This window comes from Aulonocara sp. 'chitande type north' Nkhata Bay, linkage group LG23, assembly GCF_057382095.1.
Source record: "Aulonocara sp. 'chitande type north' Nkhata Bay isolate Kocher_YH1m ecotype deep benthic linkage group LG23, A_spYH_male_GT1.1, whole genome shotgun sequence".
NCBI lineage: Eukaryota > Metazoa > Chordata > Actinopteri > Cichliformes > Cichlidae > Aulonocara > Aulonocara sp. 'chitande type north' Nkhata Bay.
The window spans coordinates 22814461-22956486 of NC_141365.1; the positions used below are offsets into that span (position 1 = coordinate 22814461).

The window sequence follows — 142026 nt, forward strand, 5'->3', positions numbered from 1 at the left end:
CTTTTGCACTCTTAGCAGCCATTGGAAAGGGTCAAAAGTGTTCAAAACACTAGAAAAGTAGTTACGAGTGTAAGCGACTTAAAGGTGGCAGTTGAAGGGGTGAAACTGGTCAAAGCGGAGTTAAGTTCACCACAGCAGCTCGTTCCTGCGTCTATTCGGGTCGCATGCTGACCGGAAGTCCTAAATATCCCACTTTAAGCTTTACTTAAAGCTTACCTGTCAGCCACGTTGAAATGGTCACGCCTGAGGCCCGCTCTTTACTCAAACAGCACGGTAAAGAAGTGGTCCTTGACCACTTGGTTTTTAATGGGTTCCCGAAGTCCCGCGGGCGCCACTCGGGCTAACTGGACGCCGCCAGGCCTGACCACGCATCTGTGATCAGGAGTCGATGCCACACGCTGAGCAACCGCGCTCCTAGGGATTACCGTCCCCGTCCTAAATAATTTAAATAAATTTAAAAGCACCACTGTCGATTCCACAGTTAAATTATCTGGTGCCCGAGTCCAACCCTGCTAATCAATGTGGGAATAAAATCCCCTATCCAAATGTCCTAATCTAATCTCGTTTCTTGGCTGACGTAACACATTCACACACATAACACACCAACTTCAAACAGACGTCACATCAACTTTGAAATTCACCCCAGCATTAATCACAATAAGCTTTCATCAAATATTCCCCAGACTCTACTTTTATTTATCACAAATTATTACAATAGGGTTTTACCATGGGTGTTTGTGTAACTATTGTCACTGAATAAAAGCCTGCTTGGGGACGCTGGATTTTTGGAGTTGTCTGGGATCATGTGAGGAGCTTGTAGCTCCAAGATCCTGATCCGACACTTCCCTTGCAAGTTTAAAACCGATCGAGCTCTGATCGTCTTGATTCGTTCATGGTGATAAATCTCTGAACTAGTGGAGCCTGCGAGTGCAGACCTAACAGTAGCGATAGTGTCTGTCTCCTGAATCCAAACTGGAAGCTGATTCCACAGAAGAGGGGCCTGAAAACTGGATTCTACCTGGTGCGCTGTGCTGATCATGCGTGTTCATATACGTGGCAACAGCAGACGTGCGTAGATCAACAATGGGTAATATGGAGTGCAGGAGAGAGTACGACCATGCAGCGTTAAAAGCGTGGAAGTACTTATATTACTTCAAGTGTTATTCTGTAAAAAGTGGCAAAAACATTAGCGTCCGTTGTACACTCTGCGAAAAATTACACTTCAAATCTGAACAAGCACCTAGCACGCTACCATGGGAACGGAAATTCACAGAGAAACCACCAGATCCCCCACTGATATGACCACCGGCCCCACTCCTGCTAAACAGGTGAAAATAGATTTTTTCACATAGTTTTTTTTTAAAAACTGTTGTATAGAATTACATTTTTGCTTGATGCGATTTCCCTAAAATTAAGAGATTAAAAATAATAAAACAATTTTTAAAAAGAGACTTTTCCATTTGACTGAATTTTTATATGATGGATTATGCATAAAAATAGAACTGGGCTGAAAGGTCTATTGCTTTATTAAGTATTCAGGTGTGTACCAAAAAGTAACTAAGTAATAAGTAAATAATTACTTTTGAAATTAAGTAATCAGTAATGTAACGGTATAACATTTTTTGAGAAGTAATCAGTAATAAGTAACTAATTACTTTTTTCCAAGTAACTTGAACAACACTGATCCACACACAAACACTAGAGAACAATCAGCCACCGCTTCTATTCTTACAAACGTCACAATTTGCAATAATAACAGTTTGAATGTTTTTATTCACATGAAAGTGTTTCTACATATGAATCATTAACAACTGTCAGATTTAATGTGATTTCTAAACAGAGAAAATCTCAGCTTTGTGTTTTGTGTTCGCATTAGACCTGATATAACAAAGAAAAGAAAGAAAGAAAGAAAAGATTTTTTTCTCATCAAAGTTTATAAATCAAGTGTATAGTTAGCTTTGATTTAGAAGCAGCGCAGTATGAAAGAGATGTTTCACAGAACATTTACCAGAGACAGACGCTGACTAATATGCTACAGTTCATCTTTATTCTTTTCTAGTTGTGTTAGTGTTGCCATAACTCTGCGTAGGTTCTCTTCATTGTGATTGATTTCTGCAGCTGTTGTCTCAAAGGACTTATTCATGTACTCCTTGCCGGCTCCCACGAAAGTCTGTAGGTCATCCATTAAATCCAGCACTGGTGTAAGCAGTGATGTAAAACGTTTCACTGACTTCAAAAGTTCGTACAAAGGATCCATGAGACGTTTAACATCATCAAGGACAGCAGGAACATAGGCTTTGTCTAAATTATTTTCAGCCTGGAGGACAAAAATAAACCAAATTAATGTAACAAAATATACAAAAGTATGTAGTGTAAAGAGTGCAAACAGACTTTTGTATGATGGGAAATTGTTTTTTTGTTTTAGTTGTCATAGCAAAGCATGTTTTTCTGTTTGGAGTCTGTCAACATCCATGTCATTGACAGACTCACCTTCCTTCTTGCTGTTTCCTTTTGTAATTTTTCAACGTTTCCTTTCAGCTCCTCCTGCAAAACCAGAAAGAACGTCAACAAACATGCGTGCGAAACATGTAACTGGGACAAAATGAGCATTTTAAAAGTAAGGAGAAAAGCTTAACCAGTGATCGGACGGTCATGATTTAATGGTAAAGGTGGTTAATTAAAAGTTACATTCTTTATTAAAACAACAACAACAAAAAGAAAGTTAACAGTCAGTTTACCAGTTCGCCCTTGTTTATCAGTGAACTTGAAAGATGGAGCAGACACAGCAAAATCCTAACTAAGCCTTCGGTAGTTGTGACACCACTCATGGTCAACTGTGCCGCTGCCATCAAAGTTTCTGAAACACATGAGAAAGTATCAATAAGGATTTAAGGAAATAAAGATTTGTAAAGAAATGTACAAAGAGAACTTTCTAAGTTTAAGAGATGTTGCATGAAAATCTGCCTGCAATATGTTTTGAGTCAAAGCACCTCTTTCATTTGAATTCCAAAAAGTCACGTTCTGCTTACATGAAAATATCAGCTTCTTTTACATGAACTACTGTGACCTTGAAAGACCTTCCACAGTGAACAAAACGAAACAGAGACTATATTCAGAATATGCATGTGCGTGCATGGATTTATACTAGCTGTCTGTGTATCCTAAATGCACAGACACTGTGGGTACATCAGGGAGTGCATCTGAGATCAGATATAAGATAAGATAAGATAAGAATAACTCGTTATTGTCATTGCACATTCATATTTGGTACAATAGTACAATGGAATTGGAAACTGTCCCACATCGGCACTAAACACAACTAAACACAACACAACATGTAGTGGATTTTTAAAAAGTGAAAATAAAAAAAGGATGAATTAATAAATGACACAATGAATGTTTATTGCACATAAAACTAAAACTAAAACCTCTGGAAAAGGCTGCTGCTGCTGCCATCGCTTGTAAAAGTGGACCAAGTGCTCAGCTTGAGAAAAAGTTGAGAAAACAGAGAAATTTGGAACAATAGATTTTTAAAAATGCTGCAAATGCTTTATATACAAAGTGACTCAACCCACAGGGAACACAGTCAGATGTGAGTCGCCCTTTCACTTTTGTTTTCAACAAAGTGTTTCTGTCCAGGGTGTACCCCGCCTCTCACCCTATGATAGCTGGGATAGGCTCCAGCGCCCCCGCGACTCTGAACAGGATAAGCTGAAGCGAATGGATGGATGGATGGTGTCATGGCTACTGAACGGACCCACGCGCAGACAGTTCTTTCAACGAAACAAAAAGGGGATTTATTTACAATAGGGATCACCTTAGTGCAAAATATATGTACAGTGAGTTGGGAGGGGGTCCAGGGCTCCAGGGAGAGAAGGGGGGGGGGGGGGGGGGAATCCACACACACGCTTCCTCTTCCACTCAGTCACCGCCACCGTTCCTCCGCACACACGCACTCCTCTTCAGCCGCACTCGCTCCAACACTCCACACACTGCCCCACTTGGACAGGTCCGGTGATTCGGTCCAGAATCTACAGACAGAAGGTCAAGGTTAGTTCCACAACATAAAACACGTGTAAGCGATCCTTCTTTGAATATGCCGCGAGCACGAACTCAGGTGGTTCGACGTTCCAGCGGTGAGCTGCTCTGTGCCACTGCCTTAAATAGCAGCTGGGGAAATCAGCCGGATCAGCCGCAGGTGGACACCATCCACAGGGGTGCGTGGGCCAAGAGTGAGAGCCCGTAATGAGCTCCACCCAGGCAGAGAGAAGGAGGAGAGACAAAAAAAACCCAAAACTAACAACAACAAAACCTGTAGCGAGCGTGGGCCAACCAGAGAGACACGGGGACCGTGACAGATGGTTTCTGTTTGTCTAGTCTGCTTTATAGGAATAGAAGCCCATCAGCTATTGTTATGACATACCATGACAAAACACGCTTTTCTTTCAGTTTGACACTTCATAAAACGTGTCATAAGTGGATTGTGAATTATGTTATATATTTTTATTAGTGTTTAAGAAGTGTCCTGATTTCGTATTTGAGGTAAGAGACAAACGACTGGAGGTCCATTGTGCGTCAAAACAATGATTTTATTAAAGCACACACGTGTGTGGGAAAGATGAGCTCTGCAAAACATCAGCCTCGATCTCCCCAGAACAGTAAACGAGCAGTCATATATATAACATAGTCGATGACAAGCATCATGCGTCAAAGCAGATAAGAAACATGCATCAGTTCCAGTAATTCCGACCTTGGACATATTCTAAAAAAGAACAGTTCCTTCCTCTGTTCCTCCGCCACCGCCAGATGCTTCCTGTTATTTCACTTACTGCACTTCACTTATTTGTGGAACTAAACTGTCACGTATGCAGGTAAAACAACTTTGCAGTTTCGAGCAAAACAAGTCTATATACTGTGTATGTGTGTTCAGGCAGACTATGTGTCTTGACCTCAGTGCATGACCTCACTCGACAAACAAAGACATCTTAGAAGTATACTTCCTGACTCCGTTCGAGTCATCTGTTACTAGGCAAACTCCAATGCAGCAGGCTGCTGAACACACACAGGCCTCTATTCTGTTTACAGGTTATATGTAGTGTATTGTATTGTAAGCATGTATGCAATTCTTTCATGGCTCCAGGTCACCTTAACTTCCTATTGATCGGCCAGACGTCGCGCTGACCGAAGCTTCAGACCATTAATTAACTTGACCGAGCTTCAACTCTTTAATTAGCACAAAATGCAATATGGATAACATGGTTACAGTTGCACCTGCAATGAAAGATTATTATGTAATTATGCTCACACCTGAAATACAAACTTTAATGTAACATCAACAGTTTCAATAAATGCTCTAATGAAATGATAATGATAAATGATACGTAATGCAACAGTAATGATAATGTTATGAATAGTAACAGTAAAATAATATTCTAATCTCTACACTCCTCCTCTTTGGCAGAAGAGGTTTGTTTTCTTTTGGTACAGTATGACTCTCAACTTGCTATACTAGTTACATACTTGTAATTCTTTCAGTTTAAGGGAAGAAAGAAAATAATATATACTAGGCTTTTATAAAGCATGTCTGCTATATTCAAATGATAGAAGATTCTTTTAAAAAGTACACACAGAGCAGTTAGTATGATATGATTTATTTTAACTTTATTTATTTAGGGCCAGCCCTCATTGTTGTTGTTGAGAATTCAAGTTAAATAGAATGTGTCCTTATAGTATGTCCAATAAATCTCTACTGAATTAATCCTAGAATAAAATCTAGAATCAAGCACACAAACAGATGATTCTCTGAGCGTTCAAGACAATCTTTCACACATTCTTCTTCATCTAGTTGCTCTGATGTGTGACTTTGTGAAAAAAGACTTGCTGGACTGTTTGTGTGGCTCGTTGGTCTAGGGGTATGATTCTCACTTTGGGTGTGAGAGGTCCCGGGTTCAAATCCTGGACGAGCCCACGTGTTGTCTATAGAGCCTCTCAGCTGCCACATGCTGTTTAGGCTCCATTTGAAATAATCTCTGCAGCTGCACACATGTTCCCATAGTCCCTCATACAGGGACAGCTAACAGATCTGATATGAAGGATGTTGTTGGCCTTGTTCTTATTGTTTACCATTTAAATTCTCCAAAAAGTTTTTCTAAGGTAATTATTTGTTATTCAAGATAACACAGAGTTTTATTTTAGATTAAATAAGAGAATTCAATTCAAACTTGTACACAGAACTACTACAATACACAGTTATGTATCATATATTATAAATGTGTAACTCTCTCACACGACTTTAACAATATGCATGTGGAAGAACGCACATCAGTTTTACTGATACACAAAGGGGCCAAAAATAAACATCAGTAAACATTAGTACTTCAGTACCACGAAGGAATCTCTTTCAGTGCATTATGCACACATGTAACTTATGTACCAAGTGAAATAAAATATTACAGATGAAAATTATGTGATGATTTTAACTGCAAAATTCAGATTTTAGGGTCAAAATGTGACTTAATTTGTGGTGTAAGGTTTCTGGTTATGAAGCTTGACGCTGTCATGCTCATCTGTATGACTATATGCTCATGCCACTGTGTTGATTGCAGGTGGGTGCATGCTCCATGTTGCAGGGTTTTTCTTCAGGTACTCTTTTTTTTGTCCGCCATGATCTAAACACATGCACCTCATTGGAAGCTCTAAATAACCCACCTAAATTGGTTCTTAATTTAAAATTAAAAGTGATCATCTGAAAATTAGACGAAAGCTTATTTGTGACAATCTAAGAAACATGTAATTGAAGCTGCTCCTCTTTGCTGTGGGCAGGTTTGAGAGCTGCCACCTGGGCTTCGCTGGAGGGCAGCAGGAGCAGCCTCAGCACCTCACTCCTCCTCCGCCTGCAAGCACACCTCTGCTGTGACCTGGAAAATGCCTAAGGAAGCTTTTCCCTTTTCACTTTGGGTGTAAGCGGTCCTGGGTTCAAATCCCTGATGAGCCTGTTTGGTTTTTGGGGCTTTGCTGTTGAACTGTTCATGCAAGTCCTGGGAAACTGTAATTTGCTATTTTCAGATGTCATAAAAACTCCCTCAAAAGCCTTCAGCTGATCCAAAATGCTGGAGCGAGAGTACTGGCAGGGCCTAGAAAGAGAGAGCATAACGTTCAAGACTGAAGATTTTTTATTTGTCACATGCATAGTCATTAAATTACAAAGCAAACAGTGAAAAGTCTCCTGAACTGCTCCTTTGACTGTACAAAAAAAGACATTATATACAATAAGTAAATAGATTTTAAAAGTCTGGAAATTTTAAATCAAAAATCTGAAAATGTACTTTGTGCAAATGGAGTGTTAAAGTGTCTTGTGCCATATTAGCACAGCAACGTATTGACAGAGCTGTGCAAGTAAACAAGTGACCAGAGTAATATAAACAGAGTAATTCAACTGAGTGACCAGAGAAGTGTAAACAGTAATGCGACCAGGGTAGTGTGAACAGATTGATATAAGGTCCTGTTTCAGTCACTTATTGATGCTATGAGGGGAGTGGGGGCGTGTTCTGGTTTAGGACTCGTACGGCCTGAGGAGAGAAGCTCCTCCTCGAGTGTCTGTTTTGGCCCCGATGGTGTGGAACCTTCTGCCTGATTGCAGAAGTCGAAACATTTTGTTACTGGGATGGGACCAGTCCTTTAATATCTGAGATGCTCTGGACCAACATCTCCTGGTGTAAATGTCCTGTAGGGAAGTTATATTTGTGGATCATACTGTATTTGCATTTGTAACGCAGCAGCGTTCTGACGCACGGATCACTCTGCTTCTCAATCCTGGACACAGTTATTCCCACACCAGGAAGTGATGTTCTGTGTGAGGATGCTCTCCACAGCGCCTGAATAGAAAGTTCTGAGGACCACTGGAAAAACCTGCTAACTTCCTGAGTTGTCGGAGACGGTACAGGCGCTTGCCTAGCCTTTTTGGACTGGACGTGAATGTGAGCAGACCATTTCAGGAATGAGGAGATGTGAACACCGAGAAAGACAATGAAGCAGAAACTGCTAAGAGTGGGATTCAAACCCACACCTCCAGGGGAGAGTGAGCACTAAACACAGCACCTTAGACCACTCAGCCATCCTGAAACAGATCGAGCTGAACTGATTTTCTGATAAATCCAGAATCCAGTTTAAAATCCTTCCCTTCACATAAAAAGTCTTGAATGAACCTTTGGTCTAACTGCTCTTCACACCTGACTGGTAACAAGATGGCGCTGCTGTGTGTGGTTGCTCGTCTGTCACTCTGAAGTTTGTTTCTGTTTCTATTATTTCTGACCTGTGTCATTCACCAAACAAAGTCTCTGCTGAGGTATAATCGCCAGACATGATGATCACCTTTTATTGAAAAGGTCGGCACCACCAGGCCTCTTATCACAGCTCCTGACTCTGACCCCTCTGTCTCTGTGTTACTGTCTTGATTAAGGAATACACCTGTTTACTCGGGGATGTGCCAACTTGCACTACGGTGCTAGAGCATGATATTGATGTCCAGGGAGCTAAACCTATTAAGCAGCATCCTTATCGAGCCAGCCCCCATAAGCGCTTGCTCATGAAACAGGAGGCTGACTATCTGCTGCAACATGGCTTAGCGAAGCCCAGTCAAAGCCCCTGGAGCTCGCCTTGTATAGTGGAATCTAAGCCAGATGGCTCACCCCGTTTTATTACAGACTTCCGGAAGGTGAACTCTGTGACTGTGGCTGACTCACATCCTCTCCCAAGAGTTGAGGATTGTGTGGACAGTATTGGACTGCTCAGTATGTCACTAAATTAGATCTTCTTAATGGTTACTGGCAGGTCCCTTTAACTGAACGTGCCTCTAACATCTCTGCCTTTGTTACACCTGATGATTTTCTACAATACGCAGTCATGGCTTTCGGCATGTGTAACGCTCCTGCCACCTTCCAGAGGCTGGTAAATAAAGTCCTCCGTGGCCTGTCCAACTGCAGTGCCTACGTAGATGATCTAGTAATTTATACTGAAACATGGCAAGATCATTTGGAAACGTTACACCAGGTATTTCACCGTTTGGCTCAAGCTACTCTAACTCTCAACTTAGCTAAGTGTGAGTTTGCCAAAGCTATAGTGATGTACTTAGGCAGGGAGGTGGGACGTGGACAGGTCCGGCCCATAGATGCCAAAGTGGCAGTGATTAAAGAGTTTCCCACACCTACCACCAGGCGTGAGTTGCGTAGGTTTCTAGGGATGGTGGGCTACTACAGAAACCTTTGTAAAAATTTCTCCTCAGTAGTCAAGCCATTGACTGACCTACTCAGCCCAAAAGTTGAGTTTATATGGTCAAGTGAGTGTCAAGATGCTTTTGAGAGTGCGAAAGCCCTCCTCTGCCACACTCCTGTGTTAGCTGCACCTGATTTGACACGACCATTCAAACTGGAGGTTGATGCCAGTGCTGTCGGGGCTGGGGCAGTGCTGTTGCAAGAAGACTTGCAGGGTTTGAACCACCCCGTTTGTTACTTTTCCCGCAAGTTCAATAAAAATCAGTTAAACTACTCCACCATTGAAAAGGAGACCCTGACTTTGTTGTTGGCTCTTCAGCACTTTCACGTATACCTGGGGTCCAGCATGTTACCTCTTGTTGTGTACACCGACCACAACCCACTTGTGTTCCTTACTCGCATGTTTAATCATAACCAGCGCCTTATGCGCTGGGCTCTGTTGTTGCAGGAATACAACTTAAGTATTCACCATAAGAAGGGGTCTGAAAATGTTTTAGCTGATGGTCTGTCCCGCTTGTAAACATGTTTTGCTGTGTTTGTTCTTTGTTTTTGTTCACACTCTTTAATGTCTGCTTCTGCCCAACATAGGTGGTACTTTAAGGGGAGGGGTGGCCCCGCCTTCCTCTATGGAAATCAACGTGTTCCAGGACTCACGGGGGATTGGCTGGCCCGGACCTATGCCCGCCCCACCTTCATTCAGGTCAGAGCGTGCCAGACCACTCACACCATTGGCTGCTGAGGGAGCCTTGAGTACGACAGACCAATGACACAGCTGCCTGCAATCACCTGAGAAGATAAAAGGCTGAGGATTCTTCATTCGTGGAGGGACTTGTTGATTTGAACAGACTGTGGAGACGGTCCCTCCTGCCTTTGCACTGCTGCCATGTGAGCCTTTGTTTTGAGTTGCCTCCTGTGAGATGTTTAGATGAGTAGTGTTCTACTGGTGTTATTGGTGTTACTGGAGTTGTTATGTTTGTTTAAAATCACTCTATTGCCTAGTGAGTTGTTTCACTAACGGTTTTCAGTTGTGTTAATAAACCTTATGTTTTTCTTTTTATCTAACCCCCTAGTCTCTGGGCTCGTTTATGTTACGTCCGCTGTCGCCTAGCAGAGCCGGGTCGTAACACAGAGCATAAACTAACACGTCACTTGGAGATAACTGTAGATTTTTCCTTCATGGTTTCAAATGTAAGCTGGCTGATTTGGTTCATTTTTGTTTTTTTGTTTTAAACTGAGCAAACCTGGTCTTCTCCTGAGGACTGCTGCAGGTATCATGCGAGCATGTTAATTTATTAAAAAACCAACAGCAAAAACCCCCAAAATAGAATGAAACTCATTTCAGGAGACAAATAGCACTGATAGAGACATTTTTTTTGTACAGATGATTGGCAAACGGAAAGTTTCTAAAGAGTCGTGCACACACAAGTAGACTACTACAACATGCTACTTAGTTAGGAGAGTTTGGGAATGACAACTAAGCGGAACAAGATTAGACCCAAACATTGTCATCGAAACAAAAACACAAAAAGCTGAGGGGAGGGAATAGAGAGGAGGAAAGCTGAGCTGGCAGCGGGGTTGCTGGAGGAAGGCTGCGCCGCCTCGCCAGCTTAGATCTGCAGGGAGATTTTTACGTTGTGAGGAGAAGGGAATGTTTTTGAAGGGTGCAGAAGCTGCACGTTTGACTGTGGTGTGAGAGGAGCGTGTGTGTCTGTGTGTGTGTACCTTATCGTTCCTGCTCGCAGAGGATTAAAAGCGTACAGCCAGTCGTTCATGTCGTTCTCGTTGTTGGCCAGCAGGAGGATGCCTCCATGTTTTGTGCACACTGCAAATGTGTTGGGCGTCTGAAAAGAAAACATCACATTATATTCATGTTCATTCAAATGATAAATCCCAGTCCATTTGCCATTTCATCAATCAACGTGCACCAAAACAATTTGAATGAATTCTCATTAAAAGACAAACGTGTTACATCCAGCCTTTCTCTATCCTGCCTCAAACCTTAAGCATGGCCTGCTGGTCTTCGCTGTATTCCACCTGTGCTGTGGAGAGGTTGAGGACGCCTCGCTCCACGGGGTCCTGGTCGCTGTTGTAGATGAAGTCGTAGGGCCGGCGAACAACCACAAAATGCTTCCCCCATGAGTTAGAGCGAGGCTCCACGAAGCTTAGAAAACCCTTCTTGGACACAACAGATCTGAAAAGAAGAGATTTTATTCATTTATTTATTTTTTAAGAGAGCGCTTGTTTTTCTGAGGAAGAAGCAGAGTTGGTTTGTTTCCAGCTGAAATCATCCAGGCTCAGGAATTTGAATCGATCCACATCATTTCTGCTTGAACTAGAGAACATGAGTGTCGACTTACATTTGGTCTGTGAGACACATGTCATGGTGACAGTATTTGGGTTAATATGGCATTACTCACCCTGGTCGCATTTCTTCACCTTATATTATTTCTCACCTTGCAGTCACTGATGCTGTTCACCAGCTGCTTGTATTCAGTATTGAAGGTGTGTGTCAGAAGGCCAAATGTGTGAAGGCCAAAGGTGTGTGTCAGAAGGCCAAATTTTCCAAACAATGAAAAAACCGTGCCCTTTTTCTCACCATGTCTAGAGTGTAGAGGTCAGCCAATGTCGCTCGGATCTGCTGCACAGCTTGAGGCTGGTCTGGGAAGAATCTGTCCAGGACTCCAGGTCTGGGGAGCACTTGCTGAACCTTCTTGGTACCAGCCAGGTGAGCGCTGATATCTGGACACAAAACCATAGAAAAAAAAAAGAAAAAAAATGCATCTATTAATCACCTGGATCACCTGTTGAGAAAGAAAAAAGAAAACAAGCAGAAGAGAACAAGAGTAATAGAATAAACAACATCACAATGATATATGGGAATATGACAGTAAATACTAAATATTAAACATTATTGTGCAGCACATAAGATCAACAGAACACAGTGTGCTTTGAGGTAGGAGCCAAAAAGGGTGAAGTTTGTGTGTGTGAGCACCTGTGAGCATGGACGCGCTTGTTTTTTAAAAAGGTTCCTTCATGTAATGATCTGCTAGAGGGTGTGGGGGGGCCACAGCCCCGTCCTCCAGGGCATGAAGCAGGTATGGAGGAGATCAAAACTCCAGACATCCAGAGGCCCCCAGAACACAACAGACCAAGAAAGACCAACAGAGGGGCAGCCGCGCCACTGTCCCAGAAAGAGCTGAGGAGAGTCCCAGATGAGGGCTCACTCAGCAGCCGCGGAGCAGAAGCCAGGGGGAGTTGCAGTGACGCGCCCGTGAGCTCCGCCGGCAGCCAGCCGTGCCTGAGTGACCGAGCCCCAGGCCGAGAGGCCGGGGGCACCCCCACCTCCGAAGTGGCCCGAGCGAGCCCCAGGCTCCAGGCCCCGATAAGCGGCCGCCAAGGAGTGAGCCGGTGTGTACCTGGACGCGCATCCCCAGACACAAAGAACCACCAACGCACCGACACCTGAGGGAGTCCGCCACTGGCAGGGGAAGTGGTGGTAGGGGGAGATAGGCCTCCAAACCTTGGAGAGCCTAAGATGTGCCCAGAGAGGTGGCGTCTGATACCCAACCTGACATATAGACACAGACATACAGGCACACACAGACACAAACATCCATTCCCACCCTCATGCTCTCATATGTACTTACTCCACACTCAACCAACGTGGAGACAGACATAAAGAGACGCTGTACACACGATCACACTCCCCAAGCGTACTCTACGAACCGGGTCTAGGTACCCTTGCCCCTGGAGGGGGAACTGCACCCAGACCCAGGTGGTGTTACCCTTTTCCCTGCGGTGGGGAGAGGCAGACCGCCCCGACTCCGCAGCAGCAGGGAGGCCCCACACTCCAGACCGCAGTCGGACGGCCAACTCCTCCTCCTAGCCCCCCCGCTCCAGCAGGCCGCAGAGAATGGGGGTGAGAGAAGACTCCAAACCTCCCTCAACCCGCTCATTGTAGTGTTGATGCATGTGTGTTCTAAGGTGCATTTAAAACCCAGGAGGGCATGGAGCTACCTGCCAGAGAGCAGCAGGTAAGCGCATGGTCCCTCCTGATAGCCCTCAATGTCTACGTGTATTTAAAATTGAGAGGTGGGCAACGACACCAGGGGTGGGGTGTACATGTATCGTGTATCCATGTATCCATGTATCCATGTATTGTGCCCACCCCCAAGATCCTATATGTATGTGTAATGAGAGTGTGAGTAATGTGAATGTCTAAGTTGTGGGATAAAATTGAGGCAGAGGCAGCCAGAAGGGGACAGAGGGGGGGTAGCCTCCTCTGCACCCTGGTGACACCCCCATACTCCGCGCCCCGCCAGGGAAAGGGGGCCCAGGCCCATCCAGACCGGGGCCCAGTGCAGCAGCGCCTCCCGGCCCCACAGAGCCCGGGACAGTCCACCCAACCCCACCACAGAGAAAACTGCACCCACCCCACCATCCACTCATCTTCCAGACTACATAAGACAATAGACGCCCAGGCTGAGATCTTCCTCCACCTCTCCTGTATCTCCCCCTCCTGCAGAGAGTTCCTGAAGAGCGGAAAGCTCCAGAGAGTTGCAGCATGGCCTGGAGGTGTCACTATCACAATCTGCGGGGAGTATGATCATTTGTTATGAAAAAAGAAGACCCAAATGCAGACTCACAGGCTGGCAAGGATAAACTAAAGGCAGCCTGTTTATTTTGGACGGAGAGAATGATATGAAATATCTGACAGGGAACTGAGAAACTCAGAAACCTATACTGGGGGATAACACTAGGAAACATGACCAGTGAAGCTGGGTGACGAAAGGAGAAGATTAAACAATAAACACACAGGACGGTTATTAGGGAAGAGGAGACGGCAGGGACAAATCAGGAGTAACGAGACAGTTACAGCAAAACTCAACATAACCAACAAAATAAAATAGGAAGCACGTGTTTTGATCGCTGGCTCCAGTCTGCATGCTGAAGCTTCCTTTGGTTACAAGATACAGAACCAACGTTAGTGTGAATGAGACTATGAGAATGTTATATAGCATTTGCTCCACTTTGAATTCAGTTTGAAGAAGTAAAGAGACAAACAAACTTAAAAGAGACCATAGGATAAAAAAAAACACAGACACCGCAAAAGGACGAAACACGGGCAAGAAGCAAAGTAAACAGAAAAGGAAGCAAGGAAATAGAAAGATAAGATCCACATGAATAGAATAGACAAAATATGAGTGCTTCAAGCAAACTGTGCAGGAATAAAATATAAATAGCAAACAGCAGAAATAAATAACAAATGGGGGAAAATATGTAGGATGAACAGGAACAAAGACACTGGAGAACAAAGTGGTGAGGGTTACTCAGACCACCATTAACTGATTAAATACATGGGAACTGGCAAAGTGAGACGCGGTCACAGAGAGTGACAAGGTACAAGGCGCACAAAAAGAGGGACTGGCAAAATTAGACGTCTATCAGAAGTACAGAATACAGAGACAGACAGGCAGACAGTGAAACAAACATGGAGACAAAACCTGCTACACACAGAGACAACACTAACACGGCCTGAACATGAAAGGAAACAAATTTAGATCAGCAACTAAGAGGAAGCACTAATTTGGAAGGGAAATAATACCAGACATATGGTGCACTCTGAATATCACCAGTCTGTTGCAAAGCTAACAGAGAGACAGACAAGCATTCACACCTACAGCTAATTTAAAGATACCACTTCAGCGTCACAGCTGGGTCCTTCTCTGTGTTATAAATGACACAGAGAAGGACCCAGCTGTGACGCCACAGTAGTTCATTTGTTGACTGATACATCGATGTAGTCTCTCAGGAACGAGGGCGAAATGCCAACGACCGCCTGTCTGTTTTCAGGGCTGTATTTGAAGCCATGCTCCAATCAGGCAAAGTTTTAACAAAACAATGAAACTATTCGGTGTTATTTTTGTCTCCATCAGAAACATTGTGAACAAAACAGTAAAGTGAACAGGCATAAACATCATCTTCATAGTTAGATAAGATATAAGATAATTTTTGATTTTTTAACTTGCGAATAATCTTTCTTGCTGTAAAATGATCGACTTCAAAGCCTTCCCACATTCATGGGTATCAACAACTGCTTCTCTCCTCCTCAGTATGTTACCACTTACCTGAATACGCCACACCAGCAAACTGACAGTAGTGGTTACACTTACTGATGATCTAGTGCACTTGATTAGCACTTGGCTAATACTGACCCTCTTAAATAATTATGGAAATAGTCTTGGATGTCTTAGTTTTTGAAACATCTGAATTTCGGCTCAGTGTGTGTTAAATAAATAATGACCTGGTATAATGTGTTCTGTGCTGTTCATCTGAGGTTGCATTTACCTCATATTAAGACCTACTAAGGACCTGATTGTTTTTAATTATGTCCTGATACATAAAACCTGAGAGCTCACATAACTGCATATGCTCAGAATAGACAGCACACATGGATACAAATTACTGCCTTGCAGCAGCAATCTTCAGACCATCACTATGAGCTCCATACAAGGTTACACTGTTCCTGTTATTAACAGCAGGGGGCACTATCAGCCACAGACTGGGAGCCAGATATGCTCTGCTGGTGCCTCATTGATACAGAGGAAAGACTCTATAGTGAGAAACAGCTGAGGGGGAAACACTGATCTGGAAACGTCTGAGTGTTACAGAGGATATACATAGCACTGTGGTTCAGTGTCACACAATCACAAACAAATACAGCAAAGTACTAAAAAGGGTGTTGCCTCCAAAGATTGCTTTTACTGGTTTGGAGCTTAGGAGGCTTAATAACAACAGGCATGAATGAAGACAGATCAGAACAGCTGTTTGATCACAGCATCCAGTACCAACACAATCATCCACACTCAAGAGCCTGTTGGCTTCAGAGTCAGCAGCTGAATGTCTAAAATATCAAATGTCATTTTTGGTCCATCAGCTACAGCATGAACTGCTTAAAGTGAGAAGCAGCCTGAAGCCCGACAGATTCATCTTTCCAGACTGAAAATATCTCAGAGTGAACCGAGTGGTGCGTTTTCAGGGTGATCTCACAAAGTCAAATCCCTTTAATGATGTTCTGTCCTGTCTTCCTCTATCAAAAGCACACAAACACTATAAAACATTGTTTCGGTGCTTTGGGGTTTTGTTTTCTACACAGAGGTATAGCACGACTAGACCCTAAAGGCAGGCTGCTCACCTACAACCAGCTCACGAACATCTTTCCAATGGAGCTCGCTGCCTTTCTCGTGGATGAGGGTCACTGTGATCCTCCGCTGGATCCCCTGCAGCAAACATAACAGGAGCTCAGGATCACAGTGAGCACAGCTAGAGCAACATTACGCTTTAAAAGAAGATATTCAACTGTGTACAAAGGAAGCAGTTACCACTGTGTGAGTAATAAGGAAACAACATGTGCACCAATCCTGTACCTGGTGCAGCAGGTAGGTACCATGACAGGGCAGGCCTCCACTGTGATCCACGATGGCTGGGATGTACCTGTGCATGGAGGGAGGAGGTGACACAACATCCCAACTTATAATATTCTTCCTGGAGATCATTTTTATGGTTCCTTTAAAGCTTGTGCGTGAATATAACACTCCAGATGGATACTCACTCTCCAGTGGGCTCCAGCTCGCTGATCTCAAACCAGACCAGCAGGTCGTACTTGCTGACACACTGACCCAGGTTGGATTTGGTGATGGTGTTCAACTTGGAGGCTGCAACTGGCACACACACACACACACACGCACACACACACACGCACGCACACACACACGCACACACACACACACACTCAACGTTAACAAGTGGGAATTTTTCTGGATTTAAGAGAAGGTGAATAAAAGTGAGCAGTATTTACTACATGCTTTGGGTGACTAAATGGAGGATGGATAGGTGACATGAAAACACTACTGACCCTTTATACTGAGCCAATAGCTCACACACTTCTATTAAATCTGTCTAAAGAGCCAGTAATCACAGAGGATAGATACTGGAAGAAAACTGAAATGTTAGGAGGAACTAAATCACACATTACAACACCAGTGGCAGCACCCTGCTGTCTCACACATCGGGATCACGGTCCTGTTGAAACGGGCTAATTGCTAAAGCTCACAGTTGCATTCCTCTATACTCAATATGATCGAAAAAACTATTTTAACAAACAATTAAAAAAGGAACAAGTAAAAGATCTACTATAGCCAAAAGAAGACCATTTACAGACTATAGCCCTGTCAACAAGTATTTGCCTCCTTTCTCATTTCCTATCTTATTCCATATTTGTCACACTTACACCTTTCACATCAATACATTTATAACATTAGACAACAATGTCTAATATTCAACGGCAGTTTTCAAGGGCAAAACGCTATCCAAACATACTTGGTCCTATATGAAAAAGTAATCACACAGAAAACCTGATACCTTGTGCGTCACCTCTGACACCAACAGCTGCAGCAAGCGTTTGGTGCTAGAGGTCACATTTGGACTCTGGACCTCTGTGGAGTGTGCACATGATCTCATTACTGTCTAAAAATCCAAGGAGTGCTGAATCATTGAAAAATACACAGTAACAGGTGTGTAGCATCGCTAACTAGGTAGCAACAAGCCTCTAATTGGATAATCCAAATTGTCACTAGGTGTGAATGTGCAAATGAATGTGAGTGCGAATGGTTGTCTGTCCCTATGTGTTAGCCCTGCGATAGACTGGCGACCTGTCCAGGGTGTACCCTGCCTCTTGCCCTATGACAGCTGGGATAGGCTCCAGTGACCCCCGCGACCCTGAAAAGGATAAGCGGAAGCGAATGGATGGATGGAATTTTTCTTCCTTTATGCTTACAGCCACGCTCTTGACACAATCAGGACAAAATGCCATGGCGACTGTCCCTTGGTGACCTTCTTGGTTACCTCATTGCAGATGTTTTTCTATATTGCATAACTACTTTGGAATGATGCATCAAAAATAAATAAATAAATGAATACATGCCAAAAAAAGAAACATTTGTTTTAATGTGGGGTTTGAAAAAGCCCACCTTTTGAATTATAAGCCGTGAAAAATGACAGACTTTTTCTCATTATTTGGTAAGGATTAAGACGCACAAAGAACCAGTAATTCTTGCCCTTCAGCAGTCACAGAGGTTTAAACCATGCTGGTGAAATTAGTGCCATTATCTGACAGGGAGAGGAGCTGCAATATTTTCTATATGGCTCCAAGAGTGATAAAATGCCTCACAGCGATGTTCATAAATGTCAGTCATGCCCTGGCAGAGAACTCCACTGCTGAATTAATATTATATGTCAAACAATGCTCCATCCAGTTTTATGGGTTGCATACACAGTCTGAGCCTCCAGTCACGCAAACCTGTCCTGGCTTGTAGAGTGAAGCCAGACTAGATGCTAATGGAGCTCTCTAATACTTGAATTTTAGTCAAGCTTGCAGCTTTCTTCACTATGTTGTATAATGCAATGAATAACATGAACATTTTTAGTAAGGTTTGTTTGCTTGTTAACATTTTTCCCTTTAATGTTTTCATTAATAAAATCCAACCTTGAAGCATAACAAACCAACCTTCTACTTTCTTAAGTTCAAGCAAGTCTACAGTTTAAATAAAGGTCTAAAGTCACAAATATTATTCTGACAATAGAAATCCTAGAATAGTGGTAACACTCTGAATACACATGCCAATATAAATTTATCTCGCTGTCATGTGTTATTTTGCCGGGTTGTTTCCTCCCGTTGCCATTTCAATAACTTGCCTCGGGGTTGAGAAAGGCTTAACCACAAAACTGCCCAGCATGTGTCACTGTAGCAAGCAAGCAATTTATTTATATAGCACTTTCAGAACAACACAGCTGAACACAAAGTGCTGTACACTTGGCATGCCAAAAATGATACATGAATAAAAAGATTTACCCAAAATAAATAAATAAGAGTGACAGCAAATAATAAAATGAGCACAAATAGCCCAAAATAAAAAGTATAAAATGATCATTAGAATTAAAAACAATAAAATGAGTACAATAGATTAAAAACAATAAACTCAGGGTCATACAGTGTCATATGCCAAGGAGTCAAAATGGGTTTTAAGACTCATTTTAAAAGTGGACAGTGAAGGGGCCTAATGTGCTGGGGCAGATTGTTCCAGAGATTAGGAGCAGCAATAGAGAGGGCCCTGACCCCTCTGAGCTTTTTCTTGGACCTGGGTACCTCCAGTGAATACTAGATCTACTTCTACTGAATGGAGAAAAGGTTCCTGAGAAGAGATTTAATTTTCAGTATATAAGAAATTTGAGGCGTTTCTGAAGGTACTGTACCATGTTAGAGCATCTTAACATAGAGTCCTTGAATACTAGGCAGTTGTAGAGGACGAGTTACTCTACTTTAAATGACTCCCACCCCTTATTGGAGGATTTCAGCTTCTTCCTGTGGGACAGAGGTTTGCAGCCCCTAAATGCAGGCGAAGCTTGAAGAAACAGCTTTGTCCAAGCTGCTATTTTGTTGTCGTTGTAACAAATGACACATGTTTTTTTTCTGTATTTTTTAAAAACTGTATTTATTTATTTACTGTACTTATTTCTCTATTTATGACAGTGCTTTTATCTCCTTTTTGCTGTTTTATATGAATTTATCAGTATAGTGTTGTCTAGTTTTAGAAGCTGTGATTAGGACGTCTATTTAAATTTGTTGATTAAAGATCATAATTAGAGATCATAAGCTGCCTTTGATTTAGACATGTCTGATATTTTTGTAAACACAAAATAGTGTATATATATGAATATTTTCAAAAAATGCTCTGTGAGTTCCACATCATAACAGTTATTTACTGAGCAGCTCAGTTAGAACTTGCCACTCACACACTGAGCAGCACTCACTAACTTTCTATTTCTAAACAATTTGTTCACTTTTTATCTCAGGCATGTCTGAAAAGACATCAGATAACTTTTTCCATCGCTTTGAAGATTTGATTCAGAGAAAGCGCACAGGTGGAGATGTAAGTAACTAAACATACTCATTCTTGACTTCTCTGCTGATCAAATGTAAATGTTTCTGAGAGATGTGTTATATTTTGCTGCTTTGCACAGTGTAATTTTTGTGTAAGTCACTGTAGACAGAGCAACTGTCAGCGCTTCACCACAGAGTCCAGGATCCTGGACTTTCACAAAGCTCAGAGCAGTAAGACAAATGTGTTCTTTCAACAGGCAGACACATTGCATATCGCACAGAGACCCAGAGATTATGCTGTGCAACTCCCACCTTTACCTGAGCAATGCGCAGGCTCTCCACAGAGAGTCCAGAGAAGCTGGAACTGTTTGGATGACCCCTTTTGGAATCAGGAGGACCCTGAAAGAAGTCTGAGTAGCCTCAGCTCTGCAGACACACACACACCAAGTGATCTGAGGGCCATTCCTTTCATTGTTAGTCCTGTTGAGATGACACCGCTCACTCCAGTTCCTCCACCTCCTCGAGCAGCTTGTCCATCGCAATTGCGGTTCAAAGGTGATGCTTTTCTTTAGTGGTTACACCTGCTGTTAATCAGTTAGTTTAGATTTTAAAATTTGACACTGTAGATTATCTATTTTAATGCTAAATTACACATTCTTGCTGTCCATTCATTTTATATGCTTTTTTGAAGAAAAAAAAATCAGGAAGAAAAATGTTTATTGTTGTTTTTGTAAGATGTCAATTTGTAGTTATTTAGTTATTTTTTGTCTAAACAGACACGAAGTTCATTCGTGGAATAAGAGTCTTGACAGCAAAAGACAAATTTGGGCCTATTTTGACTCCAAAACCTCCAACAGTTCCCATACCGCAAAAACGAGGACCTCGGCCTGGGATGCTGCTGCCCCGTGCAAAAGTCGTCCCTATAGACAGTAAGTGGTTTTCCTCAGTAACTGTAGAAGATGCTGAATAATCAAACTTTAAATTAAGAGATTTTTTAAAAAGATTTTAATGAACAATTAATCACTGCATCATGCTTCGAATTAGAAGAAATTACAGTTTCTTTTTACTAACCTCGTTGATTATCAGACAAGAAAGCAGACAGTCAGTGCAGTCAGAATAATCCAAGAGAGAGCAGGGTCAAACTCCCGCCTGTAGCTACACCTGTAGAGAGCCTGTCCCACAGCTTTAGTCTGCTGTCTTCATTAGAACTTTAAAATGAATACTAGATCTACTTCTACTGAATGGAGAAAAGGTTCCTGAGAAGAGATTTAATTTTCAGTATCTAAGAAATTTGGGGCGTTTCTGAAGGTACTGTACTGTTAGAGCATCTTAACATAGAGTCCTTGAATACTAGGCAGTTGTAGAGGATGAGTTACTCTACTTTAAATGACTCCCACCCCTTATTGGAGGATTTCAGCTTCTTCCTGTGGGACAGAGGTTTGCAGCCCCTAAATGCAGGCGAAGCTTGAAGAAACAGCTTTGTCCAAGCTGCTAGTTTGTTGTCGTTGTAACAAATGACATGTTTTTTTTCTGTATTTTTTAAAAACTGTATTTATTTATTTACTGTACTTATTTCTCTATTTATGACAGTGCTTTTATCTCCTTTTTGCTGTTTTATATGAATTTATCAGTATAGTGTTGTCTAGTTTTAGAAGCTGTGATTAGGACGTCTATTTAAATTTGTTGATTAAAGATCATAATTAGAGATCATAACCTGCCTTTGATTTAGACATGTCTGATATTTTTGTAAACACAAAATAGTGTATATATATGAATATTTTCAAAAAATGCTCTGTGAGTTCCACATCATAACAGTTATTTACTGAGCAGCTCAGTTAGAACTTGCCACTCACACACTGAGCAGCACTCACTAACTTTCTATTTCTAAACAATTTGTTCACTTTTTATCTCAGGCATGTCTGAAAAGACATCAGATAACTTTTTCCATCGCTTTGAAGATTTGATTCAGAGAAAGCGCACAGGTGGAGATGTAAGTAACTAAACATACTCATTCTTGACTTCTCTGCTGATCAAATGTAAATGTTTCTGAGAGATGTGTTATATTTTGCTGCTTTGCACAGTGTAATTTTTGTGTAAGTCACTGTAGACAGAGCAACTGTCAGCGCTTCACCACAGAGTCCAGGATCCTGGACTTTCACAAAGCTCAGAGCAGTAAGACAAATGTGTTCTTTCAACAGGCAGACACATTGCATATCGCACAGAGACCCAGAGATTATGCTGTGCAACTCCCACCTTTACCTGAGCAATGCGCAGGCTCTCCAGAGATAGTCCAGGGAAGCTGGAACTGTTTGGATGACCCCTTTTGGAATCAGGAGGACCCTGAAAGAAGTCTGAGTAGCCTCAGCTCTGCAGACACACACACACCAAGTGATCTGAGGGCCATTCCTTTCATTGTTAGTCCTGTTGAGATGACACCGCTCACTCCAGTTCCTCCACCTCCTCGAGCAGCTTGTCCATCGCAATTGCCTGTTTTCTCTGCTAAACATTCAGGAGCAGGTCGGTTCAAAGGTGATGCTTTTCTTTAGTGGTTACACCTGCTGTTAATCAGTTAGTTTAGATTTTAAAATTTGACACTGTAGATTATCTATTTTAATGCTAAATTACACATTCTTGCTGTCCATTCATTTTATATGCTTTTTTGAAGAAAAAAAAATCAGGAAGAAAAATGTTTATTGTTGTTTTTGTAAGATGTCAATTTGTAGTTATTTAGTTATTTTTTTGTCTAAACAGACACGAAGGTCATTCGTGGAATAAGAGTCTTGACAGCAAAAGACAAATTTGGGCCTATTTTGGAAAAACTGCAGCATTTCCAGGATGGGATTGTAACCTCACCTGGACACACAGTACCAACCAAAACATTTACTGCAGTAAAGCCTTTGACTCCAAAACCTCCAACAGTTCCCATACCGCAAAAACGAGGACCTCGGCCTGGGACGCTGCTGCGCCGTGCAAAAGTCGTCCCTATAGACGGTAAGTGGTTTTCCTCAGTAACTGTAGAAGATGCTGAATAATCAAACTTTAAATTAAGAGATTTTTTAAAAAGATTTTAATGAACAATTAATCACTGCATCATGCTTCGAATTAGAAGAAATGACAGTTTCTTTTTACTAACCTCGTTGATTATCAGACAAGAAAGCAGACAGTCAGTGCAGTCAGAATAATCCAAGAGAGAGCAGGGTCAAACTCCCGCCTGTAGCTACACCTGTAGAGAGCCTGTCCCACAGCTTTAGTCTGCTGTCTTCAGACGACTGGTAAGAAACGTAGTAAGGAGACATTAAATACTGCACAGAAACAGTGCTGCATAATGTGGCTGTGTTATTTGTGGTGTTCCTGAAGTCGTGTTCAATGTTGTGTTGTGTAAATATAGGATTAAGAAAAGACAGGGCTTGCAAACTATTCAGTCTCTGGCAAAGCACCACTCGGACATCCTGAAGACTAAACTACATGAAGTGTGTCTGGTCCTCATTGAGGAGGTATTGCACACTTTATGTTTCTTATATGCGTTTCATGCAGCTAGTTTCCCTTCAAGTGCATACTACAGCCTCAACTGATGATTTTCACTCACATTTTAGGTGAAAAACCAACGCTCAGCAATAGCCTTTGAGGCCATACATGCCATCAATGAGCTCTACATTCAGCTCCAGAGAACAATGGACCCAGAAGTTGAAACAACAGGCCGAGCTCTATTGCTGAAGCTTGCAATGACCAACAACAACTTTCTACATCAGGAGGTCAATCTGGCGCTTGATGCCATGGTGGAAAATTGCAGCCATGGACGGATTCTGAGCGCTCTGTTTAACACAGGACTGACGTAAGAGGAGAGAAGAAGCTGTAGTGATTTTATTAGAAGACATGAAAGAGAGATCATGTTCACTGAGTTGTGTGTCTAATATTGTCCTTGCTCAGCCATCGCTGTGTTGCAGTGAGGAATAGCACGGCTCAACACCTGCACCAGCTGGCTGACAAACTTGGAGCAGCCGTCACCCTGAAAACAGGAACCTTCACTGAAAGATTTCTAATTGCTGCCTCTAGAATGGCAGGGGATGCTGCACCTGAAGCCAGGTGGGTACTTTTAAATGGGTTTGAAGTGCATCAATGTTTTATTTTCTGTGAGTTTACACAATTAATGAAAATTAATGACAACTGTAATCTTCCACAGGTACCATGGGCGAACAATCATTGAGAAACTGACCCTTCACAAGGACTTTATGAATTTGTGGGTGAAGATTGTCCCTGAAAAAGACAGGCGTCCTGTGGAGAAGAGCCTGAAAAAGACAGGCGTCTTGTGGAGAAGAGCCTGAAAAAGACAGGCGTCCTGTGGAGAAGAGCCTGAAAAAGACAGGCGTCTTGTGGAGAAGAGCCTGAAAAAGACAGGCGTCCTGTGGAGAAGAGCCTGAAAAAGACAGGCGTCTTGTGGAGAAGAGCCTGAAAAAGACAGGCGTCCTGCGAAGAAGAAAGAGCTTAGGGAGTTCCTGTGTGTCCAGTTGACGGACAAGGGGACGCACAGGTGGAGATGTAAGTAACTAAACATACTCATTCTTGACTTCTCTGCTGATCAAATGTAAATGTTTCTGAGAGATGTGTTATATTTTGCTGCTTTGCACAGTGTAATTTTTGTGTAAGTCACTGTAGACAGAGCAACTGTCAGCGCTTCACCACAGAGTCCAGGATCCTGGACTTTCACAAAGCTCAGAGCAGTAAGACAAATGTGTTCTTTCAACAGGCAGACACATTGCATATCGCACAGAGACCCAGAGGTTATGCTGTGCAACTCCCACCTTTACCTGAGCAATGCGCAGGCTCTCCACAGAGAGTCCAGAGAAGCTGGAACTGTTTGGATGACCCCTTTTGGAATCAGGAGGACCCTGAAAGAAGTCTGAGTAGCCTCAGCTCTGCAGACACACACACACCAAGTGATCTGAGGGCCATTCCTTTCATTGTTAGTCCTGTTGAGATGACACCGCTCACTCCAGTTCCTCCACCTCCTCGAGCAGCTTGTCCATCGCAATTGCCTGTTTTCTCTGCTAAACATTCAGGAGCAGGTCGGTTCAAAGGTGATGCTTTTCTTTAGTGGTTACACCTGCTGTTAATCAGTTAGTTTAGATTTTAAAATTTGACACTGTAGATTATCTATTTTAATGCTAAATTACACATTCTTGCTGTCCATTCATTTTATATGCTTTTTTGAAGAAAAAAAAATCAGGAAGAAAAATGTTTATTGTTGTTTTTGTAAGATGTCAATTTGTAGTTATTTAGTTATTTTTTTGTCTAAACAGACACGAAGGTCATTCGTGGAATAAGAGTCTTGACAGCAAAAGACAAATTTGGGCCTATTTTGGAAAACTGCAGCATTTCCAGGATGGGATTGTAACCTCACCTGGACACACAGTACCAACCAAAACATTTACTGCAGTAAAGCCTTTGACTCCAAAACCTCCAGCAGTTCCCTCCCATACCGCAAAAACGAGGACCTCGGCCTGGGACGCTGCTGCGCCGTGCAAAAGTCGTCCCTATAGACGGTAAGTGGTTTTCCTCAGTAACTGTAGAAGATGCTGAATAATCAAACTTTAAATTAAGAGATTTTTTAAAAAGATTTTAATGAACAATTAATCACTGCATCATGCTTCGAATTAGAAGAAATGACAGTTTCTTTTTACTAACCTCGTTGATTATCAGACAAGAAAGCAGACAGTCAGTGCAGTCAGAATAATCCAAGAGAGAGCAGGGTCAAACTCCCGCCTGTAGCTACACCTGTAGAGAGCCTGTCCCACAGCTTTAGTCTGCTGTCTTCAGACGACTGGTAAGAAACGTAGTAAGGAGACATTAAATACTGCACAGAAACAGTGCTGCATAATGTGGCTGTGTTATTTGTGGTGTTCCTGAAGTCGTGTTCAATGTTGTGTTGTGTAAATAAAGAAATAAAGACAGGGGTTGCAAACTATTCAGTCTCTGGCAAAGCACCACTCGGACATCCTGAAGACTAAACTACATGAAGTGTGTCTGGTCCTCATTGAGGAGGTATTGCACACTTTATGTTTCTTATATGTGTTTCATGCAGCTAGTTTCCCTTCAAGTGCATACTACAGCCTCAACTGATGATTTTCACTCACATTTTAGGTGAAAAACCAACGCTCAGCAATAGCCTTTGAGGCCATACATGCCATCAATGAGCTCTACATTCAGCTCCAGAGAACAATGGACCCAGAAGTTGAAACAACAGGCCGAGCTCTATTGCTGAAGCTTGCAATGACCAACAACAACTTTCTACATCAGGAGGTCAATCTGGCGCTTGATGCCATGGTGGAAAATTGCAGCCATGGACGGATTCTGAGCGCTCTGTTTAACACAGGACTGACGTAAGAGGAGAGAAGAAGCTGTAGTGATTTTATTAGAAGACATGAAAGAGAGATCATGTTCACTGAGTTGTGTGTCTAATATTGTCCTTGCTCAGCCATCGCTGTGTTGCAGTGAGGAATAGCACGGCTCAACACCTGCACCAGCTGGCTGACAAACTTGGAGCAGCCGTCACCCTGAAAACAGGAACCTTCACTGAAAGATTTCTAATTGCTGCCTCTAGAATGGCAGGGGATGCTGCACCTGAAGCCAGGTGGGTACTTTTAAATGGGTTTGAAGTGCATCAATGTTTTATTTTCTGTGAGTTTACACAATTAATGAAAATTAATGACAACTGTAATCTTCCACAGGTACCATGGGCGAACAATCATTGAGAAACTGACCCTTCACAAGGACTTTATGAATTTGTGGGTGAAGATTGTCCCTGAAAAAGACAGGCGTCCTGTGGAGAAGAGCCTGAAAAAGACAGGCGTCCTGTGGAGAAGAGCCTGAAAAAGACAGGCGTCCTGTGGAGAAGAGCCTGAAAAAGACAGGCGTCCTGCGAAGAAGAAAGAGCTTAGGGAGTTCCTGTGTGTCCAGTTGACGGACAAGGGGTTGTTTGGTGAGCCGGGTCCTGCGGGGGAGGTTGAGCTGGGGGCTGTTGCTGGTGTTTCTGCCTTACACCTTATTGCGGTTTGCCCTGCTCTGAAGAGAAAAGAAATGACCAGGGAGGGTACATCTCCTTCCCCAATAATCCTTCTACAGACAAACTCTCCTACCTGGGGGGAGGTGATGGCACCCGAAAATGATAAAGTAGATAAGGAGTTTAAGCCGTTTGTGTCAAACGGCTTTGTTTCCTTGATAGGAGAAGATCGGCGGACTCCTGTCAGTATTTTGCGAGACACTGGTGCGAAACAGTCGCTCATTCGTGAGGGGGTCTTACCGTTTTCAGCTCAATCCTGTTGTGGGGCGGATGTGTTAGCCTGGGGAGTTAGGATGTGTGTAATACGGGTTCCTTTACACTTGGTGCAGCTTTCATCTCAGTTTTTGTCTGGTGAGGTTAAGCTTGGGGTGCGACCCCAGTTACCGGTTGCAGGTATTGACATCATCTTGGGAAACGATCTAGCTGGCGGCACAGTTTTTCCGTCGCCAGAAGTAGTTGATATACCACTTACAGATAACAGTGGTTTCGATCGTGCCACATCAAAGGCTGTTCAAACCGTCAGTGTAAAGACATTTAGGCAGAGGAGAGGTGCGAGTGGATCCCAGCAACAGCAGCAGCAGAATAGGAGGCAGCCCAAGGGGACGAGAAGAACAAATATTCAAACCACAAGGGTCACTGAAGCCACCATGCAATCAGACCCAAGTAGAGTCACTTTTCAGGACAGTCAGCAGCAAAATGCTGAAACCAGGCCACCTGCTAGAAAAAGACAAGGACCTCGACGGCACAGGAACCGCAGAAGAGGCCAGCTGATGGTGGCTAATGCTCCATCTCCCACCCCTTAAATTTGACACAGACTTTGATTTTGATTCCTCCAACGCGCAATTCATTAAGGAGGCGCTTGAGAAGAAGTTACAGGAGGGGCTGAATCTAAAAGATGGGAATTCTGAGGGAAGAGAAAAGGTGGGGTTGCAGCTGAGTTCGGGGGAGGATCATTTTGGTCCAAAGTGCTACTATGACAAAGCAAAGTCTTTCTTTGACAACATCTCATCTGATAATGGGCTCAGACTGACGTGGGCAGAGGAGCGAAAGCGCAATCTGGAGACTTTTGGTGTCCCTGGGCGGTTCCTGAGGGGCCAAGGATTCAGAGGTGGACGCCAGTGTTTTGGGGGCGGGTGCAGTGCTCGTGCAGGAGGATGAAAATGGCATTGACCACCCAGTCTGTTTCTTTTCTAGAAAATTTCTAAAACAGCAACCAGCGCCTCATGCGTTGGTCCTTACTCCTACAGGATTTCAACATTGAGATCCGATATATAAGAGCTTAGAGAATGTTATGGCTGATGCCCTCTCTAGGTCGTAAATCAAACATCTTTGTGTGGGGTTGGATGTTTGATTTTTTTTGGGTGGGGGAAACTGTTATGACCCAGTGATGTGTTTGTTGGTGTTGTGCCTCCCACCGGAGGATGGCTGGCGGTATTTTCCCTTTTTTCTCTCCTAGGAGGTGGACACCTGGGCGTGGCTGCTAGGTATCTGGGTGGAGTCTCTACATATCTTCGGACTGGATAATTGATGGACCACCTCCAGTACTTAACGTCCGGATGACAGTCACCTGGGAGTGCTTTTTGGAACCCCGTTGACTCGGTCAGTTGTGTGTTGTGTCATTGTAGTGCAGGCTGTGTGTGTGTCTGTTGCTGGTGTTTTTGCCCCACTGAAAAATCTCCCTTCTCCACCTAGCCCTTCTGCGGAGGAGCTGCGGGTAACGCTGCGCATTAAGGAGGTGGAGCTAAAGAAACAGCAGTTGGAGGTGGAAGCTATGCACTTGAGGATCAGGGCTCACCATCCAGTCACCATCCCCGCAGGCACCCTCCCCGGAGTCATTATCCCCGCAGTCGCCATCTCCGCAGCCACCGGCCTTGATGCCAGGTGGTGGCTTTGATGCGAGTAAACACATCAAAATGGTGCCGGCGTTTCGGGAAACTGAGGTGGATTCGTATTTCACAGTGTTTGAGCGTATCGCAGGTGCGCTGCACTGGCCAAAAGATGTGTGGTCTCTTCTACTCCAATGTAGATTGGTGGGGAAAGCTCAAGAGGTGTGCACCGCTCTTTCTCTGGAGGACAGTTTTGACTATGATATGGTGAAGGCTGCTGTCCTGCGTGCTTACGAGCTTGTGCCAGAGGCTTACAGGCAGAGATTTAGGAATGGGAAAAAATCCGCCAACCAGACCTATGTGGAGTTTGCCAGAGAAAAGAAAACTCTGTTTGATAAGTGGTGTCATGCTACAGCAGTAAAAACCTTGAATGACCTGGGTGAGTTGGTGACGTTGGAAGAGTTTAAAAACCAACTACCAGACACTGTGGTAACCTACTTAAATGAACAGAAGGTTACGACTCTCGCCGCTGCTGCTATACGGGCTGATGAGTTTGTGTTGACACACAAAGTGGTGTTTTCGGTTCCTGCTCACAGTTTTCCGTCTTCCGGTAGCCCGCCCAGATGGTCTCCAAGGGGCACCCGCCGTGCCATCCCCTCATCCATTGAGAACCGCGTGTGTTTTTTTTGCCATGAGCAGGGAGTTGTGTGTTGTGTCATTGTAGTGCAGGCTGGAGTATTCACGTGTACCTCTAGCCTTGCCATGTAAATAATTGTAAATAAGTTAACAAGTGGCGGTCACTTTTTGTTCCTTTGCTGTATAACTTTCATTGTCGCAGCCTAGTAGCCGTGAGAAGCCGTTTTCTTTTGTTGAACAAGTTTTCTCCTGTTTTTCGTTAGTTAGTTAGTTAAGTCTTTTGTTTTGGCTTCTTTTTATTTTGGTGTAGGGAAGAGTAGGGATTGTTTTATAGGGAGTTTTGTTTATTGTTTTGGCATTGCTCACTGCCGATGAAAATAAATGGCTGCTTAAATACTTGAAAAAGGTGTCGTTGTTGGGGTTTGTGCGTGGGTGGGAAGTGAGTGGGGCAAACTATTTGTTACGTTTATTTACTTGCCGGGACCAGAACGTAACAAGAGCCTGAAAAAGGCTAATAATTACAGGCAGCAGGTCAGCATCCAGACTAGGCTCTCCTCTCCAGCAGGGCCTGGGTTCCCCAGATGTGACAATGCAAGTCCTGACGAGTACAGAGGAGAAGAGTGGCTGCTACAGTAGCAGCAGCACTCTGAGGCTAAGCTGGGAAAGTCGTTGGAGGTTCAACCATCATGACCACAGACAGTCCCAGTCGCTCTGCGGGAGTAAACTTCTCCATCTTCAGGACTACAAACTATTTCTCTGAAGGACAATATTATTTAGATTTACATTAATTATTATTACATCATTCTTATTATTACATTATTTGTATTATTTCATTATTATTATCACATTTTTAAGATCCTGAATGGACAATGAATGAATAAATCCCTTTTTTTTCATCTGAATTAAAACGGCACTTTGGTTGCACATATACAGTTTCTGTTTTTCTGGCAACAAATATTAATACATTCTTAGTTCTCTTGTTTTCATTTTTAACCCATGATTTTGAATTTTTATCAGGATTCAAAGTCATTTTTATAACATAAAGAAATATTAAATAAATACTAGAAAGCGAAAATTTCAGAAAAATTTTTAAGTCTGCCTATGCTGCTGCTAATCAGTGTAGTTTGCCATTCATACGGCTACAGAGAGCAAAACTCAGCAGAGCAGCCATTCTCCACCATGAACTATGGTAAAAACAAACACCGCTCGCGCCTCACAGATGACAGCTTACAGTTTTGTGTAAAGATGAGGTGACTTCGTACAGCCCCGATTTGCAGACGCTGTGCACAGAGGTTCATGAGCAGAAGTCCCATTGTACCACGGCAGACCCAACAATGTTTGCATGAACACGCTTTGAAGCATTACGTTATGGACCACTTTTCACACATGGTTGGTGTACCCACACAGCCGGCTGTAGCTTTTCAACTCACAGCCCAACACACACCAAAAAAAAACCAGCCGAGAGAGCACAGACTTTACGCCCGTGGGTCCACCTCCCCTGCAGCGGCACTGCAGACCACGCCCTGCCACACACATCAAACACGTAAAATAAATATTTATGCACTTTTGCATTCACTTTTTGTTTTTTGTTATTTTTACACAGTGTTCTGAATGATTAACAATGGTCTACAGCCAATCTTGTGTATTATTATACAAACTTTGGTTGTAAGATTCAGATAACTATTTAATAAAAGGTAAATATTTTATATGAGAGCAAGAAAGAAAAGTATATCTTTGTGTCCCCCTCTCCCTGTTAATGCCCTACCTGGCCCCCTGGCAAAAGCTTTGCTAGATCCGCCCCTGCACAGTTACCAGCTGTCAGCTACACAAAAAAAGGAGCTTGGTGTTATTTGTCTCTCAGAAACAGTTGATAACTTTCCTTCAACTCATTCATGTCACCTAAAAGGTAAACCTGTTTCTCCATCACCAGTTCAGCTCTGATGATTCAGTAAGGACATCTCCTGGTTTCGACCAGCCCTTTTTTACAGCTGTGGCTCCAGCAAACATCAGCTGATACTAGAAATTAAAATTAAATGAATTCTAACAACAGCTGATCAAGCTTAACCGTGCTGCTGTTGTTTAGCGCAATGAACAAACGAGAGAAAAGCCGATCATTGATCAGTTTCATGATTGAAGTTTCAACAGGCGAGAGAATGACAGGGGAGGCTGTCATAAAGTTCAACATCAGTAACTTAGGTGCACACAGCTGTCGTGCTAGCTAGCACGCAGAACGAGTTATTGTAACTGTCAGCACAACAAAAATAAACTACACCTAAACTCGGTTTATATCTGACCCAAATAGAGTGCAGTTCGTAACTTCTTACCTGAAATTCAGTTCACCTCACGCTCGGACCGGCAGCAGCCTGCTTCTCCTGCCTTCGGTTTCCCTTATCCACGATTGAGCTCCACGTTAGCCACCACCGGTCGATCGGCGGCCGCCTCGCCACCGGTGTATGTGTCTTTCCCTGCATAGGAGGGTTAGTGGTTAATGTGCTGCCCATTGTGTTGGATTGTCAATGCAACCCTCTTCTCCCACTCTTCACACACTGATAGCAACACCGCAGGAGAAATGCCAGCACAGGCATCCAGTATCCATAGTTTCAGGTGCTGCACATCTCGTATCTTCACACCATAGACAATTGCCTTCAGATGACCCCAAAGATAAAAGTCTAAGGGGGTCAGATCGGGAGATCTTGGGGGCCATTCAACTGGCCCATGACATGACCAATCCACTTTCCAGGAAACTGTTCATCTAGGAATGCTCAGACCTGGCACCCATAATGTGGTGGTGCACCATCTTGCTGGAAAAACTCAGGGAACGTGCCAGCTTCAGTGCATAAAGAGGGAAACACATCATCATGTAGCAATTTCAAACATCCAGTGGCCTTGAGGTTTCTGTAGCCAAGTACAGGATAGGGTAGGGGAAATTAAAGTAAGATGGAGAGAATGGGCCAATAGCTAGATTCGTAGGAGGGATAAAGTGAGTTGCGTGGAGAAGAATGACTGGAGCCACAGGTAAAGTTGCTATGAATTGTATTAAACTATTTAGCAACAATTTAACAGCATTTCATGAACAGGAATGAAAACATAAAATAAAATACAGTGACAGCAATAATAATAACAGTCAGAATCCTATCTCAGCTCAGATATGTCAGTCTTGCCGGCTTAATAGTCAGTGTTCAGTCAAGTCAAATCCAATAGGTCAAAAGTTTGTGATTGGTGCGATTTCGTCCTACCGCACTGTTGCAATTGTTCGTGAGAGAAGAGCAACCTGCCCTTCTGGGCCAACTCAGAATGGCTGTGGTTCGGTTCAAAGGGAAAGGTTCGCCATCTTCCTCGTCAGGAAGAGATCCAGGTCTCACGATCCCATAAAAAAACCTAGCCTGTAAACAACAGGACTATTACTAATTCAGTTCACACTCTAATGATATACATGGCCATGTGTAAATAATGTAAGTGCTATAACAAAACAAGCACAAAACATTAATTCTAATTTCTAACTATAGTCTATACAGTGCATCTTAATCATGAATGCAATCTTTAAGTCACAATCAGCTTATTCTATCATCAATGTGCACATTTCTATCAGAAATCAGAAATAAACCATAAACTATGGTAGATTTTTTTTTACAGTATTGCCCTTTAACTGAATTAAAGGAGCATTGCTTTACACTGCATAGCAATGAAGCAATATATTATTTACACTCAATGTACAGAATAAAATTATGAAAAGAATATACAAAAACCCACAGGCTGTAGTTTTACAGTATGTGGTAACGTATCAGCACAGTAAGAATACACACAGACATCTATCCAGTGCCGCTCGAGCATCAAATGTAACAAAATAAAGTAGATTCATGACCTTTAAGATCAACATTAACTTATTCCATCATCTAATTTTAGTGCATTTAATATTCAACAAGTAATACTAGAACATCATCAGCACACAAGCTGAGTGCTCAAAATGGCTGAACTCCGTGAGAAACCCCCGATCCGTACCGGAAACCCAATCGGTACCCCGCATGCGCGAAAGGTTTCTACTTCCGGTCGTAGCGTTTTACGATAGTTAAAGGTCAGAGTATCTGTTAAGATGTTAAGAATAACAAGTATATCTTAAAATGTTTGCAATAATGAAGCATTTCAGTACAATGTAGACAAAAACGAAAAATAAAAAGATAGTTACGGATCAGGACTCCCCGATCCTTACTGCGCATGTGTAAAGTCTGACCGTATAAATCGAGTCTACCCGATCCGTACCGCGCATGTGCAGATGTTTTCTTCTTCTTCTGTTCGTTTAATGGCAGTGTACTCCCCAGTGTACGAGGATACCGCCACCTGCTGACCGAGCGAATAAACCCTATTGTAAACTGAATTAGCGTCATTACAAACGTGTGTTAAATTTGATTTAGCGATAGTCGAGTGTGTTTATGCTTGTCTGTGAGGAGAGGATTGTTGGAATAGTGATGATGATGTGCGCTATCACTGTCAATTGTCAGTAAACACTTCATCTGGCTGATGAATCTACACGTGAGATATTACAAAGTCTGCATTATTAACTCTGTAATTAGGCGCCATTCTCCTTATTTTACGGCGCTGTTGCTCAATCGGGGGACACTCTCTGTTGAGGAGAAAAGCATGAATTTCTTTGTATACCGATTATTCATTGTTTAAATGTCCCGGGCAGTCGAAAAGGAGGCAGAGCTGTTGAGAAATGCTAGGAGCTAACTGGGCGCTAACCGTATCATTCAAATATATTGGATGTCGCAATGTTGGCAGAGAGGAAGTGACGTAAGATTCGCGCATGCGGGGTACCGATCGGGTTTCCGGTACGGATCGGGTAGTGACACGGGGTTTCTCACAGAGTTCAGCCATTTTGAGCACTCAGCTTGTGTGCTGATGATGTTCTAGTATTACTTGTTGAATATTAAATGCACTAAAATTAGATGATGGAATAAGTTAATGTTGATCTTAAAGGTCATGAATCTACTTTATTTTGTTACATTTGATGCTCGAGCGGCACTGGATAGATGTCTGTGTGTATTCTTACTGTGCTGATACGTTACCACATACTGTAAAACTACAGCCTGTGGGTTTTTGTATATTCTTTTCATAATTTTATTCTGTACATTGAGTGTAAATAATATATTGCTTCATTGCTATGCAGTGTAAAGCAATGCTCCTTTAATTCAGTTAAAGGGCAATACTGTAAAAAAAAATCTACCATAGTTTATGGTTTATTTCTGATTTCTGATAGAAATGTGCACATTGATGATAGAATAAGCTGATTGTGACTTAAAGATTGCATTCATGATTAAGATGCACTGTATAGACTATAGTTAGAAATTAGAATTAATGTTTTGTGCTTGTTTTGTTATAGCACTTACATTATTTACACATGGCCATGTATATCATTAGAGTGTGAACTGAATTAGTAATAGTCCTGTTGTTTACAGGCTAGGTTTTTTTATGGGATCGTGAGACCTGGATCTCTTCCTGACGAGGAAGATGGCGAACCTTTCCCTTTGAACCGAACCACAGCCATTCTGAGTTGGCCCAGAAGGGCAGGTTGCTCTTCAGAATCAGAATCAGAAATGTCCATCACGCCACTCTTGTGTTAATCTATGCACGGTCTGAAGCATGTGTGTGGGAATGTATGTGAATGTTTTACTGTTATATCTTATTAGTATTTTAAGTATTCTATCTATTTTATTTATTGAATTTTATTGTTTTATTTATATTTTGATATTGCTAGGGATGATGCAATGATCGGGGACCATTCTTAATTTCGTTGTTCTCATGACAATGACAATAAAGTTTCTGATTCTGATTCTGATTTTGACTTTGGTTTGTAATTTTTCAAACTTTACTCTTTCTTGTAATTCCCACGCGTGGCCACCAGAGGGCAGAAAAGACTCCAAACACCTGAAACACGACGAGCTTTGAGGTGGTCCAAGCAAAGCGCGATCCCGAAGTATCGCGATACTGGCAGGTTGCAGGGAGCCTTCTGCGACGCTTCCGTAGGCTTTTATTTATTTTTCTCTCGCTGAATTTTACTAAAATGACATTTTTATTTGACAACGTATCAGTTAATAATTGAAGAGATTTTATTTTAGACCCGCAGCGGTGAGCACGGAGCAACATGGAGGTCGCTGAAGGTAAACAACAACAACAGCCAGTGAAATGATGCTGAGTTAGCCTGGTTAGCTTCAGGAGCTAACGTAAATAAAGGCTCCGCAGTGCTGTTTGTGCTGCTGGATCATTTCAGGTGCGAAGTCTGACAAACACAGTGGGGACTCTCGGTGGTGATTGCATTCATGTCAGAGGAGATAGTTGTTGTTGTTCTTCAGGTAAAAGTGAGGAGATCTGCCCTCATCCTGTGATATGAGGCAGGTGAAATGCTTCCCCCCCCCTCCTTTTAACTCATCGGGATCTTTGAATTCAGTAAAGGCTGACTGCACCCGGCTCCTCCTCCTCAGTATAAACAGAAATGCATATTATTAAAAACACGTGGATCTTTAATTTAAGCTTTTATTCTTATTTATATGAATGTGTTGAGCAGGTGAAATCTCATTAAACCGATGAGCATGGACATTAACGTTAAATAAACAGTGAGTGTTTACAAATCAAATTAACACTGATGACGTCCTCACTTTCTTCCAGGTGTGAGTGCCGCCACGCCCACGGAGGAGATGAATGGTGCCGGGAACCTGATGGACTTCCTGGATGAGCCTTTCCCCGATGTGAGCACGTACGAGGACTTCCACACCATTGACTGGCTGAGAGAGAAATCCAGGGACACAGACCGCCACCGTAAGGTGTGTGCTTCATCTATTCCTCTCCCTCCTCATTGTGAGGCGTGACACATGACGCGTGAGCTTTTATTTGAAATCCACACAGCAAACCTGTAAGTTGATCCTGTGTTTCTGCAGATCACCAGCAAGAGCAAAGAGTCCCTCTGGGAGCTGATTAAGAGCCTGCTGGACGCCTGGTCGGGATGGGTGGTGATGCTGCTCATCGGCCTCCTCTCAGGTCAGGCTCGCTGTGTCTCTGATCTCCTCCTCCTCTTCGTGCTGCTGGGCTTAAAGTTCCCAGGCTTCATCTATCTAGCTTCCTTTTTACCTTTATTTCTGTTTCTTACTCTGTTGTTGAAGCTGCAGACGTCTCTCTGGATGTCCGAGCGACACCGGAAGAGAAACAGGAGCAATCTGAGAGTGATGAAGGTGTCTCTGAGGTGGAATGACTCCTCCCCTTCTCCTCCACAGGGACGCTGGCCGGCGTGATCGACCTCGCCGTGGACTGGATGACGGACCTGAAGGAGGGTGTGTGCCTCTCGGCGTTCTGGTACAGCCATGAGCAGTGCTGCTGGACCTCCAACGAGACCACGTTTGACGACCGGGACAAGTGCCCACAGTGGCAGAAGTGGGCGGAGCTGATGACAGGCCACGCCGAGGTTGAGTTGCCCGCTTTTAGTGGTTGTGTGTGTTTCTTCAATGAGTGGACAGAGTGATGAGCTAACTCTGTGTTCTCTCAGGGAGCCGGAGCGTACGTGCTGAACTACTTCCTGTACATCCTATGGGCTCTGCTCTTCTCCTTCCTGGCGGTGTCGCTGGTGCGAGTGTTCGCTCCGTATGCCTGCGGGTCGGGAATCCCGGAGGTAACAAACTTTTTCACTGGATAAACAAATTCAATCAGTTGGAGTTGGCTCAGTTCATTTGAGCAGGCTTCTAATGAGGTGTGTTACTTGCAGCAGGTGGCATTAGGCCACGCCCCCATGCAGATACAGGAACTGAAGCCATGACACAGATGGTTTTTAACAGTTTTCCTGTGGGACTTTTTAAATGGAGTCTGATTGCGCTTTCAGCCGTGCGTTCGCTCTCACATGTCTCCGTCTGTTTGCATGTTTTGTGCAGATCAAGACGATCCTCAGCGGCTTCATCATCCGGGGCTACCTGGGGAAGTGGACCCTGCTGATCAAGACAGTCACGCTGGTGCTGGCCGTGTCGTCGGGCCTGAGCCTGGGGAAGGAGGGTCCTCTGGTCCATGTGGCGTGTTGCTGCGGAAACCTCTTCTGCAGCCTTTTCTCCAAGTACAGCAAGAACGAGGGCAAGAGGCGAGAGGTATGCTGCGGAAAAAACACTCCTAACCTTTGACCTTTTAAGGGCAGTAAGATTTCCTCACAGTGTGCACGCTCTCCCCTCGATGAAGGAAAAGTCACGTAGATGTATGTGTGTCTGCCTCCTGCAGGTGCTGTCGGCGGCGGCGGCAGCTGGAGTGTCGGTGGCGTTCGGCGCGCCCATCGGAGGAGTCCTGTTCAGCCTGGAAGAGGTTGGCTATCAGACCGGACACAGAGTATCTGTAGCTCCTCCTCCTCTCTCCTAATGATGTCCTGTGCTTCCTCCTGCAGGTCAGCTACTACTTCCCTCTGAAGACTCTGTGGCGCTCCTTCTTCGCCGCACTGGTCGCAGCCTTCACGCTGCGCTCTATCAACCCATTTGGAAACAGCCGCCTGGTGCTCTTCTATGTGGAGTACCACACGCCGTGGTACATGGCCGAGCTGGTGCCCTTTATCCTGCTTGGCGTCTTCGGCGGCCTCTGGGGGACTCTCTTCATCCGGGCCAACATCGCCTGGTGCCGGCGGAGGAAGACCACACAGCTGGGGAAGTACCCGGTCTTGGAGGTGATCGCCGTGACGGGGATCACTGCCCTTCTGGCTTACCCCAACCCATACACCCGCCGCAGCACCAGCGAGCTTATCTCAGAGCTCTTCAATGACTGTGGCGCGCTCGAGTCGTCGCAGCTCTGCGATTACGTCAACAACCCCAACATGAGCCGGCCGGTGGACGACATCCCGGACCGCCCAGCGGGACCTGGTGTCTACAACGCCCTGTGGCAGCTCACCCTCGCACTCATCTTCAAGATCGTTATCACCATCTTCACCTTCGGCATGAAGGTCAGTGCGAGGAAGACGATGGGCTGGAAGTCGGTGTTTGTTTCCTGTTTCTGTTTCTCTGAGCGGATCTCTTTCCTCCTCAGATCCCCTCGGGTCTCTTCATCCCCAGCATGGCGGTCGGGGCCATCGCCGGGCGGATCGTCGGGATCGCCGTGGAGCAGATGGCCTACCATCACCACGACTGGATCATCTTCAAGAACTGGTGCCGGCCCGGCGCCGACTGCGTCACGCCAGGACTGTACGCCATGGTGGGAGCCGCCGCCTGCCTGGGTGAGTGCACCGTTCACCCATTAGAAGCTTTAAGATGTAGACATGATGAGGCCTTGTGTCAGGCCTGCCTGAAACAAGCTGTTTTAGCTCCTCCCCTTTTAACCCAAGCTTTGTTCTGATTGGCTGCCCCTGGTAAACAGCAGAAACTTCTCACACTGTGAATGGTTGAATTAAGTCTCCTCCTGTGATGAAGCAGCTGTGTTTGTGTTGCTTCAGGCGGTGTAACGAGGATGACCGTCTCGCTGGTGGTCATCATGTTTGAGCTCACCGGCGGCTTGGAGTACATCGTCCCCCTGATGGCCGCTGCTGTCACCAGCAAGTGGGTGGCAGATGCATTCGGTAAGGAGGGCATCTACGAGTCACACATCCTGCTAAACGGCTACCCGTACCTGGACGTGCGGGACGAGTTCACCCACCGCACGCTCGCCACCGACGTGATGCGTCCCCGCAGGAACGACCCACCGCTGGCTGTCCTCACGCAGGACTCCACGACAGTAGAGGATGTGGAGACGCTGATCAAAGACACGGACTACAACGGTTTCCCCGTGGTCGTGTCCAGAGAGTCAGAGAGGCTCATCGGCTTCGTCCAGCGCAGAGACCTCACGCTCGCCATCAGTAAGTCAACCGCAAATGCACGTTAGTCTTTAGTGAATCCGATCGAAAGGTTTCCACTGACTCCTCCCCTCGATCCATCCACAGAGAACGCCCGTCAGAAGCAGGACGGCGTGGTGAGCAGCTCAGTGGTCTACTTCACCGAGGACGCACCGCAGCTGCCGGCGAGCAACCCACAGCCGCTTAAGCTGCGACGCATCCTCAACCTCAGCCCATTCACCGTCACCGACCACACGCCCATGGAGACCGTGGTGGACATCTTCCGCAAGCTTGGTCTGCGCCAGTGTCTGGTCACCAGGAGCGGGTAAGAGCACGCCAAATGCCATCTGCTGTTACAGCCTGAAATATGGAAACGGTTGAAAATTCTCTTTTTTCTTTTTTTTTTCGCCTGTCCCATTTATGTTCTTTTGCCATCAGAATTGTTGTCTAAAGGCAAAGAAAGATGCCCAATGCATTTACTTTACCAAATGGACCATCCTGGCCTTGCCGTATTAGTCTGTTTGATTGACCTTTGTTTTTATTGTTTATTTTATTTTATTTTCACTTGCTACACACGGGACAGACATGACTGGGGGAAAGAAAAACAGCAGGGAAGAGGAACGGTGATGAAAGGCAAAAACCAAAAACAAACAAAACAAACAGACAAAAAATACATATATCAGTCACCTGGATCACCTGTTGAGAAAGAAAAAAGAAAACAAGCAAAAAAAGAGAGCAATATAATAAACAACATCATCGTGATGATCTATGTGAAGATAACAGCAAATACTAAATATTGAATATTATTGTGCAGCACATAGAATCGACAGCACACAGTGTGCTTTGAGGTAGGAGCCAAAAAGGGTGTAGTTTGTGTGTGTGAGCACCCGTGTGTACACCTGTGAGCATGAGTGCGCTTGTATTCAAAAGGTGCCTTCATGTAATGATCTGCTAGAGGGTTGAAACGGGGTCAGATTTCATGCACCTACAAAGTCCTGAAAACATAGTTTCACTTTGTTGGTGACAAACTGGATCATTTGCAGTTGTCCTGCCACCAAAAATACTGTGAATACCTTGACTTTAGCAGTGACGTTCATCAGTAAAAACCCTGAAACCGTTTGTAGCTCAGAAGCTGATCTGTATCATTCCTTTAAAATGTCAGAGAAGGATTCTCTCCAGTCTGCAGGAAACAGAGAAGCAGCAGCTTCATGTTTCCTGCTCACCTCTGATGTCATTGGCTGCTCTGTTGGTAAGAGCAGCCAGTATTTCAGGGCTTTATCTAGAATAATAGAGATCGGGTGTTCGGTGCAGTGTTTTCTGTTCTATGTGCCAGTCTTTTTCTAAATATACAGTTTAAAAAAAAAAGATGAGGAAGGTGAAGCTGGGCTGAAGTTTTTAAGGTCATATTTCTGCAGCAGCCGGCTTAGCTTAGATCAAAGAGATCAGCAGCTTTTTCATTAGGTTATTTTAAGGGCAAACGGCTCCCTCTAGTGACTCAATGAGATCATTTGTCTTAATAGTTATGAAGCAAAGTGACATAAATAATTGTTAAAACTCCTAAAACCAATTAATTTATGACTTCTTTAATCGTTATTACATCTTTATTACCTCTGTTACTTATTTTAAAAAAATAAAAATGAAAATAGGTCTCCTATAACCAAGATTTAAATAAACCCAAATGTATTCAGTGTTTACTAGGGATGGGTATTGATAAGATTTTCACGATTCCGGTTCCATTTTCGATTCTGTTTAACGATTCGATTCTTTATTGATTCTTTTTTAAAAAAGGAGAACACTAAGGTCGATTAGCTTAGAACTTTGTTTTTTATCTTCTCTTTGAACAAGATAGAAATTTAGGAGTAGCATGGCCTTACAAACCCAACACTGAGATCTTAAGAGATCCACAGCCTACGGCTCTTCAATGGGGTGTCACAGGGTCCCCAGGAAAAAAAATTGTAAATGTAAAATAATAAAATAAATATTCTTCTGTAGCAATAACAAAGTATAACATAAATTATTCTGTAGCAATTACACAAGAATATCCAGTAATGTCCCTGCCTACAATTAAACACATTACTGAAAATCGAGGGCATCTGCTGTGGCAAATGGGTGCAAGCCTTTTACCACAAACTTAGTCACTGCTCGGTGACATTCGTCTATCCTGGCCTGAAAGGAGACGCTACCGGTAGACTGCAGCGAGAACTGCCAGCATCTGAGCCAGACTGTCTGTCTCATCATGGTCACCTAAATGCACAGTAATGGCAGGTTTTGTAATAAGGCAGATCGCACTAACATAATATGCACTGTTAGTTGATTATTTACCTGCCGCATTAACAGGAGAGGACGTGCAAACGTTACCGCTGCTGCTGGGTTGAGATTCACGAGTCCGGAGCGGAATTAAAAACACGACATTCATCTAAGGTCATCGGGTGTTTTGTGAGCAAATGCTTTTGCATATTCGTAGTGTTTCCTCCCTTAAATGAAATATCTACTTTTCAAGTATTGCAAGTTGCCCTGTTGTCATCTGTTCTCATAAAGTATAACCAAACTTTTTAGTGTTTGAGCCGCTTAGGCACCGTGTTTCCTGCCAGGTAAATGACGCTCCGCAACGTGGTGACGTCATTCGGGGCGACTGGAATCGACAAGGGAATCGTTTGCAAAAATGGCAAACAATTCCAAGGAATTGAAACAATGGGAACCGGTTCTCAACAAGAGCCGGGTTTTGATACCCATCCCTAGTGTTTACTCACTTATATGAGAGGTCAGCTGGTGTTTAGAGGTCAGGACACTTTGTGATCCAGCCCGCAGTGTCCATGCTTTGCTGTTTCTGCCAGGAACAGCAACAGCAAAGGAAGCTGGGTCTTAGACTCAACTTTCTCCTGTAGTTGATTGATCTGTGTGATCAGAGTGGCTGTCAAGCTGATCTGGTTGCAGTTTCAGTTTGTCTCCTCTAATCTGCACATTCTTCCTTTACTCATCACATGGGCAACGACCTCTGACCTTTGTTTGCATCCCTCCTCTGCAGGCGTCTCCTGGGCATCATCACCAAGAAGGACGTTTTGCGTCACATGGCCCAGATGATGAACCAGGATCCAGAGTCCATCATGTTCAACTAGCGTGAGAGGCGGGTTTACTGCCCTGATGGTGTAAATATGTCAAACTGGAAAGATGACGCCACGCTGCTCTGCTACCTGTGAAAAGCCCCTCCCACCTCCCTCAATATCCTCCCACCCCCGCAGTGGCAGGAAGGCTTTAAAACATAGTGAATCCACCTTAACGTCGTTCATTTGCTGCTGCTCGTTCAGTTTAGAGATTCAGATGAAGGGAAACTGCGACTTCAGGGCGGTGTGTGTGTGTATGGAGTGAATCGCAGGGTTAACGATCATCTCTGATCATATTTAAATGAAATTTGGACCTCTGAGGCTCCGTGATGATTGTTTTTATTGATTCATGGTGTAGGTTTTAGAGATGATCTCATTCAGAAGGGTGTCTTTATTCTGCCTAGCTTTCCTCTCTTTTAGAGCTCAAATGGCTCTGTGTGTTAGATGTGTATATTTAGCCCTAAAACACTCAGACTTTATAAAGATTTATAAAGTTTTAACATATTTGGTGAAGTGCTATTCCCCAAATATCCAGATCCAGACCTGTTGAGTGATCTTCAGGCCCGAAACGTCAACATATTTAGAAAGTTTAGCTCTTCTTTGAATCCAAATTCAACTTTCTCGGTTAAGAAAATGCACTACAAGTATGTATGAAACACACACACTTCTGAATGAGATGATATTCAGTCATAACTGGAAAATGATCATGTGTATCTTTAAATCTGGAGGTGAAATGGGACCAGCTGTGAGGGTCACACACATCTGGAGCTGATTTTATTTGAAGTTGAGGACTTTGTTGCACTTTGTCTTTTTTTGTTGTACGTGTTGCTGCCATATTTATATATTACTCCTGCCTGTGTTCATGCGTCTGGTGGACATGCCAGCTCCCTCAAACACTAAACCTTGTTTGTTTGTTTGTTTGTTTTACTGTAGCATTGGTTGTTCTTCTAATTACCAGCCAATCAGATTCTTTGCACAGAGAGGAAATCACAAAGCTCTCCAACTAAACTCCACCCATGAAAATCAAAAAGCAACCCTGATCTTAGAGGATGGGTGTGCACCTCTGAACCGCTTCCAGTCATCTCAGCTGTTTTCCTCATAGAGACGACCTCCCCTGGACCCTGAATGACCAGCTTTGACCTCGGTACATATCCATAAAGTTGTGGTTTGATGGCCTTTAGAATAGTTTTGGGGTTTTCACGAGTTTATCAGATCAGAGAAGAGCTAAAGGCTTCATCCTGGTTGAATTTCAGTGAGTAACAAGTTAAAATGCTCTGTGGTTGTCATGTTTGACCTGATTGCACAAAGATTTAACATCTAATTTAACACCAAACCAGAAAACTTAAAAAGCAAACAGCATCCATTAGAACAGCTCCCAGAGCAGGCAGCTCAGTGTTTCTTTCCTGCACTGCAGGAGGGGAAAAAAGCTAATTTTCATCATTTTATTTGCTGCTGAGGCATTTAATCCACATTATTTCTTTGGTACTACATTTATATTTGGTATTAATGATCAAAGCTGTAATCTGCAGGAGAGACGGCGGCTGCAGCAAATTTTACCCCTAAAGCAGCTGAAAAGACTCTTTTCTTCTCCTTGTTGAGGAGATGGTTTGAAGACATCTGACATGTTATTTATTTATTCAGTGTTGAAGGTGTTTGTTTTGACTCGTTTAAAGAGAAGATAGTCACTAAAGGACTTTTAGCGAGCTGTGTCCAAATATCAGTGGTGCTGGAAGCGGTCCAGAGCTGCACGAGGAGGCGATGGAAGGAGCTTCGTTTCCTCCTCTAAGTTCCTATTTAACAATATGAAACCTGCTTTAGTTGCTCTAAAGGCTCCCACACATACTCACAGGCCCTAGTTCTAGTTCAAATAAGCTAATCGAGCTCTTTCTTTTAATCACAAACTGGATTTAAAGACAAAGCAAAGGGAAAATGTTGCCAAGTCACTCATAATTAAAGGCCATGTGAGCGACGCTTTGCTTTTCACTCTAGTGAATCATCTAAGAGAAGCTAAGTCAGAGAAACGGTGTGTGTCTGCGTGTGTGAGCCTTTACAGCAGCGGTTTCATACCCACCAGTCTGATGCTGCTTTAACACTTTAAGGTACTGTGAGCTCCCGTTATGTAAACTGACATTAACTAACTGTTACCATGTGAGGATGTGATAATGTGTCCACGAAGGTCATTTTAAAGCTGATCTGAGCGCGCTCAGTGCTCGTTGTGTTTGTGTTGGTGTGGAAAGACACGGGTGCTGCTGACACTCCACACAGACGAGAACCTTTGAGGGAAACTCGTCCGTTTAGTGTTTTCTTTGACAAATGCCAACAGAATGTACCGGAAAGCTCTCTGTGCTGTAAATACTGAACGTTTAGTGTTTGTTAAGTTAGTGCGTTTCAGACAGGATAACATCAACTCCACGTTTTATTTGAATGGTGGGTGGTTATGAGGTAGAAATCACACATCTGCACTTTTGTTTGTGGGCTTTGGAAATAAAGGGACTGAAGAACAAACGAAAACTTTGAACTTAACCTCAGAATAAACTCGACTCCCTTTTTTATTTATTTTTTACTTAGAAGCTTTTAAAAACTCTAATCACACAGAATCAACAGTAATTTAATCAAAACTGGATCCATTTTTTAAAAAATATTAAAAATATTTACTCACTGTTTCACATCAGGGGGATCAGTAAAGCATCCATCTGTTTAAATGAACTGGATTAGTCCACCAGATGGCGCTGGTCGTTCAGACCTCCTGACAAGCCTGTCTGTTTCCTGCCACAGTCCAAACACGTCCACATTAGCTTCACCTAATTTAAGTGTGGTTATTTCTCTGACTTCACCTGTCGCCGTGGGATACGCTCCAGCCCCTCTGTGACCTTACAAAATAGATACAATCGATCAAAACAGACAGTCTGCTCTGAAGTGAGAAGCATTAACTCCTTTCTTAAAGATCATCAAACATTAAAAGCAGCCTGAATCCAAACAACGCCATAAAAACTGTAAGATTAACACCACACATTTGTATTTATTAAGATTTCTGATGCAACACAGCCAGTAATCTTTCAAGAAAGAGTCAACAATTTGTGGACTGGACACTTCCTCCTCTTTGGTGGCTCTCTCCATCTCCAACTCTGTAATAAAAACTCTTCCTCTGCACTGTGTTAGAGTTTTTCTGTTTGCTTGTTTTTTTCATTTGGATCTTGCTTTTATTATCTTTAATTATCTCTTATGCAAACAGAACTGTCTGAGCACATTAATATCTTTACATATTAAACGTTTCATTCGGTGTTTCAATACCAACTTTTTGATCTGCACAAAACTGCTTCTGCATCAAAGCAGTAAGATTAACATGGTGCAGTTTATTAGAGCCAAACTTAAAGCTGCTGCTTTTACCTTGTGTCATTACTATTCACAGTTAAAACGTGTTTTCTCTGTAGCTATGAACAGCTGAACTCGTGCTTTTGATGTACCGCGGACAGAGGTGACAGCACAGCGGTGGTTCTCCAGAGCCAAGATGGTCTGAGCATTGCATTTGAGATAAATCCACATTAACCACAGGGAGACACATCCCGATGTTAAGACCGCCATGTTTATAAACCTGACCGTGTAGACTTCCTTTGAACTTCCTGTATGTGGTCCATGATGTGGACATCAGCTGTGTTTGTCAGTAATAGCCCTACACAAAGCTACACTTTAAAAGATACATAACTGCAATATTATTTCCATTTCAGGCTTTTTTATGTGTTTGATTTTAGAGTCCACAGACGCACCAACAGCAGTTTTTATATAAAAACACCAACTTCTCCTGAATTTAATTGATGTTTATGTTTCTGAGGTAAAGGTGTTTCCCTCCTGGTTTTCCAGCCATCTGGGTGACACAGAGACAGTACTTCTCAAACAGGAAATTCTGCAGCTCCATGTGGAATTCCGTCAGGAAGTCCAGGTCGGTGTACATGACCTGGAGCAGCACCAGCATCTCCGCCTCTCCCCACTGCCTGTCAGCAGCAGCACAGTATATGTGTGTGAGAGTGTGTTTTATGTGGGTTGGCACTGACCGGTTGTCAATGATGGGAGTCTTTTGTTTTTTTAGATGTTCTCACACTTCTTCCATCACCTGCAGGGACATACAGCAACAGAGACTCAGTGCTGCCCCCAAAGGCAAAATAAAGCAACTACATGTTTATAAAAACCTGTTATATCCTCAGTCTGACTGATATTTATGTTGTTATTACATAAACAGCTCTTTAATTTGCAGTTACATGTGTGGTGTTGGAGTCTTTATCTGGCAGCACACTCAGAAACTGGCCACAAATGAACTAATAATACAAGTGAAACTTGTTGTTATGACACTTTAATAACGTTTTTATATTATGACAAAAATATGACAATAATGACACATTAAGTCATAACCTTGAGCATTTGTATTACATCGCTGGATACAAATTAAAAAAAGAGTGAGCAAGTCATAATTATGATATTTAGGCTCATTATTGTCTGATATGAGGCATTAAGTCATTGTTAATTATTAATTAGAAGATGCTAAATCCTAATTTTAAGATATGATGAAGGCATCGCTTCTTATAAGTATATGAGGTCCAAATATCAAAAGAAAGACATTCATGAGTATGACAATAAAGTTCATTATCATACTAAAGTCATCTCTTATGAGACACTAAATGATTGTTATGAGAATTTCCATCAAACCTGTGAGATACTAACTTGTAATTAAGAGATAATAAGTCATAATTATGCTTACTCACATTGTTATTGGTGACAGTCTTCCAAAGGGATTTATTATTAAAGGTTTAGCTACTAAATCTTAAAGGATGGTGAAGTAAAACGTTCCTTCACTGTTTATTGTAATGAGTGAACTATCCAGCTTGTTCCACAGTATTTTAGTTTCACTTTGGTGTTATTTTTCCCTGATGTGAAGACTTCTCCCTGATAGGGCCCTGGCTGTCACATGGCTTATTCATGACTCTCTTGAGATGGACGAGGCTCTTTTAACCACATAGAGGTCAGACCCTCACTCTGAAGCTGCAGGGACGTTCATGAAACACGGAAACTTACTTACTTACATCATTCCTGATTTCTTAGTTTTTGTGTATTTGTCATGCTTACATGTTCCAGATCATCAAACACATTTAACACTAGACAAAGATAACACAAGTAAATACAAAATTATTTCTTCACTGAGTGAAAAATGCTATCCAAACCTACCTGCCCCTGTGTGAAAAAGTGATTGCCCTATAAACCTCATTAATGGTTCTTGTGTGACTTGGTAGCAATCAAGTGTTTGCGATAACTAGCAATGAGTCATCACTGTGGAGGATCTTCAAGATCAGCTTTTGTCTCATCAGTCCACAGAGTATTTTTGCCCAGTCTCTTTCTTATTGTTGAATCATGAACTCTGACCTTAACTGAGACAAGTGAGCCCTGCAGTTCTGTAGATGTTGTTCTGGGTTCTGCTGTGACCTCCTGGATGAGTCATCAGTGCACTCTTGGAGTAATTTTGGTTACCCGGTCACTCCTGGGAAGGTTCACAACTCTTTCAAGTTTACTCTGTTTGTGTAAAATGGCTCTTTATTTGGTTCACTGCACTCCTGAAGCCTTACAAATGGCTTTTTAACACTTTTCCAGACTGATAGATGCCAGTGACTTTGTTTCTCAGCTGTTTCTGTAGCTGTTTCAACTCTTTTAGCCTGCCTCATTTTGTCATACATGTTCTGTTTTAATTCAAATTGAACTCAGTTTTCCAAAAATGTGGTTAATCACAGCTAATTTGCAGTGAATTTCTTTTTCACACACGGCCAGATATGGCTTTCCCCCCCTAATAAATAAAATCATCATTTCAAAACTGCATTTTATATTTAGTTGGCTTATCTTTTAAAAAGAATATATTAAAATTTGCTTGATGATCTGAAACATGCAAGTGTGACAAATATGCCAAACAAATCTAAGAAATCAGCACATATACAGCCCTTACGTTCACAGTGCGCATAGTGACTTCTTCTGAGACTTTTAGACAACCGGATCAAAATGCAGGCCCTGTCTCTAACCTTTGAGATCTGCAACAAGCAGTGGTCTCCAAACTCAGTTCTCTCTAACTTCTCATTCACCATAAAAATAAATAAATAATTTTTGTTGTCATCTCGGAGCCAAGTTGGGCCCGGATGACACCTCTTGACTCTGACAGGCACACCTTGAATTTTTAAAAGGGGTCACCTGAGGCTGACGGGAGAGCCCTCCCAACCATGTACGCCCTCCTCCGGCTGTAGTTGCGCGCTTCTGCCGGGAGGTGTCGCGACTATGCGGCTTCACTCGACTCGCTGCAGGACTCTACGGCGTCTGGCAGGGGTCATGATTTGATTTACTACGGCAAATAATAATCTTCCCCTTTTTCATTAGCAGCGGGCAGCTCGTCAGTTAGAGAGGTGAGAGGTTAGAAGCGCAGAGATGGCGTGAGCTGCCAGAAGATTAAGATTTCACCAGCGAGGAAGTGATCGCCGAGCCCCACGGAGGAAAGTAACGGTAGTTTGTGGCCGGAGGCAGCATCGCCACTTCTGACTTTTTTCCCTGGGAACGAGTCAGTCCATCCGGTGAGTGGATTTACAGCCGGTCGCTGAATTAATAACTAGTTAATTAAGCCGCCAGGAGTCCGAGAGACAGGTTAGAGGCGTTCACGGCTCTCCTGCGGGGAGAACAGGGTTGAATTTCCCCGCATAGCTAGCACCAGCTCGGCTGTATTTTTGGATAGAAAGCAGGCTATCAGCGAGCTAGCAGCTGAAGCTAACAGCTCAGTTAAACTGTCCTGACACCTAACTTAATGGTCACCTGTGTTAGCGCCCCTTAACGGCCCGTTAGCTGAAAGCACAGAGGCACTGCTAAGACCACGCTAGGATCTGGAGGTCAGCAGGCTGGAGTCTTTTAATCTGGAGGTGATAGTTGTGGAAACTTGGCTCTAATTCTCGCCTTTTTTGTTCTCCCCCTCATTAAATCACAGCAAAGCTGTGCAGGAGAATGAAGCCCAATGCCGGGCACAGCCCTCCGCAGCAGGACAGCCTGGAGCTCTCTCCTTCTTCCACATTAGCTGCCTCCTAAGCACAAGCGCCGTGTACGAATCCTGCTGCAGGTCCTGCCAACTGTAACACCTCTGCTGGACCACAGGTGAGGAGGAGCGAGGAGGGAAAACAAGACCACCTGGGGGAGTCTGCTTCCTGCAGCCATGGAGGAGGAGGTGGAGGCGGTGAGCATGGAGTACCTGCTGGAGCAGGTGACGCAGAAGGACCTGGGGAAGAGGCTCCAGGTGGGCCAGGAGGTCATGGAGCTGATCCTGGATGAGGAGAGGTCCCCGGAGCTGGAGCAGGACCAGAGCATGCTGGACAGGATGGTGGACTGCGTGGCCAGCTCCTGGGTCAATTCCAGCAACTTCAAGGTGAGCAGAGCAGCAGCAGCTGGAGGGTGAGATGGGGTAAAAAGAAAAAAAAGATCCCAGTCCTCACATCTGTCAGCGTGCTTGTGAATACAGCACTTCAGCCTCAGCTGTTGCAGTACAGAGGGAGTGGTGCTTTTATTTAGTTGTGAAACTCGGCTGGAGAAGTGCCCTTAATTTACAGTGTTGGCTGGGTGTGTTAACTGTAACACACCATTTCATTAGGTTTCTCATCCCTCACTGAGTGTCTTTAATAAAAGAAGAGTTGAATGGCTGGTCGTTTTGGGAAGGAAACACTCAGTTTAAGTCACGATGAGAGCCACTGTATTCCTTCTGAGAAGGTGGGGAATTCCTGAGCTGTGGAAACCAAAAATATTAAAACCGACCTGTAATAACATGGCTTTAAACAGCTCGATAAAATAGAGAATTGGCCAAACAAAGCCCCACTAAATACAAGTGTGGTGTTTATTGTGTTATCTTTACCCTCCAGATGTGTTGTAATGTTTGGCTTCCTGTTGACAAATGACACATCTTTGTAATGTCAGCTGATGTCCTGAGAAATGACTGAAGTTAAGAGTTGAATTTCTGGTTATTTTAGGACCAGGATAAGTTATTAACAACTTAGTGATATGCAAAAGTCTTCTTGGGGTAAGCTTTGAAAATGATGGTGAAAGCCTGCTGAGCAGTTTTCAGTGCTTCTTGGTTTCAGATTGTGTTAGTGTACGGTGCCATTTGAAGGAGATCTAACCATCCTTTCTGTTAAATAGAAGAAAATAGAGTCCAGAATTCTGATTTCTTTTATTGTCGTTTTTTAAGGTGGTACTTTAAGTCTTCCTGCCTCTTATTTCCCACCTCGTTTGTGTGTTTGAGCCTGAAACCGCTCGATGCTAATTACCGCAGCTCCTCGTGGAGCGCTGCTCTGTCTGAGAGCTGATGAATAACCCACCAGCCTGTTTACCTTCAGCTGCAGTCAGCCCGGTTCCCCGTGCTGCTCGATTAGCATGCTGTACATGGACGTTTGCTGCCGCCGCCGCTGGTGCTGGTTAATCAATAGAGATGGGAGTAGTGCACAGTAATGTAGAGCTGCTTTAGGCTGATGATGTCACTTTTTAATGCAACGGTGCCAGAGAGGACAAATCAGAGTCGTGCTGACTCCACAAATATGCAAAATAAAACAAAAACAACCATCTGCTGTTTAAGTTTGTGTAGTTTAAACAAACGAAACTGTCAATGAACCCTCGTGTTTCACGCCGGTCAGATAGAAAGGTAAATGTGCCAGACTTAGCCAAACAGATGCTGAATAAAAGCACATAATTGATTAATCATAGAGCATCTAAGGACAGTTACAGAGCTCCTGACCCTGATGATGGATTTACTCAACTGTTGCCATTTTTCACCAGCTCTGCTTCTTATACAAACTACATGTAGCTACCCAGTTCTTTTCTAATATTACTTATTAAAAATGCCTTAAAACTCAAAGCCAGACTGTGGGAACAAACCGTCCAACATATCTGAGGCTTCTGTAATGTCTCTCAGGTTTCCTTCACATATGTTCTTCTCATGGTCGTATTTTTGTTGGGTTCAGTTAAGTTCACTTTTATTTATATAGCAGCAATTCACAGCAACATTCAGTTAAAGACCGTATACTAACACAACGAAAACCCCAATAATCAAACGGCCCCCCTATGAACAAACATTTGGCGACAGTGGGAAGGAAAAACTCTCTTTTAACAGTACGACTAGTTGGAGTTGAGGGGAGGAAGTCAGGACAAATTTATGGATTTGTTTCTGATATAGGTAGAGTCTGTGTTACCTGATTTAATAGAAGGTTTTTTCCTGTCTGATAGACAAAAAAAACAAAACAAACGGTGTTAATATTCAGTGAATGAAACCCCCAATGGTAAAAATGCTTTGGTGGAAGACCAGATGGTTTGTTTTTTTTATAAACATCTGGGGCAGGGATAGCTCAGTAGGTAAAGTGGTCGCCCCATGATCGGAAGGTCGGCGGTTCGAATCCACTTAACGGCTACCCTGAGGTACCCCTGAGCAAGGTACCGTCCCTACACACTGCTCCCCGGGCGCCTGCTTAGTGGGCTGCCCACTGCTTCACTGAGTGAATGGGTCAAATGCAGAGAAAAACAAGTAATTTCCCCATGGGGATCAATAAAGTATCCATTATTATTATTATTATTATTATTATTTACAAAATAGATGTTTGCACCATTGTCTACCAAAGGAAACCCTCTGATGTGAATCACAGCTCCTGAACGGCTGCTGAACTTTTAGTCTTATTAACTAAAATGCCGGATTTTTCACTGGAGTCTGGTGTGGCATCATTTCACTCAGTAGTAAGAGCAGCAGACACATACGGACCAATCGTATCGCTGCATCCCGCGCTGCCCTGGAAACACAGCCTCCTGTCCGTCCTGGTGATGTCTGTGGGGCCGTAACGAGGACGGCGAGGCTCCCAGGCGAGCACGGCAGAGGCAAGCTTAATTTACCAGCACCCATTAGCCCAGTTTCCTGCTCTGTGTGAGCGAGCCAGCAGGTCTGACAGAGACTCAGCTTCCAGCCAGTCGCTGCTGTTAACAGGGCACTAAAACCTTCCAGCGCTGAGTGTGAAGGATGGAGGAGGGCTCTTTCACAAGCTGTTAGGATAATGGCTCGTGTTAATCGATCACAGGCCTCTGATGTAAATTAAAAGGCTGTCCAGCCAGCTGTAAATACAGGCTGCTTATGGGCAGCCTCTTATGGCAAAAGTGAAGTGCTTAAACATGAGGGAGGGATTTAAGATGATATGAATAATGGACACATGTTTAGATTCATCTCCACATTGATTTCTTCCTCTCTTTAGTGGATCAAATGTCAGAAACACTCATTTTATTTGTAGTAGTCGAATTATTCAAATGTCACCACAAAATCCAAAGATATTCACTTTATCATCATGTCGAAAAGCAGCAATTCTCCTTCTTCACATACTCATGTCCAGATGTTTTTGGGTGATCTAAAGGTTAAAGGTCATATTTTGGACTACATATCTGCTCTTTGTGATATGATATGGAGCTGAGAGTAGAAAACACTGTGATAAACTGAGTGTTCAGAGCAGTCTGAAACCTGAGCTTTAGCTTCTCTGGGATTGCGTTTACATATTTGAAGTGTTGGCAATGTTTAATATGAATCCCCACTTCTTATTCGGGAGACATGTGACAGTAAGTAAGAAAAATTTAAACAGATCCCTGTAAACCTGAAAGTGTTTTTCTTAATCCAGATTATTCCCACTCAGAATGAACCACAAATCTCCATCAGTCTGCATACGGTTATAAAAGTGAGTCTATAATACCTTAGTTATAAGATGTCAAAGCATTTTCCTCATATTTCACAATTAATTGATTGCACAATTAATAAACAAAGGTGTATTTTATGTAAGTGAGACCTACCCCAAAATAAGTGACCTCAGTGGCTTTCCTTTAGTGGACACCAACAGATTTCATATGCAGGAAAAAAAACTGTTATCAGTTAATCATTTGAGTCACTTCTAACATCATGATGTATTTAATATTTTTTGTCAGAATCAGTGAAAATACCCATCTTTTACTCTTTTATAGATACACAGTCGATTTATTAGTAAGCAAACAATCATTAGTTGAAATAACAAAACCAAACCACAGCTAATATGAAAATTTGGGTTATTATCTAAAAAGTGTGACTTAATAATGCAAAATTTCAAGTTATTTTCTCCAAAGTTTGAGTCAGTAACATGAAATTTTGAGACAATAATTGGTTTAATAATTTTATATAAATTTTTTATATATAAATATATAATTTTGTTTGTTTGTTTTAAATTATATAAAATTTAAAAGACGCTCAGTGAATATCACTCCAAGTATATAAGAGCTTACAGGTAAATATGTAACACATTTGAGTATGAATATATAAAAACGAAGTATCTTCATAAATTTAAATAAAGTCCTTGGAAGAAGAATGGCGTTGTTATACAATGAAAATAGATTGTAATTAACTCGTTCAAATATCTACGTCAGTGTCGTTCCGCTCTCCGTCCAGCAGATGGCACCATAGCGGAGGCGGTCGTTTTATTTCAGTCACCCTTATATTAGTCACGCTCAATCGCTCTCTGTTGTTGAGAGTTTCCAAAAATTGCACCGTGGTCTGAACTCGCGGTTCAGGTGGTGCGTATGTGTTGATATGGTGTCAGCAGGGAAGCTCTCACTACGCGTTCATTGAGTTTCCCAAACCACCCCATGACAAGGAAAGTCATGTTCTCTTCCCCGGAAGCGCTGATAGTAAGATCTACACAGTGGCTACACTCACGGTTCACAATCAGGTCAACGCTTCAGCGCACAGGACCGCAGTTCACACTGTTAGCTCACATCACAGATACACCAGCAGCCTTTATTCGGCCTTTTTCTACCTTTTTAGAGCTGAAACCGCTGCTTTCTGTGTTACCCATAAGCCTTTGCGGCTCATATTCAAATACTGTGCTGCTGCGGCGCTGTGGAGCTGCCGGCGCTGAAGGAGGAGTCACTGTGGATCAGTTTAACCGCCCGTGTGATGGTGTGTGTGTTTCAGGTGGTTTTACTGGGGATGGATATCCTGTCGGCTCTGGTGAGCCGGCTGCAGGAGAGATTCAGGACACAGGTTGGAACTGGTGAGCCTCTCCTCGTTATTTACTGCACACATAATAACAGTACAACAACATGAGCTTCAGCTTACTTTTAAAAATGACTTTAACCTGTTTTTGTTAGTTTTAGATAGATGTATTTATACTAAAATAAGACTTTGTGCATTAAAAAAATCTGTTATTTTCTTAAATATTTAGAAATGTTACAAAATGTATATAAATATGTATTTTTTACATTTTTCCCAAATTAAAAATATTTAATTTACATTTTGATGCACCTTGAGTGTCTTTTATTTTATGTTTTCATTGCAAATCTCTACATGTGCGTATTAAATGTAATTTATATTATTATTTAAGGTTAATGTTACTTTATTGTTTTTCATAGGAGGAAATGGCTGGAATGATAGTTACATATACTAAAATATCAAACACTGCAATTATAAAAAACACACTTAAAAATGAAAGAACTGTGTTTTCTTACATTTACACGATGGTGTGTGATAGAAGCACACCAGCAAGAGGGTTTATAAAGTGATAGTGAGACCTGTTAGAGAGAAAAGAGCCTGCTACTCACATTAAACACGCAACAGTTTGAATCAGTAAAAGAGAAAACACTGCAAACAGTTAAAAACAGTTTACAGGAACCAGCTTCTCAGACTGACTGTTAGAGCCAAATGTGTGACCTTATTTCTAGTAGAGGGGTTTGTGTCCATCATCATGTCTTCTCCTGTGTTTAACTGGTTCTTTTGTAGTTTTAGTATTTAAAGGCTGAGCATCATGAACACGTGTCATGTTTGTCTAATTGTGTCTTTCTGAATACAGACTATTTTTTTAAAGGCTTTGAGTTCAGCAGAATTAGTTTTTAACTAGTTTTCTCACACATCGTGCTCACCTCTACAAAAATTATTTGAAACTTTAAGCCAAATTCTGTGATACAGTGTGGCCAAACACGCGTTTTATGTTATTTTTGAAGTGTTGTGAGGAAGTACTTTTGATTTCAAATGTATTTATTTGTCTGCATTAGGCAGTTCCTCCCATTCCTCACTGTTACTATGATAAAACCACCGATACAGGAAGGATTTCATTCATGTGGCTCACAGATTTTAATCCCATTTTACTCTGTGCTCCTCTTATTTAAACTTTAATAATCCTCCGTAGACTTAATGTTTATATCACAGCCATTATTTTCAGTCTTTCACTTAACTTACTGTCTGTGCTTGTATGGAAGTAATGGAAGTCATCTCTATAATCAGATGACACGAGTGCAGCAATAAGAAAATTGATTCAGTTCTCAGAGTTCACACCCCACAGTTTCAGCTTCAACAGATGATTTTATTTTCCTGACCAAAGCTTAGATTCTCTCTATATTTCTCCTAGTTTGAGAAACACTGCGTTAATATCCAAACATGGAGGTTTTTGCTTTCTTTGTGATATCACTGCAGGCTGTAAACACCAACTCTCGCTTCCTGTTTCAGTCCTGCCCAGTCTTATCGATCGACTGGGAGACGCCAAGGATCAAGTCCGAGAGCAGGACCAGGCACTTCTGCTGAAGATCATGGACCAGGCTGCAAACCCACAGGTACACTCACTCTTCATCTTGTCTCCTTTTTCACACCTTTGGTCACAGGAGATCCACCTTAGCAGAAATATGTTCAATTACCATCAACATTTGTTGAATTTAAGTGCATCTCGGGAGCTGATATTTCATTCAAACAACTGTTTTGCACGATATAATAACCTCATGGTGGTGCTGACCTATAACATCTGGTGTCATAACTCTGCAAACTACAGGGAAAAAAGACGGCACAGGAGAAATTTTGCCATCAGGCATTTAAATTCAAATTTAAACTCACAGAAAAGTAAATTAGTCTAACACTCACATTTCCACCTGCATGTTTGGATTTATCCACCACTGTGTCGTCCTCCAACAGAGCGTCACCATAACGTTACAGGTGACATGTTAATGTCTCTCTGTCTTCTCCCTGTGTTCAGTATGTGTGGGAGCGAATGATGGGAGGATTCAAGCACAAGAACAACAGGACCAGAGAGGGACTCTGCCTGTGTCTCATCTCAACTTTAAACGTGTAAGTTATTAATATTATTGAAAGCAGTAACTGATTTATAATGTAACAGCAGGTTTGGCGCTTATATTTGGGACTCTGTTAACTCTTTGTTTGTTTATTTAGCTCTAAAGTTTCAGGAAATATTCAGAGAGGTTTATCACAGCTTCAGATATAAAACTGTCACATCTGATTTTTATTTCAAAAGTTCAAACCTAAAACTGGTTCATGGGATAAAAGAAAAGCTGCAAACCTTCACGTGCGAGAAGCTAGAGACGCTTTTGTTGTTTTTGCTTTTAAAAAACGCAGAAATGAGTGTGTGGGTGATTTTCAAAATAAAAGAGCACAAACTGGAAGTTTTATTCATAGTAAAGGAAGCGTACTGATGATGTCATGTGTCTTTGAGCTCACCTCCAGTTTTACTTGACTTTAGTCAGTTTTGTGTTTTGATCTTTCAGGTTTGGCTCTCAGAGTCTGACGCTCAGTAAAATCGTTCCTCACATCTGCAGCCTCCTCGGAGACCCCACCAGCCAGGTACAATGCCTGCTCACTCACACGGTCACACACACACACACACACACACACACACACACACACACACACACACACACCAGGTTACACTGTGGTTTGAGCCGCTTTCACACACATGCACTGTGAGCAGCTTCTTGAGGATCGAGTCGGATTGTTTTCCACAGGAAGTTGGAAAATGTCCGCTTCAGACATGTTCTCACATCAAACCAGGTAACGCTAGATGAATTACTTTAAAAAGACAGAAAATATATTAAAATGTGCAATAATTCAGCAGTGAATCAGTGAAAAGAATAATGCTGTCTTAAAAAGACAAGCTGCTACTTAATAAAGTAAGGCTGAGGATGTTTTAGGTTGAAAGATTTCTGCTGCTTCCAGCCGTTGTGTGAAAACTTAAAACCCCCTCACCAGTCATCATTTTACTGCTAAACTCTGGCTCATCTAGCAGAGATTAGCAGGCCTGAGGGGCTGTAGTGGTTCATATGCAGTCAGTATCTGAGACTTACATACTGGAGTGCTTCAGAAACAAGTGAAAGGACTTAACACTCAGGACAGCAGCTGAGCGGCAGTCGTGTGATGGCTTTAAACAGCTGTACTGTGCAGGTCAGCCAACTTCCTCCACATCCAGCTGGAGAACAGTTTCTTTAATCTGCAGTAATCTTGGTGTTTGACTGCCCTCTGCTGGTGGAGTTCAAACATTACACTACACCAGACCTGCTTTAGCTGATGTCAGACCCACACCGCTGTACAGGGATGAAGTCTGTGATCCTCCAGCTCTGCATCAGGATCCTCAGCTATCATCTGTCTGCTCCCCTCTCTGTTTGCTGTTTACTGATTGGTTCGTCATCGCCGGAATCGCACTTCCTCCTCAGGACAGGAAGCCGTGCCCATGAACTTCCCTTTCCAAAGCCAAACACACTCACGCATGCTCAGTGAGGCCTTCAGCTACCCTTATCAGATTTTAAAGTCTATAGTCTTTGTTTGATTTCATCACTAATCAGTTGCAGAGAGAAAAAAGTCACAGCTTTGAACACAGTTCAGATGTTTAGTTTAAAGTCGGTGTGTATTTATTGTTGCTTTTAATCTGCATCTAGACGAAAACAAAGAGAACGATTTAAACCGGTGTAACGTAGAGCTTCTTTCAAAATAAGAGTGAGAACATCAATGTGGACACGTCACTGTAAATGCTGATACACACACAGATGGATTTGCACCAGGACACAAAGTAAAGAAAGAAAGACACCTGGAGCGTTAAACATGTCATCACAGTCATGTGTTTTTCTGCTGTGACAGCAGCCAAAGAGCATCATGGGAGATGATTTTAATTGTTTTTAAAGTGTCGACCACATATTCAGGATGATTTAAAACAAGCAAACTCTTTGTGTTCAAGTAATGTGTTTACCTGTCGGCCCACAGGTGCGTGATGGCGCCATGAACTGCCTGGTGGAGATCTACCGGCACGTCGGAGAGCGAGTGCGGATCGACCTGGGAAAGAAGGGCCTGCCTCAGTCACGGTGCGTTCAAAGCTCCCTGTAAATCTCATCATGTGAAGGGCTCTGTGGTACTGCTGGTGGTGCACACTCACATTACTCAGTTACATGTAGAAAAGTGACAGCCTTTTGAATAACTGTTCTTCACATTAGAAGGAAAGGCATTCACAGCCCTTTAAAAACACTGTTTCTGATTAGTTTTTTTATTGATTGATTGGTTATTTAATCTAGAAAATATTAGAAAATCTATGAAGCCTCATTGATCAGCAGAGTGTCCTGTTACGCCAGAGTTTCACTTACATGTGTTTTATGTCAGTAATGAGATAGAGCTATAGAGGAAGAGTGGCTGTCTGCTGGAAGTTACAGCTGTTAATGAAAAACCTCAACAAGCAAAGTGAATTAGTGAAAACTCAGAGGAGGGAATGCTTCATCTCAGGCTCCTGTGGTTAGATGTTTGGGTTTTTCACTGCTTAGATTGGCAGTGATGGTCTTATTAATTAACTGACTTTTAACTTCAGCTTTAATCTGATGATCAGTGTCTGATTAAATGGCAGATAATTAAGTTATTAATTGAATAATCAGGAAATAGTTTTCATTTTAATCACACAAACAGTAACTGACTGTTACCAATAAAGCTCGTCCTTTGAGTGATGGGTGCTTCCTCCTCCATCAGGTCAGCAGATGTGACAGTGACATTGTGGTTCTTGGTGTTTGTTCTAATAATATCTGCCGTCGTCTGTGTATTTTTGGAGGCTGTAGACTCTGTGCTGTTACTTTGGCCTATTTAAACACTCTCCCAGGAGCCTGAAATGAGCCAGTTTTCTGTTTTTCAGAGGACACTCTGCACGCTTGAAGCCAGCAAGGCCTCTTTTTTTTTTAACTTGGTGCTTTCCTGACATCATAACACCAGCTGCTTCTGACTGTCTGCTCCGTCTCTGTGTGCAGGCTGAACGTCATCTTCAGTAAGTTCGATGAAGTCCAGAGGTCGGGGAACATGGTCCTGTCACCTTTGTCGGGTAAGTCCTGCAGCGTTTGATGAGCTCAGTTTGGTTTATGGTGCCAGGGGCAGTTTTATGATGATGCTTCTGTTGTCATGGCAGCGTTAATTTGTTTATTTAATATTTTCTATTGTCGATTGTTGAAAGCAGCCTCAAGACACGCGACATGTGACCCTCCCAAACTGCACCAAATTTGTCTGTCCATGTCAGGGCTCTGGACTTACTTTTTTTTTTTTTAGGAGCACCAGCACAAAAGTTAGGTGCACCCAAATTTTTCAACCGCATTTGAACCCCACTGCTTTACATGTTCACTTTTTATTTTATTTTTTTAATTGCTGTCCATACAGACAATATTGATCTTGTCTTTATTTGGAGCACATTTCTACAAGAAAGAGAAGTTACTCAAAAAGTGCTTGTGCTTAAAGTACAATATTGTAGACAATGTTAAACTTAATCATCATCTCGGCCTCCTCTGACGACCTGTTTGCTGCTGCCTGCTGCTGAAAGGCAGTGGGGAGAGGGGACACATAGGCAGTGCATTTATCGCTTCATATAATGTGTTTTCTGGATACACTGTGCTTTTTCAGCCTTCAGAGGTTGATGGGTCAGGCCTCAACTTAACAAAAAATTTATCAATAGGTCTTTTCATCTTTTCTCATTACCCACAGCTACATCCACTTATGTCAGGCCTAGGCTTCTCACTAGGGCTGGGTATCATCACTGGTTTCACTATAATCCATTGGATTCCGATTAATAAAGTCCCGATTCAATTCCATTCAATTTTGACTCAGACAGTCAGAAATACTATAATTCTGATCATTTATCAGTACTGACACTTGTGAGACTTTATCAGAGGTGTAAGCATCACACCACATGCCTTTGTGTCAAAGTAACTGAGGATAAAACTCATGAAGAATATTTTCCTGGCCTGGCTTTTTATAGCAGATAAGCTTAAAAATATTCTGCAGTAGAACAAAAACTGAAGAAAACCATGAGTGAACATATAAAGATGCTGCTGAAGTGAAGCAGAGCAAAGTTACAGAGGTTCTATTAGAGACACAGCTAAGCGGTTTGCAATTTGGCTTTATTTAAAAAAGTTTACGTTTCTGTGCTATTAAACAGCAGACATGAGACTTTCTTGTCAGAGGTCTTTTTTTGAAAAAAAAAAAAAAAAAAAGCCGACATCTCACTGATTCTGCTCTCATTTGCTGTTTTAGCTGTTTGGTTGTTTTTCAAATAGTTTTGTGAATTTTAAGATTCTGGCGTTTCTGGCAAAATACGTTTATATTTAAAAGTAGATTCAGGATTTAATGAATCGATATCGCTTTATTAAAGCTACTCACCTCTCTCTATCTGCCTGCACTTTCAAACATACACGTGTGTGGGACCAATCAGGCCAATCAGAGAGGTCCGGCCCCTGACTATCTCTCATTGGTTTAGACAACGATATGGGCATAATGTGTGTCTGTTGTTGACCACGCAGAGACTTTCAGACTTGGAGAGGATTCTTTTTTGTCGCACCATTGCGAAATGAAGTTGCATATGTGATCAAATTAAGTCGCACTCTAGAGCCCTGTATGTGCACACTTACTGAACTCCATGATAGCCTCATAAATAAATCCAGAAGCATCCGAGTTACTCCTGTTGATCACCAGCTGACTTGCACCCAGTTTATGGTTTATATGTACTGAGTGTGTCCATGGAAAGTCCTGAATGCTGTTTTTGGGTACCAGGAAATATTTCCAGTGTTTTCCAGCGCTGCTGGGATGGGGAATTCATTTTTATAAGTCAAAGATAATCTCTGTGTTGTGGTTTCATCTGTGTTTATGCACAAAATCAATCAGTCAGGGAGAAAACTACAAACAGGGCTGTCACTTTGTCCTCTCACACTATACTCAGCTGGTGCTTCTCATTCCTCTCGTGTTTTGGGGACTTCCTTACCTGGATGATTGAGATGTTATCGAGATGTTTTCACAGATTTAGCTTCCTGGGCGATGTTTTTTAAAAAGTATAATACAGAGTTAACAAAGAGTTCATATCAAGTTACAAAGTTGCAAAACTGAGGAAAACTGAAGCCTGATGGTTTCTGCTGTGAGCGAGCAGGATATTATCCACACAGTTTATGTTTTCACATCCAGAGATAAAGAACATCCGAATCTAGGGTTGGACCATTAATCAGAGGTTAATCTTAATCATAATCTTGGCTTTCAGTGATTATGAAAGCATGATAATGGAGATAAAACTGGAGATAAAACAGTTTCTCTTTTGTCTGTTCTTTTTCCCTACAAAGCTCTGAGTTTGTCTTGTGTTTCAGTGCAGAAAACAGGAAACCTTGTTAGACATATCAGTAGAAAACAGCTGCAGTTCTCTGTCTTCAAGTAAAATGATACTGATACACTTTGAGTGTCCTTTGATGAGAAAAAAGAAAAAAAAGACCAACATTTATGAATTTCTTGAAAGGAACAAATCATGAAGACGTGTTTGGACTGGTTTGGTGATGAATAGATGGAAAGATTTTGGTGAACAAGATCTGCTTAGAGGAAGTAAGATGTTTATGTAAGTTAACCTGTGAAGGATTATTAACTGGTAGAGCTGCCTTCGTCTCCGATCTCTCTCCGGGTCCTTTTTGGTGATGCCTGACCAAAGTTTTGATTGGCTGGTCGGCTCTCCACTCATCTGTCCATCTGGACTCTGACGGCCAATAGCGAACAGTGGTCGCCCTTTCAAAGTGGGCTTTTTCTGAAACACTCGCTAGCCTAGACGCCTGACTCAATAACGGATGGTCCTGTGTGCATACCCATTTCTTCTGTTTGTTTATTTATTGGTTTCTCTTTTCACTTTCACATAACAAACACTTGGTGTTTGGTAAGTTAATAAGTAATGATGCTAAATAATCAAGATTACAGTTAATAACTAAGATAACTGTGATTTCTTTGTACTGCAGATGAGACCATCTGTCTCATTTCTATAATGTTGACTGCGTCATAAAGGCCTGAGGAGCTTTAAGAAATCAGAGATGTGGCTCAGATGTCTGAAACACACACAGGCCCAGTAATGTGTCACACCATTAATGCTCTTTTCAATAGTTTCTGCTCAGTTATAAGAAGTTTCTGCTTCATAAGGAGGAACTGAGGGGAAAGACTTTCCCACTGAAGAAGGTGTTCGCTTTTTAAGGTAGCACACAAAGTTCCTTACACATGTTTTACAGCAAACGTGCAATTATATCCGGGGATGTCCTGGCATGGAAGCATGTTTGAATTTTGTAATTTTCACTTTCTGATAATATTTTGCTCATAAAAATAAGTTCATACAAAAATTAAAAACCCACATATCAATTCTGTGGCCCATTAAAAAGATTTAATTTGCTAATTGGATTTATTCCTCTCTTTGTCTCTGTTGGTCCTGTGGGATTCAGATGGAGGCTGTAAATCTAAAAGTGAGAGAAAGTACACGTTGTACTCATCAGTGAGTCTCAGTGTTTCTGCTGGGAAGCCCTCTCCATGGTGTAAAGCTGTGTGTGCTGTCTTTCAGTGAGAAGGAAACCCGAGTGCCTTCTTTGTTCCTGTGGACTGAAATGAGCAGATTTCAGTCACTTTGCTGCAGGAAAAGTGACCCTGCAGAACACAGACGGGACAGTTTACACAGTGAAAAGCAGCTACTTATGTTTAGTGCTATGGCTGTGTGGCAGGACAGGGAAAACTGCTGAGCAGTCATTAAAGAGGATGAATATTGTTTCTGAGCAGGTGTGTTTTGTTTGTCTCTGTGTGATCTGTGCACAGAGGTTATGGTTAGCAGACCGGAGCGAGTCACATTAAACTGGTTTGATGGTCTCATGAACTCGTTACCTCGCTCCATCTCTGGTCACATGGGTCAGCTTTCATCTCAGGAGGTGCTCAGCCTTGAAAAGAAAAGGCACAACCACCTTCCTTTAGGAAAGCCTGATGATCATTCATCCCAGGTTTTGTTGTTAATGAATATATCTGCCATATTTGAGGTCAAACATGTCCCAAGATGTTTCAGCGTTACTGTAACAGAAGGAAACGCGTATTTGTTATTCATGTAGAGGCCCACAAAACCCAGTGTTTACAGATGATTACATACAGAGAAAAAACAGCAGCTGACACACGTCATATTTATAAACCTTAAGTCTGCTCAGATTTAATCTTTAAGAAAAAGAAACTTCATCACACAGCACATTCATTTATCTAAGTGTATAAATATAATAAACTGAAGTGAAATAACCAGGTTTGTTTCAGGTAACAGGAACAGAAACACAAGAGATGAAACTCTGACTTTTCTACATCTTCACTAAATCTGACTCATTAAGAATCACTTTGTCTCTCTGGTTTTAGTAAACAGTTTATCCTGATTAATTTATAAGGTGACGTAAGCATGACTGCTAACTACACAGCACCTGTAATGAGTCCGTGTTACATTACCTGACAGAAATCTGTGTATTTTTCTGTTATTTTCTGACCATCCAATGAACATAAATGGGCATTATGCACGAGTAAATGAAATCTAGTACCACACTGACCCCTGGATCCAGAAGGATCTCTGGATCTGGATTAGATTGTGATATCTTCCTGAGAACTTCAAGACAAAAGCAGACGGTTTTTCTTATTTCAGTGTGATTTGTTTTTGCAAAGCTCTTATGGAAAATTTTCAGTTTGCTGATGTCTCACAGGGCAGTGTTGTAATGGATCCTTCCAAAAACTACTGGACTCTGAGCTGCACTTCAAAGATTGATCACTTTAAACCGCACTGAGCTCTGATCAAATTCCCCCGCAGATCTGTTCTGATTACTGAGTAATCCTGCTGGCAAGCAGACAAGCTGGACTGATGACATTGGCTGCTCTTCAGAAGTGATGATGTCACGTTTAAAAGCTGACTGAACAGCTAATGACTAAACGAGTCCTGACATTGATAAAGACTCACTCCTGTGTGTAGTGCTGGGCCCTGTCTGTCAGCTGAACTGATACGGAGGACTTATTTCACTTTCCTCAGACACGCGGCCTGATTGTTGATGAAGACTGGTGAAGATTACAGAGCGGCCAGCCTATTAATATCTATTTCAGGGAAAGGTGTCACTTAAAAAAAACTAATTAGGAAGGTTTTTGTGTTCATCAGTGTGTTTCAGCCGCACAGCAGAGGAGCAGGAAACTTCATACTGACCTGGAAAACAGGGACGGGAGTCACAGAGAGCAGAGAAGTGGACCAGAGTGACAGGCAGGAAAAGAAAGGAATAATAAAACAAAGTGGGAGTCAGTCACAAAGAAGAAGTGCCTTTACTCTCAGAGCCCAGGGCTCTTATTTTGTAAGAGCAGTGTCAGCTGTCGTCCCTACAGTCACAAGACTGGGTTGGAGGGGAAGGGAGGAGGCAGGCAGCAGTGCGTTAGCTCGGAGTGGCTGACAGGACGCTAGCATTTGTCCTCCTGCAGATCCACAGGGGACGGTGTCGCCTCTGCAAGCAGACTGCCGTTTGCAGGTAAATAACAAGTCGGAGCATTTTTCTGTGAAACCTACAGGCCTGCTGTAACCGTCTGCAGAGTTCAGGGAGGACATCTGATCTGAGCTGCATGTTTGTCTTCATGTGAGAGTTGATTAACGAAACGACTTTTTCTGTAATCCTTCATAATTACATCATAATTAGGATCCGAATGCCACAAGTAGCTGAAGCGCGCTGATGTGTGTAATCCTGCTGCTCTGCTCCTGCTGAAGCATTTCACTCGTTCCCAGTATCCTGGGAGAAATGACTGCTTTAATTTGAGGAAAACTGCTGCTTTCTGCCTCTGTTCTGCTTGTTGTTGAAGTACTCGCGTTTCTCAAAGGAAGATTACCTGTTAAGTCAGGCTTGAACCTGATTTGAAACAAGGTCTGTTTCTTAAAGGAGGCTTAAAGAAGTCATAAAAGCAGATAAATAGGAGGTAAAGTGTTAGTGGTTTAAAAACTGACATCAACCAGATCTCATTGCTTCTCTGATCACTTTGCTCTCCTGTACATTAGAGCTGTTATAAATCAGAGACAGAGCTCGAGGCAAGTCCATTTAAACCCTTATGAATGAATAATTGATTTATGGCTGTATTCTTAAAGCAGCCATAACACAGTGAAGGGATGTTAACATTGATCCTGAGCATGTGATCTCATTACATAGTTTTACCGAAGCCCCGCAGCTCACACAGTGCGCATAAATAACCTTCTGCACGTCAGATCGTCATATCTGCGGTCGGGACGAACGCTTTCATTTTCCTGCTCTGGGATTTTTTTTGGTTTCATGTGTTATCTCTGACCTCGCTGTGTGACGCAGGAGGTCCCGCAGGTGGGAGGTGCTGACAGACGAGGCCAGGTACAGGCTGCCAGCAGGACTTGGGTTGCACAGTTGGAAAGCTCGTGAATAATGAAGGCCGTGCAGAGACAGAAAGGACACGGTGCAGCGCAGAGACTCCCCCGGCTGTTTGGAAAACAGAATAATAAAAGAACAAAGACCGAGGGCTCACAGCCTCTAACTCGCTGCTGGGTGCTGTAGTACTGACCTGATCGGTTAAGATCGGTTGTTATTTTAAAGGTTTGGGCCTTGACCTCTGACACCACAAACATTCAGAGGTGCAGGGATGCAGTTTTTCCAGACTTTAAAATTATCTGACTGGAGCTCTGAGGGTTTGTCCAACGACACAACAGGAACCGTCCTCTCCACAAAGACACAAGGACACCAGACAGGAAATGTTCACTCCCAACAGGAATCAAGACTGGCTGACCCTCAAAACCCGACACACAAACATCTACATAGCTGCGCATGTTCAGACCTTTCATAATAAAGAGGTTTCCAAGTATAACATTTGAATTCAGTTTGTTTAGTTAGAATCTGTTTGTTGCACACCCGCCTGAAAATGTGACTGAGTTCCTGCTAAAACAGGGGTCTAAACAGTGAAGCGTGATATGTAAAAAGGATGGGGACAGTAACTCAAAGCAGTTTAATCCCAAGAAACAGGAGAAAACGGAGGTAAAGAAACAGGCAGTTCTAACTTTCTGCTTCAGTAAACATGAATTAATCTGTTTGCAGATCAAACTGTGAGCTGGAAAAACTGAGCTTTGCTTAAGAAGCGCAGCATGAAGCAGACACTGCTGATGGCTGACAGCATGCAGGGGGCCTTTCAGGACTAGTTTAAAAATTTGATGATGTTTTAGTTTGTATTTATGCAAAAATATTAAAAATTGTTCACAAACTTTTCCCAGCACTTCTTGTCTCAGTTTGAGAGAATTAAAATGAAGATGGCAGAGGCCTCTTTGTGGTTCCTCAGCTTCATCCACAGACCAGCAGCAGTCTGAGCTGCAATATGAAGCAAAAATATTCAACCTTAACCTCTTCGACCTCTCAGATGTACAGATCTGCTGCTTTTCTTTGTGTTTTCAAGGTGAGACATGTTTTCTGACACGCTGTAACTCCACAGTGTGTTCTTGGCTGTAATCTGATGAGAAAACGTGACCGAAGCCTGAGATTTCTGTGGGAATGCTCCTCCCACTGTTGTTGCAGGTGAAAGGCAGGGAGGTGTTGAAGTGTTACCTTAAGCCTGTGGTTGCCTGATCATGTAATTGTTGGGTTTTTTTTTTTATGCTGAAGCCTCCAAAGGCGGGGCGGGGGGTTAAAAAGGCTGATTTGATCCGTGCAGGAAGGGATAACCCGCTGTGAGTCTGTTCTCCCACGCTCCCCAGTCTCAGGTTTCTTCCCAGGTCTGTGATGTAACACCTCCCTTCGTAAACGCTTCACCTCCTCCCCGGTCATTTTGTGCATTTGCATCAGGGCGATCAGCTGTCAGACCCCATCAGTGTCCAAGCTCCCCGAAGACTGTGAGACGCTGCCAGGAGGGAAACTTGTGACCTGGCGTGGCGAGGAGGTGCATAGTTAGTCACAGTCGCTTTGTTAGATTTGTTCGATTATGATTATTAGTCGTAAGTGTGGATCTGTCAGGTGGGAGCAGTTGTTTATATCTCTGTGGTAAAGCTGTAAAAGTAACAGCGAACTTCACATATTTAACATGTCAAACACTATTTACTTTTTTTCATGTAATCTCCCAAAACTCTCTTTATATGAAACTGTTAGTACAAAACCCAAGAAAAAAAATGGAGATTTGAGGGGTTTTGTTTTGTTTTTAGCAAAGTAAAGCCATTAAAATGTGAGATTTGGCTCCCAAATGGTCCAAACGATGGATCATTTAGCCCACTGACACCAGTGAAATTGTAAAATATTTTAAATTTTTTGTATATAAAATGCTCCAGAAAGCAACAACATGCTCCAGAGATCCAGCTCAGGGACTGTCAGCTGACTCTGTCAGTTAAAGATGTCACTCGCCCTAATAATACACACTTTAAGCCTTGATACACCTGAACAGGTGAATTAGAATAAATTCACCTCCTTTGCGATTGTTATGAAGGCTGAAATTTAACAGTTTAACATGGGAGTCTATGGGGGCTGACTCACTGTTGGAAATGAAAAACGTGGCTCTAAGTTGTAGTCTTAGCTTTCACTTCAGAAATGTTGTTGGTTCTAAGAAAGCAGCTCCGCCTCTGTTCTAAGCTTAAAAATACAAATACAGCTACACATATTTCATATGTATATGTAAGACCTGAACTCTTCCATGGCATGCATTTTTAATTTCTCTTTGCTATTTGGGCTGATTGGAACCTGATGAATGTAAAAACAAAGAATTACGTGATTTTTTTTTAATTTTTTTTTACCTGATTTTTGTTTCTGAGAAAAATGAGATTCACATATGAGGACATTCACATTAAATTTCAAACAGTGGCAGTATAATGTCCTCGTAAGTGGATATCACGCCCTTGTAGAGCACAATTTAGTATTTTGGTCTAGACAACCCAAAATGTGATGTCCACATATGTGGACGCCAGGTCCTGGGACGCTAACAGAGATCTCTTTACTGAGAAAACACACCAGTGTTCATCCATCTAAACTGTCCTCCTGCTCTCAGTGGAGCAGTTTGCATTAAACCCTTGGGAGTCATCAGTCCGACTGATACTCTAGACACATCTCAGAGCTGCTCTGTGTGTAAAGAACTATGTGTTGGTGCTTTTTTTCATCCTGTGTCCATCCTCTGAGCGTTTCTGTTTACTCTGTTTAAACTCAAGATGGTGTTTCTTAAGCATACATTCAGGATGTGCATGTAGTGATACTGAGGGCTTATTGTTTTGCATCACTGTGAAAAAGCGTGAAGGGACAGATTTACTGGGCGACCGTGGCTCAGGGGGTTGGGAATCGCATCTGTAACCGGAAGGTCGCCAGTTCAATCCCTGGGCTCGCTGTCCTGGTCGTTGTGTCCTTGGGCAAGACACTTTACCTTACTTGCCTACTGGTGTTGGCCAGAGGGGCCGATGGCGCGATATGGCAGCCTCGCTTCTGTCAGTCTGCCCCAGGGCAGCTGTGGCTACAACTGTAGCTTGCCTCCACCAGTGTATGAATGTGAGAGTGAATGAATAGTGGCATTGTAAAGCGCTTTGGGTGCCTTGAAAAGTGCTATATAAATCCAATCCATTATTATTTATATGAATGAAGACTTGTTGAGGCAGTTCATTTATTTATAGGCCGCTGAGATTGTTAGATATTTCAAAAATGAAGCAAAAACACGACAACAGTGCAAGAAGAAGATAGAGTAAGAAATGTAGGAAATGATTCTTTAAACTGTTTTAAGTATTTGAAGAACTGATATTTTGTTATTTTTATTCTTGACCTTCTGCATGTCCGCGCTGTCTTCCTGTTTCCCTGCCCGTGTACTAGAAGAACGAGGATGTGAAAGGAAATGTGTTATGGCTCTAACTGTCAGCATTAAGTGTGGTAACTGTGCCATCTTGTGGAAGCAGAGCAGCTTTCTGACATATAATGTGCACGAGTATCTCCTTTGATCGGAAAACTGTTTAAACCAGACTGAGCAGTTTCTGCTGTCTGACCTTCAAGGTTATGCTGATGAATATAAATGAAGCTGACGGTGACAGCAGGGGGAGTGTCTGTGTGTTTTCTCCTGAGGGGTTAAAGGTGGAGGTGCTCTGCTTGCATTCAGAGGGTGCATTTAACAGTCAACTGAAGTCACTCTGAGACACTCTCGGTCTCTTTAAAACGACGTGTTAAATTTGATTATCAGTCCTAAACCTCTGAATCTTTGATCAGCATAGCAGTTGAAACAGTTGGTGTTTATTTATTGATTGCTGTTGTCTCTGGGAGGAAAACCCATGAGCCAATCAGAGCTCGGCTTATAGGTTTGTAAAAGAGACATCTTCTTTCATCTACTTTCTAAAAGAAAATGAACCTTGTGCTGAGCCTGGGTAATGTAGGGTTTAAGCGCCATGTTTGTAGTTTATAGCACCGTGTTGTTGTCTGTTTTGTGATTGAGACAGATGGATTGCTGAAATTTAAATGATTCAAAGCCAACAGCGTGTACTCCCGTGTTGATGAATCTATGAGTTGATTGAATGCTGATTGGCTGAAAAGTTGAACTGAAGAAGAAATGGAGCGATGGCCATATATTGGAGACTTTAATTGACATTTTCTGCTCACCTTTGTCGTCTTTGCACATGTGAGCCATGTGGCTGGCTTGGATGGCTGCCTGTGTAAAGTGGTGGACGAAGCAGTGGCAGGTCTGGAGGCACGATGGGGCGGGCAGGTCGGTCAGTATTGGTCTATGTATGATACGTTAGCTCAGAGATGAAGACCACAGCAGGTCAGGCTCTCCTCAGACATGATTATGAATGATTGTGATGCTTTGATGGCGTTACAGTTTGTGCAGTCAGGGCTCAAAGCATCATCCATGCAGACCAGCAGTGTTGGTTGGTTACTTAAAGAAAAACCAACTCTTACATCACTGTGATGGTGCTGGGTTAACTGGGTGCTTCTCGCAGCTTCAGATCGCACTGAGAGAACTTCAGAAGCAAACGTATTTTTCATAGTGTCTTTTATTTTGAAAAAAGACCAGATGCTCTATGCCGTTCCTCTGTCTGACTTCCTGCCCTCCTCAGCAGCTCTCTGTGACAAACGGTCACAACAGAGAGCTGTGGAATCACGAGAGCTGTCATGAGTGGACAGGATCAGCTCTGTCAGTCACATCTGAGCAGGAATGTGAGGAGGATTTTCCCTTCTTGCCAAATGCCTGAACAAAATAGCGCAACACAACCTAAAAGAGGAATATGATATCACACAGATATGTGAAGTGAAACAAAACGGGCCTCTCAACAACAACATGTGAAGAATTTCTCTTTTTATTATTACTTCGTAATAGAAACCTGATGGTTTATCATTATTTCTATGCGCAGTTAATTTTAGGTCCACCTTTAATGCGACTTCATCAAAATTGATTTCACACTGATGGCCGAGTTCTAATCGCACATAAGTTTATTTGCTCCTCCTTCAGGCCTTCAGTCACGCTTTCTCAGATTAATCTGATCCTCATATTTCACTTTATGTCACAAGATTTCGTGTATAGTGGGTATAGTGTGGGATTTAAAAAGTAAAGCTATGCTGTACTACAGTTACGGTACTCAGCTCCTGTCAGAACACAAATATAATAATAAGTCAATTATAATATCAATAAATCTGTATAACCTAAAAACAGCGTTGGGTCTCGTCCAGATCAGATGACATACGCTAGAAACTGTTATTTTACACACAGACTCTGTGACATCACTCAGCCTCCTCCTGCTCCACCTCAGCGCTAACAGTGAAGTTTCTCACACGTGTGGAGCTGCAGTGACCTTGCTGAGATAAAGCTGCTGCTGCTGCTGTGGGCTGACGGAGGAACCTTGGTGGAGGTTCCACGCCTGACGTTAACGCCGACAGGGGACCGGCTTCCTATAGAGACCGACCCTCCCACCCTCCTCCCTCTTTCCTGAGTCATCACGGCTCCGTAGCTGTCCCTCATCTCTAGCGCCGCCCACCAGCACCGCCTCCGCTTCAGAAACCGCAGGGGTTTGTCCCCTAAGCGACCCCTCCCATCTCCTCCTCTCCTCCTCCCATTGGTCTGCTCCTCCCCTCCTCCCCTCCCACCTCTATCACTCCTCTGTATCCCCTCTCTTCCTCTTCCTCCATCCTCTGTCCTCACTGCGAGCGTGTTTGAATTAGAGGACGAAGACGCAGAGGAAGAGCGTTTGGGAGCACATGCTCCCTGACAGGAGAGAGGGGGGAGGCTCGGCTTCTCCCTCCCCTCTTTTCCCTCCACAGCTGGAGGAAAAGATGTGAGGAGCACAGAGGAGCGGAGGACCACCTGACTGTCTGTCTGTCTGCCTGTCTGTCTGCCGGCATGCTGAGGAAACTGGTCTGCAGGCGGATCTGCTCCTGTAAGCTCCTCTTCCTCTGGACTAAATCAAATATTGATATCGATTCGCAGCCGTGATCGGTGATGAAGGTGCGGTGCGGGTACAGCTGTGATTCCAGGGGGAACGCGTGTGCCTGGTCTCGATCGTAAACACAGCAGGATTTTGTCTTTTCCTGGCCTGCTCTCTGCTGGATTGTTGTGTGGACAATGCATAGGAAGTGATGTGTGTTAGGGTTCAGGTCAGGAAGCTGCAGGAGCAAGTGTGATGAGTAAACACTGAAACTTTTAATCTACTTGTGTGTGATCAGAGTGGAAGGACGAGCTGATAAAAACTCAGCCGTGAAGGTTAAATCTGATGTGAAAGGCTTCATTCTGTCGCCCATCCTCCTCTGATTCTGTAAATGATGTCTGTGGTGCACTTTGAGGGCTGTTGTCACCTCGTTTTCTTTGTCTCTGGCATTTGTAAGAATCCTCACACAAGTACAGTAAGTAACTTCTGAAATCCACCGAGGGCCTGTTTACTCTTATGTTTATGGTCACGTCTGTTCCTTTACTTAACAGGCAGAGGTTAGAACTGAAGAATTATGAGGCTTGATTCAAAGCTGTGCTTCTTTAGGTTGTGGCTAAAATGTAACCTCAGTGGTTCACTGTTAGCCAGGTGGATGTTTGGACTGATGCACTGAAATTGTCGTCTTTTCTGTACCGTTTGGTAACAATCTTTTATTTTCATGTAAAATAGCAGGAAATATTCTGCCTCAGACACATTCTCACTGCTGGAAATCGTCTGTGTGTTTCAAGAGCCTGTGCCTGTGTTGAGTTTGAATGGACTGGTACTTTTACGGTCATCTTCTACTCAGATTAAACACTTATAGTACTTGCTTACAATAAGCCTCATTCACCCACACGCTCATACAAGTGCTCTCTTTATTCTGTACCTAAGCCCTTTTAACCTCACACTCGAGTCATTATCTTTGCTGACATATGTCGGCATATGTCTCCTCCAGAGTTTCGATTAACAGATGACCCTCTCTGAGTCAAAGCCGCGATGTTTAAAGTAAAAAGAAAAGACTCCTGTAATTAGGAGCAAGCAGGTTAAAGACCGGCTAATGTCCGACCTGCAACATATGAAAACAGATTGTTGATCAGAAAGTAGCTTTACCGACGCAGGCTTTTCTTTTTTCCTTATGAAACATCACCCGAGGCTTTTACAAGGCTTTTTAACAGTAAGACAGCACACTGGTGATGATGATACCCCTCTCAGAGAAGCCGTGATAAGATTAAATTCATCGATCGACAGAAAGCAAAGCGCCGTCCAAACGTCTTCTTATGTCACGCTGTTAGTAGCTGTAGTTTCAGAGCTGCTGTGGCTGGATTTTCATCTGGTGCTAACATGTTTGTCACCGTCCTGGTCCTCTCTCGGTGTCGCGCTCTGTTTGTGTTAGCGTGCTGAACTTGAGGTGACAGGTGAGGCTGTGTTTTTCCCTCACACACACTCACAGTGTGTTATGCTGTGAGGAAGACCTCCAACCTGATGTCACATGACTGATGTGTTGGCTCAGCTCCCTGCTGCTCTGTGTGTGTTTGTGTGTGCGTGTGTGTGTTGAAACTCTAAATAATGAAAAAGGATTGATTGCTGGCCTGGCAGATTCCTGTGCTGAGGGGGGCTCACGTGGCGCTCTGGCGTCCACCGCAGGAGACATCTGCACAGGGCTGGGCCTCTTTCAGCTGCTTCTTGTTGCTGTATTTTGGTTCAATTACTGATCAGTTCAAATGTAATAGATTATATTTATAATGATTAGAGGTGAAACAGATGGTTTGCTGGATATTCTCCAGATCTGGCCCCTGAATTGTGAGGATTTGTTGCCTGTTTGTTTTACATGACAGGAAGAGAAGACAAAGACATCGCCATGTGCTCTGCTCATTTCCACATCCACAATCTTTACTCTCAGAAAACTGGTTTTAATTAGTAATTAGATTACATGTAAGTTTTATTTAAAAGAACAATGTAAAATATTTAATTTAGTGGAATCTGATCAAATGAAATGTACTATTTAGCATATATTCAGTTTATACCAAACACATTTCCCTTAATGATTAATTTTGATAATATATATTTCAGCTGCATTTTACTCAGAATGATTGTTTCCTGTTTCTAAAGGGCAACAAATTATTTTATTAGTGTATTCATTTACTATGCTACCATAGCTTTGCATGGTTCACAATTCAAAATAATCCATACTTGTCTTATACTGGGCTGTCATGCTTTAGCTCCTCCTCTAACGTTTTTTACTTTCAAAACGGGGCCTTGTAAACAGCAGGTAGGTGTCTGTATAATTAGGGATATATGCTTCTTTTTTTGGGATCAGTCTCATGTTCAGATCCTAGAGTAGAAAAAAACTGAGCACGTAAAGAACTTTGAGGCTCAGTGGGTTTATGTGTACATACACTGACATCATTAATTAAATATATATTTGGCATTATAGCAGTGTGTAACTAGCTGGACTAAAACATTTGTTTGTTAAAGATAAGTAATAAAAATACTCAGTATGACCCGTGTCCATTTATCATATCTATAATGATGTATGACAGCAACAAATATTCACATTGGAGAGTCTGAAACCAGCGGATTGTCTCATAAATGATCATTTGTATGCGATAATGTGTCAGTATCAAGCAGGGGAGATAAGGGAAACCATCAGTGTGACTCTCTGATGAAGCAAAGCTTTTATTTGTTTATAATAATCATAAAATCTGAGAGTGTGGAGGATAAATGTAGTCAGTTTTCAGATGGTTGCCCTGAGGATGTGAGTCGGTCCTCCTGTGGTCGCTCTGGCTGGGAACACAGGGCTAATTGTTGTCTTTATTGTCAGGGCATTGTGTCTCTGACCTGCTGCCCTCCTCGCCATTACCAGCTCGCTAATTCGGTGTTACAGGAATGCGAGTTATGCCCTCTGCGTCAGCTGAAGTCCAATCGCAGAAATGTCAGAGTCCTCCTGCTGCGCCGCATTGTTTGGATGCTCAGCAGTGGCGTTTTTCTTTGTGAGAACTTTGTTGTTCAGTCACATGACTGTCCCTCTCTTTTCTTCCTCCCCAACAGACAAGAACTTCGAGGACGATGACTCGGTGGACGGCGGCCGCTCCTCGTCCTCGTCCAAAGGAACCTCGCTGTCCGGGAGGAAGGCGGTGAGCATGGGTTCATTTCAACGCCCTGCCCCCGGCAGCAAGTCTGCAGGTCAGAACCACCGCATCGCCACCCAAATTTATTCATGAGGATGTAAAAAAAAATAAGATGACAGTTTTTGCGTTTTGTGGATCTGTAATTCTTTCTGCTGTGTTTTCTGCAGGGAGGGACGGGTCCAGTGCTGGAGCCGTGGATGAGGAGGACTTCATCCAGGCGTTTGAAGATGTTCCCACAGTGCAGGTTAGTACATATGTGACATGTACTTCAAACGGCTGACCGTCTCCATCTGCAGGGAGTAAGACTCCTGCTCGTGTGTGGACCTTCTCCTCTCTCTCTCCTCCATCAGATCTACTCTAACAGGGAGGTGGAGGAAGCCATGACGAAGATTCGTGACGTGCTGTCGGACGACAAGCGGGACTGGGAGCTGAGAGTGGCAGCTGTAAGGACATGTCCTGACCTTGGCCCTCGCCTCAGTTTGAAATATCAGTGAAGGTGTGTGTGTACTGAACTTTTTTTGTGCTCCACCAGCTGAAGAAAGTGCGTTCGCTGCTACTGGCCGGTGCACCAGAGTTCGACGGCTTCCTGCAGCAGCTGCGTCTCATGGAGGCGGCGTTCAAGCTGTCTGCCAAGGACCTGCGATCTCAGGTGGTGAGGGAGGCCTGCATCACTCTGGGGTAAGGCACATGGCTCACAAGATAAAAGAAAAGGAAAATAAAACCAGGCTGATCGTCTCCTCCTGCCTGTCATTAGTGCACAGCTGAAATGAATCCATCTGTCTTCCTCTCCATCCATCAGACACCTGTCGTCAGTGCTCGGCAACCGGTTCGATCACGCAGCAGAGGCCATCATGCCAATACTCCTCAACCTGGTCCCCAACAGTGCCAAAGTCATGGCCACGTCCGGCGTGGCCGCCATCCATCTCATCCTCAGAGTACGTGCGATAAAGCAGAGGCTGCGAGCGGTTTCGATGCTGATCACTGACTATGACATTCAAGGAAGAAAAAAGTTTAACTTTAAACCTATTAAATCTTCATCCATGCATGGTCTGACTTAGCTGCTCTATCTGATCTGAACATGTTCTCCAGACATAACAATGTTAGCCTGATGTCATAACAGGATGGATTTCACAGAAAATTTGATCAAATCACATTTCATGTCCAGAAGAAAAGACTTGACTGTTGTCAGATGGAACAAATTTCTTTTTAAATGAATTCAAATGCAGGAGCTTGTCTGTCTGAAGTAAATTAAGAGAGCTCCTTCTGCCTTTTTCTCAACAGCACACACACTACCCACGCCTCATCCCCATCATCACCAGCAACTGTACCTCCAAATCTGTGGCTGTGCGAAGGTGAGACACACTCACATTTTCTCTTTGATCGTTTTTGTCTTTATAATTGTTTCATAATATTTTAGTGTGGTTTTATTTTTTTCCAGTTTCTTTGAGTTCAGTTTGTTTTATTATAGTTTTTATTATTATAATTATATGTTTATATTTATCATTAATTTATTATTGTTGATGGTATTTTTTTTTATCATGTTTATTTTTGATTCATGTTGTCTTTGTTTAATTTATTTTTATCTGTATATGTAGTATTGTGTTTTTAGTTTTTTCCTTTATTTTTGTGTTTTCTATATTTTGTTTTTGTTTTCATACATATGTAATTTCTTTTTTAAGTATTTTTCCTTTTTTATTTTATAAGTAGTAATTTTTACACCGTAAGTCCGTATTATGTAAATTATATTATTTTAATACTTATTTATTTTCTTAATTATAAACATGTTTTATTATTATTATTTCCTCATTTCTTGTTTTAATTTCATCCCAGTATTTTCTTTTAATTAAGCTTTTTATTACATTTATATTCATGTGTTTATGTTATATTTTCATATATTTTATTAATATTTGTTTACATTTTTAAATGTGAATTTATCAACTTTTTTTTCTTTCATTTCACTCTAATATTTTTTCTAATTTAGCTTTATTTTATATATATTTCAATTTTATTTATATTTATTTGTTTTATAATATTTTTTATGTATATCTTTCTTGCTTCATTTTTACATTAATTTAGATTTTAATATTCATGATTATTTCAAAAATAATTTGATTGCTTTCTTCCTGTTTGCAGGCGCTGCTTCGAGTTCTTGGACCTGCTGCTGCAGGAATGGCAGACGAGCTGTCTGGAGAGGTGAGGAAAAATAGAACAGTGGGTCAGCTGATGGCAGGGGTTCACAGGTTTAGTTGGATTAATGGTTAGTAGTATCTGAGGCGTGCCTTCAGCACTAACTGTGTGTAAACTGTGGAATACGCAGAGAGCCATGCAGTAAACACAAAACAATAGCAGTGACAGTGATTTGTGGGACACTCGGAGCGCTACATGCTACCTTGTGAGGAAATGCGACACCGGCCGGGTCAAGGTCTGTCTCAGCGGTTTCCATGGCAATGCCGGGGGATCTCTGTCTGCCACCAAAAAGCTCTTTGTGTTTCCACCCGGCTGCTTCCTGCAGCCGCCGCCGCCAGGGAGAAACCCGAGCTGACCCCTCAGTGTCAGGGGAGCGCTCTGGTTCTCATCGATCACTCAGTCAGAGGCTGTCTGTGTGCGGATCTGAGTCATTGAGCTACAAATCAGTTTTACTAAGAGAAAGGACTAAAAATGTTTTAATTTGAGAAAATTAGGTCTTTGATTTGAACCTCAGTACCTTTCTTTAGGTTTTGTTATTAAAAAAAAAGGTCACAAGCTGTGATCGTTTTACTTTTTCCATCAGATTTAAATCCACACTTTGTGCTTTATTTGGTAAAGTTCTCTATGCAACTGCCTCCTGTTGCACATTCAGCACAATCTGAGCAACATCCCTAAATATTGATTAATAGAGCCGTAAGAGACTAAAGTGCCAGCAGAGCTGATGGAGTGTAGGCTGCACAGCAGATGGCAGTTTAAAGGTCACTGCTGCAGTTAATGCTGGGGCGTGTGCAGGCTGCGACTCTTCCTGTCATTACAGCTGTGAGATAGTGCTGCATGCATGGTGGTTGAGTTTGACAGAGTAGTTTGGCCTGTTTTTATCTTCACTGACTGTACTTAATGTTAACGCCACTGAAACTTTGAGCCACAGTGATCTCAGTGGGACGCAAAAGTGGCAGCAAAGCTAAAGCAGCTGTAACAGTCATTAAGCTGATAAAATAATAAATATTATTAAAATATCCTAGATCAAACTTTAAAGGTTTTAGGGTGGCAAAACCCTAAAGTTTTATAAACGTTTCATTCAGCTAACCATGTGTCCCTAAACCTGCTTATTTTCAGCCTGAAAGGCTTTGGGTATTGTCGACACCATATATGTATGTATGTATAAAACACATCTTAACAACAAGGAGCACTGAGGATGGAGAAAAGAAATCAGCACACAAATAAACACGCGCATGTTCAAGCATTGTTTGCCTCTCAATGAAAGCAGGTACACGAACAGTTTTCCTGTTCTCCTCCACCTGCAGGCACGGCACAGTTTTAATGGAGACTATAAAGAAAGGGATCCATGATGCAGACGCTGAGGCTCGCTCTGTGGCCAGAAAGTAAGTCTGAGCGCACTCGCACCTTAAACCTACAGAAACAAAGGAAAAGGACATAAAAGCAGAATGTTTATCAGCCTGTGCCCTAATGGAGGTTTGTGGCCCTCTGGCTTGATGTTGCAGGTGTTACTGGAGCTTCCACAGTCACTTCAGCCGGGAGGCGGAGCAGCTGTTCCAGGGCCTGGAGTCGTCCTATCAGAAAGCTCTGCAGGCTCACCTGAGGAGCGGAGACAGTCTGATGTCGCTGCCCGCCTCTGACCGCTCCTCCTCCTCTTCTCAGGAGAGCCTCAAGTGAGACTTCCTCTCCTCCTCCCCGATTGATCAGTTTATTGATTAAAGTCATAAAGGGAGAAAAGGTTTTAATCTTTGTGGCCCTTCATCTAGTTTTTTGACTAACTCACATCTCTTTATCTTCTCACAAAGAGGAAAACACAAGGATGGAAGACTAGTTCTCACCCAATAACATATCTTTAATGTAGAATTAATGGAAACATCTAATCTATGTGTAGTTTTCTGCTCCTGGACTGATTATTGATCTTTTTGCTGTCATAGACTGAATAGAAATGACTGCATTAAGCGGTTTAAGCTTAAACTTGTCCTGTAGTCACATACAGTAGTGCTGCTGCCACACCAGCCCGCTCATTCGCTTCGAATGAATTTCTGCCTTTGCAGATCACTTTCTTGCTCCCGTCTCTTTCCTCTCTGTCACTTGACTCCTGTCTCATTAACATATTCAGGGCCTCATTGATCTTTGTGCCGTCCACGTCTAATAAAAAGCTGCTGTGTTGATGTGTGTGTGCGCCGCGGATGAGCTGTTTGTCACAGATGGTCTTTTTTTAAAAGATGTGATTTACAGCAGCAGAGAATGTAACTAATGTAACTAATGTAACTAAGCCGTCCTGCTGATGAGGTGGGACTGTGATATTACAGTGTGGTATTCTGTCACACATTTGAATACGTACAAAATGCAGTTTTTAAATGATGATTTCATTCATTAAAGTAAAATGTATCCAACCTACCTCGCCCTGTGTGAAGAAGTAATCAATTCATACACTGAAGAAGTGGCCGAGTCGAAGTCTGCACTTAAATCCGATTGAAATGTTTTGGCCTTAAACGGGCTGTTCATGCTGGAAAACCCTCCAATGTGTCTGAATTAAAACAATTCTACAGAGAAGAGTGGGCCAGAATTCCTCCACAGTGATGTGAAAGACTCATTGTCAGCTATCACAAACACTTGTTTGCAGTTCTTGCTGCCAACGGTGGAACAACCAGTTATTAGTTTTAAAAAAAGAAATCAGGAAAACAGTGAATACTTTTCCACAGCTGTAAATGCAGGTCAATCAGTGTTTCAGTCTCATGTCAAAGGGCTTTTGTTTTGACACAAAGGAGCAGCACTGGCAGATTTTTGGGGGAAGTCTTGAATGATTTTGTGACAGTTGATATCTCACACTTACCATTTCTTTGCTGTTCTAAACAAGCTTCTCTCTTTCGCTTCTTCCACAGTCGACCTCTGTCTGCAAAAAGCACTGTTGGGAGCAGCTCAGCCCGATGTAAGGACTATTTGTTTGGCTCTTCTGTTCATTTAGAAAAACCTAAATCTGCGTGCAGCAGATGATCTCCTGTCATGTTTTCTTTGAGCTTTAAGAGGAGCACGTATTTGTCTAGTGTGTGTTCCTCAATAAAAGCTCTGTTATCACCTAAATGCAAGAAAATTCGATTTATTAAAGCAAAAAAGGCACCAGAGGTGATCTAATCTGATCTGCCTCTGATCAAGTTGATTTGCCGTTAAACAGTTTGACTTTATCTGTCCTTCTCCAGCCAAACCCGCCCACACCTCCAGGATGCCGGCTGCCGCCTCCTCCCCCGGCTCACTCCAGCGCTCCCGCAGCGACGTGGACGTAAACGCTGCGGCCAGCGCCACCGCCCGCACGAGGATGCCTGCCGTACCCTCCACTGTGCCGTCGTCGGCCTCGCCCTTCAGCTCTGCCTCGGCGCTGCCTCCTGGATCCTACGCTTCACTGGGTGAGACAGCCGCTCACGTTGCAGTTATCCTGCTCCACACTCTGCTGTTGCTTCTAGCTGCAAACTGGACCAGCAGCTCCACTTATAGCAACGTATTTAACCTAAAAGCACGACCACGAGCACAGGCCGATTTATGCAAAAATCACAGAGCACACTTTATAAAAACAAAAAACAAAAAGATGGCTCAAAAGTTCACACAACAAAAACTAAAATAAGTTTGTAGTAAAAAAATCACCATCTGCTGTTTGGTGCTAATGAAACCCAAACAAATACTTTGAATAATTGCATTTATTCAGCTTCAGATTCTGCTGCTTTTTATATAATTTGATGTCTTTCAGGCAGGAGGTCTTATGATCAGGATCAAGATGCTATTTCTATTTTTTCATTATATAATTGTCATGTTGGCTGATAATACGATTACTGAATCAATCTCAAATAAATAAATTGGTGTGGGCCGTTCATGCATTTGTCTCAGGTTGATCTGATCTGATCATAAGCTCACCATCCAAATCAAATTTGCTGTGTATGCCCCCCTCCCACTACCACCCCTCCTCCGCCCCTCTAAAGCCTAACCTGTTGACCCTAAACCCTGTTGTGTTTCTCCCGGCCTCGCTCGCTTGTCAGACGGTTCGTGGTCTGTTAACGCAGACGGTAAGCTGTGTGGGTGTGGTGGGTGTTTTACCTCCATCAGTTCTGTAATGGTGGTCATCTGTAATCAGTGCATGGACTGTCTGTGCATGGTTTACTCCAGTTTCTCACACACGCGCACACACACACACCTGGAAAACTACCAACCTGTGCGGTTACAAAGACAAATATGATGACAGAGTTACAAAGTAGCCGTAGCTTCTGCTTTGAGTCTGAAGTTGTTTTACGATCACATGCAGTTTTTCCTTGCTTGAGAACAGAGTCAGCTGATTGTGTAAATAACTGATTCTGCTCCTCAGCTGTAGTTTTGACATGTAGATAAATGTAAAGCATTAGAATGAAAAAATCAGCGTTTCCTGTCCTGAGAAGTGCAGTGTTAGTCCTCTGTTAGTCGGCCTGCAAACAGCTCAGACTTCACTGACTCTGAAGTCCCGCTCTGGCTGTCAGTACGTGGAGGCTTGAACTGCTCTCCATGTGGTCAGTAAACAAAATACCTTCCTGTGCTGGTGTCGGTAGGGTTTCATCCTGTAATTCACATCCCTGCATGGTGGTGTCAGATCTGTCAGAAATAAGAGGAACAGCCTGTGATGTTGTGGCTGTTGTGGCTCCTTTAACTCAGCCCTCAGCTGCAGAGCAGGCTGAATTCACTTCTTTGTGTCTAGTTTGAAACCAAATAAACCTAAAACTCTTCGCTGTAGCCATCGTTTGAGCTTTACGTGCAGTTGTGGCTCCTTTTACTGTTCACATTAACCTTTCAGCCTGTGAGTAACTGACTTACAGATATTTTCCTGCTGCCTTTTTTTTTTGGAAGACTTCACAAACGTGCGTCTCTGTGGCCTCGGCCATGGTTAAACTTCCACAGTCTGTGTTGACAGAAAGCGAACAGAGAGACCGGCCTAGTTACTGATGAAGAAAGCACTTCATCGCTGGCTGTGACGCAGATGCACACTGTGGCTGAAGGCTTCCCGGGCACACGTTGTGATTGATGTATACTTGAAAAGACAACAGAAAAAAAAAACACAAAAGAGTCTCCTGATCCTCGCTGTGCCTCCAAAGCAGAAGCAGTGCCGACCTCCTGAGGGCACTGGTGGATGCTTTATCACCCCGTCTCTGTCACCCAGGCTCTGACACTCGTCTGGCTGTAACACCTGCCCATCAGCGAACATGGAGACCATGAAAAACTGTCCTGCTTTCTGTTTTCTTCCACTTCTTGGCTTGTGCAGCTGTTACGATATGGCCTTTGTTGTTCTATGTCAGAGCTCAGGATGTTTGTATCCACAGATTAGGGGAAAAAAGCTTTCTCTGCAGTGCATGAAGCAGCTGCTCAGACTTTCCAGTGATTCCTGGAAGCAGAGGACACACTTGCATCTACAGACATGTACAAAAGCAGGACTGCAGTCAGTCATGTGTCTCTGCTCGTATTTGATCAGGCAGACGAATCAAACAGAAGCAGCCCATAGACACACAGAGCTCCTAATGTAGGAGAGGAGGAGGTGATGGGGTGCTGAGTGGACCCAAATGTAGGACATGTGACCCAGATGGAGTTAGGCGGGACTCCCAACCAACGCCAGCTGTATTTACTATGTGTGTGTATACGTGTCTCTCCTTTACTGTGAACTTTATAACGTAATTGTTCCTGAGTCTTTGCACCAGTTCACTCACATTACAGCTCGTTAACCCGGAATGAAAGGTTGTTGGTGACGTGTTGAGACTTCCGTCTGCATGAGGCACAGATTCCTCTCTGAGTCTGTAAATGTTGTGGCGTCTTTATATCTCCTCCATCTGTTTCTGTCTCCACATTTGAATCTGGCAGCTGAGACATTAGAGAAACAATTTGTTCTCAGTGACCAATAAATGCTTGTCATGTGACCCCTGCTACCCACAAAAACACCTTTAATGTTACCGTCTGCTGTCTTTATGGATTTAAAGCTCGTGTTCATGGATGACAGACTCTGTGTTTCTCTGGTCTTCAGGATGATCTGTATGGTTTTCCTCCCTTCAGTCTCAGTCCCTCTGTTGCTGCATGAAGCACACATGTAGGAAGTGTCACAGCAGTCTTAAGACTTCAGTGTGTTTGAGCTTTTGTCTTCCTGCGTCTCTGCCTCTGCAGGTCGAGTGCGAACAAGGAGGACAAGCTCAGGAAACGGTCCGTCAGTGACAGACACACGGGGCCGGAGTCGAGGGAAAGTCGTCTCTCAGTCCCAGCGTGAGTAACTCTGCTGCTTTTTTAGTGATATAGATCAAATTTAGATATCAGTCTGTTCAAATACATAGAGAAAATATAAACGTTTTTCTTAAATAACATTTCTGTGACTAAAAAATGGATTTGTAACTGTTTTTCATACTTTTCTAATCTTACCACTTATTTGGAAACCTAAACAAAGGTGTGACAGACATATGAACTGGTTCACCGAAATATGTCTTCCTGTGTTTCAGCTGGGAGTCGGTCAGGCTCTCCCGGGCGTCTGCTGAGCTCCACCTATGGCCGGATCCCCAGGCCCACCATGGGCACCGGTGCCACTGCCGCCGCCACGGGTAGCACCTCCACCAGCCTGACCGACAAGAGCCGACCTCGAGGTCACCGCAGCCAGGGCTGCAGCCGAGAGACCAGCCCCACCAGATCAGGCACGGGTATGGGAGGGAAGACAGACACATTTAAAAATGAAAGCATTTTTTTAAAAACACAGGTTTGGGAGCATTTGTGAAGAAGTTCAAGTTAAAAAGTGGAAAAAGAATTACTGAAAGTAAAAATCTGAGAACTTGGTATAAATATGATGCTGTCTGAAACAGTAAAGCCGGTCAGAATTGGCAGATCGGACTCCTTGTATGTGAGTCGACCTGCACGCTCGACTGGAGGCGAAAGACCTTCCTGGTTTGTCTTCCTGATGCTAACACCTGCTGCCTCCCCCCCCTCTGTCTCGCTCGCCTGCCTGACTCACTAACCGTCTCTGCTGGGCTTCAGGTGTGTCATGTCTGCCTAACCTCTCTTCCCTGCACCGCTCTCTGTCTGTCTGTGTGTCCGCCTCTGCAGCCCGGAGTCGCATCCCTCGACCGAGCATGAGTCAGGGCTGCAGCCGCGAAACCAGTCGCGAGAGCAGCCGCGACACCAGCCCGGCGCGGGGCTTCTCCCCCCTGGGTGAGTATGGTATCAAAAACTGAAGGCTGAGACAATCTCAGACGTCTGTCTGACTAAATCCTTACTTTTCCTGCTTTTTTATCTGCATGCTCTCTGTCTAATTGTCCAGGTTGTGTCTGCTGGTAATCCTTTAAAGTGCAGCTAATTGTTGTCTTTTAAGTTCCTCTGTAAAATAGCATCCTCACTCCTGGTCTCTCCTTAACTTTGCGTCCTCCTTCAGCGTCCCGCCGTCACTCCCGTTCCACCAGCGCCCTGTCCTCTGCAGAGTGCTACTCAGGTGACCAGTGGAGCAGATTTAAACAGATAACGAAAACAAAAGCGGCTCAAAGCTTCCTGCCTCACCCTGCATGGCCAAAGTCGACTCTGCCTCCTGTGGTCAGAGTGGGAAGTAATCAATAATCAGTCAGATATTGGAAACCTTTACAGAGCAATCAGATGTAGCCTCCAGCCACAGATAAACCTTAAAGATGCTTAAGTGAAGTTTCCCACTCTGGTGCACGTAAAGCAGTACATCTCATTCACCTACAGGGGGCGGTACTAAACCAGTTTGGCCTGGTCCTTACAGTCATAGCTGCCTTTGTCATGTTTATCGCTACCAGGGGTGTAACGGTTCTGAATCAGGGTGCAAACGTCCGCAGTCTCCTGCCTCCACCCAGTAAATCTGTCAGATAAATATAAGCTGGTGCAGCTTTAAGGTGGAATACTCTGTGCCAGAGTACAACATACTCACAAAAACAGTCAAGATTCTCTAACAAAGTTCCTCGTTTTTGTTTATTAAACTCATCATTATGAGTTGGGCTGTCGGTGGGCTGTTAGCATGGTGAAAGCTAAAGATGCTTCAAGTAAAGAGAAAACTGGGAATACTTAATTCATTATCAGCTGATCATGCCCGTGATAAAGCAAATACTTGCCCGTATGTTTTGTAATTAACCTGACTATGGATCAGGCGAATCGTTACACCCCTACCTGTTGCTATGAAACGGCTACAGGAAACAGGAGTTCATGCTTGTAAATATTGAAGATAAAGTTTTGCTTCTCCTTCAGTTTGGTGTTTTGTTTTTGTTTTTTTGCAGAGCATCATGAAGTTTATTTCTCTCATGCAGTTTATGGAGTTTGTTTCTTTGTATTTGAGTTGATTAAACAGGCTGTTCGCTGCTCAGATCTGGACTTGTGTTATATTATATTACATTCAAACAGCCTCTCTGCTCATCACTGTGGGTTTGGTCTGGTTTAAAGCAGTTACTTAAAAATTTGCAACCTGCACAGGTAAATAACACAAATTCTTCTCATGTAATTTGAACTCATTAAATTGTCTGAATTCACAAAAACGGGACCAAGACTCACGTCACTGTTATTGATCATCAGTTCTACATGAAGGAGATGTTTCTGTTTAATATTGAGGCGTGCCTGTGGATTTTAAAGCCTCTAATCAAACTGCTTCTCCTCCTCTGACCTCCTCCCATCAGACCGGCTGTCCCATCAGGCTCGGATCTCTGCCTCAGTCAATGCCATGAGGATCCTCAACACGGGCACCGAAGTCGAGGCTGCGGTCGCCGATGCTCTGGTGAGAACAGAAAACTGTTTTTGCCTTAATGTGAATACAAATGTGAATCAAAGATGTTGTCGCAGCTCTTTCAGCTCTGTTAATGCCCTCTCTGCTCTTTCTCTCTGGACTTTGTACATTTCAGCTCTTAGGAGACTCGAGGAGTAAGGTACAGGTAGATCTCACCTGTCACTGCATGCAGAGCATGAGCTGTGCACACTGACTTTAACGTTTTAAACATGGATGCAGTGATTTGCTTTATTTCAAGTTGTTTTAGTTTGGTAAAGGTTGCTTATCGCTCCATTAAAAGCAGCATGTTGATATGGACTCACAAGAGAGGGGGGAAAAACCCCAAAGTAACCTCATCCATCTCATGCGATGACACCAGAAGCATCCATGAGTCTGCCTGTGTAGCTGCATGCTACTTCTTCTGACAGCTGTACATTTACCCTGTGAAGTCTCGTCTTTACACTTAGCCTCTCTCATCTCCTCTCTGATGTAGCGGAGGCCAGTGAGGCGGCGGTTCGAGTCGCCGGGGATGTACTCAGACGACGACGCCAACAGCGACGCCTCCAGCGCCTGCTCTGAGCGCTCCTACAGCTCACGTAACGGCGGCGTGGCGCCGCACTACCTACGTCAGACGGAGGACGTGGCGGAGGTGCTGAACCACTGTGCCAGCGCCAACTGGTCCGAGAGGAAGGAGGGACTGCTGGGACTGCAGAACCTGCTCAAGAGCCAGAGGATGCTCAGGTGGGTGTGCCAACAGTGGAAAACAGGTCTGAAAAGCTCCGCCTCTGCAGGTTTGAGGACTTTTGGTTGATGTAAAGGGGCGGTGGATAAGGTTTCATCGTAAAGAAACATGCTGGGTTATGAGTTTAATGTCAGGAGTTTTGTTAAAGAAGGGTTTAATAAAAGAAACCTTGTAGTCTTTGTACACTTCTAATCAACCTTGTACCTTGATGCTGGCAGTCAGCAGAAAGGTTAAAGCAGAGAGATTTTAGTGGTCAGTCCAGGCTGAGATCCAGAGGCTGTGTTTTCAACACACTCCTACTTCTGTTCAGATCTGTTTCAGCTACTGGAAATGCACTGTGCGCGGTTCAGGAGATGATCTCCAGCGAACTTGCTCTGTTGTAGCTATACACTGTATATAGTGATGGACGCGTATTCTAGTCTAAAAAGCCACACCCATCACTAGATACAAGTTTCTCATGACCCCTGGTCTTTTTTTATTTATGCAAGGGGGCGACTCCTCTGGTTTAAAACAAACAAACAAACAAAAAAGGATATGAGAAAATGAGTGTGCTTCTCACCTCACTATTTTCTCTTCCTCTCAAAGTCGAGTTTATCTAATGAAGCTACAGTAAAGTAGAGAACTGTAATGTTTCCTGTTTCTTTACTCTGTCTGCACATAAAAGCTTTCTGTTGGCAACAAAATAACCGTACCTGTTGTTTCAGTCGTGTGGAGCTGAAGAGGCTTTGTGAGATCTTCACCAGGATGTTTGCGGACCCTCACAGCAAGGTGAGACGGCAGCATGTTTCACACGTACTCTTATTAAAAGTGAAAGCCGACGTCAGAAAGCAGCAGTTCACACTTTCTGTGGAGAGAGAGGGGACAGTGAGAGCCGGAGGGATAAACCTGGGAGTTTGTTGTGACTCTGAAGCTGGGACGTGAGCGTCGTGGCTGATTTCACTGCTCTCGTGTCGTCACTAACAGCAGGACAAACTAACAGTGTGTGTTTTCTTGTTGCATGCCTCCTCGCTGATGCGGACTCTAACAAACACCAGAGAGTAAGTGTTTGCTCTCACTCACATGAGAACTGTCTGCTGTCATATTTCACTGCGTGTGTACTCGTCTCAGACCAACATGTGCAGACAAACACTCAAACATCTCCTCCTCATCATCACCCCTGACTCTGTGACAGGTCTTCAGCATGTTCCTGGAGACTCTGGTGGACTTCATCGTGCTGCACAGGGACGACCTGTTGGACTGGCTCTTCGTCCTGCTCACACAGCTGCTGAAGAAGATGGGCGCCGACCTGCTGGGCTCTGTCCAGGCCAAAGTCCAGAAGGCTCTGGATGTCACGAGGTTAAGACTGAAACCTTTTCATCATTAAAGAAAAGTCCTGTATGCTTCTATCCTGCAGCAAATTAAACTCCAATCAACCAAACTCTGTGCAGGAAATAACACAAAAGAGCAACGAGTCACAGTTTTAGTAAAGGGGAAAGTGATCCTGTTATTTAATTTGGTCCTGCAGGTGGAGCACAGGAGATATTTTGCACTAAATGTTTTTTTTTTAAAGTTTATAAATTACTTTAGAATATGTTGTGTGAACTCACTGAAGCAAGAGCAGCTGTTGTCAATAAAAAAGAGGGTGTAACTTCATCTCGTGTTCTGACCATGTTTTTCTCTCCTCCTTCCCGCCTCCATGCAGGGAGTCCTTCCCATACGAGCAGCAGTTCAACATCCTGATGCGCTTCATCGTGGATCAGACGCAGACCCCCAACCTGAAGGTGAAGGTGGCCATCCTGCGCTACATCGAGGCTCTGGCCAGGCAGATGGACCCAGCCGACTTTGTCAACTCCAGCGAGACACGCCTCGCCGTTTCCCGCATCATCACCTGGACCACCGAGCCCAAGAGCTCCGATGTCCGCAAGGTAGGAGGGCATGTCAGCCTCCATCTTCCTTAAAACACTCCCCCCTTTTCATCCCTTTAAATTCCTCTAAATGTTTCATTTTTTTTATATTTTCAGTTTTTTTGTTCTGTTTTTTTGTTTTTTTTCATGTCTTAAATTTTTCCCCCTTAATGGTCCTTCCTCCACCCACCTCACCCTTAGACCCTTCATAACTGGGCAGGGGAGGATTTCTCAGGCCGAACCAGCACCGTGGCCTCTCTGCCCGGGGAGGGCAACCTGGAGGAGAGGTGCAAGCAGGTAGATCCTCTACCAGTGAGCATGCGCAGCGTGAATAACCTCGTCTAACCCGGTCACAAAGAAGCGGGAAGCTGCTGTGAGCGTGTTTGTTCAGGCCCGCGTACAGAGGACATTAACCTGAGAGTGTGAGCGGGTTCTGTGAATGCTTTTCAGCACTAACTGCTGGCAAATGGTGAAAACGGTGGAGAGGTGTCTGTGTACCTGAGGTGTGTGCATGAGATGCTGCAGCTGAGTGCAGCTTTAAGACTAACTCTGCCGACCATTATGATATTTCTCTTATTATCAGGCATGAGTCTGACCTTTAACCTTTACAGTAAAACATGAAACATTCGAATCATTTGAAAGGAAACTGAGTGATAAATGCTTCCTTTAGCTTTTGCTTAACAAGTTCAATTGACATGCTGCATGTTAACAGAACTATTACTTTTATTTTTCCTGTTATATTTTTTCCTCTTCCAATTAAAATGGTCAAAGTTTCAGAGAATCGCAGTCTTTGTACAAATCTCCAAAAGTTGATTCTGTTCCTCTGGACGCAGCGTTTTCAGTGAGAGAAACGTTTCGTCACTCATCGAAGTGACTTCTTCAGTCTCAGCTGACTGCAGGTTTCTCTAATCTTATAAACAGTACATTTGCATAATGACGGAAACCAGCCCACTGAAGGAACAATGGGCTGGGAGGTCAGTTCCTTAATCGTAATTATGCAAATTCTCATGACCATTGATCAACAACCACTGACCAATGGCCATGAGTACCATTCACAGAGAGTTGGGGAATGGCTGCAATCACAGCATTGTAAGATGGTGACAGATGTACCCTTAGGCCCCCTCCTCGATTCAGAGATGGTCTTTCCCTTTTCACGTTAATGGCCTCCTTGACTCTTCGCTCAAACCAGCGTTCCTCCCTGTCCAGGATGTGTACATCCTCATCCTTGAAAGAGTGTCCACTGGCCTGTAGGTGTGAACAGACTGCAGAGTCCTGGCCTGATGAGGTAGCTCTTCTGTGTTGTGCCATCAGCTTCGCCAGAGGTTGTTTGGTTTCCCCGATGTATAAATCCTGGCACTTAACAAGAGGTCAAATTGCTCCAAACTCTCAGTTTTTGGGGGTTTTTTTGTCACAGAAGTTCCATCCACCTGCTGTTCAAACCTTGAGTTTGCAAAGGGCAGCCAATCAGAAAAAAGCTGGCTTAATTGTGGACAAACTAAAATAAAATAAACAAAGAATATTTTGAACTGTAAATCATGCAAAGCCCAGAATTAAAATATGGTGCACAATAGGTCCACTTTAAAGTGGAAGCCAGGGTTATAATAAGTGAACACTGCTGAAGCCATGTTTACTCAGAGTTGATTTCTCTGTGCGAGGATTTAATCTTTGAAAGCACTCTGTCTTAATTTGTGGAGAAATTGTGGTACGGTTTTTGTTACTGCTGGACTTTGTCTGTTACTAACTGTTGAAAGGTTGGAGGTAAACAGGTTTACTTAAAAACAAAAAAAGGTCTGGGCATTAAAGCATGCTGATAAACTTGTGCATGAAATTGAAGGCTTTTATTCTGAAGGTCTGAAGGTCTAAAGGTCTAAAATTAACTGGGGACTTTTACTTTAAAAGTCCCACAACACTGAAGTATCTAAGGCTACGTTCACACTGCAGGTCTTAATGCTCAATTCCGATTTTTTGATCAAATCTGATTTTTTTGTCTGCTTGTTCACACTGCAAATAAAATGTGACAGCAAACACGCTCTAGTGTGAACCCTCAAAGCGGCCCGCATGCACAAAAGACGACGTCACACACAACGTGCTCTGTTTAGACTCAGAGCAAACAGTATTGTTTGACTGTTGGCCGTTAATATAAAGACTTGTTTCGGACGTTTGTTTCGTTTCCCAATTTTGCTTTAAGTTATAAAGTTATTTTGTTATTTACATATGGCCTAATAATGATCCTTATTGCTGTTTTAGAGGAGCGGTGCTTCAAAGGATAGTTGCTGATTTCTGTCAGAATCTGCAGATTATACAGCACAAATAAAATATTCACATTTCTCCAACGTTGTCTTCCCAACAGTTTCACTGACATCTACACGGGATGGCCAGGAAGCGTTCACGATGTCTTCTCCGGCGCTGATAATTGGCGTCTGTCTTGTGTCACTGACATAAAAGACGGATTTAATGCGACATGACCATTCAAACAGCAGTCGCTTTCTAAAACATCAGATATGTATCGGATTCAGTACCACATACGAAAGTGACCCAGGATGGATTTGACAATATCGGATTTGTGCTGTTCACACTGTCATGCCATGAACGCATATGGGTCGCATAGAGTCAAAAAAGTTTCGCTTTCGCCTGCAGTGTGAACGTAGCCTAAGCGTCATGCAATAAATAGCTAGATGCTTTTATTTTGGAAAAAGTGAAACTAAAGCATCATGTAAAATTCCTGTGACTAACAGGAAGCTTTTATTTTGAACTACAGCATTATCTGGTATCATTCACGTCTGCATGGTGCTTCAGTGCGGCTGACTGTTGCAATAAAATGCTGCAAAACAATATTTTGTTTTATTTCAAACAGGTTAATTTACTTCTGGCTGTCCTTTATAACAGAGCGAAAGCTTTTCTTCATGTTCAGTGCCAAAATCAGTGCAGTGACAGTCATTAAACGTCAGTAAAGTGATGTGTAACATGTTTTCTTTGTGTGTGCAGGCAGCCCAGGTGGTGTTGATCGCCCTCTTTGAGCTGAACACTCCAGAGTTCACCATGCTGCTGGGTGCTCTGCCCAAAACCTTCCAGGACGGGACAACAAAGCTGCTGCACAACCACCTGAGGAACGCCAGTGCCAACAGCGGCATCAGCATGGTAACACACACACACACACACACACACACACACACACACACACACACACACACACAGGCTCAAATATGGAGATGTTTGCATTCAGATTCATTTAAACAACATTCTTTCAGGATGTTTTTTTAAAGATTTTATTTCCAGGAGGTCTTATTCCTTTATTTATTGATCTATACCAGAATATATTGATAAATCATCGTAGCCTGACCTTGATAACTAATATCGTAACACACTTTAGGACTTTAACTCAAACAATAAATATGTCACATGGCTGTAGATGTTTGTAATTGACTTTAAGATTATTGATTAGACTAAATAATCATTTTAAAGAAGAGTTTTAGGCTTTTTTGTTGTTTGTGTTGTATAGATGCACAAACACACTTGTTTTGATAAATATAGTAGTTTCTGTATGTGTGCTGTTCCTCTTATCCTTACATCATCACAGCTGTGGCTTTCTGAATGTTCTCACATTAAATCCAGACACTTGTGTTTCATGGATCCGCAGGCGTCTCCCAGTAACTCGGCAGGTCGGACGCCCCTGCGACAGCCCAGCAGCCGCAGCAGCCCGCTGACCTCCCCCACAAACTGCTCCCACGGCGGCCTTTCCCCCAGGTACAGAAACGGCCCCGCCATCGCCACACCTAAAATTCAAACCACGTTTCCTGTGTATAATTTTATCCACACCGATAAAATTGTGGCTTCAGCAGTTCATCCTTCATTTCTGCCATCGTCCAGACTTTTATTTTGAAGCTCAGGTTATAACGCAGCGGGCGTATTTCCCCGTGTCTTCTCTTTGTTCGCTCGTTAACAGAGGAGTGTAAAGCTGCACTGAGGGGTCGCCACAGAGTTTAGATGTTGACCACTCCACTGTGGAGCCATTGAAGAGCTCAAAATCAGAGCCAAAGCTCAAAGTCTAAACTTGCGGTTTGATGCTTTGTTTTAAATGAACGTCAGAATTTTAGGCTCATGTTCGGCTCCGTGCGTCTCTTCCTGAAGCTTCGTGTGATTTTAGACGTTTTCTCCTCTCAGCCAATCAGCAGGTTTCCTCACAGCTGTCATACTAATGATCCCTCCGCCTGTACTAACTCTGACTGAGAGCACTGCTTCTCCTTATCTTCCACTCTTTTCACATCTCTTCTTCTCTCCGGGCTCCTCCTCCACCTCTTCCTCCCCGGCTGGTCACAGTCGGCTGTGGGGTTGGAGCGCAGACGGCCTCTCCAAGTTCCCTCATCCACCCTTCCCCTCCCCTCTTCCTCCACCCACTGCCCACTCCTCCCTCAAGGCCCTGCGGCGAGCTTACTCACCCAGGTAACCCTTCTTCCTCCCCCTCCTCCTCCTCCCTCCTCTGTACGGGGTTTCACAGTTTAACAGTTGGATCTGTCTCTGTAGTGATGAATGGATTTCTAAGCTTATTTTTAAAGATATTTTGGAGTTCTCTGTGAAACCTCGAGCTTCCATCAGTCTGTCGTCACCTTTGCTGCCTCGGTGCCTCCATCAGCTTCGTGTGTCTGTTTTTCTTTTTGTCGTCATGGTGACTGAAAGGTGGCTTTCCTTCTGTCTCTCATCTGTCCGCGTGCGCTCGTCAACATGCACGGCTCTGCACTTCCTGTTTCCTGGTCATGGACAAACCATCCCTTGGTACAAGATTTGACTAATTTGTTTGGCACGCAGATGCTTTTGTGTTTGATCCATGTCAAGGAAAATGCCCTCAGTCGTCATTCACAATCTTCAAGATGAAAATGGAGCTGCTTCATGTCGCTGACATTAAAGGGATCATAGGTGCTGTTAAGAAGAAGAGCCTCTGTACTTCCACCCGTCTCTTAGAGGGACAGTCCACCTCAAAGACAGAGGCACACGTTCTTCCTCTGACCTGTGGTGCTCTTTATTCATCTCCACTGTTTTGATGCTTTGGATATATTGATGATTAAATGTCCTTCTAGAAGCAGTTATGTGGGCAGTGATCCTCTGATTTAATCGACTGTTCCCACGCGTCTCCTGCGCTGATCGAGGTTCTCATTCCTTGTAAACAGACACAAGCCCTCAGTAACTTTCCAGTCATCTTTTTCGGCCTCTCTGGCATTCACACCTGCCAGACAGCGTTAACATTAACGCTCCACTTCAAAGTTCAAAGTTTTACTAGCAGCAGCTAACTGCGGCAGGAGACAGAGACAAGTTTCACATGTCCTTTATATCGACTCGTATCGGACTACTTTCACACAAGTTTTATACCCTCCTCCAGAGTTAATAGATGTGGACACATATCGACAGCTGAGGCTGACTGACAGCCTACACTCACTACAGATGATCAGCAGACAGAGCCGTTTGTCCTACAGTGGCCACTGTAGCTAGAATTACGCACTGAACATGTCAGGGGTAAGAAAACAGAACTCAGTTTCTGCAGCCTACTGACATCTAGTGGTGAGTTTTTACAAACTGTAACTTTAAAGTTTTTCTTAAGAAATTTATTACAAGACAAACAAAAAGTAACACAGCACAGTCTGATCTAAACACCAGTTTTCTTCAAACCTCGAGTGGATTAACTGACCACCAAAGTAAAATGGGGACAACTATTAGTTTGTAGGGAAAGAAAAATATTTATAGCATTAAATTCCAATTGCATACAAGAAAATCCTGCTTTGAAGATCCTGGATAAACATGATGTAATGGATGAAAGTACCTCTGTGTTTGGGGATATAAAAAACCAAAAAGCCCAAACAGGTCTGGAGTCATTACTGCTGAGTTTTCCAAATGTGTTTTTGGTGCTTGGAGCAGCTCAGGGCGATTTAGTGCTGGGGCCGACGCCTCTACAGCTCCAGGTAAATATGGATAACACGCTCTACAGGCCAGAGGAAAAACATGTGAATCTGATTTAGCAATGAACTCTCCCTTTAAGTGACGATCCCCTGACGATGTTGCCTACATCCTGTCTAAAATGCCCATTGGACTTGTCTCGTGCTGCAGCATGCTGGAGTACGACAGCGAGAACCTGAACTCCGAGGAGATCTACAGCTCGCTGCGCGGTGTCACCGAGGCCATCCAGAACTTCAGCTTCCGCAGCCAGGAGGACCTGGTGGAACCGCTGAGGCGGGACGGCAAGAAGGATGGCGTTATGGTGAGGAGTTACAGGGAGGAACCAGAGGGCAGATAACTGAAATAACTGTTAAACATATTCAAATACAGATTATTTTTTTTGGGTTGTTTTTTTTTTTTGGTCAAAAAGAAAAAAAAAAAAGATTATTTTATTTTGGAGTAAAGACTCAGAATAACTCATCTGCTCCGCTGTCACTGAATCTTAGACTGGAGGCGGGGCTTCCTCGGACTCCGAACCTCGTCCCAGCGGTGATGCAGTGGAGGGCGGGCGCACTGCCCTGGACAACAAGACCTCTCTGCTGAACACGCCGTCTCCTCGATCCTTCGCCGGCCCGCGCTTCAGAGAGTACAACCCATACAACTACACGGACGGCATCAGTACGATGGATAAAGCTGCGCTGAAGGAGGCGCTGTACGAGGACGCTGTGGAGCAGCTGCGAGAAGGTGGGACCTTAGGACAAAAGCTGTGCAGGAGTGTGTGTCCTGCTGCGTCGGTAAAGATTCAGTTTTTCTGTCTTTCCCGTCCCACTCTGCAGGCCGCCGGCAGGAAAGTGTGGAAAACAAGATCCTGAACCCCAAAGGTTTCCCAGGTAAACTCACCAGAAAACCTCAGAGGTGAACAAATTATTTATTTGATCTTTGTTCTCACTTTTTTTTAAAAACTACCTCTTTCCCCTCCACCTACAGCCGGGGCTGCTGAGCAGCTGGAGCTGGTCGGAGAGCTGCTGAAGGAGCTCTCCCAGGGCCAGGCAGGGGAGCGGGGCCCTGAGGAGCGCCGGGGGACCCTGCTGGAGATGCTGAAGGTGGCCCGGGAGGACAGCTTGGTGGTGTGGGAAGAGCACTTTAAGACCATGCTGCTGCTCCTGCTCGAAACGCTGGGAGACAAAGACGTGAGGACGCGAGGCTTCCGTTGTTTTTGATTTTTTCCCCCACTGCTGTAAATGTCCTGTGAGTGACTTGTTTCCTCTCGCTGTCCCAGCACACAATCCGGGCACTCGCCCTGCGAGTCCTAAAGGAGATTCTGAGGAACCAGCCCGCCCGCTTCAAGAACTACGCTGAGCTCACCATCATGAAGATGCTGGAGGCCCACAAAGACTCGCACAAGGAGGTGAGGATGAAAAAGAAACCAGAGGCCACTCCTCCGGTCTTCCTGTGATTCTGACCCTCATGGCGCTCCTTTCTTCTTTTGAAGGTGGTGCGGGCGGCCGAGGAGGCGGCCTCCACGCTGGCGGGCTCCATCCACCCCGAGCAGTGCATCAAGGTGCTCTGCCCCATCGTGCAGACGGCCGACTACCCCATCAACCTGGCCGCCATCAAGATGCAGACGAGGGCCATCGAACGCATCACCAGAGAGCCGCTGCACCAGCTGCTGCCCGACATCATCCCCGGACTCCTGCAGGTTTTTCATTCTTTAAATTTGTAGATGCTTTAACTGCTCATGAACACGCAAGATTAGCTCATGTTACGGACTTGTATCCACCATTTGGGCTCCAGTATGCAGGATGTGTGAACTGAAATGTATTTAATGTTTGAGTAAATGAAAACACTTAAAAATGGTTAAACTGTGTTATTACAAACACAAGAATACAATATGGTTAAAATCCAGAGACTTGTACAGGTAAGATAACCATGCAGCACACGAATAGACCGAGACTGCCTTTAGACAGTTTTTTATACTGAAATAAAACTAGTGTCAGTAGCACTCGTGTGTTTCATGTTGTACCTGAAAAGACTGAATTTAGACACATATTGAAATATCTTTTTAATTTCCTCTGCCGTATGATCAGCTTTATCCCAGAAATTATTCACACAGTCATCGGTGAGATAAACTCTTCTTTGTTTCAATTGTGTTGATATCAGTCTCTCCTTCTGCTGTTTCAGGGCTACGACAACACTGAGAGCAGCGTGAGGAAGGCCAGCGTCTTCTGCCTGGTGGCCATCTACTCTGTGATCGGAGAGGAGCTGAAGCCTTACCTGGCTCAGCTGACCGGCAGCAAGGTATTTCAGACTACACAGCTGAAACGGCATCCTACACGTAGAGACGATTCACCGCAGAAATATTAAGTCTTTAAAAGTACAGTGAAAGGGCTTTTGCAATCGTGCAGTTTGCCTGTTTTTCCCCTCTTTTAAATTCACTATTTTTGTGAGTAAATCTTTTTCTTGTAAGTTTGACAAAAGCTTTTAATTTTTAAATTTTTTCTTAATAATATTCAATTTTTGACAGATATTTGCTCTTTTTTCATAATTTTGACAATTTTTTCTAGTAAATCTTTCTCATAAATTTATCTGTTTAACAGTATTTTTCTTGCATTTTTATATTTTTTTTTCATAAATTTCCCAGTGTTTTTTTTCTTAATTGTGAACTAACCTAAACTGTGTTTACCTGTTTGAATGTTGTCATATAAATCAAGTTTTGTTACAATAACTTAACTTTAGTATAGTGTTTAAAGAGCAGTGAGCTTTAGATTATCTGCAGAGCTCTTGGAGTCCTCTGACCGCGCCGCTGTTTCCCTCCTGCAGATGAAGCTGCTGAACCTGTACATCAAGCGGGCGCAGACCTCCACCAGCAACAGCAGCAGCTCCTCCGACATCTCCTCCTACTAACTCCTGCAGCTTCCATCCTCGCAGACACGCTTATAAACGGTTTCATTCCATCAGCCGGTGATCGACCTGAGGGGCGACGTCACCACCAGTGGGATCATCATCAGTTTCTTTGTAGGACCAGGTGCCTGGCACCTCATCTTCTTGACCAGCTTCTGTTTCCCAAACCATCTTCCATCTCATTCCTTCAGCTGCTGATGGAGCTGAAGTCCCTGAGGAGCTCATGCTGTCACGGCTCCAGTTTCATGTCCATCATCCATAAAGTTCAGCTCGTTTTTTGGAGGTAGGGTGACCCTGGCTTTTGAGACGTTTCATGAAGATCCACCACTAGATGCATTAGCCTTAAGACTTCATCTTCCATCTTCCAGTATGGAAATGATCAATTTTTAGAGGCCGTGTGCCTGAAACCAAGATCTCCTCTTCCTCATCTCATCATCGTTGTCTTTAATCTCCTGGATGTGAGGTGCAGTTTGAAGCCGAGGAGATCGTGGAACCATGAAGGACCTGAAGAGGAGAGTTTTTGCAGTGTAGCTTCCTCCTTCTGTCAGTATTTTTATTCCTTTTTAGTACCTTTAATCCACTTCCTGGACACTGTTTTGCTTTGACACATCAAACCTTTTATTGAATGTAAAGAGCTTTGAGTGAGCGCGAGTCTCCTTCATGAACTACTGCCTCATCGATGGGACGTTTTCCAGTTTTTAACATTTGAATGAGTTGTTACAGAAAGTGGCACTACGGTCTTTAAAAGGCTGAATCCCAGAGATAATCGAAAGATCAACACAAGCTTTATTTTGAAAATGGGCTCATGCCTCTGTGAGTGCGATGGGAGAATCGACGGGGTTGCACTCAGTCCTGGAATAATCTATTTCAAAAGATGTGAAGCTCGTCTCAGTTTACAGTGATTGATCATTTGGCTGGCCAATGATTTTAAGCACTACAAATCAGCAAAGTTTTATTGTTCTGGGCCCGAGAACCAGCAGAAAACAGCAGTGTTTATATTTTAAAGTCATTTTTTTAAGGTGTGAAAAAGAAGGAACAAATTATTTCTGTTTTTGTGGCACTCATCAGTTAGATTTCCATTTAATAGTCAAGGCTAAATATTTCACCTCACAGATCACAGTTTTCTACCTGAATTGGAAAAAAAATGTCAAATGGAAACGGCCGTGTTTTTAGATGAAGAACTAGACTTGTGAGTGAGAGTTATTTTGAAATCACAGGTTTGCTTTAGTTAGCTGTCTAAATGAGCTGTTGGAGATGAGGTGGAGGTTTGAAAGAGACAGACCACACACACAGATTTAATATTCAGTGTTGGAAATTAGATTTGTCCTACATGCGCGTGAACAGCACTTTCTTGTATACGTGACTTTCACAATAAAAGCTTTAGCAGCAGCAGGGTAAATTTCAGCTGATTAAACAGCTTACAGAAGCATGTTGAAGAGCTGATTGTAGGATTTAAGTAATCTTAACTTTAGTTTAGGAAGTTTTGAAATTTAATGCTGCCTTTTATTTATATAAATGTTGTTTTTAAGAAGGTTTTAATATATTGCAGTGTTTGAGAAACAAGCTGTTAAAATACTGCGTTGGACTTCATTTCTAATTGTTAGAAAAAGTTTGAAAAATAGTGTAATTAGTCTTTAAATCATCATTAAATTATCAATATTTATGTTTAAATATGTGTTCCAGTTATCAACATAAAATGTGACTTCATTTAAGCTTTCATTACAGATCTCTACATATGACGCAAAGATAACTCGGCAGCAGAAAATACTGACCTAAACACGTGTCGATTTCTCTGTAGCATTTCTGCTGATGTGAACATAGCAGGCAGATTTATTGAAAGACAAAGATTTCTTTTAAGTTGTGATAGGAAGGAAATTTTGCACACAACTGTAGAACATGGATGGATGGATGGATGGTCTGCCCAGTACTTTTTTGGGTTGATCCTAAATTTAAGGAGAGGTTTTCTTCTTTTCCCCTATTTCCGGTCAGAACTTTAAATGCATACTTTCATAAAAGTAGATATAAGAACCAGGACACTTAAAGCAATACTTTCCAATTACACACAAACATTTAAATATTATCACTAATTTCAAGTATAGCACTAATCCATCTTCTTATTTAAAAAAAAGAAGTATTTATTTATTAAAAAATGTAAAAAATGACTGTCAGCTTGACAGACTGAGGACCACAATAAGAAAAATTCCAAAGAAAACATATTTTTGGTGATTGCTTTGGTCGTTCACTCATTTGGACTGTAAATATCCTCACCATCATCTAATTTATGTTAGACAACGTAAAGACTGAACTCACTTTGTAAATGTTAATTAAAAAAATGCACATTTTGTGACCAAAAGGAGACAATAATTAAATACAGATTTATGATTTTTTTTTTTTCAGGCCAAAGGTAGAAAGCTTCTCATCGTCCTACGTAAATATGAGACTGATATAACGAACAAAAAAGATTAAATTGTCTTTTATTGAGTTTTAAATGGAAAATCAAGCTGATGAGTGTCACATAAGTTTAATTTTTTTTTCAGCTATGGTGGGTTTTTAGTGGCTGTCAAAAACTAAAAGGTCAATCAGCTCCTAATTAAAACCACTGTAATGACAGCAGTGTTGCTCTCTCCTGTGAATTGAACGGCCCAGCTTGGGTTAAACTGGGAGTTGATTAGTTTTGATGACTGCTGTCAAGTTTAGACTACTGTGATTAGGGGACTTTCATTCCAAAATACTGTAATATATATATTAAAGCTCAAGCTGAAGGTCAAAATAAAGGCCTAAATATCTCAGAAATAGTATTAGCGGCCGTGCTCTCTGCATCAGCGGCTCCCAAATCGAATGTAAGTCACTTTTTTGACCTTTAAAATGTGAATGACAAACCTGTGGGAAAGATTGACGATCTGAATCATTAGATGCTACTACATGAGCGCGACAATGCTGAACTGCTGAATGGTGAAGTGCCAGTGGTAAAAAAAGAAACAGAGTGGACATTAGCAATAAACTTCAAGAAATCCAGCTGGGATTTCCTTGTGGAAACACTGTAGATTCCCATTTAGGTCCTCCTTTGAGACGCTCCGCCGGTCAGTGTAAAAAAGTGTCATTTTCAAATAAGCGCACCTATAATTAAACCTTCTGCTGCTTATTATAATACTAACAAACGCGCCTAACCACTCTGGTGTATGTACTTTATCTCAGCAGGAAGTGTAGGTGAAGCGATGACGATGGAAAAACGACTGAAATTTTTAATAGTGATTGATCGACTGACTGATTGCACTTTCCTGGTGCTGAACTCCGCCCATCACGCACACTAAGTGAGTCCAAACAAACGCTCCAGAGGGGGCAGAAGATGAGAAATAATCCAACATTTCCAGCAAAGTGATTTGTTTTCTTGCTGAGAGTCAGATGAGATTACAGAGATTCCATTCTGTAAATTTGGACCCTTTTCCCTTGTGTAGAAATGGCTTGCGTGGGGATCCGAACATTACAGATCATCCATCATTACAAGCTAAATTTTAGATATTTACAAGAATGTCAGAACTTTATCTGATTTTTCTAAGCATTTAGCTTAATTTAACTACATTTTCACTAACTAACATACAATAGTAGACAGTGCTAAGGAACATCCAAGTAAAATCCTAGAATTTGACTCCGTAAAACGAAAACTTCTTGAACAGCTAATCACAGCAACACAATGCATATCATGTGTCAGATAACTGCATTAAAATGCTCCAAAAGGGACTGAGCACAAACTGCCACTACATGCTGATGATGTGATTCTATTTATTATCCAAATATATTAATCACCTCAAGCCAGAGGTCCAGTTTAGGAACTCCAATAGGCTGAGGTGAAGTCTACCAGACAGCTAAAACCTATAGCTGCCTGTGACACACCATCTGGCCATCAAGCAGATAGGCCACGCCTTAATACATGTGAAACAGGTGATCCCAGTGTAGCATGGTCTCTACTTTAAACTAGTGGAATTTCTCAGTGAAATCAAGCTTTGTCTGTCAGTCTGGTTTTTATGAAATTACAATACCTACAAAACTTTGCAGCTCTTGCTCTGACCAAAACTGTTTTTGTAGCAGCTGTGAAGATGTTTACTTCAGCTATAAATTTGGACATTTTACCACAGTAGTCTATGGGGACACTGCCTCTAGCACACATTAGAGGATTTTCAGTTTCAGCATTAGTTTTACTTCCAACCTCTGGGGCTGAAAAGTGAAGCCAATATGGAATCTGTGTTTACATCTTCAGAGGTAGTGTGTTGTCGGATGCATGTAGAAATAAAAATGCTTTCTGTTCTTCCAAAATGCTATACCCACCCTCTCGAGGGTCCCAGTGTTTATTTCTGCACATTCCTGCATATACGTCTGACTCTCAGTAAAAAGCAAACATTTCCCAGAATGTCTTTAAAAGTGAAGGATGTTTCCAGGCCTTACTGAATCTCTTCCGACACATTACTTGGACTGTTAAATGTACTGTACCAGTGGCCGTTGTCACTCTTCTCAGCTTTGAGAATCTGATCAGCGTTTCCCTCTGAACTGAATGTCGAAGTCCTCCATAGCGTGTCCAGTCCAGTGGTGCTGATCCGGTGTTAAACTTGCTTGTTTAGGCTACAGTTTTGGCAACTAAAACTCAGTTCCCTTTATTTCAATCTACAGTGTAACTTGAAACTGCGTCTGCATGAGTGTGTCACAGGAATCGTTAAATGTAGTCAACTTGAAATTAAGATTTGAGAACATTATTTTGATTTCCTGATTGAGTGCCTTTGAGGAAAGATTTCTTGCAATACACCTGGTTGTTCTGTCCAATACTAACCTGTACTAACACTATGATTCACTGCTTCTGAAGGCGAGAAGAAAACCTTTTAATGATGCTGTAAATACGCTTCAAGCTTTTTTTTTCCCCATTCAAACAACTTACAGTGCATGGCTCCAGTTTGGTTTTTTTAGTTGGTTAGTTTCCTTTCATGCTACACAGTATTTATATTCTGTTTATTTCCCTGTGTATGACTGTATATATTTACATGTTTGGTTCTCTTTCACCTGTGATAGATTTCGCAGAACTTGAAATAAACTATCAGACTTCTTTTCTCTATTGTCTTTATTACAACATTTGTGTTTTTTATCCAGGTCCAGTTTTCTACGAATTCATTTGACGTCTAAACTCAATTTAATCTTGGTCACAGGTATCTAATGAAGAGCAAATTTCAACTAAATATTAATAGATTTAAAGGACAAGTGGAGGAAAATTCTTCCCATTTTATAAGCTTTTAAATTGTTTTTATTACCCGTCATTGTAAAAGGCTGATGAAATATTGTTGTCACCCTGCTCTGCAGGCAGACAGCATAAACACCAAAGTTTTTGAATGTTCACTCAAGAACAAGGTGATGTAGGATTATGAAATTGATGCCGTAGGTGCAGCTGCTAAAAATTTAACCAGATATTAATGGGCATGTATGTTCATATTTGAGGCTGTATGTAAACTTCTGACCATATGTGAATTAGAGAAAATCGAAAATAAATTGAAACTTCTTGGTTTTTGAAATTATTAAAGGTGTATGCTGTACAATCATTAAAAAAACAAAAACATACAGTTCAAGGAAATCATTAAAAGCATAAGATTACCATTGGATTCATGGCCATGATGAGTTGAAACTCCTTTCCACAGCTGAAGGTCCATAAATACCTGCAGGCACCATAGGCAGAGGTCGAAATTCAGTTGAAATCAGACTACATTTGAATCTTTACTGGTAAACACTGGGTCTCACCTGACTAGAAATTCAGAAGTGAACCTGAAAGCGAGAGATGCAGCATAAGAAATTCAGTTTCTGTTTAGAGGAATGAGAAACTGAGCTCATTGAACATTTTGCTACAAAGCACAGCAGGGCTTCTGTCCAACACAGGTGATCATGATGATGCTGGTTGAAAAGACCAAATGTAAATTCTCCTCTTTCACAAATTAGGAATCAAACAAAGAATACAAAGACAAGCAAAGTCCACTTCTTTGACAAACATGAATTCTCTCATTTGAATAATTTACAGTTAATCTTGAGCTGTGATTGGCTTAAAAGTGATTAACTTTTTGTCTTTAGTTGTTCAACAATTTAGGAACTGATGCAGTGCATTGTAAATGTTGGATTGAGATTCTAATTCCCATTAAAATAAACTGACTTGAGCACTGCAAATGTTTCTGAGGAGGAATCCAACCAGCCAGCAAAGGTGCGGCATGAGTCAACACAAAACTCTAGATGGATGGCATTCCAACATTTACCAGATGAAATTGTGTCACAACAGAGTTTCACTTGAAAAGAATCAGTTTCTTTCCAAAGGAACATTAAACTGGGCTCACTGATCCTTTCATAACAGCACAACGGAGCTTCTCTCCAACACTGGTGAGTACAGATAATTATGACTGAACAGTTTGAAAGTCCAAATGTGGATCATCATCTAGAGACAAAGAAGCATGCAGCTAAATGTCTACTCTCAGGGTCAACTGGATCAACGGGTTTTCCTCAATAACGCAGCCGTCTTTACAAACACTGGTAAGTGCAACTCATCATAATTTACTGGTACAGCACAAATCTTCAGTTCACTTTGTTCATTCACATTGATTGTTTGTTAACGTTGTCATTTAGTCACAGATCCATATCTTGGCTATATTGTTATTTCGGGGCCACCAAACAGGTTGGAGTCAAATGCAGGACTCTAGAAAAAAGTTTAACAAAGTTCTGTTTAAAATTTAAGGTTCACAAAAGCTCAGGTAAAAGTTTTGCATAGTCAAGTCCAGGTTCCAAACACACAGACAATTCAACAGTTCCTTTTTGCACAGAATCTCTCAGAAACCAGAGTCTCCTTATCAATGATCTCCAGGTTATCTGCACAGAATGAACAGGTAGAAGAAGGTAGGAGAGGAAAAGAAGAGAAAGAGCAACAACACAGCAAGAGGACAGATGGACCATTTTTTCTTCTTCAACTTCCATCATTCAGTACTTTGCTCTACCTTCACATTCTTCCTCTTCTTGGTGTCCAAAGTCACCACTGCTGCCAATCAACATTCTCCCCTAATGTCTCCCCTTTCATATTGAACCTTTTGCCTATGATGTAGTCTAACTGTGGACATATTCCTCTACTCCTTTGTTCCTCCTTCATCTCATATGTGTTCACAAATATTTCCATCCTTTTCACAAACTCCGCCACCATTTGTCCTTCCTTTTCTCTCTCATTAACATCATAAATATCCAGCATCTCCTCAACACCTCTATAATTCTATGCCGTTCACCTACATGTCCATTAAAGTTTGCTCCAATCAGCACTCTCTCCCCCACTGGAGACACCCTGTACCACTTAATCCACCTACTCCAGAATTCTTCTTTCTCTTCTGACTGTTGAGTATTTACACTGACAACATTCAACATCACCCTTTTGGACTCATGATACTGTCTAACACCCACAACTGGTGTTGTCATCAAACAGATCTAACAGTTTAAAAAAACTGTGTAAAACTGAGTTTTTAGAGCAGTCTGAAGTGTAAACTTTGGGCTCACACGGATTACTCGATTACATTATTTAAAACTTTGGTCATGTTTAGCATGAACATCCACCACTGGAACAGGAGACATGTGACAGGAAAGTAGGAAAAGCAGAAGAAGTCCTCTTTAAATAGAATTAAAACTGAATTTTAAATAAAAACATTTTCTTTTCTTTCTCACTCAGAGTGCAGACATGTCTGCTGCCAGCTGTCTTCTATCTGAAGACATTTTCTGTGCTTCATCTGTCTGGATGTCTTCACTGATCCAGTCTCCACACCATGTGGACACAACTTCTGCAAAAACTGCATCAGTTAACACTGGGATATCAGTGAGAGGTGTCAGTGTCCTTTGTGTAAAAAGGTGTTTAGGATCAGACCTGAGGGTGAGTTTCGTCTCTGAGATGGTTTCGGAGTTTAGATCTGAAGCGGGTGGGGCCAGGTTTCACAATGAGCTCACCCGAAACCCTGGCTGATATAAGTAATTTATATAAATTTAGATATAAATTTCATTTATCCCCCCTCCTCATCCTCCTCTCCCCCCTCCTCGTCCTCCTCTTGGTCCTCCTTGTCCTTGTCGTCCTCTTCATCCTATACTTCTTCACCTCCACGTCCTCTTCCTCAGCCTCCTCTACTTCTCACTCTTTCTGCTCCCTCCATTGTACTCCACACACAGAGCTTACCTGTATTATAGTGCTTAGGCTGATTGCAAAGTGAACTAATTATCTAAAACAGTTTTCACATTTGACAGTGTGCCAGACAGTTGGCAAAATAGTATAAATAATGGCCGTAAATGTGTATAGTTTTGCTAGGAGTGCATTGATCATTTGGAAATTGAGTGTAAAGCAGTGAGTTGTGTTTACAGTTCTGCAAAAAGAGTGCTGTGCAGTCGATTGTAGCTACAGGTTTGCAAAGTGTGTGTTACAAAATGGCAAACTGAGTGCAAAGCAGTGTTTGTGCTTTTAGTTTTACAAACTCAGTGAGTGGTTTTGCTATAAGTATCAATAGTTTTTGAAAGTGTGCTATAAGAATCACAGTTAGGGTTTTAAGCATTCAGAAAAAACTGTAATTTCTCCTTAAAAACAAAATAACTGTTTCTTTACTTTTGGGTTTGTCTGTAAAATTTATCTACAGAAGTGCCTCCATAATCACCAAATTTATGATAGTTGGCCAACATGCTGGTACCCTGAGTGATTTTCAGATGAAATGTTCAATAAAACCTTCTGGTGAAATACTGGCCCATACTATGACTTTTAAAGACACTCAACATAATGACAGCTAAGATAAAACTCTATATTTCTAACACTAATCACTCAGCTGGACAGAGCAAACTAAAAACTCCTTTGCCTCCACCATCTAACTACAGGAAGCTGCCAGCGGCGGGTTTCAGCTTAGGAAGGAGCTACTGTTTCTCAAAGTACATCTCATCAGTATCACCTTATCATGCAGGAAACATACATAGATATCTCCTGTTCATGTTCAAGTGATGACAGTATGTTTGATTCTCCATGTAAGACAAACAGGCTGAATGAAGAATGATAACAGACAGCTCTGGGCAGTGATTCGTAACTTTAAGGAGGGGGACCGAAGGTTATGTTTCAATTACAGACTCCTAGGAAAGAGGAGAGAAGAGTTTTTTTGTACTTAGGACTCATTAAGAAAATCAAAATACAGTCTTCATCTTGATTGGCTGCAGACTCCCATCTCTGCAGGACCTGTATACCTCCAGGACACTGGGGCGTGCAGTTCGGATCTCAGCTGACCCTTCTCAACCTGGACACAATCTGTTTGACCTGCTCCCCTCAGGCAGGAGGCTCCGGTCCATTCGCACCAGAACCTCTCGCCATAAGAACAGTTTCTTCCCCTCTGCTGTTGGAAACATGAACAATAACCATATGACTGTTCCCACCACTAACACATGACCCTACGCTGTGTTCACTGCATCATTCCATGTTTGCACTGATCACCATCTGCACTCATGTATATATCTATCTACTTAGCACTTTTAATTTTTATTTTTATGTCTATTTAAGCGTTATCTGACAGTATGTTTGCACTAAGCACCGCAGCAATTTCCTAATGCTGTAAACCTGCTCAACATTTGGCAATAAAACCCTTTCTGATTCTGATTCTGATTATACAGAAATGAACTGACTGTGTCTTTGATTAGAAAAACTGATGTACTCGTTTCAAATCCTTTCCCTCCTGGTCACTCCAAATGAAAATTTGATCATCTTCAGTTTTGCCTCTTGTCTTTTTGTCAGGGCCACTGTCTCCAAACTGTACATCATGGCAGGACTCACTACATCTTCTCCTTGTTACACCTGTCTCTCTCTCATTCACACATACGAATTCTGTCTTACTTCTGCTGACTTTCATTTCTCTGCTCTCCTACCTCCACCTCGCCAGGCCCTCTTCTTTCGCTATAGCTCACAGTGTCTCTACAAACATCAGTCCACAGAAACTCCTGCCTGAACTCAGCTGTCAACCTGTTTATTACCACTGTAAACAAGAAGTGAACCCATCTGTTATTTTGATTTTTTTTTTTCTAATTTCACAATGTAAGAGGAAATATCATTGTAGCTTGACCCTGTTAACCATGGATTCAATCCGCACAGCAGAAGTTTAGGAGTCTTTATTTAAATAAATAAATGAATAATAATAATAATGGATTGCATTTATATATCTATCCAGCCTGGTAAGGCTGTTTCTGCTGCACGATCCATGTCAGCATCAAGGTCCCAGGATCCTACTACATAAACAGGAGAAGCTGATTAGCAGAACTAGAACTAGAACAACCCCTGCTGGCATTGGTCCATGAACTTCTCTGCGCCAGTGACTGGAGATTATTAGGGTAGAAAATAGTAAAAGACAGATGATGGCAGTAAACAGCCAGACTCTCGACATTTATGTGAAGTCCTATATCCAAAACCTTAAGTTTCCAGTTTTGAATTAACTCCAGTCCGACATGATGGAGCTCTTAGCAGGAGGCAGAGAAGATGACAAAGTCAGAAGGAGGACATCCAGGAAAATTCAGCCTTCCGACAAAGTCACTAGTGCTAAAGGTGATGCTCTTACTTCTAAGCAGGAAGAGATCCCAAATAAACAGGAGGAGTCTCAGGATGATCACCATCTGTCAGAAGATCTGTCACAGATGTGGCTGGCTGCCAGTATCTTAGGACCTAAAATGGGTTATTTGCTAAGCTGTCTGTCTTTTTTTTATAGCTTGTTTTGTTTGTTTGTTAAGGCAAATGGTCAGGTATGATGACTGCACGGACAATAAGTGAAAAAGCAGGAAATCAACAATGAAAATCTTTGTATTCTTATTTTTTATTTTTACATGTGTCTTTAAAACACTTTGCAAATTCTATTTTTTGAGTTGTCAGTAGCAGGTTAAAAAGGCATTAAAACATGGCATTACATTGTACAATATATGTTGTGTGCACAAAACCTAACAAAACACATTAGAGGTACAATTTGTTAGGCTTTTTTCAGCAGATTTTTTTTGTTGTTTTCATCCAAATCTATCCCAGGCCTGCATTAAAGCAAGACTGCTGCAGCATGATATGTGAAAATCTCACTCCATTACAGCTACAGCTTTTCTCCTAGCATCATATAACCACTATAATACTCTTAATACAGCTAATTCACGAATCTCATATTATACTGATGCCACAGTTTTACCAGGGCCTGTAATTATAAAGCTAAATAATCTAATCTAATGCTTAATATTCCAATGTCATTTCAGCTCCCTATGTCTGCCAGTCCTGCAGTTTTGTCTCTTTTTAACTGCAGATGAATCACTTGCAGTGCAAATTATGTGACAAACTATTGCTGGTAGCTAGGAAATGTATTTTAATTAATTGGGTTAAGGATAAACCCCCTCTGTGACTTTGTGGTACAGATTAAAAGTTATTCCTCACAAAAGAACTTCTGCTATTTTAGGAGGAAATGAGGGTCTCAATGTTTGGTCCCCTTTGCTTTCTTATTTGCCAAATGATTTGTCCCAACTGTTGAGGGGGGATGGTTGAGATTAAGATGTTCTCAGTTAAATAGGAAGTAAGCGTAAAGGACAATAATTCACTCTTGGAGTTTAGCCTTTTCTCTTTCTAAATCTGTGGGTAATTGAGCGAAAATATGTTTTTTTTGTTGTTGTTTTTTCTCTCTCTCCTCTTTACACCATATGTATATTTGTACAGGTATATAATGACTTTGAAATATTCCCTTTGGGGTTTTTTTCTCTTTTCTTTTCTTTCTTTCTTTCTTTCTTTCTTTCTTTCTTTCTTTCTTTCTTTCTTTCTTTCTTGTCTGCATGTTTTATGCTTTTCTTGATAATGAATAAAAACAGTTTATAAAAAAAACTGCAGATTTTTAACCAGTAATTGATAACTGCATGTCCTCAAGCAGCAGCTGTGAGGTCAGCGTCTGTTCAGCCACACTATCCACTCCATCGGCAGGTCACCGGCAGGCTACCCGCCGGTCGTGCTCCCAGTGTGGGTTTACTTTTGAGGAAATTCCCCACAGATGGTGTTAAAGAGGCTTACTTCAGGTAAGATGGTTTACTGCTGTTTAATCTGCAGGTCAAATGCCAATGTTGTAAGGTTAACAAGAAGATCAGAGTTTGCAAACTTCAATTAAACCAAAGACAAAATGCCTTAAAGTCTTATCGTTATAATCTAATGAAGGATGAATTAACCATTAAGTGGATCTTGTGTTCTATTTACTACAACATCTTCTTCTTTTGTGTTCTTTTGAGCTTAAATCTGGACTTTTTGAAGCAGGTTTAGAGTTTGCTAACTGTTTATAAATTTGAAGCTTTTTGGTGTGTAGGGGGAGCGGGAGAGCACAGTTTATGCTTAGACATCATCACTGTTTCCAGCTGTCTCTCGCTATTGTTTTATTTGATTTACATGACATCTCCTGGTTATAGTTAATATTTAATATTATTAATATTTCTCACACACACAGTTGTTCTTCCAAAATTTCATGTAAACAGGTTGCTGTAATATTAGAATAACTTAATGGCAGCTCGGTGTCAGTAAGTTACTGTAAAAGAAAATACAGTAATCATCTGTGAAAGTAATTTGTAGCAAGGAAAATCTTGTTTTAAATTAAGTTTACAACTAATTTTCAGTAAAAGAAATTTACAGTACTTTTACTGTAAGCAACATTTGCTACATGATTTTTTCCTGCTTTAAAGATTTTTACATTAACCATACTGTAAAATAGTCTTGTTTGTTTCTCTTTCATTTACTATATTACTATATTTGTACCTAAATTATTCTGAAATTTACAGTATAATTTTAATTACTTCGTGCCACTTATATACTCTAATATTGGCAGTGCTAGACACACACAGGGAAGGGTTGGGGTCCGGAGCTCCAGCTGGTGTTTATGACGCGGGATCAGGTGGAGGAAAAGCGTCTTATGGGGGGGAGGGGGGCAGATATACTGTGACAGAGTGGTGAAAGGCGCACTTGCTCCATGGATGGCACTTCAGCACCAAGCAGCAGCATCAGCAGCTGTTAGAACAGGTCCCGACTCTTTGTACGGACTTCATCCATCGACGGGCCTCCAGCCGGTTCCTGCTCCCGGTGTGGGTTCATGTTTGAGGAATCGCGCCACATGAGGCGTTAAAGAGGCTTACTCCTGGTAAGATGGATTCCTGCTTTATAATCTGCTAGTCAAACGTGCTAGTTTGTAAGGTTAACAAGAAGATCCCAGTTTACAAACTTAATTTAAACCAGATCCAAAATGCCTTAAAGTCTTAACATTACGAACTAATGAAGGATTAATTAAGTGTTTAGAGCAGCAAGCCACTGTTTACTACAACATCTTATTATTTGGTGTAGCGTCACAGGAGCAATTCGTTTAGACCATGGACCTTTTTTAAGGACAAGAAATCAAATTACTTATAAAACCGATGTTATTTGGTGTGCTGCAATTTAACAGCACATGCTGATCTATTAACAGTTCATATAAATAATAATACTTTCTATTACAGCTGAGTAATAAAGGGGTAATAGTAGGGTAACAAGGGGAAATAAGAATGTAATAATGTACTAATGTACTAATTTCTAATTTGTTACCATGCATTTACCAAAGTAATAACCACTTAATATCCAAGTAATATCATGGTAGTACCAGTGATTACAGTATTATGCTGAAATGTGTGTGATTGGAGAATAAGGGCCCTAAAACTGGGGGCAAGGATATGGAACTACAGCTTGCTAATAAAGTGGTAATAGTAGGGTAACAAGGAAGAAACAAGAATTTAATAATGTGGTAATTTCTGAGTAATTACTACTCATTTACCTGGGGTAATTTCTGTCTAATATGCAGGAAACAGTGCTGCAAAATTCTAAACTGTTTGTTTCTATTTAATAACATATCAATAACCTATTAAGGCAAAGCCGAAAGTGCAACCCAAGTTTTAATTAGTTAATTAATCAATTTAAACAGGACAGTGAAACTGCCGTCTGACTAACACATGTACACCCGCTCAGCCTGTTCGTGAATCTGTTACTTGTGTCTCAGACTGTCTGTTTGATCAAACTGTAGACGCTGATCCAGTTTTGATGTTGAGTAGGACTCTGGATCCTCTCCCAGCTGAGTGTACACTTTGTTTTACATGTTTAATTTAATTAAATAGTGGAGTTAAACTAGTTATCTACCCATAAGTTCTTATAATTATTTGGTTCCATGGTTGACCTTTTTAATATCGCACAGAGTCCAATTTTCATTTCTGTTTGATGAAAAAAACATAAAAATTTCAGAGACATCAATGAAACCAGCGGGGATTATAATTTACTGAGTGCACTCAGAAGGTATAAACTGAATGTATGCCAATCAATAAATTACATTTCATTTGACCCGAATCCAATAAATGTAACATTTTACAAAAAACAATGGAAAATTTACATATAATTAATTTGTTGGTTTTTTTTCTTTGATTTAAAAAAGTGTCAAAATTGTGTTGATATATTAAAGTGACAATATCTGGAAAGTTCAGATTATTTCTACATCAGAGCCAGCTGTTTCAGTCATAACGATGCTTGTTTCACCTTAAAGTGTGAGTACCAGTGTTTTTTAAAGAGGAGGACTGTCTTGCCCTTCATCTCTTCTAATTGGCATTACGTAACTTCATCTTGTTAGGCGTGTTTGTGCCATTAGTTCATTTTGGAGTCAAGTCAAGTCATCTTTATTTATATAGCACATTTAAAAGACATCAAGTGTCGGCCAAAGTGCTGAACAGAGGGATAATATAATAAAAGAATTAAAATAGAAAGAAAACATTTAAAAAAAGAATTGTAAGACATGTAAGAGTATATAGCATATAATGTACATGCAAATATGCACATACATATACAAAACTGTACACATTCACACACAAGCACACATATGTGAACATAACGTATATACACATACAACACCATCCAATAAGATAAGAGACCAAATAGACAGAATAAAAAAGATATCAAAGAGATCCGAAAGCCTTGGAAAATAAGTAGGTCTTGAGATTCGATTTCAAGACTTCCAAGGATGAAGAGGATTTTATGAAGGGGGAAAGACTATTCCAGAGTCTCGGGGCGGCAATGGAGAAAGCCCTGTCACCTCTAGATTTGAGCTGGGAGTGTGGAACTGATAAAACCATCTGACTGGAGGAGCGCAGAGATCGAGTGGGTAAGTGCAGGCTAAGAAGATCTGAAATGTAACCTGGAGCCAAACCATGGAGAGCTTTAAAAACAAATAGTAAAACCTTAAAATCGATTCTATGTTTAACTGGTAGCCAATGTAGAGATGCGAGTACTGGAGTAATATTCTCTCTCTTTCTAGTACCCGTCAGGAGCCTTGCGGCTGCATTTTGAACAAGTTCCAGGTGGGTCATGCTTGAGTGACAAAGCTTTCAAATGCAATTATCTGTCAATTAAGACTTCCCCCCTCTAATTAGGCTATGAGCTCACTGGGTTATTAGCAAAATTTCCTCCTGTTGCTTTTGGATTTTAAAGATCCAAATAACTGGATTTAGTCTGGGGTTTTTACTTTCTGTCAGCATCTCAAAGCAAAGCACATCGGTGTGTCAAACTCATATCACTCATTTTCTTTGATGAGTAGAGCAGAGAGATAGCCCTCTTCTCTGTAGCAAATTACATGTTGCTGTTACATAAATATTAAAATCTCATAAAGAAATACAAAAAACCTATTAAATCCTACAAGACAGAGCATGGGGTTTGATTTTGGGGAACATAAAATCTGAAGCTTTTAAAACAAGTGTTTGGCTTTTTGTAGGTCAGATGTTTGGTGAGGGACGCCAAGGGATTAGAAACCTGCAGAAGAAGTTTGCGTGCTTGCTGACGTGGGTCAGTCTGAAGGACGAGACACTCTTTTTTGTGCTTTTTGAGGCAGTCATGTTGCACCTTGTGGCGTGTCAGTGTGAGCCGAGGCTGCCAGATAAAACCCAAAAAGGCTTCGCAGTAATCCTGTGAGATCAAGGTGGGGATTATTCGAGGTAATTGTTGTCTTAGTACTCCAGGATAGAGCTGAGCTGCTGGACAAGAATGAGCTGGAAAGGCAGAGTCAACAGAGGTGAATGAAGTGGGACAGATCAGAGGAAACTGAAAAACGAGAATAAAAATGAGTAGTAAAAAAAGGGATTTAGAGGAAAAAGGGAGGCAATGGGATGAATAGCGAAAGTACATAAAGAAGAAGAAAAGACGGGTAAAAGTACGTAAAGAAACAAAATAAGCAGGAGTGATTATATGGAAGCAGGGCAGGAGTAAGGACAGAAAAGAAGGTCAGGAGGGAAAAGGACTGCTGAAAAGCAAGTATGAAGGGTTAAAGTGAGGACTTAATAGGGAAGGGAAGAAATAAGGAGGGACAGTGAAATGATGGATGAAAAGGTTGAACATTTTAATGTGCAAGGATGAAAAGGAAGAGGCAAGCACAGAGAGGAAAAAAATGAGTTAAAAATGAAGGAAGGAAAACAGGAAGGAAAAGATTAATAAGGAATAGTTGGAAAAAGAAGAGGAGGAGTGTAAGGAAGAGGAATGTGATGAAAAGGAAAGTGAGTAAGGATGGAAAAAGACAAACAAGGAAAAAAAATAAAACAGAGGAGAAGAAAGCAAAGGAAAATGTCCGAGACTCCTGGTTTAAAGTCTCATCTACTTCTAATGCCGCCGCATCCACCTGCTGAGGGAAATACAGTGGTTTTTCTACAAGTCCACTCTCCTGGTCCTTCAACAGTGTGTGTAAATGTGCATCTATGACTTCTTGCACATGCCCAGCCTGAGGAAGCAGTTCAGTGGACTAAGCTGTTTAAAATAATAAGCTTTCAACAGAACCTCTAATATCTGATGTTTTTGATAGAAATGATTGAACACAGAAATCTAAAGGCAATGATATTTTCTCAGAAATATTTTTTAGTTCATGAAACATTGCAGGGTTATTAACTTTTAGAAAGATCTGAATGTAAGCTGGAGCTAATGAGCAGCAGCTGTTGTCAGGGTTACAGAGGAGAACAAAAGACAACAGCTTGGAAATCATCCAGAATTTGAAAGGGAATATACACCAAGTTTCTTTTTTTTAAATGCACAGAAGATATGTTTTTAATGCAACTTAAAGTATTTGGAGTGATAATTAAGTCTGAGTTAAGAAGTTAGGTGATTTTAAGTAATGTAATATTGGCTGTGGTAAAATGAACCCATCAGATTGGATTTGAAATGGTCAGTATCTTACTTGACACATAGGCAAAAAGCCCTCAAATTTCAAAACATGGTGCCAATATTATGTGTCCAGTGTCTAGTAGTGAGGTTGTTTCTTGACTTTTGGTTGGTAGTACAGCTTTCAAACACTAACTTGAAACAACCTAAGAAAATCTTAGATGTACTTGGCCTCTTGGCCTGACACAGACACAAGTGGACACTGAGACTCAATCACAGTAAAAAATCACAGTAAGAGTGTTAAGAGCATTAGGGGTTCAGCGCCGTTTTCTCCAGTTTTCATCTTTGAATGTTTATTTGTTTGTGTTGACAGGTTACCAGATAGATCTGAGATGTTGTGGTTGCTGTTCTTTCTGCTTCCTCCAGTGAGCAATGGCAGCATCGTCGCCAAGAACATCGCTCACACAGAAAGACACGACCATGGTGAGTCTGAGAGCAACCGCTTAAGACTGGCGGTTTTTCAAACTGGTGATTTCTTTTTATTTTCTGCATGTTAGGTCCACTACTCAAAAGTCAAGTGTAAGATGACTGCTTATGAGATCAACATAAAAACTGTGTGTGCGGTCCATGGTGCTGAAATTATAACAGTTTAATTTGAGAGGAATAAAACGTTTTTAAGGAAAAATGTGTTTCTTAAAATTTATTACTGTAAATCCTCTGACAGGATTCACATCAATCCAGGGCATGATTATTTTAAGTCATCCCTCCATTCTTTCTGTTCTTTAGAAATTTCTCTTTGAACCTCACAGGGTGTGAAACTCCTGCACAAATAAAGGCAGTTTCACCAATTTGTAAAAAACTAGTATCAACAGGCATCGTGGAACAACAACTGGTGGCTCTTCATTTTAAAAGTGCAAAGACTATCTAATCATAGTATATAATAATTATGTACTAACTATTCTATACAAAACTATATTTACAAACTATTCCAGCATTTTGGCGAAATCTCAAAGGGAAAATCAAAGGGAAAAGCCATAAATCTGCATACTGGATGCAAACATACGGCCTTCCCTTTTTTCCCTGCTGCTGCAGACTGAAGCGCCACAGATTTTCCAATGGATTACTGCTCACTTCCCACGGCATCATCTTGATGGGCACGCAGGGTTTCACTACATTAATCACCACACTGAGGCCCTGCTAAGAATTAAACTGCCTAGAGGTAGTTATGCTGTAAAGCAGTAAAGTTATTCTGTTTATGTAAAATGACCATTTCATATAGATCATTAATGTATATGAAATGGTCATTTTACATAAACAGAATGCTCTCTATAGCTAAGACTGATACATAGACACTTATATTAATCTCACAAGACGAATTACTTTGATTCTAAGAGCTTGTTTACTTTTAAGCTATTTAACTAGGATTGTAACTTTTACTCGAGTAAAAAGCCTAAATATTTTTTGTTTTTGTTTTTTTAACTCAGTGAAACAGTTACCCAGCACAAAATTATATTTAAAGTCTCCATGTTTTATGTAATAAATCTTTAACAGGACACAGAAGTTACTCCTTGGCAGGTATCTCAGTCTGGGTGTTGCATTCATACATTTTATAGATTAGCTGATAACTGAGTACTCCACTCTTTCATACACATATCGTTACTTCTTGATCCATAAAACCAACACAACAGCAACCAAAAGGATTCAAACTACAGCATCCAGAAACCAAAAGCTACGCCCATCTTTACATAAACTCTGTAGGAGTTCCACAGCTGAGGGAAGAGGAGCAGCAAAAGCCTGACCAGCAACCACTAGATAAGAGCTCCAGAGGGTAAAGATGTGCTGCAGTATCAGAGAAGTTACTTTTCTTCTGGTTACAAACTTCATTCTGCTGTTTGTGTGCATCCGTTACTATCAGAGCTTTGATTATTATTTAACAGCACTGTGACTGCAGAAACCTTTCATACACAACCTCTAATCCTATATTTAAGAATCTGTGTAGCATACTTTAAATTTTTACAATTATAACACTGTGATTTACTTGTTTTTTTGGAGGCAGGGGATTTCTGCCTCATTGCTTCATTAAACAAAAAGTGGACGCCTGAAATAAAAAAGGCTGGATAATCAAAAGGGATTAGATTAAAAGGAGGATAAATTGACACAAAATGAGATAACAGTAAGAGAAATTAACATTTTTCCACTTTTTGATAATACAAAGTTACTCCATCAGAATCAAAAAACAACTAAAAAGTATTGCAACTGCAAGTAACAAGATAAATCTAAAATAAAACCTCCCAGGATCTTTCTTGGAAGCAAAATATGAATAATTGGCAGAGAGTGTTACTGCATCACGCTGCTTGTAACTCCACCTGTGTCTGACTCCACAGAGGCGACCGGTGGCCCCACAGTGATGCCTCACATCTACTTCTGCCGCTCGCCCAACATGGAGGACTTCACCTGCTGGTGGCATCCACTCAGCAACCTGACAGATGGCGAGCAAGTCACCCACATCCTCACCTACTCTACAGAGTATGAACACTGCACATTAAAAATATTTTATAAGTAAAACTAGCCCACATTGTAAAAAATACATAGAAATATACAAAAATACATCCTACAGGGATGGCAGGATATTATACCAACTGACAAATGTGGCTCTCCAAAATTCTGAACTGAACTCAATGGAAATGCTCCACAAAAGCAAAGATGCAAGAGGCATAAACCCGCTATGTCAAAGTCAAAACTTATTCTGGGGTATAAATTTTAAATGTGTTTTAATCAAACTTCCCTAGAGATTTTTATACATGTCATGCTGGCAGGTTAGGACTCAGAATTCAAACTCTTTAAATAAAAGGTTTATTGAAAAGACAACTAATGACGTACTGAAAACTGGTGCAGAGTTTGAGCAAAGACAAACAGCTCGGAGATCTGTGATGGGGAGGAGAGGAGAAGGTTAGGTGGAGGCAAGCTCGTGTAGATGTGATTGTGGAGTAAGTGATGGAAATAGCCTTACCTGTGAATAGAGAGGTTTCAGTTTAGGGAGGAGGTTTTCCGAGCAGAGCAGGAATCTGGATGTATCCAGGTAAGTCCTTTGAGTACAGGTTAGAGGTGTGGCTAAGCAGAAGCAAGAGCTGGAGGCAGCACTGGACTCCATGGAACAGCAAATGAGGAACAGAGGAGTAAGGATCCAGACAAGGAGAGTGGAGGCTAGACAGCAATATTAGTTCACTGAAGACTGGGCACAGATTTCTGAGAGGAGAGCCCAGTGAGAAGCACTGGCATCTGCCAGAGTCCATAACAAACAATAAGAGCCTTGTTTTAGCCTTGTGAAACTATAAAAGAAGCCCCAGATCAGCAGCACACTGAAGTTTCTGGGTCAGGTGAGTTTGTGCAGTTTGATTTCTCGTGCTTCGTGTCACTGGGAAGCGTTCACATTTTAGCTACTCTGAAGTCCTGAACGCAGACGTGGCCTCAAACAGATGCCAGCTGGCCCAGATGGCAGCCACAGCAAAGAAAACACTTCCACTAATCAGGAGAAATTGGATTGTGCTTTTGACTTCCACGTGGCTTCAGCGCACCCACCAGTGCTTGTTTGGGAAAACAAATGTAGATCAGTGATTATCTGACAAATAAAAGACAAAATTTCACCAAACAGCAAAGCAACTAGGAATAAAGTCACAGCTCAGAGAGGGAGATTACACTCTGCAGGCACACCTCACCACTGATGTTTGTGCTGCATGTCAATGAGGCTAAACACAATTTTGGGATTATGCTCCATATACAAAAGTTTGGAAACTTAAAGACAGGTTCCTTGACATTCTTGCATTTGGAATATGATTTGACATTGTCTTTGGACTAGTTCTGAAACTGGTTTTAAGTTGGTTTTAGAGGTTGGGAAAACCAGGTGGCGACTTGGTTTAGTCTTCGTATTGAGGTATGATGGAAAACGTCTCTGAGCATCACTTCAGTCTCAGACAAATTAACCTCAGGTCCTCAGGAGTGAGACCATCTGTTGTGGGATTCCTTGTTTTTCTTTTGGTTGTAAACAGTTCTTCAGGACTCTGGGTGGATCTCTGAACTGCAGAGTGAAGCTACAACAATGGCTTCATGATGGCTATATATCAAATTGTCTAACACCACTAAACTCTGCAGACCTGCTTAGAAGTTAAACAAAAAGTGTGAAAAAAAACAAAACAAAAGAAAGGTATTGTATAAAAAAATGTCCAGTGTTAATTTACTGATTTCCTTTTTGTGTGTTAGTGCTTATCTAAATGTGTTTTTTCTTTGATTTTTTTGAAGGCAGGAACCCAACCTTGAATGTCCAGACTATGTGACTGGCGGCCCCAACAGCTGCCACTTCGACAGCAGCCATACGTCTATATGGACGGTGTACTGTTTGACCGTGATTGCCATAACCACCCACAGAAACTACACCTCCCAGCAGCACTGCCTGGATGTGGCAGAAATAGGTAAAGATGGAGATGATATTGGCTTATCAATACTGATTCAAACTACCTCCATTACTCCATAACACAAAATTCAGTTTCTTTTTTGTAGTTAGTTTTTGGTTTGTTATTTAGCAAAAAAACAACAAAAAAAAAAACCCAAAAAACAAACCAAAGCGGTTCTGTTCTGAGTTTGATTCTGAATTGAATCAGATATTAGTGCAAATTTCTCCTTGTTATTGCTTATTTACTGAAGAACAAAATGATACAAAGAAAACAGATGAAAAAAGAGTAAGTTCGAGGCTATAAATTAATTAAACCAGAAACGAGTCCTCATGCTCCGCCAACCAGCTAAAAAATCTGTGCTCCTGTGTGTGTCTTTAACTTTTCTTTACTGTCACCGTGATCCATGTATAATTGTCTGCATATCCATGACTGTCCCCCCCAAAAAAAACACATCTGATATGTTTTTAGTGCAAGCAGACCTTTAGTGACCTTTAGGTATTAGTGAGTGGTAGGATTTTTCCTTGCTCTAAATTAGCCTTGGGAGTAAACTATGCACATGTGTTTTAGCCGGTCACCTCTTTTATCATTATATCTGACTATTTAACTATTTGACTATTTTTAAACTCCAAATCGCAAACTTTATAGCAACACTGGAAGCCGGGGGATGATTTTTTTCAATACTACCTCAGATGAACTATATCATATTAGACATTGACACTATTAATTTGACAAAAAATAATCCAAAATGCAGAAGCAGTGTGTGGAAAAACTATGCACACTCTTACTGCTTCCATAGGAATTTAGAGGACAAGTAGAAGCCAGGTGAAAAATCACTTGACTAACTGATGATCACAAAATGTGAGCACCTCTGTAAAAGTAGTGGTTTTGCAGTTTTTTGATCTGGATGATTCAGGTGTGTGTTCACATAAAGCCAAAGAGGACAGACATCAACAATGATCTTAGAAACTGCTGCCAATCATGCCAAGAGTGGACAGCTCAGAAAAGCTGCAGAAAAACAAAGAGCTACCTCTAAGAATCTACAGGCCTCATGTAGCATGTTACATGTTAAAGTTCATGACTCTGCAGTTAGAAAAAGTCTCAACAAGGATGGATGTCTGGAAGCATCGGCAGGAGAAAGCTGGAGTTTCAACATTAGCATCAAAATTTGTCGTCTCATTATAGATGTTCTTTTTTTGTTTTCCTGAGCACCAAAGACAGGAAATAGAAACTAGAACTATTTACTGACACACAGCTAATGTTTCAAAACACATTTTGTGTGTGTTTAACAGTTCAGACTGAAATTCCAGTCAACGTGACTTACAACTTGACAAATGCAGGCAGCGATGAAATGGGCCAAAACGCGTTGATTTCCTGGACCTACCCGGTGCCCGGCCACGTGCAGTATGGTTGGATCACACTGGTCTATGAGCTGCAGTACAGACATGTTACAGAGTCTGACAACTGGAAGGTATGGGGAGAAAACATGGAGAGGAACAAATATGACTTCTCTTTACTGTGGCAGTCTTATGTCATAAAAATAATACAATGGACTTGGGTAAAGGCGCTTGCATTTCCTGTTCTGGTAACGTTCTTTAGGGGAGAAAAGAAATGTTCACGTCCCACAGGGGACATGAACATTCACAGGGGACATGAACATTTGAGTCAAATTTTGAGTCAAATTTGGCCGTTTAATTGGTCATTTATGAAGATTTGTTGCACAAATACTTATAATTATTGTGATATTGAGTGTAAAATATACACACAAATACACTAAATATAGTGTATTACAAAAACATTGTCTTTGTGGTTAGAGGGTACATTATTCAGGTTCATAGGTGGTGTCTATAGGTAAAAGCAGGTATTTCTAATGGGTATAAATTTAAATTTATACTGTGAGACCAGAGATTGGACCATCCATCTTCATCCGGTTTGTACGGGGCCGGGTCGCGGGGGCAGCAGCCTAAGCAAAGAGGCCCAGACCTCCCTCTCCCCAGCCACCTCCTCCAGCTTATCCGGGGGAATACCAAGGCGTTCCCAGGCCAGCCGAGAGATATAATCTCTCCAGCGTGTCCTGGGTCTGCCCCGGGGCCTCCTCCCGGTGGGACATGCCTGGAACACCTCACCCAGGAGGCGCCCAGGGGGCATCCTTGTCAGATGCCCGAACCACCTCAGCTGGCTCCTTTCGATGTGGAGCAGCAGCTGCTCTACTCTGAGCCCCTCCCGGATGGCCGAACTTCTCACCCCATCTCTAAGGGAGAGGCCAGCCACCCTTCGGAGGAAGCTCATTTCTGCCGCTTGTATCCGCGATCTCGTTCTTTCGGTCACTACCCACAGCTCGTGGCCATAGGTGAGGGTAGGGACGTAGATCGACCGATAAATTGAGAGCTTCGCTTTTACACTCAGCTCCCTCTTCACCACGACGGACCGGTGCAGCGTCCGCATTACTGCAGCTGCAGCCCCAATCCGTCTGTCGATCTCCGGCTCCCTTCTCCCATCACTCGCGAACAAGACCCCGAGATACTTGAACTCCTCCACTTGGGGCAGGAACTCATCCCCGACCCGGAGTGGGCACTCCACCCTTTTCCGGCTGAGAACCATGGCCTCAGATTTGGAGGTGCTGATCCTCATGCCCGCTGCTTCACACTCGGCTGCGAACCGTTCCAGTGCGAGCTGGAGGCCCTCACCCGATGAAGCCAACAGAACCACATCATCTGCAAAAATCAGAGATGAGATTCTGAGGCCACCAAAGCGAAAGCCCTCCGCCACTTGGCTGCACCTAGAAATCCTGTCCATAAAAATTATGAACAGAACCGGAGACAAAGGGCAGCCCTGGCGGAGCCCATCACCCACCGGGAACGAGTCCGACTTATTGCCGGCAATGCGAACCAAGCTCTTGCAACGGTTGTATAGGGATCGAATGGCCCGTAGCAAATTGGCCAGACACCCCATATTCCCGCAACACCTCCCACAGGACACCCTGAGGGACACGGTCGAATGCCTTCTCCAAGTCCACAAAACACATGTAGACTGGTTGGGCAAACTCCCATGCACCCTCAAGTATCCTGGAGAGGATAAAGAGCTGGTCCAGTGTTCCGCGACCAGGATGAAAACCGCATTGTTCCTCCTGTATCCGAGGTTCGACTAACGGACGAACTCTCCTTTCCAGCACCCTGGCATAGACTTTCCCAGGGAGGCTGAGGAGTGTGATCCCCCTGTAGTTGGAACACACCCTCCGGTCCCCTTTCTTAAAGATGGGGACCACCACCCCGGTCTGCCAGTCCACAGGTACTGCCCCTGATCTCCACGCAACATTGCAGAGGCGTGTCAACCAGGACAGCCCTACAACGTCCAGAGCCTTCAGGAACTCGGGGTGGACCTCATCAACACCAGGGGCTCTGCCACCAAGGAGTTGTTTAACTGCCTCAGTGACCTCGCCCCCGGAAATTGGCGGGGCATTCCCCTCATCCCCAGACTCTGCTTCCTCCTCGGAAGACGTGTCAGTGGGATTAAGGAGGTCCTCGAAGTATTCCTTCCACCGCCTGACAATTTTCTCAGTCGACGTCAGCAGCGCTCCGCCAGCACTATACACAGTGCAGGTAGAGCACCACTTTCCCCTCCTGAGACGTCTGACGGTTTGCCAGAATCTCTTCGAGGCAGTCCAAAAGCCTTTTACATGGCCTCTCCGAACTCCTCCCACACCCGAGTTTTTGCTTCAGCCACTGCCCGAGCCGCATTCCGCTTGGCATGTCGATACCTGTCGGCTGCCTCCGGAGTCCCACAGGCTAACCAAGCCCGATAGGACTCCTTCTTCAGCCTGGTGGCTCCCTTCACCTTTGGTGTCCACCATTTGGTTCGGGGATTAGCACCACGGCAGGCACCAACCACCTTGCGGCCGCAGCTCAATGCAGCAGCTTCGGCAATGGAGACGCTGAACATGGTCCATTCGGACTCAATGTCCCCAGTCTCCCTCGGAATGCTGTTGAAGCTCTGCCGGAGGTGTGCGTTGAAGATCTCGCGGACTGGGGCCTCTGCTAGACGTTCCCAGTACACCCTCACTACGCGTTTAGGTGCACCAGGTCTGTCCAGCGTCTTCCCCCGCCACCTGATCCAACTCACCACCAGGTGGTGATCAGTTGACAGCTCAGCCCCTCTCTTTACCCGAGTGTCCAGAACATATGGTCGCAGGTCTGCTGATACGATTACAAAATCGATCATCGACCTACGGCCTAGAGCGTCCTGGTGCCACGTGCACTTATGGACACTCTTATGTTCGAACAGGGTGTTCGTTATGGCCAAACTGTGATTAGCACAGAAGTCCAATAACAGAGCACCGCTCGGGTTCAGATCAGGGAGGCCGTTCCTCCCAATCACGCCCCTCCAGGTCTCGCTGTCGTTACCCACGTGAGCATTGAAGTCTCCCAGCAGGACAACAGAGTCTCCAGGTGGAGCACCCTCCAGCACCCCCCCCCCCCAGGGACTCTAAGAAGGCTGGGTACTCTGAACTGCCACTCGGCGCATACGCGCAGATGACAGTCAGGACCCATTCCCCGACCCTAAGGCGCAGGGAACAAACCCTCTCGTCCACCAGGAAAAACCCCAACGTACCAGCAGCAAGCCGAGGGGATACTAGGATACCCACCCCAGCCCGCCGCCTCTCACCAGGGGCAACTCCAGACTGAGACAGAGTCCAGCCCCTCTCCAGGAGACTGGTTCCAGAGCCCCAGCCATGTGTAGAGGTGAGCCCGACTATATCTAGCCGGTACCTCTCAACCTCACGCACTAACTCAGGCTCCTTCCCCACCAGAGATGTGACATTCCATGTCCCTATTGCCAGTCTTGGCAGCCGGGGGTCAGTCCGCCAGGGCCTCCGCTCCTGGCCGCCACCCGGCACACAATGCACCCGACCCCTATGGCGCCTCCTGCGGGTGGTGGGCCTGCGGGAGGATGGGCCCATGTCTCCTCTTCGGGCTGTGCCCGGCCGGGCCCCATGGACTAAGGCCCGGCCACCAGACGCTCGCCCTCGGGCACCCTCCCCGGGCCTGGCTCCAGGGCGGGGCCCCGGTAACCCTATCCCGGGCAGGGTAAACTGTTCCCTCGGTGTCCTTTTCATAAGGGTCTTATGAATCGCTCTTTGTCTGGTCCCTCACCCAGGGCCAATTTGCCATGGGAGACCCTACCAGGGGGCAAAAGCCCCCAGACAACATAGCCCCTGGGATCCCTGTGACACACAAACCCCTCCACCACGATAAGGTAGCGATTCCAGGAGGGGCAGAGATTGGACTTTAAATTTAATCTGATTATTCAATCAAGGAACGTCAGAGCTGATGTTGCTATTTCTTAAGTAAGATTTATATTTAAGATCTGGGTTAAGAGGCTTAAGGTGTTTTCAGCAGATATTTAAGGTTTTAAATATGCTAAAAGAAACATTAAAATATAAAACATAACATTTGAGCCCTTTCTGTATTTGTATCTGGTTAAATTAGTCTTCAACGTATTCATTTCTGCATTTGTGCAGAAAACCCATTCAGATGTGAGATGACAGTAATTTCATTGACTCTAACTCTGGTGTCGGATGAATAAGAGTTTACTGTAGCTCACTGAAGTCAGGATGCGGCTGTGAGGAAGATGTTGGGTATTCTACAGTAACATCTGCACAGAAGATGATAAGCACAACTATGTATAAAGATCAAAGTTCTAAAAACTGTGATCAGTGCTGTGTGAAAAAAGTGAGCATGTTTAACTCGATGAACAAAGTCTCAAGGAGAAAAAGGAGGAATAATAAAAGAAACAACAAAGGTTAGACAGAGGAAGATCTGTGAGTCTTGAAGAGTAAAAATAAACCAAAACAGAATACATAACATATCACAAAACTGACAATCACAGTCACAATACCACAAAAATCAACAAACACAAGTATAAAGAAACATCACAAAAACAATAAAATACAAACAAACAAACAAACAAAAAACTCTCAATAACATACAGACAAAAACCCCAAACTCAGCATCATAAAATAAAACAAAAAATAAGCAAAATACAAAAGAAACCCCGAACTGTGAGAGACTAAGACTTTGAAAAAGAGAGAATGAAAAACTTAGATTTTTAAAAAAATGTATTCATTAGACTGAATTCTTTACTTTTCTGCTGACATATTTTCAAGAATAAAGTAGTTCATTATAGTCTGCATGTCATAGAACATGCTATCTGTTTGCAGGTGAAGTATCCTCTGCGTGAGCCTCAGGTGGAGCTGCTTGGACTCTCTGTTGACGACTACGTGGTCCGAGTTCGTTGCCGTGCGCAGCACTCCAAGCTGTGGAGTGACTGGAGCACCACGCTGGTGATGAGCATCCCCCCAAAACCGTCTGCAGGTATGTCAGCAGGCAGATGGCAATATGGTGCTGATTTACATACTTTTTGATAATTAGTAAGTTGTTTTTATTTGTTACCATTATTTTAGTTTTAATTGTAGTGAATACAGTTGTCTTTCTACTTTTAATGTTTGGTTTTTATAAATTTCTGATATTTTTTCTCATTATGTCCATGTAAAACCAATTTGGCTATGCATAAAAAAGATGTAGGCACTTTTTTATGATAGTGCTTAACTAAAATTTATTAAGCAGGCGTAAAATCCCTTTGCATTTTGTGCACAGAATTTTTAGACATTAATCACCTAAAACAAAATCCTTTGAACACAAAGTCCATGACAGCTGTGCTGTGGCAGGAAAGAACAGATGTGTCAAACATCTAGAGCTCGACAGAAGACATTAATCCTGCAGACTAATAAAAGATAAGTTATGTAACTGCATTAAGCACATTTCTGTTACATGCATTATAGATGCTAAAATAATAATAAAAAATGACAGCTTCTTACACACAGAATCTCTATAAGAACTGTAACTTTTCCAGTTAAATGTGTCACTGTGTCATAAAGCTGATGGAGAGCAGGAAACAGAAGCTGAGTAAATGTGTTTTACCTGTGCAGGTAAACTGTTGGTGCTGATTCTGGAGACTGGAGTTGGTGTTCTGGCTCTGCTTGTTATCGCCTTTAGTCTTGTTCTACAGACCAAGAGGTGAGAAAAAACACATCTTTCCTTCAAAATAAAATTACTTGCTGACTTTGTATCAAATGCTAGTCATTAACTTGGTTTTGGTCTTACCTTGATCTCTATAATGGCTATAACATTACAATGACCTTATTTAGAACCCTTAGAACCTCAGTTAGCAGAAGTTACTGCTGTCACACAGTCACAGTGTTGGAGGATGAATGTGTTGTGTGTTTTTGTTTTCATTTTTGCTATTTTCAACCCTCCTCCCTGTCTGCGTTCACCTTCAGAATAAAAGAGTTCTTCCTGCCGGCCATTCCAAAATCACAGATTATTGGCATTGACCCCGTGCTTTTGAAGGTAACTTGCCTGCGTGCAGCGCTGCTTTCAGGGTTTAAGCCATTTGTTCTGACCTTGTACTTCTGCTCCTTTCTTTTCTTCCCTCCATTTGTCTCTTTTTTAAATCTCTTCTCCCCCCTTTTTCTAATTGTATTATCAAGTCCAATTTTTCCCTGTGTTTTGTTGCCCTTTTCTTTCTTTTCCATAATTTTCCCATGTCCTCTTGCTTAATTTTATATTTACATTTTAAGGCTAATTTGTTTCCCCATATCCTCCCTCATCTCTCTCTCCTTTCTTATCCCAAAAAGTTGATTCTGTTCATCTGGACGTAGCATTTTGTGGGAGAAACGTTTCGTCACTCATCCAAGTGACTTCTTCAGTCTCAGCTGACTGCAGGTTTCCCCAAATCTTATAAACAGTACATTTGCATAATGACTGAAACCAGCCCACTGAAGGAACAATGGGCTGGGAGGTCAGTTCCTTAATCATAATTATGCAAATTCTCATGACCATTGATGAACAACCACTGACCAAAGCCCACTGATCAATGGCCATGAGTACCATTCACAGAGAGTTGGGGAATGGCTGCAATCACAGCATTGTAAGATGGTGAAAGATGGACACTTAGGCCCCCTCCTTGATTCAGAGATGGTCTTTCCCTTTTCACGTAAATGGCCTCCCTGACTGTTCCTCCCTGTCCAGGATGTGTACATCCTCATCCTTGAAAGAGTGTCCACTGGCCTGTAGGTGTAAATAGACTGCAGAGTCCTGGCCTGACGAGGTAGCTCTTCTGTGCTGTTTGTGTCGGGGGACCCGATCCTTGGGGTGGGCCAATTTTTGGCGCAGCGTATTTTGGGATTTAAAAGCCACAGAAACACGGTGTTTAGAAAAAATGCATCTCAACTGTTCCGATACTCGGGATCCCTACAGGTTTTCGCTTAGTCAGCAGTTGTCCTTCTGTCCTGGATCAGCTGGAGCTTTCTTTTGGCGCCTTCCCAGCTTTCATAAATATCCAGCTTGGATAGCAACTTTTACTCAGGGCCTTCTTGATGTTCTTCTGCTTTCCTGGCCGCTGTGTCTGTGGGGATGTTGTTCGCTCTGTGTTGTAGCGTCCTGATGACATCCAGTTTATGCTCCAGTGGATGATGAGAGTCAAACCTTAACTCATTCACTGCCAGCCATTGGCAGTGAATGAGTTAAACCCATTGACTCATTCACTGCAATTGACGGCTATAGACGTCAATGGCAGTGAATGAGTTAAATACTGATCCATTGCTCCTTCAGTGGGTTGGTTTCAGTCATTATGCAAATATACTTTTTATACGATTGGGGAAACCTGCAGTCAGCTCAGACTGAAGAAGTGACTTGGATGAGTGACGAAATGTTTCTCCCACTGAAAACGCTACGTCCAGATGAACAGAATCAACTTTTTGGGATTTACTTACCTGGATGATTGAGCATGCATCAGGACGCTTCTTTTTTAATTCTCATGCCTCACTCCATATATGTTTTTCCCTGCTCCATTCTCCTCTTATTTTATCACTTTGTCTTCCTGTAATTTCCTTTAAGATTATTGTTCTTCCTCTTTTCCCACTTTCTTCCGTATCTTAATTTTCATTACTTTTTCAATTTTGTCTTTCATTCCTCCTCCCACCCCCACCTCCATCCATAGAAGGGGAACTTGGATGAAATCAATTGTCAGTTCAGTAACTTCCACAGCTACAGGCCTCCAAGCTCCTCCGAGGACGTCTGGGACCATGTGAGTGCCAATGACCTCTATCTAAACACACCAAAGGACAACAGCGACCCACGCAACCCTACAGAATCAGAGAGGGACACCTTACTAGTTCCCTGCAACCCGGCACCCAAGTGTCCGCCCACCATCAGCTCACGGCTCCAAACCCTACATTGATTGTGCAGAGTGTGCCGCCTTACAGCTCTTCTCCCACTGAAGCCTTCACCAAACCTCGGAGTATTCCTTCTCCATGGCCGATGCTGAAGATCGTATCACTGCCCGGGACTGACTACAGCATGATGCAATATTCCTGCGGTCCCAATACTGTCCTGGTCCCAGAACTCACTTTCAGCACCAGCCACTCACCACAAAACTTCTACACTTGTGTCCAGCTCTTAAAGGAAAGTGGCGAGGTGCATCTAGTGCCGTGCTTGGCATCTTTTCTGAGGGTTGGTTTAGAAGCTAAGGGGAAGGAAGAGAAGAAGAATGATGGGGATGACTCTGAGAGGAATGAGGCAGCTGTCCCTGTGCTGCCTGTTACTGTTGACAACAGTGGCTGACTGACAAGCAGTAGATCCATATACTTCAAAAAAACAGGAATGCATCCAACATGCAGACTTTTAACATATGCAAAGTGAAATCTGCTGTATCCTGCTGGTTTGACTGGAATCAGATCCTGTTCCTTATTTCTTTGCTTATTTGTTTAATTTAAAAAAAGAAAAACCCCCACAAATTCCGGCCACTCAGAGAAAACATTTAAGGATGAACAAAGAACAAGAGAAGCGAAAACTGACACAGAGTATTAGATGAAATGCATCTGTGATTGCATATGATGTACGGTGAGTGTGAGTTGGAGTGTGAGGCGACTGCAGAAAAACAACCATGGGAAAATACATAAGGGATATCTGCACATCCACCCGCAGTCAGCAGCACTGGTGTGACAGAGAATTCAGTTAGAAACGATACCCAGAGGGTAGCTCTGGAGGACAAGGTCAGTCAGGTCATCAGTGAAGATATTTTGTGGTTAATAAGCAGGAATTATTTTACCTTTGCTTTGGTAAACATCATTTGGATGTTCAGTCTGTTTTTGTGAAGATAAATGTGATAGAGGAGAGTCAACTTGGAGCATGAGCTCCGTCAACACAGCCCTCCAGATGCAGAGGAAAGTAGAGAGCGTGTATAAAAGCTGGTCTGTGGTTATTTTGCGCTAACGTTGTGTATATAATTTGTGTGTACTTTTTATATCATCAAATAACAAACTGATCAAAAACAATGTGAGAAAACCTTTGTGTAATAAAAAAAGACTGAACTCTTCTTCGATTAATAAATAATGCATACGAAATACAATTCATCCATTATTTAATGATTGCTGTGAGGTTTTGTCTCATCTCAGTGAAAAACTCGGTATGGGAATGTGTGTTGTGTGTGCTGAGGAATGCCTCCCCTCCACCCTGGTGACACACCTGCACCCCAAGGCTCTGCATGTGTGGGTGGGTGTGGTGGAGCGGAAAGTAGGAGGCACATGGGGATGGGGAGGAATGTGTGTGTGTGTTTTATTGAGTGCTGGAATGACTTTTTCTAAACACGGTGTTTTTTAATATCGGTATCTATGAAAGATAGTGATCTATATGTAGCTGGATGACTCTGGTCTATATTTGATTTGCTTTTGTGATCATTCTTGTCTTTTTTGGGGAAATTCAAAACAGGTGTTAATAATTCTATGATTTTAATGGTTTTAATATTTGTACAGAGTATCTACAAGGAAACCTCTCTAACATGTGCCACATTATTCTGCCAATTCTTTCCTCCGGCCACTGTTTAGGAGCTGAAATAACTGACAAAAGTGCATTAGTTATGATTCTGCCATGAAATAAGGTTTGTTTCACTTCAGAATAATTTTCCAGAATGTTTGACCTTTTATTTCTGGCATGAAATATGCTGTGTTTGTTACATGTGATTGGTGTGATGCAAATAAATCATTGTAAACAAATATTCTATAAAATCTATAAAGCATAGAACAAAACTTTTTTAAAAATGTATAATAAAAAGATCAGTCACACTTAAATCAGGCTGAAGTAATAGAGTAAAAAAAACATAACTGTACATTGAGCTGAATTTGATTAATTACTCTGGACACTGGTGAGGCTTAAAGGTAAGTCTGTCCTGTTGGTGCTCTTCAGTATGTGAGGCCAAACAGTTAAAAATAATAATGCTCTGATCTTACTTCTTAAAGTAAACCTGGTCTTAATTCTTAATCAACTTTTGTCAGGTCCTGAAGCGGACTGTGATCATGCAACATGAACATGATTTACCCAACACGTTACAGCTATAAATCACTGAGACAGAATCCTCAGTTACAGACATTTGGCCTTTTATTATTTACTCCTCAAGTCCATTGGCAGCTAAACATTAATATAGTAGAACAGTTGTGTATGTGCAACCAACAGCGCACAGTGTGCTTTGAGGTAGCAGCCAAGAAAGATATAGTGTGTGTCTATGAGCACCTGCATTTTCAGGTATTGTATTGTATTGCATTCAAAAGGTTTTCTTCATGTAATCTGCTAGAGGGTGTGGGGAACCATAGCCCCGTCCCCAAGGGCATGAAGCAGGCATGAAGGAGATCCAGGCCCCAGACTTTCAGAGGCCCCCAGAGCGTGAGAGCCCAAGAAGTACCATCAGAGGTGCAACCGTGCCACTCTCCTGGAAAGAGCTAAGGAGAGCCCAAGACAAGGGGTCACCCAGAAGCCACGGAGCAGAAGCCAGAGGGAGCTGTGGTGATGTGCCTGTGAGCTCTGCTGGCATCCAGCCACGCCACAGTGCACCAAGCCCCAGGCGCAGAGGCCCAAGGTCCAAGGGCCCCCCATCCCCATACAAATACTCATCACTCGCCCAAAGTAGAAACAAACATAAATGGACACTGTACACACCCTCTCCAAACATGCTCTATATCCCAGGTCCAGGCACCACCACCCCTGAGGGGTGATGGTACCCAGACCCAGGAGATTTTAGCCTTTTTCCTGGGGTGGAGACAAGCAGACCACCCCCGGTCCTGGAGCAGCAGGGAGACCCCCCCACCAGACCCCCATCAGACGGCCAACTCTTCCTCCCAGCCCCTCCGTCCCGATGATAAACAGAGAACGGGAGTGTGAAGACCCCATGTCTCCCTCTTCCCGCTCATATGTGGTGCTGCTGCATGCTGTTCTAAAGTGTATTTAAAACATAGAAGAGGCATGGTTCTTCCTGCCAGAGAGCAGCCGGTGTCAGCATGGTCCCTCCCGAGAACCCTCAATATCTTCATGCATTTAAAATTGAGAGACGGGCACCGACACCAGAGTTGAGGTTAAATACCCAGACTGTCCTCTGGATACCATATAACATGCCCACCCCCCAAGGCCCTATATGTATGTGCTATGATAGTGTGAGTAATGTGGATGTATAGGATGTGGAATAAAACTGAAGTACAGGTGACCCGAAGGGGACAGAGGAGGAATGCCTCTCCTGCACCTTAGTGACACACCTGCACCCCAGAATGTGACCCCATAAACAACTTCCCTAAACCTGCTGGTCTGGAAGTCCAGCAGTTCATCTAAACAAAAGGCACTTAGACTAAAACAGATATAGATATTTTATCCTACCATAAAACAATAAGAGAAGGTACAACCTCTCCCATGCTCCCAGGATGTGGGTGTGAATGCCAGAACACCAGAAAACAAAGTCGTTGCAGACCACTAAGGATCACATATCCTATCACTACACAACTGATTATACACCTCTAAGCATATATGGTTAGATATTTCCCAATACAAATAACAATAATAAAATCCAACAGGCTTAACCCGGGGGTTGTAGTCATGACCTGGTGATGCCCCACTTTTTAGTTATTTATTTGTAAAAAATGTTTGGAATCATGTATGATTTTCGTTCCACTTCTCACGTGTACACCACTTTGTGTTGGTCTTTCACGTGAAATTCCAATAAAATTGATTCATGTTTGTGGCTGTAATGTGACAAAATGTGGAAAAGTTCAAGACCTGTGTTTGTACATGTTCAGTGTCACAGGATATTGGCTGGCTGTGAAAGCTGAATGTGTTTCAGTCATTTAAACACTTCCTTTCACTATGAGTTGCAGCGACATCATGCAGTTTGTGTTTTGATCTCTAGGGGGCGACAAATCAGCATCAACTTTGCTGCCATCAGTAATAATTCTTCAAATATAATAATCAGTGTTTGAGCAGTTATGATATCAGGGGCAATCTAGACATGTGTGACAATACTGAACATGTCACATGATGCACTTAAAAAGCATGTGATCCACTCTCAGTCTGCACTTTCATTTAAGACTTCAACATGTCGAAACGAGCTTTGAAGAAAAATCAGTTTGGTGCTGAAATATTCAAACGCCGCACCAAGAAGAACAACAAAGTAATGAGATGTGTTTGTGTTTCAAACAGGAAAACCAGCAGAAATAAATCACAACCTGCCAGATATCAGGGAGTTTCCGAGGTGCACAGGTCGTGTGGTTATCCAGAGGCGTGCAGAGGGAAGCAGGTTCCCCACCCCCACCCCCCTTTTGAGGAGAAGGGGGGTGGGGGTCGGAGGCGAAGATTTTCTTGTAAAAATAAGGGGGGGTGTAGCAAAACAAGTTTGGCAACCACTGTTTGTCCGTGATTTGGACAGCCCAGCGTATGCTCCCAACGCAGGGGAAACAAATTCTGTCGGAGATACCTATCTTGGCACAACCGTTGTGCAGGTGAAGCCAAAGGCAAGATATTCTTCTTCATATTTTCTAGTATTTGGCTTAAAAGCAAGTTGGTTTGACAATGCTTCATCTTCTGCTTTGCGTTTGTGTGACAGTCCCGTCAAAAACCTGTCCATCATGCTAGCACTGTCTAAGCATTTTCGTTTTATTATTATTTATTGATTTTTAGTCCACAAACACTTCTTATAATAACTAGGAAGAGAATAATGAAGAGTGGCATTGTAAAGCGCTTTGGGTGCCTTGAAAAGCGCTATATAAATCCAATCCATTATTATTATTATTATTATTATTATTATTATTATAGGGCTGTTAGATATAACGATATATATCGGATGACGATATAAAAACATCTATCGTTTCCTTTTACGCTATCGTTTGTTTCGTGGTGTCGCAAAATAAACTGTTTACGGCAATATTTTTCCATCATTTTGATGGTCACTGTAGTGGCTATATTAATTTCTTAAAGTTCTCTCTTTCTCTTATATTTTATATAACCACACTACAGACGGACAAGCGCCTGTTTTAATGTGTTATGGTTAGCAACAACGATGGTAACAGCATCGCATGTCCGCTTGTTTATGTTCCACATAAACCTTTCACAATAAAGCTCAAGCTCCTGTTGAAACTTTTCAAAATAAACTGAATCACGTGAAAGAGCAGATTATTTACGGATGAGAATTAAAAAAGAGCCGCCAGGTGCTAAAAAATAAACCTTAGACTCAAACGTTAGAACAGGCTTTTCCCCGCAGCACGCCGTGTAATAAATACTCACAAAGAAAACGGCGGCCTTTACAACTTATGTCTAAAACTGTATAGTTTCATGCATTTGTGACACACTGTAATGTGTGGTCACATTATGTGATTTAAGCTTTTAGGTGTAGTTTTGTTAAGGAAGGGCCTTAATCTTGTGATTTTTGTTGGAGATCCAACATGTGGTGTGATCCCTAGTTACGCCACAAGGGGGCACTTCCGCCCCAGTGAGATGGTTTAGTGTGACGCTACTGCTCGTCTTCAGATCTGGCAGAAGCGAGAGAGGAAACACACTACCTGTCGTCCATCTCATAATTTATCTGTTTTTTCAGGTTAGTAAGTAATAAGGCCACACATGTGGTCCACATAATTTACATGCCAAATAAGGGTAAAACCTGACCAGCAGTTTGTTTTGCTGGGATCTGTATTCGTCTGTTTTGCTCATTGAAATGTGTTACGATCGAGAGTAGGAGCTAGCTTAGCTCGCCACATCCTAGAGTAGCTGTTAGCTTTGTTGTTTTCTAAACTTAAGGCACCCTCTTGTAACAAAAGTACACCACGGCTCCTGTATATTTGAGTTAATGTGTTCGCAGAGACAGTTTGATATGTTGTCACTGTTATTGTCTAAAGTTAGTGTAATAACCTATAATAATTCTGATCGCTCTGCAATGTTGATGTGGAGATTTCCACTACACAGATACGCCATTAGTATATGGTACAATACTGGAATGTTTGCTTTATCAAACGATGTGTGAAAAAAAGTGTGATTTATAGCTCTTAGTAACAAACAACAGAGATGACTGTTTAGATTTTTGTTTATACTATTATTATACTATTTTAGTTTATTCTGATTTTGGGCTTTGGGAATGTGAGACAGAGATGTTAAGAAGTTTTTGCAACCTGTTGTGAACACATGAATGTGTTTAAATAAAGATCTGGCAGAAGCGAGAGAGGAAACACACTACCTGTCGTCCATCTCATAATTTATCTGTTTTTTTTCAGAACCAGACATAATCTGTCAGCCGCCCTCTTGCTTGGGGTGTGTTACAGATTCTTGGGGGCTCGTCCGGGATTGGCTCTCCACATTGCCATGAGCTAATCCCACAACCTACAACACCTCGTGCTGGTAAAGCTGACAGCGTGATGCCGGCTGCCCCAAAGTGAGCTGTCTGTGTGAGACAAGCTGAGACCAAGTGAGGAAGAGGGCTGGACCCAAAAGCAACCTACTGCGAGAGACTGGGGAAGACGTCGTCATGGCAGACCAGGAGAGGAAAAGCCTGGTATGGGACATCAGGAAAAGCCTACTGTCGCTGTCATCAAACGAACTTTTCCAGATTGCTTCTACAGTCAGCCCTGCTCCAGGCAAAGATGCTGCAGAGCTTTCCAGCGGAGACGCAGAGGGATGTTTCGAGTACATCCACGCCTTTATGTACAGTAAGAACTTATTAGATGCTGAGGATAGGGGCATGGGAGAACTACTAGCCCTAAAAGATGTTGTCGATGAGGTTGTTCAGTCTCAAAGTAGTGTAATTTTACCTGCTGGGTCAAGTGTAAATACAAAGCCAATGTCCCCACTTATCACTGTCCCACCTACTGCATCAGCCCAACCAGCTAACACTGATGTACTATTTTCTGATGTAACAAATGTAACCACTCCTGTAACAGCAAACGCCAAGCTAATCACTGAGACAACTAATGAACTCAGTTGTGACGTTTCACCAGAGAATGTCCAAAAGATGCTGTTAGACTATGAGGATTTGAGCCGAAAGCTTGGTAGGCTGATGCACATTCCCACACCTCAAGCTACAGCACAACCTACACTCTCAGTCCCACATCACTCTGAGACACAGATGGACGTTTCCAGACACAGAGGACCCGAACAAGTAGTATCATTGAAGGATCTGTCCTACATCCATCGCCGTGAATTCAAAGTTCAAGGAGGCCAAATTGGAGATCACTCATCCGATATAAGCTTTAACAGTGTTTGCAGACAGATAGAGGAGGGGATAAAGGACAATCTCACTGAGTCTGAGATCGTGAGAGGTGTGCTAAGGATAATAAAGCCAGGAGATTTCAAGGACATGCTGGTCAATAAAGAAGACATGACTGTGGCTGAGCTCAAGGGGTTCCTCCAGTCGCACTTAGGTGAGAGGAATAGCACAGAACTATTCCAAGAACTAATGTGTGCCAAACAAAATGAGCATGAAACCCCTCAGCAGTTCCTCTACCGTGTTATTGGACTGAAGCAAAGAATATTGTTTGGGTCAAAACAGCCAGGGACTGATATCAGGTATAGCCCAGATACAGTACAAGATGTCTTCCTACACACAGTGTATCAGGGAATAGGACACAAGTACAACGATATTCGCAGGGAGCTTAAACCTTTACTTTCAGACAACACAGTTACAGATGAGACAATCCTAAAGCATGTCATGAGGGTAACAAGTGATGAAAGTGAACGACAAAGGCGTTTGGGGTCAACACAACGCTCAAGACAAGCTGCTGCACATAGTCTACAGGTTGAGGGAGAACAGGTTAAGCAGGCAAATATAAAGAAAGACATGACAGAGCATAGAGCTAAATCAGATGAAGTACAGAAGCTTGCAGAGAAAATAGATGTGCTCACCAAATTAGTAGACACCCTAGCAGAGAAAGTGGAGAGGAGCCAGTCATACAGCTGTCTACCCCCCAAGCCACAAGCAACCAGAAGAGGAAGCCGTTATGGTTGTCCAAAATGTGTGCAGGAGGGGTTACAAGATTGTAAACACTGCTTCTCTTGTGGCGAACAGGGACACAGAGCTGTGGGTTGCCTAAAAAACCCTAAGCAGCAGGGAAACGTGAACCGGTTGCTGTGGGGGGACAAACAGTAACCGGAGTCCTTCCCAAGTCCCAATTCACAGACAGGGGAGCTGAAACAGACACCACCCACAAGGTGACGGGGAACAGTAGTTTCAAAACAACTATTGAAACAGCTGCTGTTAACAAAAAGCATAGCCGTGAGAGAACTGCTGCTGACCCCCTAAAAGACACGATGCCTACCAATGAACCTGTTGCCAAATTAATAGGTAGGAAAGCTTTGACTAAGTGTATTCTCAATGGCCTCGCAGTCAATGCTCTCTTGGACACTGGGGCCCAAGTCAGCATAATAGACCGCCATTGGAGAGACAAGTACTTACCCGATCTTGACGTTCGCCCCCTGACTGAGCTAATTGAGCTCATGGAGGATAAAAAGACACTGGAAGTGTATGCGGTCAATGGAGGGCTAATCCCCTTTGATGGCTGGGTGATCATAACCCTGAACTTACCAGGAAATGAGGACCCAGATTTATCAGTCAGTGTACCCTTCCTGGTGAGCTCGTTGCCCTTAGAAATGCCACTTTTGGGATTCAATGTGGTTGAAGTAGTGATTCAGGGAAAACCAGAAAGGCTAGCTTCCACTTTAAGTCGCCTCCTAGGTGGGGCAATGTCCATCCCAGATGACACAGCAAAGACTATTGTCCATTTTGTGCAGACAAAAAAACCTGTTTCTGCTCAGGGGCGCCTGAGAACAGGTCCGAAAGACAAAGTCATCCCAGCTGGTAGCGTAACCTGGGTAAAATGTAAAGTACCACCACAGTTTGACTCTGGCGACCCACTAGTGCTGTTCGAACCTGAGGAAAATTGCCCACAGTTACAACAGCTAGATGTGGGTGAGGGCCTCTTAGAAGTTCAGATGGGCAGAACTCCACATGTAAATTTGCCTTTAGGAAACCAGACAAAACACGACATTATTCTACCTCGAAAAGCTTTGATTGGCAGTATCCAGCCTATCAAGAAAATTGTTGAGACTGACTCACTCCCAAACAGAGACCTGGAGATTCAGAGTCCTACCACTGCACCACCTACTGCAAGTTGTTCCACTCTATTGTGGCATCCACCCGTTGATGTACATCACCTCACAGAGGAGCAGCAGGGAGTTGTAAAGAAAATGCTGTTTGAGGAGTCAGCTGCTTTTGCAAAGGATGCTAATGATATAGGCTGTATTACAAGCCTAGAGCTGTCACTAAATCTTAAAGATGACATCCCTGTGCAAAAAGCCTACAGCTCAGTTCCAAAGCCATTATTCAACGAAGTAAAGGAGTATATCCAGGACCTTCTAGCAAAGGGCTGGATAATCAAATCAAAATCTCCTTATGCTGCCCCTGTTGTATGTGTCCGCAAAAAGGATGGCACATTACGCCTGTGCATCGACTACCGGTTACTAAACCAGAAAACCATACCTGATAGGCACCCACTGCCCCGTATCCAAGATCTGATCGATACGCTGGGGGGCCACTGCTGGTTCAGTATTCTTGACCAAGGAAAGGCGTACCACCAGGGGTTTATGGCAGAGGGCTCAAGGCATCTCACAGCCTTTGTAACTCCCTGGGGGTTGTATGAGTGGGTCAGAATACCCTTCGGCCTCTCCAATGCGCCTGCAGCCTTTCAGAGGAGTATGGAGGAGATGCTGGATGCATTTAGGGATGAATGTTGCATTCCCTACCTAGATGACATCCTCTGCTATGCCAAAACCTTTGAGGAGCATGTTGAGGGCGTCCGCAAAGTTTTGAAAGCACTTCAGCATCACGGTGTGAAGCTAAGGCCTGAAAAGTGTGAACTCTTTTGCAGACAAGTAAGATATTTGGGTCGCCTTGTATCAGCAGAGGGTGTGCAAATTGACCCAAAGGATCTAGAGGCTGTGCAGTCACTCAGGGCCAAAACACCGCAGACTGTTGGCGATGTGAGGCGGCTCCTGGGCTTCCTCAGCTACTACCGTAGCTATATTCAGGACTTCTCACGTATCGCAAAGCCTGTGTACGAGCTTCTCCAAGCCAAGTCTGACATGTCACGAGCACCACCTCACCAGAGGAAAACCAAAGGCAGTCAGCTGTCTTCCAATACTCCTGTGGTGTGGACTGGTGAACACCAGGGGGCACTGGAGCAACTCATTGACATGCTCACCCACCCTCCAGTCCTGGCCTACCCAGACTTCCACTTACCTTTCTTGCTACACACAGATGCCTCAGAGCAAGGCCTTGGCGCTGTACTCTATCAGCAGCAAGATGGTAAGCTAAGGGTTATTGGGTATGGCTCCAGAACGCTGTCTCCAGCCGAGAAAAACTATTGCCTGCACAGTGGGAAATTAGAATTTCTGGCGCTTAAATGGGCGGTGTGTGAAAAGTTTAGAGACTACCTCTATTATGCCCCACACTTCACCATCTATACTGACAACAACCCTCTGACTTACATAATGAGCACTGCTAAGCTTAATGCTGTTGGGCATCGCTGGGTTGGGGAGTTGTCAGATTTCCGGTTTGAGATAAAATACAGACCAGGAAAGGTAAATATAGATGCTGACACGTTGTCCCGCATGCCCCTTGACATTGAGAAGTACGTGACAGCATGTACTGAGGGGCTCTCTCATGAAGTTGTGCAAACCACATGGGGTGGGGCCAAAGCAGCCCAGGAACAGGATGTAGCTTGGGTCGCCATCCTGGCTCTTACTGCTAACACGAACCAAGACCCCCCAACTTCACTTCCAACCATAAGCAGTGAGGAGTTGGTGAAGGCTCAAAGGGAAGACCCAGCAGTGGGAGAAATCATTCGGCTAAAAGAGACAAATGCTGTAATGACAAACGAGATACGACAAACAGTAGGTAAAGCTGCAAGGAGATTGCTTCATGAATGGAGCAAACTGTGCCTTGACAATGGACTTTTGTATCGACGTACTACTGAAAGACAGCAACTTGTTCTCCCAGCAGTTTACAAGGCCAAGGTACTAAAATACCTCCATGACGACATGGGACACATTGGTACTGACCGAGTACTGGCCCTAGCTAGAGAGAGGTTCTACTGGCCATTTATGAAACAGGAAGTTGAAAACTATGTCACAAGGAAGTGTCCCTGCATAAAACAAAAAAAACCGGTTGGACATGTCCGTGCCCCAATGGGCACAATCACTTCAAACTCACCTTTGGATCTTGTATGCATAGATTACCTGCACCTAGAGCCCAGCCGAGGTGGATATGAATATATCCTGGTCGTAGTAGATCATTTTACAAGGTTTGCTCAAGCATACCCGACCAAAAATAAGTCAGGCAAGACAGCAGCTGAGCGCATCTTTGGTGATTTCATCCAGCGTTTTGGATATCCCGGCAGGCTGCATCACGATCAGGGTCGTGAGTTTGAAAACGAGCTCTTTCGGACTTTAAGAGAGAAAGCTGGAATTGGACACTCAAGGACCACACCGTATCACCCCCAATGTAATCCCGCCGAGAGATTTAATCGGACTCTCTTGCAGATGCTGAGGACACTCGGCGACAAAGAAAAGCAATGCTGGAAAGATCACCTTCAGCAAACAGTGCACGCTTACAATTGTACACGGCATGAGTCAACAGGGTATTCCCCTTACTTTCTGTTGTATGGGCATCACCCCCGTCTCCCAATAGACTTGTTGTTTGGCCTGGTTGGGGAGAAAAAAACTGTGTCTCACAAACATTATGCTGAAAAGTGGGCAGAAAAGATGACTGAGGCGTACAAGATAGCCAGTGACAATAGTAAACTGTCCAGCGCACGAGGCAAATCCTACTATGACAAAAAACTCAGGGGTGTCGTCTTGCATCCTGGGGACAGGGTCCTCGTTAGAAATCTTGGTGAAAGAGGTGGGCCTGGAAAACTCAAGTCATACTGGGAAAAGAGTATCTACGTAGTCAAAGCACAAGTAGCTGACAACCCCGTGTATGTCGTCTACCGAGAAGCAGGAGATAAGGATAAGACTAGAGTGCTTCACCGTAACTTGTTACTACTTGTGAATGACTTACCAGTTGAGGCCCCACAGCACATTCCTGAACCTACACCAAAGAGACAAACAAAATCAAACAACCTGCCAGGGGACAGAGGCAGGAGGAGGCAACAGACTGAAACAAGTGACTCAGACTCTGAAGAGAGTACTGGAAAATTCTGGTTGAGGCTTCCTGTAAAAGAAAGAGAGCCCATCAAAGGAAAGACTTACCATAGGATATCTACTGCAGAACAGCCCCACCCAGCCTCCGGTGAAGAAAACAGTCATGCGAAGGTACCCATCAGGGAAGAAAGCTGTATTGGCCGGCCAGTCAGCCAAGATCAAGTCAGTCTAGGAGACAACTTTCCAGAGGCGCTTTCACTACATGACCCAGTTCCATCAGAAAGTGCAGATGATGAACTGTCAATTCCAAATGAGGACGAACTGTCTGCACGCACCCCTCCACGATGTTCTACTAGCGACATGAGAAGGTCGACTAGGGAGAGGAAACCAAGGCAGATGCTGACATACCAAACACTGGGTGAACCATCGTACCAGCCTCATCCTACAGTTGCAACGCTCTCCTCACCCTACATGCCACCATGGACAGTTCCTTATCATATTCCAACACCCACATGCTTTACACCTCACCTTTCATATGCTTACACACCTTACATATACACACCTTTGTTATATTGAATAAGTGTATGTGTCAATGTTTTTGAGAAAAATTGAGGTTTGAATGCCAGGAGCCATTCTTATTTTGTCAGGGAGCGTGTGACACACTGTAATGTGTGGTCACATTATGTGATTTAAGCTTTTAGGTGTAGTTTTGTTAAGGAAGGGCCTTAATCTTGTGATTTTTGTTGGAGATCCAACATGTGGTGTGATCCCTAGTTACGCCACAAGGGGGCACTTCCGCCCCAGTGAGATGGTTTAGTGTGACGCTACTGCTCGTCTTCAGATCTGGCAGAAGCGAGAGAGGAAACACACTACCTGTCGTCCATCTCATAATTTATCTGTTTTTTCAGGTTAGTAAGTAATAAGGCCACACATGTGGTCCACATAATTTACATGCCAAATAAGGGTAAAACCTGACCAGCAGTTTGTTTTGCTGGGATCTGTATTCGTCTGTTTTGCTCATTGAAATGTGTTACGATCGAGAGTAGGAGCTAGCTTAGCTCGCCACATCCTAGAGTAGCTGTTAGCTTTGTTGTTTTCTAAACTTAAGGCACCCTCTTGTAACAAAAGTACACCACGGCTCCTGTATATTTGAGTTAATGTGTTCGCAGAGACAGTTTGATATGTTGTCACTGTTATTGTCT

The 142026-nt window shown here is 42.9% G+C and overlaps 6 protein-coding genes, 2 non-coding genes and 2 pseudogenes across 13 annotated transcripts; 7 read left to right on the top strand and 3 right to left on the bottom strand.

Annotated features, from left to right (window-relative positions):
- The first annotated feature begins 5895 nt into the window (after positions 1-5895).
- On the top strand, positions 5896-5967 carry trnap-ugg (transfer RNA proline (anticodon UGG)). Its single transcript has one exon. It is a non-coding gene; the product is annotated as a tRNA-Pro (tRNA).
- A 144-nt stretch (positions 5968-6111) lies between these two features.
- LOC147301732 (kinesin-like protein KIF1A) lies at positions 6112-13416 on the bottom strand. Its single transcript, XM_086283557.1, has 5 exons — positions 13392-13416; positions 11849-12008; positions 11268-11460; positions 10992-11110; positions 6112-7133 (listed from the first exon to the last, which is right to left on the bottom strand). Exons 1-5 carry the CDS (start codon positions 13414-13416, stop codon positions 6929-6931), a joined length of 702 nt encoding a protein of 233 aa, XP_086139683.1. The 3' UTR covers positions 6112-6928.
- Positions 13417-15944: 2528 nt separating this feature from the next.
- On the bottom strand, positions 15945-17338 carry LOC147301733 (kinesin-like protein KIF1B). Its single transcript, XM_086283559.1, has 4 exons — positions 17335-17338; positions 16882-16990; positions 16697-16763; positions 15945-16549 (listed from the first exon to the last, which is right to left on the bottom strand). The coding sequence occupies exons 1-4, from the start codon at positions 17336-17338 to the stop codon at positions 16439-16441; spliced, it is 291 nt and encodes a 96-aa protein (XP_086139685.1). The 3' UTR covers positions 15945-16438.
- A 2764-nt stretch (positions 17339-20102) lies between these two features.
- On the top strand, positions 20103-24740 carry LOC147301734 (uncharacterized). 2 transcript variants are annotated; one of them, XM_086282649.1, is made up of 11 exons: positions 20103-20257; positions 20466-20763; positions 20985-21137; positions 22122-22198; positions 22407-22737; positions 22960-23199; positions 23357-23480; positions 23597-23702; positions 23802-24040; positions 24136-24291; positions 24389-24740. In XM_086282649.1, the coding sequence occupies exons 1-11, from the start codon at positions 20183-20185 to the stop codon at positions 24528-24530; spliced, it is 1941 nt and encodes a 646-aa protein (XP_086138775.1). In that variant the 5' UTR covers positions 20103-20182; the 3' UTR covers positions 24531-24740. The 2 variants fall into 2 exon arrangements, with proteins under 2 accessions (XP_086138775.1, XP_086138776.1); XM_086282650.1 differs by having other exon boundaries at positions 22407-22725.
- An 854-nt stretch (positions 24741-25594) lies between these two features.
- Positions 25595-27159, top strand: LOC147301735 (TOG array regulator of axonemal microtubules protein 1-like). The gene is made up of 6 exons (XM_086282651.1): positions 25595-25748; positions 25906-26029; positions 26146-26247; positions 26347-26585; positions 26681-26836; positions 26934-27159. The coding sequence occupies exons 4-6, from the start codon at positions 26425-26427 to the stop codon at positions 27073-27075; spliced, it is 459 nt and encodes a 152-aa protein (XP_086138777.1). The 5' UTR covers positions 25595-25748; positions 25906-26029; positions 26146-26247; positions 26347-26424; the 3' UTR covers positions 27076-27159.
- Positions 27160-27182: 23 nt separating this feature from the next.
- Positions 27183-30260, top strand: LOC147301736 (uncharacterized; annotated as a pseudogene). Its single transcript, XR_015127137.1, has 2 exons — positions 27183-28864; positions 28958-30260. The product of XR_015127137.1 is annotated as an uncharacterized LOC147301736 (transcript).
- A 5441-nt stretch (positions 30261-35701) lies between these two features.
- Positions 35702-46876, top strand: clcn4 (Cl-/H+ antiporter 4). The gene is made up of 13 exons (XM_086282647.1): positions 35702-35744; positions 35841-35882; positions 36388-36542; positions 36657-36756; positions 36990-37177; positions 37259-37381; positions 37638-37844; positions 37972-38052; positions 38132-38677; positions 38761-38947; positions 39164-39562; positions 39647-39863; positions 42564-46876. Exons 2-13 carry the CDS (start codon positions 35867-35869, stop codon positions 42652-42654), a joined length of 2310 nt encoding a protein of 769 aa, XP_086138773.1. The 5' UTR covers positions 35702-35744; positions 35841-35866; the 3' UTR covers positions 42655-46876.
- Positions 46877-48901: 2025 nt separating this feature from the next.
- LOC147301738 (CLIP-associating protein 1-A-like) lies at positions 48902-102729 on the top strand. 3 transcript variants are annotated; one of them, XM_086282644.1, is made up of 42 exons: positions 48902-49232; positions 49637-50068; positions 54653-54731; positions 56180-56283; positions 56697-56788; positions 57223-57298; positions 58709-58806; positions 59728-59798; positions 75189-75323; positions 75436-75512; positions 75619-75711; positions 75801-75946; positions 76068-76203; positions 76550-76620; positions 77402-77461; positions 78760-78837; positions 78958-79125; positions 80338-80384; positions 80653-80856; positions 81481-81507; positions 83615-83710; positions 83941-84135; positions 84536-84640; positions 84861-84917; positions 86107-86204; positions 86329-86352; positions 86686-86933; positions 87639-87702; positions 88106-88269; positions 88616-88838; positions 89019-89114; positions 91803-91955; positions 92455-92561; positions 93135-93257; positions 94911-95061; positions 95246-95483; positions 95576-95629; positions 95727-95929; positions 96019-96147; positions 96232-96438; positions 96921-97037; positions 97560-102729. In XM_086282644.1, exons 2-42 carry the CDS (start codon positions 49859-49861, stop codon positions 97641-97643), a joined length of 4908 nt encoding a protein of 1635 aa, XP_086138770.1. In that variant the 5' UTR covers positions 48902-49232; positions 49637-49858; the 3' UTR covers positions 97644-102729. The 3 variants fall into 3 exon arrangements, with proteins under 3 accessions (XP_086138770.1, XP_086138772.1, XP_086138771.1); XM_086282646.1 differs by lacking the exons at positions 81481-81507; positions 86329-86352; positions 89019-89114; positions 93135-93257 and having other exon boundaries at positions 48907-49232; XM_086282645.1 differs by lacking the exons at positions 81481-81507; positions 84536-84640; positions 84861-84917; positions 89019-89114; positions 93135-93257 and having other exon boundaries at positions 48908-49232.
- On the bottom strand, positions 54210-54338 carry LOC147301739 (U4atac minor spliceosomal RNA). Its single transcript, XR_015127460.1, has one exon. It is a non-coding gene; the product is annotated as a U4atac minor spliceosomal RNA (small nuclear RNA).
- A 7897-nt stretch (positions 102730-110626) lies between the features above and the next one.
- LOC147301740 (prolactin receptor-like) lies at positions 110627-129866 on the top strand (annotated as a pseudogene). The gene is made up of 10 exons (XR_015127269.1): positions 110627-110821; positions 113006-113048; positions 115202-115311; positions 117213-117354; positions 119125-119294; positions 120566-120744; positions 125491-125644; positions 126259-126346; positions 126610-126679; positions 128331-129866. The product of XR_015127269.1 is annotated as a prolactin receptor-like (transcript).
- Positions 129867-142026: the final 12160 nt, after the last annotated feature.

Coding starts and splice junctions, on each gene's coding strand:
- LOC147301732 (XM_086283557.1), bottom strand. CDS start 13,416: ATGGATACATGGATACACGATACAT. Junction 11,111..11,267: donor ACCAGCAGGCCATGCTTAAG/GTTTGAGGCAGG, acceptor TTTTCTTTTCAG/ACGCCCAACACATTTGCAGT. Junction 7,134..10,991: donor CTGCGAGCAGGAACGATAAG/GTACACACACAC, acceptor CTCTCTTTCTAG/GCCCTGCCAGTACTCTCGCT.
- LOC147301733 (XM_086283559.1), bottom strand. Junction 16,764..16,881: donor GAGCTGGAGCCCACTGGAGA/GTGAGTATCCAT, acceptor CTCCATGCACAG/GTACATCCCAGCCATCGTGG. Junction 16,550..16,696: donor GTACCTACCTGCTGCACCAG/GTACAGGATTGG, acceptor TGTTTGCTGCAG/GGGATCCAGCGGAGGATCAC.
- LOC147301734 (XM_086282649.1), top strand. CDS start 20,183: ATGTCTGAAAAGACATCAGATAACTTTTTCCATCGCTTTGAAGATTTG. Junction 23,481..23,596: donor CTGCTGTCTTCAGACGACTG/GTAAGAAACGTA, acceptor GTGTAAATATAG/GATTAAGAAAAGACAGGGCT. Junction 23,703..23,801: donor GTCTGGTCCTCATTGAGGAG/GTATTGCACACT, acceptor CTCACATTTTAG/GTGAAAAACCAACGCTCAGC.
- LOC147301735 (XM_086282651.1), top strand. CDS start 26,425: ATGGACCCAGAAGTTGAAACAACAGGCCGAGCTCTATTGCTGAAGCTT. Junction 26,586..26,680: donor CTGTTTAACACAGGACTGAC/GTAAGAGGAGAG, acceptor GTCCTTGCTCAG/CCATCGCTGTGTTGCAGTGA. Junction 26,837..26,933: donor GATGCTGCACCTGAAGCCAG/GTGGGTACTTTT, acceptor AATCTTCCACAG/GTACCATGGGCGAACAATCA.
- clcn4 (XM_086282647.1), top strand. Junction 37,178..37,258: donor TGATGACAGGCCACGCCGAG/GTTGAGTTGCCC, acceptor GTGTTCTCTCAG/GGAGCCGGAGCGTACGTGCT. Junction 38,678..38,760: donor TCTTCACCTTCGGCATGAAG/GTCAGTGCGAGG, acceptor TTTCCTCCTCAG/ATCCCCTCGGGTCTCTTCAT.
- LOC147301738 (XM_086282644.1), top strand. CDS start 49,859: ATGGAGGAGGAGGTGGAGGCGGTGAGCATGGAGTACCTGCTGGAGCAG. Junction 76,204..76,549: donor CCATCCATCTCATCCTCAGA/GTACGTGCGATA, acceptor TTTTCTCAACAG/CACACACACTACCCACGCCT. Junction 95,930..96,018: donor AAACGCTGGGAGACAAAGAC/GTGAGGACGCGA, acceptor TCGCTGTCCCAG/CACACAATCCGGGCACTCGC.